Source organism: Microcebus murinus, chromosome 11 (assembly GCF_040939455.1).
Source record: "Microcebus murinus isolate Inina chromosome 11, M.murinus_Inina_mat1.0, whole genome shotgun sequence".
Classification (NCBI taxonomy): Eukaryota; Metazoa; Chordata; class Mammalia; order Primates; family Cheirogaleidae; genus Microcebus; species Microcebus murinus.
In genome coordinates, this window is record NC_134114.1 from 7,880,249 (window position 1) to 8,024,427 (window position 144,179).

A 144,179-nucleotide genomic window follows, 5' to 3' on the forward strand; every position below is an offset into this window, starting at 1 on the left:
AATAGATATGAGAAAAAACTATCCCTTGATAAAATGGGGGCAAATTTAATAAATACTTACCAGAATTACAAAATTAAGTCATATGTGCTCTTAAACAAATCGAATTCAGATACCCTTAAAATGTAAAAAAGAGGTAAGAGGAAAAAAGAACCCGGAATGCTGCACAGTAGTGACCTGGGGCGCGGAGAGTGATTTTTAGAATAGGTGACTGGGCTGGAATTTTAAGCAAACTTGTTTCAGCCAGATTCTCCTGGAGCGGACAGGGCAGCCCCTCCTCCAGACTCAGGTGCAAAGAGTTCCTTGTGTGGACGTACATTTATTTTCCTGTGATGACCACGCCCACGTTTAGTTCATCCTCATGCCGGCTTCGTAGTGTTTCCAAGATGTGAGTTGCCTGCCCTGCACCCCAAACTCTCAGTGGGGGTTTTCTGTCCACACTGTTGTCTCCAAAGCACTTTGAAATTCTGATTCTCATGGGTCTCTGGCCACATAGGTTGTAGAGTGGCTGTGGTGTGTGCACTTTATTTAAATATTTACTTTAATAATACCTGGGAGCCATAGATTTAGACTATTATTACAGACCGGTCCCTCTCTCCAGACTAGAGTTGTATCCGTGCCCTGCCTGCAGGCGGCCCTGCCCTTGCTCTCAGGAAGTGGGGTCCAGGCAGCTTCTGCGGCTCTGCTCACCACCAGCTGGCCCAGCACGTCTCATTTTTGCCATGTGGAAGTAGATTTGCTAGTAGTAGAGGAAATTTCCAAGTCCACGAGTGTGTTGCCAAGTTTGTTCCTTGCTCTGCAGGGAGGCTTTTGCTCTTGTTCTCTTTGGAGTGGGCGGCAGGGGGGCAGGGAGGGAAGTCCACATGCTTCTCCACGGGGCAGCATTGGGAGTTCTTCCTCCCTGGGGCCGAGGGCTCTGCGAGCACCCCTGGGGTTTATTAACTGTAAATAGTGAATTTCAAGTTGACAGGTACCTTCTCAGGGATTTATATATAAATATAGCTAGAGGAAAAGTTGAAGTATGTTTTAATACTTTTTCGTGTTTGAGTGAATTATGCTTAAACTGGACAGAAGAAATGTTTCTGAGACAATATTGATGCTGCTGAATATGAGTGAGATGCCCAGGACCCCCCCTTCAGGTGACATTTCCTTGGTGTTTGGAGATCAGGGACACTGGCAGCTGGAACGGCTTTGTATTAACAACGAAATCCGCCTGCAAGTGAGTGGAGATGGCTGTTGGAGGAGACAGATCGGCTGTTCGTCACTTGCAACCTCCAGAGCTGTCACCCCCGTCCTCCATCTGATACGGAGCATGTGGAGTAAGAATGACAGTTTTTTCTACTTCTGTGAATCAAGTGTCCCATAGTCAGCCGTGCACTCAGCTCACCAGGAAGGAAGAGGGAGCGGCGTGGAATGGTCCGTCCGGAATTACCTGGGTGTGCAGAGGCCGTCCCTGCACTAGAGAAATGGACCTTTTATTTCTTCTCAAGCTGTTCCCGACAGGCTCGTGGCCACACCGTGGACACCTCAGAAACGCGAAGATCAGAACTGCGGCGCCCTCCTCATCTCAGCCTCGGCTACTTCCAGGCAGGAGGACAGAGCGGTTCGGGATGGGACTGTGCACGAGGAAGGGCCGGGTCAGGCGGCCTCTGCCCTCTTCCCTCCCTGCAGTCGGGGTGGCCGGGCCCTGGAGTAGAGATGAGGCGGTTGCGGGTGAAGCAAGCCCATGGGGACAGCAAAGCCCACTGCCCCCAGGCTGCCAGGAAGGGCCGTGGGCACCAAGTTATTATGAAGGAACGACTCTCAGAGAGTAAATAAATAAGCCCAAACTAGGAATGCCCCTGGTGACCTGCTGGGAAGAGTCCTGCAGTCCCCTCTGTCCACACTACATACAGTGACAAGACCCTGTTTTCATAACCTGCCTCGGCACTGAAGCTTGCTCTCTGGGCTGAGTCACGGCCCTGCTGTGGGCCTGGGCTGGTCTGCCCCAGGTGCGCCTGGAGCGTCACGCCTGCCCACCCGCTGCCCCGACACTTTTTCTCTTTATCAAGGGATAAAGTGCTAGCAATTTTTCTTTTACAGTATTTGGGGAAATTCTAGCACATTCCCTGAGCGTTTGCTCAGGACCCAGGTCCTCCCACTGTGGGTAACAGTTTGGATCTGCCCCCGGGTGCGTGCGCCCCCCCCAACTCTCCGGGCCCCTCTTCCCGAGTGCCTGTCCCTGTTCCGCCCCAGCCGGGCAACTGTCTGGAGGGCCACGGGCTTCTGGGGAGGGACAGGTGGAACCCTGATCACGGTAGCTCCCTACAAAACAAAGTCACATGGATGGCAGCCACTGCAGTCGGGTGAAGAACCGTCGAGGTGGGAGTGCTGGTCTCCGCCAAGAGCTACAGCAAAAACAGCTCGTTTTGCACCTCTCGATGCATTTAGAACTCGTGTTATACATCTGTGTAACTCTTGAGTCAGCTACTCATTTCTGTGCCCTGGAATTTCTTCATTAACATTTTAAATAAGTGGCTAAAAAAACCTTCTCTGGAGGTTGTTTTTGAAAGAAACAGGAGAAAGAAAAACACACACTACCTGGATTGATCTGACTCATTTTCGAGTGACTCAGTTGAACGCCGGTCGGTGCAGAACACACAGTTTCCTCTGTGACCCAGCCGTAAATACGCGACTTGATAAAAGGCACAGTGTGTGACGAGGTGGGGTCTGGGTCCTCACTGCCTGTGACATGTGTCGGCTGCACGGAGGGGCCCAGACCCCAGAGGAGTCTCTCCACGGACAGCCACACCAGGCACCGCCTGTGGCCGCAGGGTGGGGGGACTGAGTCCCTTGGGATTTGGCACCAGGTAAAGCCTAAAAGCAGCATCTTACCCTGAGGAAGCTCTGGGATTTCCCCAAGTCTGCCTAAGTATTAGAGACTCTAAGCAGTGCTGACACTATTTGGTTTTCGAGAAAAACAGTTCCATCGTAATACTACATCCTTCTGTTGTTTTTAAAGAAAATGTAAGAGGAGAAAATAAAAAAAATACGAAGCTGGGCATCCCAGGGTGGGCAGTGTTCTGTGTGGACCTGAGGCTCTGTGAAGTTTTGGGATGTTGTCATTGAGGCACCTTAACACCAGTTTTTGAGAGAAGGTTCTAGAAGCTGGTTTAGAACCGGATAGCTATGGAATACATTGGATGGAAACAGTAACAGGCTACGACAGACCCAGACGTGAAACCAGCAACCCTGGGAGTGGGCCTTGGGGGCGTTCTAAGGAATTTGAATATTACACCTCGTTCACATGAACAGGAAAAGCTAATCTCGCTGAGATTTCTTTGTGCAAACGGTTGTCCTGCCTGGCGTTACTGGGTGTCCAGGCACCTGTGTTTTAACAACGCGACTTTATGATGGTGTAGGAGTTGAGCAGACTCCCACACAGGTTTCCTGACGTCATCTTGGTATAAGCTCTGTTTTCTGAATGTAAACCTATTTTCACTGTCATTTCTGAGAGCCCAGCAGGGTTCTGGGCATTGTAAAAATGTTGACTATCGATATAATTGTGTATATTTCGTAGTGTTCTCTTTTGAGGTGAGGGTTTTGTTACAGTTTATAAAAGATATTTTCCTATTCAGACCTCAGGGCTATTTTGGGACCTACAGACAAATGTGACCCCCAGCAGCTTCAAGTTTTGATATTCAAAAGATGAATAATCTTTAAGTTAAATATAATATGATATTATTCAGCAGAAAGAATGTGCTTTTTCCCTTTTAACTTTTTACAAAATCTGTATCTAATGTTTATAGCGTATAGAAAACAGGATATGGTAGTGTAAAAATGTGGGGAAATTGTAGCTGAAGAATTAACAACCACTTGCAAAATAAACATTCTTATGGTACAAAAGTGTGACATTTGAATAAACTTAATTTGTATAAATTAGGGAATGATACAATGAAATATATCAGTATTTTTCATGTCACTGCCTTGTTTTAATTGAAATAGATGTGTACTTCCTTATTTCCATACACTTGGAGTTAATTTTTCAAAGGTAAGATTTTTAAATGTGTGAGTTACCCATGAATAGTTTCGTGTGTTAAAACGATCTCCCCACAATCCACCTCTCTCACAAGTTCCCATTGGCAAGCAGGCATTTTGCCGGGTTCAAAGGCTCTGCTCTGAGCCACCAGCAGGGGGCGAGAGAGCCCTTTCCCACCTGCAGGACCACGTGCTATTTCTCAGACTTGCCAGTTTGTCCAATGGTTAGATAATCGCATCCCCTTGTTTAACTTTCCATTTTCCCCATTAATGGTGGGACTGAGCATCTTTTCATGTGTTTTCCAACCACTTTAATTTCCCGTTTTTATAAATTTCTTATTTTTTTGTTTTTTAATTTCACTTTTTGGTGTCATTTTTGCTGATCTGTAGGAGTTTGATACGTATTTGGGATCATACTCTTTCACACATTGTGTGTATTTTCTCTTGTTTTATCACTTATTTCTAAGGTATCTCATATAAAATGTTTAAATTATGATTTAGTCAAACTTGTCAGACTTTGTTTTTTAATATTTGCATTTTGTGTTTCTTTAAGAAGGCCTTTCCTATCCCAAATGGACAATTCTTTTTCTTCTGTTTTCTTCTAATGATTTATAGGTACTTTGTCTTTTCTCTTTAGCTCGAAAACATTTACACTGGTACACAACTCATCGTGTAGATTGCTGTGGGACTGAAAACGACTACCTCCTATCTGGAAGTTCTGTTTTGAACTTTAGAATAGTTGTACATGACTATTAAGGAAGGACCTTAATAGAGAATAAAATTTTAAATAAAACTTTGTTCTAGGACAAGATTGTTATTGGAGGTTATTTGCACTCATTTGTGATAGAGCAAATGGTGTGTGCATGTTCTGGGTAGAAATATTATGAAGTAGCGAGTGAACCCACAAAGGTTGGTCCCCATTAGAAAGCCTGAGCACTGGGACATGAAAAGTGACATTGGGAGGTGGGGGTGGGGAAAGTGGTCTTGTCTCCTTCATCTTCCCGCCTGGAAATACCTGGAGCACAGCAAGCACTGCAGTGGCTCCCGCAGGAGGCAGGAGTCTTCCAGGGAGCCGCCCAGTCCAGTGCCCCGGGGGCAGTGTCTGTCCACACCAGGAGGAAGTGGTCAAGAACGTCCACCGAGGTTTTGCACGTAGCTCGTGGTGCCCTTTGGTCACCAAGGTCCTTCACGTGGTCAGGGGCTCCCAGCAGGTCCCTCCTGCCATTTCCCTCGACAATGACCCGGCTGGTGTCCAGCCAGGGACAGGAAAGGTGGCCTGGGAGCCGCCAGTGTGCTGACAGCTCTGAAGTGCAGGTTGCTGGCCGGCTGCGGCTTCCCAGTCCTGGGTGGGGGGTGTCACTCAGGGTGGGCCAGCTCAGTCCCTGGGCAGGCGTGGAGAACGGGAGGGGCAGCCACCACTGCCCCCCATCCCACCTTGCGCTTCCCAGCTTTACCTCTTCCCTTAAAAAAAAAAAACAACAAAAATGGAGCAAAATGCTAATCCACCCTCCTGGCAAAAAATAATTAAAAAATAGAAATCCAACTCAAATTGACCTTCATATCCCAAAAGCCTTATTTAAAAAACAAGGAAATCCAGAAATTGGTCAGGTACAAGGAGCCGATGTCACCTTTTTGTTAGCTCTTGTTTACAAAAGAAGCTTTTGCCCGCAGCCCCAGTGAGCAGCTGACCAGGGCGGCCCCTCTCTGGGCCGAGGGAGGCAGGAGGGTTCAGGGACACGGGCTGCAGGGGGAGTCGGTGCCACCTGTCCTCACTCCCTGGGCAAAGTGGTGCCCTGCGGCCCTGCAGCCTGGGCTCGGGGTAGCCGGTCTGTGTCCTGCAAAGGGGGCCTGCTCTGGGGCAACCCGGGACACCCTGCTGCCCCTTCACCCCTGCCCTGGCCCCAAGCTATGCATAGTCCTGCGTGACCACGAGGAGGCGCAGGGGAGAGTCCTGCCTCCCCAGGGCCCATCTGGACAGGCCTCCAGGCACACAGCGTCTTCTCCCTGCCTTAAGGGCTGAGCCCTGGCCCCGGGCTGTTTCTCTAACTCCGCACACTTGTCCCCGTCCGGGACTCAGGGCCACGTGGCCCTTGAGACACTGGGCAACTCTTCTGTTCTCCGGATTAGGTAACCCCAAGGTACCTAGACCAGTGGATCTCCGCGGTGGCCCCAGCCCAGTCACATCAGCACCACCTGGAAAATGGTCAGAAATGTATGTTTCTGGTCCCACCTGTGTTAGTTTCTTGGAGGAGCCTCAGCAGATCGCCCAGGCTTGCAAGGCTCAAAGCAGCAGAAAGGTATTCTCTCTCAGCTCTGGAGGCCGCAAGTTCAAGGTCACGGCGTTGGCAGGGTCAGGTTCCCTCTGAAGGCTGTAGGGGAGAAGTCTCCCTGCTCCTCCTGGCCTCTGGTGCCTGCTGGCCATCCTCGGCATTCCTTGGCTTGTGGCAGCATCAATCCAGTGGCTGTCCCTGTCACCATCTTCTGTGTGTGACTGTGTCTAAACGTTCCTCTCTGTATAGGGCCACCCTGATCCGGTATGGCCTCATCTTAACTTGATGACATGCACAAAGATCCTATTCCAAGTAAAGTCACATTCACAGGTATGTGGGGTTAGAACTTGGATGTATCTTTTTGGCGACACAATTCAATCCACACCAGCACCCCACACAGCTGATCAGAGACACCGGGAGGGGTCTGGGCCACCACCCCCACCAGCTGCAGGTCTGACCGCCTCTTCTCTACCCAACAGCAGACACTGGGCAGACGAGCTTGACAGCAGGCCATTAATGGCCTGGGGAGGGGACACTGCCTGTCATACTGGGCCACCTGGGGACAGCGTGAGCAAGCAGAGCTTGTGAGAGGCAAGGTTCATGGTGTCTGGAAGGTAGGTGCTCCCCCAGTTTGCACAAGAGGGTGTGGCTGGCTTGCTGGAAAGAATGCAGGGCTGGCAGGAAACTCGCTGTCTGTCACTCAGGGGTAGCAGGAGCTGTGCGGGGTCCTACGATAGAGAGGGCAGCTTGGCCAGTGGCCTTATCCACGCGAGCAGAGTGGGAGGCGGAACTTGTGGTTAGACTACTCCGTTCTCCCTGGTGTTACCGAGTGTCAGGGCAGCACAAAATACTGAATTTTAACCTCAGGCCTTGCACCGTGTTTATTTGCAAAGTATTCATCGAATCCTTTACCTGTTCTCTGCTACCAGCCTGGTCTGAGCTACCATCGCTCCTCACCTGGCGTGGGCCTTCTCCACTCCTGTTCCTCTCGGATCCGTTCTCCCCATGTGCAGAAGGATCTGTTGGAGTGTGATGGGTTCTGTCATTCTCCTGCTCAAAACCTTCCAGCAGTCCAGTAGGTCCGCTGCACCTAGGAAAAAATGCCAGACCTTGTCCCATGGCCCTGGGGGCCCGTGGGGTCTGGCCCCAGCCTACTCTCCTCATGTCTGTGATGCCCGTGGGTAAGACGAGCTTGCTCTAGCCTTGCTGTTCCTCTGTGTGCGGCACTCAGACCACCCCAAAGTCTCCTCTCTGCTCAGCCCTCAGCACAGAGTGACCCCCTGGGGTCCCTGCCTGGCACCCCAGCTAGAGCTCCACTCGGGTCTTTCTGCACCATGTTCCCCTGTCTTGTCTCCTTTGAGGCATTGCCGGTATTGTGGGGGTGCCTGGTGCCCACCCCCACTGAGCGTGAGCTCCCCGAGTGCAGAGGCTGGATCTTTGTCACCCCGGCATCTGGAACAGGGCTCGGCGTTGCTCCCCTCGTACCTGTGGGCTTTCTGCCGTGGGCCTTCCTGCTAGGGAGGCCGAGAAGCGCCTGGCTCCCGGCCCCAGGCGGCCGCCAGACCACGGACCATGGAGTGAGGAGGCCAGGGCAGTGGGTCAGCTCTGCCCCCACTGGCTATGGGCCCAGGCACGTTGTTTAACCTGCCATGTTCAGTGTCTATCTGTCTGTCTGTCTATCTGTCTCTATCTATCTATCTATTATCATCTATCTATATCTATCATCTATCTATCATTTAGAGACAGAGTCTTGCTCTGTCACCCCCGGTAGAGTGCCGTGGCATTTATCTATTTATTTATTATCATCTATCTATGTCTATCATCTATCTATCATTTAGAGACAGAGTCTTGCTCTGTCACCCCAGGTAGAGTGCCGTGGCATCACTGTAGCTCACAGCAACCTCAAACTCCTGGGCTCCAGTGATCCTCCTGCTTCAGCCTCCTGAGTAGCTGGGTCTACAGGTGTGTGCCACCACGCCCGGCTAAATTTTCTATTTTTTCAGTAGAGATGGAGGCTGGTCAGGCTGGTCTCAAACTACTGTGCTCATCTCGGCCACAGCTGGTATCTGCACCAAACCCACTCAGCGTCCCTCCAAAAAGCTCCCTAATCCCCGCTGAGAGGCAGGAGCAAGGAGAGAGGGCCTCCCGTCGCTCTGTGCTCTAGGGCCCCGGGGTGGGCTGGAGGGCGAGGCCAGGGTGTGCGGCCCCTCCTGTCCGCAGGGCGCAGCTTCCCAGCTGCTGGCTCTGCGGGCTCTGGCCGCGTCATTCTTAGGGCTGGCGAGACGGGCAGAGGCCCGAGAGAGGGAGCTGGAGGCAAGGCTCAGGGCAGCTGTCAACCTCCTCGTCCCGTCTGCCAGGGGTCAGGGAAGCAGCCCGCTCCCAGCTGCCACCGGGCGTGGGCAGGGAGTCTGTCCTGCCAGCGCCTCTCAGGACATGGCGGTGAGGCCTGACGGACAGACGGGGCCGTCGCGGCTGCACCCGGCCTGGCAGGGTTCGCCGCGTCCTCAGGGAAGAGCAAATTCTGGACGAACGTCACACACCCGGCCGGTGCCGTCCTGGGCGGAGCTGCTGGGGCCGCATGGAGCTCGACTGTGCCTGTCACCTTGACCACGGTCGTCAGGGCTTCTCCTGCCCTTCCCTGCCTCCACGCCCTCCAGGTGATCGGGACAGCTCCCAAGACCCCCAGGCGATTCCCGATGGAGGGCAGGTCAGCACAGCACAGAGAGCTGTGTTTTAGGGGCGCTCTGGGCGCTGACGTGCTCCGTTAGAAGGTCTCCGCCAGGGAGAATCAGGCCACGGCGGTTCAGGCCCAGGTCCCGTGTGATCCGTGGTTCTGGTGAGCCACCGTGGCCGGTGACCGTCTTCCCCGGTACGTTGCCCTGGGGCCACGCTGCGGCACTGGGGTCTAGGGGGTCTGTGATCAGCGCCGTGCGTCTGCCGCAGTGCCCTCAGTAGTTGGCTGAACAGTCCCTGTTGTCCCAGTGTGCTCCTTCTGAAAGTGGACTCTGATCTCCTGACCTCATGGCTTCACAGGGAAGCTGGAGAGAGGGATTACTGAGGAGCAATGTCTCCTCCTTCGTTCAAAAGAAAAAGCCCACTTCTGCTCCGCCATGGTGAGCACAGGTACCAGGTTAGGTTTAGCTGCTCGTAACAATGAGCATTGTCATCATCATCATCATCATCACATCTTACGCTTGTGAAAGTGCCTGCTACGCACACTACCTGCCAGGCATGTAACAACACTGTAACAGAGAGGCCATTATTACTCTCATTTTATAGGTGGGGAAACTGAGGTACAGAGAGGCCAAGTAACTACCCAAGGTCTTGGTGCCAGTGAGAGAAGGGGCTGAGATGTATAACCCAGGGTGCTCAGCTCCAAAGTCTGTGCTCAGAACTTTTCCTCTATTTAAATACTTAAGAGTTTGTGACTCTCTTAGGAAAGTCCAGAGAGGCGGACTGGGGTTATCATGGTGATAACACTGTGGCCAGGGACCCAGGCTCCTCCTATCCTTCTGCTCTGTCAGCCTGGGAAGGGGCTGCCATTCCCTCAGTTGCCTCATAATCCAAACTGGCTGCTAGAGGACAAGCCATCACGCCTATTTTCCAGGCAGGAGGAAGGAGTCAGGGGAATAGACATGCAGGTCTTTTGGATGAGTCGGTTCTCTTTAAGACACCATCCACTGGTATAGCCCACTCACTGGAACTCAGACATGCGGCCCCTTAACTGCCAGGTTGGAAAATGAAGTTGTAGAACTGGGCCAATTGCCTGCCTGTGTATGATGGGGCTCCACTCCAAAGAAGGGGAGGATGGATGCCGGGAAGCAACTGGCATCCCCGCAGCCAAGTGAAGAGAGTCAGTTTCTTCATTGTATTGTCTGACCTTGAACATCTTCTGAAGGGCAAGAGGGAGAAGCCCTATCCCCTTCTCCATCAGACTTTTGGAGACCTTCGCCATCGACACCTGCTCCGCCCATAGGGCCTTCCCTGCCAGCTCCCTGCTCCAGCCCCGCTGAAGATGAGCACCTGCCATGTGTGCACGGGTGGGGGTCCTCTCTGGTACCGACAGAGACAGGGTCTACAGCTCAGAGCTGGGTTTCCACACAGCGAATGCAGGACGTTAGTCTTCAGAGATTTCCTCCTTCTGACGCTCTGGCCCACTGAAGACCCTCAAGAGGAACGGTTTCAGACTTTTCCTACAGCTGCCCATCCTGGGAACAAGACCTAAGGCCCCAGTTGCTGATCTAGATGTTTGACAATGGGAGGACCTAGCTGTTCTTCTAGCTTTTGAGGCCCTACTTCCACCTGGAATGACTTCTTCTGGTTGATGTGAGCCGTAGGGGCAGAGGAACATCTAAGCCCTTCTGTGGGGCAAGAGAGGACACCGGAGATGGCCTGGGTGGCCAGAAGCTGGGGATAGAAATGAGCCCAGTGGGGTATCGTGTGTGCAAATGACTGTGGCATGTCCTGCTCTTTAAAGATTGGTGGTAGAAAGCAAAGAACTTAGTGACAGATCAATCTTAGCCTTGCCACCTACTGGCTATGTGAATTAAGTAAGTTATTTTACCACACTCAGCCTCACTATTTTCCTCATCTGCAAAATAGCAATAATGACGACACCTACCAGGTAAGACTGCTGTGAGTGCCTGGCACATAGTATGTGTTCAGTTAATTCAAGGATGATGATGATGATGATCATGGTGATGGTGATGATGGTGATGGTGATGATGGTGATGATGATGATGATGATGATGGTGATGGTGATGATGATGGTGATGGTGATGGTGATTGTGATCATGATAATGATGGTGATGGTGATAATGATGGTGATGGTGATGATGGTGATGGTGATGATGATGGTGACGACGGTGATGGTGATGATGATGATGGTGATGGTGATGATAGTGATGGTGATGATGGTGATGATGATGGTGACAATGGTGATGGTGATGATGGTGATTGTGATGATGATAATGATGGTGGTGATGATGGTGATGGTGATGATGGTGATGGTGACTGTGATGATGATAATGATGGTGATGGTGGTGATCAAGAACCAGAACAGATGTCCCTCCAGTGGGACATCTGTCTACTTGGATACTTTTGTGATTAATGAAAGGTAGTGTAACTCCGGCTAACTTTATGTGATTTAAACAAAGTTTTAATTAATACATGCCCATTTATCATTGTCTTATTATATTCAGGTTATCTAATTGTCCTTGAAGAAAATACTTGTTTATTGAGCTAATGCCAGTTCTCTTTCTCAGCCATTGTGCCTACAAAGGAATAATCTTTTGCTTTTGTTGTTGTTTTCTAGGATAACTTTTTTTGGGATTCTTTTGATTTGCTAAGAGCATATATGAGGACAGTTAAATAACTTAACCTATTAAGTTGAAAAAATTAGTATTAAGGCAGGAAAAATACTTTAGCTGTGAAACCAAACAAATACATAAGGGATGTCACCAGTTGTTTTAACTGGCTAGACTGGCTTAGCACCGTCCTAGGGCTACTGGACATGTCTGATGTGACGTCACAAATTAATTTCAGGTGATTTCCTTAGTATGCATTATGGAAATGTAATTTTTGGTTACCTCAAAATTTTTTTAGGTTTTGTTTTTATTTATTAATTTATGGCCATGGTTTTTATTTATTTTTTGGGACAGAGTCTTGCTCTGTTGCCCCGGATAGTGCCGTGGCGTCATCATAGCTCACTGTAATCTCAAACTCCTGGGCTCAAGTGATCCTGCTGCCTCAGCCTCCCGAGTAGCTGGGACTACAGGCATGCGCCACCATGCCCTGCTAATTTTTCCATTTTTAATAGAGATGGGTTCTCGGTTTTGCTCAGGCTGGTCTCGAACTCCTGAGTTCCAGTGATACTCCCACCTTGGCCTCCCAGAGTGCTAGGATTCCAGGTGTGAGCCCCTGCGCCCGGCCTCTGTGCTTTAGAGATCCTCTCTACCCCTCAAGCCTGTCTTCTTAGGCACAGTGTACGCCTGTCCCTCCGGCGGCACTTCTCAGGATGTGGGGTTCTCGCATTGGCCACTGGCCCTATTAGGTGGGAGGCTGCGTTGGTACAGAAGGCAGGGAATTGTGATAAAACAATGACTTCTGCAAAGTTTTGTTTTGTCTAATGCTCTGAAATCTGTCACTTATGTACTGTGTGAAGTAGTCTAGTTGCACATGTTGTAGCTAAAAGCAGAACCAACTAACTGAACATCTTCAGAGTCTGAGGGACATGTCGGATGCCAGCGTTCTTAGTCACCACCCAGTGGTTTGGGGTTATGGGAAGTACCAGGGGTAAGAAATGACCGCTTTCCCCAAGAGTTCACACCCAGTCTTCAGTCCTTCTGTGACAGAGCAAGGGTCTGCCGAGGGGCTGGACAGGCGAGAACCGTGCTAGGAGGCAGGGAGACAGGACCAAGCCAAAGTCGCTCCCTACCTACCCGAGGTCCTGGGCAAGCCGCTTGTTCAGAGAGGCTCATTCTCCTCCGTAGCTCTGCTCCCCTTTGCTGTGTGTGCTGAGAACTCCTAGGTTAATCAAGCAGCTCGAGGCATACACGGTTTACTCTGGAAAACAGGCTGCACTTGTTTGGCAAGAGGTTTCTAGACCTCTCTTGGAGAATATTTAAACAGCTGAGCCAAAAGCCAGCGTGACTGTCCTTCCTGCCCTAGGTGAGTGTGCGGGGAAGCCACCAAGGACATTATCTTGGCTCTTCTTTGTATCAGTGACTGAGAAAACAGCCATAATGCTGTAAAGCCACCGCACGCTCTCCCCGAAGGAGAAGATTTGCTTTATCTAAAATTGTCCGTGGCGTGCAGGAGCAAACCTGCATCGTAGCAATTCACCATTTTCTGCTCCGGGGACTGGAAAACACTCACAAGCTTGAGCTACTTCAGCTGCTTCCACGAAATGTGCCATCATCACTGAAACAAATATATTTTCCCCTGCAAGATTCCAGGTTGAGAGAAATTTGCTCTTGATGGTGTAATTGCATTGTTATAGATTTTTAGCGGATCCCAGGCTTCTCCCTCTAGATGCTATCCATAAGCACCCTCCCAGCTCCCCAGTGTGGAAACCAAAAATGTCTCCAGACATTGCCACATGCTCCCTCGGGGGCGACATCACCTCGAAGTGGAAACCCTTGCCCTAGAGAGAGTGAAGCTCATTACTAGTTCTCCAAGCACATTGCATGTCCTCAATCCATCCCTACTTGGAGAATAACACAAGTGGGTTTCTGGTAATTTGCACAGGAAACTGAGCCCTTATGCTACAAAATGTTGGACTCTCTCTTTTACATGACCCTCAGTAGTGCAGAATGGCTGTGTTGAAATGTCATCAAAAAGCTGGTCCAGGGCTTCTGGGTAGAGTCCCAAATCCTTTAGATTATATTAGTTCATTATCTCAGGCCACATTGGGTCTTTTCCAGTTGACAAATTGGATTTTTTTGGAAAGCATGGCAGTTGGATTTATAATAATATTTAGGATTAAAGGAGAGGATGAGGGAAAATAATTTTCTCTCATCATGAATGCCCTTCACTGAATTTTAGAAACTCTGTTTGGAAGAGCAAGGCGGACGTTAGAATGCTGAGAAGACGTGCAGACACTTCTGCAGGGTCAAAGTAAAGGCAGATCCAAGATGTTTTGAGGACTCAGAGATGAATGAGCTGCCATGAACTCTTACATCGGTTAATTTTATGCGTTAAGCTGGGTCACCATGCCTAGATATTTGGGCACGATGACATAGTGCTATATGTTTCTCATGAGGGTGTTTTTGCATGAGATTTGTATTTGAATCAGCGGACACTGAACAAAGCAAGGGCCCATAATGCGGGTGGACCTCATCCAATCAGTTGAAAGCCTGAATGGAACAAAGACTGACCTCCCCTGAGCAAGAGGGAATCGTGCCGGCAAGATGGCCTTTGGCCTTGAACTGCAACATCAGCTCTTCCTGGGCCTCCAGCCTGCTGGCCCTCCCTGCAGGTGTTGGACTTGCCAGTCCCCGTAATCTCCTAGCCAATTCCTTAAAGTAAATCTCTGTGTGTGTGTACACACATATGTACACACACACACACACACACACACACAGCCGTCGGTTCTGTTTCTCTGGAGAACTCTGGCTAATGCAACTTCTACGAGGATATTTCAAGTACTGAAAGTTCCACGGTTCGCCACTGCCACCTACTCACGCTCCCTGTCTTCAAGAGCATATGGCTGCAGATGCCTCCTGGGAGGGTTACGAAACAGCCTGGTTTTTTGTTTTGTTTTTGTTTCTATACCGCAGAGGCCAGCAGGATGCCAAGTCTTAGGGAAAAAAAGTTTACTTTTGGGTTTGTTCAAAGAAGCACTTAACTAGCACAGCAGCTGCGAAGACAGGAAAAGCTGTAGAACAGCAGAACACCGCGGACTGCCGAGGCGGGAGACAGATGCTTTCAAAAGAATTAATGAATTACCAACCCGCCGGGCCTGGCTATACCCGGCCTGTCCTCCCCACGTCCCTGCCCTTTCTCAGGGTGCCTGAGCTCGGGCCCATCGGGCTGGCTGTGCCCTCCCTTGGCTGGTGGTCACTCCATGGTCTCCTTGGCAGGTCTCGTCCAGACCACAGGCATGTCACACCCTGTGGCTTCGATCCTCAGTGCTCACATTGGGGCTCACCCAAACCTAGTCAGTGGAGGTGGACCGTGGACCCGAGACCCACCCTGAGCTGCTGGGTCCGCTGTCCGCGGCACGAGCCCCCACCAGTGGCTGGTTCTGGTTTGAAGAGCAGAGCCGAGGGGCTTCTCTGAGATGTGTGGGCGTGATCCCAGCAGAAGCCCAGGACACATTTCAGTGTGACCCCTCTTCTCGCCATGGACTATTCACTGAGAACAGACTCTCTGCCCAGTGAGACAAAATGAGTCAGACCCTGGTTGGTTCCTCAGTTTCGAGGATGCGCGAGGACAAGCAGCAGCGTCAGAGGCAACAGGAAGGGCAAGGCCGGGGCTGCTGGAGGGGCAGACTCTGCCAGCACTGCCACACCCAGGGGGGCTGAGTGTGGCCCCTGGTCCTTCCCGACAAATGCTGTGCTGAGTGAGGAGACCTCCGGGCCCCTCCCAGGTCTAATTCCATCATCTGATTCTGGATCTCCAAGTTGAACAGTTGCGATTATTTTCTCATCTTACTCATGGGTTACAGGAGACCTTTTGATTAAAGCAAATGTCTCGTACATCAAAGCTGCTCACCATCACCCCTGGGCTTCCTATTAATCATCGTCTCTTAAATCTGTTCCCAAAGAGCCTCCCCCGCACAGGGCCAGCTGCCGGGCCCACGCGATACGTTTTAATCAACTGCATTAAGCTTTTCCATTTTATGACATTTTAAGTAGATGATTAGACTCCAGTTGCCAGGTGTCCAATAGTTTGACTTTGTGTCTGGGAAATAATTTTTGAAAATATCCATCATGTACACATGTTTGTATTTCTACTGAAACCATCTGGCAACTCCGGTAAAATGCAAAAAGGGATCTCTGAAATACAAGGAAAAACAAACCATAAGAAGAAATGCAGAAGCTTTATTAGAATCATTATTATCCTTGATAACAATTGATAAACTCATTTAGGAAAACAATTCATGTCAATGATCTAGAACCCACAGGCGCATGCCAGATCTAGATACAAGTACATGAACGCCACACCTTTGGGAATGACAGCCCTCCCTCCAGCTGCAGACTGGAAGGCCTCTGGATTTCTGTGGGGAGGGTCCGATGGTCCCACGCCTGGCCTGGCGCTCCCGGGGCCCTCCCAGGCACCGGCTACAGGAGGTCCTCGGGGAGGAGGCTGCTGGCTCAGTGTTTCATGGCAGCGCTGCCGGTCAAGGCTGGGTCTCCAAAAGCCACCTTCAGTTTATACCAACTGAAGTGACTAAGAAATTCAAGAAGTGACCACCCAGTGCCTTGAGCGTTACACACTAGTTTCCCGTAGGTCACTCGGATGGGAAACCAGACGCTGCCTTTAAATGTGAGGCTGAGCTGTGCCTCGCCCTCCGGGTCCGCCAGGTCTGCTGCTGCCCTGCCAGCTGGCAGACGCGGGCTGCAGAGTGGCATCGCAAGGCTGGCGCCGTGGACGCTGCTCGCGGCACACGCCGACATGCGGGCCGCCCGCGGCCGGCCCCTCCGGAAGCTGCGCTCGGGAGATTTCACACCTGGCTGAACCAGCCCTTTGGCTTTTCAGAAAAGCCGTGAGCCTGGGAGCAGCCTAGGGCAGCTCCGGGCAGGAGACCCTGCAGCAATCAGAGACAGTCTGACGCGCCCGGGTGAGGAAGGGCCCAGGCAGACTTCTGGACAGTCACACTGGTCAACAACAGGCTTTCCCAGCTCAAATGGAATGTGGTGTTTTGTGTCCCTGGGTTTTTTTTTTTTTTTCCTGGTCTTTCCTTGCTTTCAACTCTCTTGCTCAGGTGTTCCAGAATTAGCTGTGAGTCTATTCCTCCACCCTGGACACTTCAAAAGCAGTTCTAGAGGTGATTACCAAAAACAAAAACAAAAAAACCCCACATAGGTTTGCCTCAGTTTCCCCAGAGGAGCCTGTCTGGCTTGCGGCCATGCCGGGCTCGCCATGCTGGGATCTCACCGCAGAGGAACAGCCTCTGAGCAAACCGCCTACACCCTTATTTTCTGGCACATTGACTCCTGGAATAAAAGAGCCATTTCAAAAAATACCTGTTTTCTTTTGCTTTTCCCGTGAGAGCTTGGTCACCCTGTACAGGGATCCCTCGGCGTGCGGGGGGAGGGAGGGGACATTCGGCGCAGCCGCCGCCTGTTTCTAGGGCTTTCCTGCTCTGCCTCCCTGAAACCCGCCTCTTAGTCGACTCTCTTATTTCTTACGCTCCCGTAGGTGTGAAGACTTCATGGTCCTATTACTAAAAAGCACGTAATGATTGAGCTTTCCCCTAACCTTAACCTAATCCTCCCACATCTGCACCTTCTTGTTTTTAAGGCCGCAGACAGGGACTTCGGGCAACTGCTGAAACAGATCTAAAGCTAAAGTCCAAATCACTTCATTTTACTCATATCTTGGCAAATTCTACTGATGGCACTTCTGGGGGGAAGGGGGGGCAAAATGATCCTCAAATGACATCCAACCTGAGATCCCTGTGAAGAAAGTTTGGGGTTCAAGCCATTCCTAGTTTCGAATATGGAAATCTAAGGCAAAGGAAGGAGTACTTGGCTTTGTCTTAGATTTCCCAGTGGACAGTGTTTTGGAGAAAGTGCCAGTTCTCTTCGTCGAGGGACGCCGAGGCAGGACACCGAGGCAGGACACCGAGGCAGGACAGCCAGGGCGCTGCTGGTGACGGCGCCGGGGTCTGGGCACGGCTCACTTGCGCGGCTGCTGGATGTGCGGGGTCCTGGGGGAGGGGTGCTTGTCCATGGAGGCGTGGGGCTTCTGGTGAGCCACCTGCGCGGCCGCTGGGGGGAAGTCTTTGTCACCCTGTCAGGAGACACAGAACGCAGGGGCTGTCAACAGTACACACCCGGTCGGTGGATAAGGACCCCAACCGCCCTGCCGAGGCCCAGTGTGTCCACCCAGCGCCCCTGCAGGGAGAGTGAGGGAAGGAGAACCTGTCAGCAGGCAGCAGCCTGTGTCCTGTGGCTGGCGGGCGCCCAGGCCATCGGAACCGGGGAGAGCAGGCCCCCGCAGGCCACGAGCCGTTAGCATGGCGAGAACGCTTGCCGGCTCTGCCCCCTGCCGTGAGATGTGGGAGCCACACACCTCGCTTGGCCCTGAGTTGGGTGTTGGTGGCTTTCTTCTGTTAGATCTGTTTTTGTGATCATTTAAACTGGGGACACGACAGGACCAATCCAGGGTCTTAAGTTCAAATTTGCTACACTTGTGAGCCAGGCCTGGGCGCTGGCCGGGAAGGAGACACACAGCGCGGCGGTGGGATGGAGCCAGACTCAACCTGCCAGCCTCGGAGAAGGGGCCTACTGCTTTTCCCGAGAGGGATCGATGGCTTCCGTTGCCAACTGGGGGTGTGTGACCAGGGCTGACCCCTGGCCCACCACAGGCAGGCCGGAGCCACGCGCACTCTGGCTGGGCCAGCTGGCTGAGGTGTTGGCATTTAATTTCCTCTCATGTGGTACGCAGGCCACCTATCTGTCCCCGGGTCTTTGGATGGCCATGGTCACAGCTCTGCCAACAGTGAGCAGGCCTCAACAATGGTGTTTTCTCTGGACACCTTGTAAACACTCGAATGTCCCGGGAGCAACAGAGCCACCGACGGCCTTACTGCGGGAGCTGCTGGGACGCCAGCAGCTAAGGCAGAACGTCGGGGCTCACCAGACAGGGACTCCTGAACGGTGCAGGAAGGGTGCGACCCAAACCACAAGTCTAGTCTGGGATTTGCAAATGGAAGCAGCCACAGATCAGCCGTGGCCGTGTGCCACTAAAGCCCTGTCCACGGATGCTCCGTTTGCATGTCATGTGATTCTCACGTGGGCCCACACATAATTATTTTGCTTTCTCAATCACTTAAGAATGCAAAGTCATTCTGCGCTCACAGGTCACTTACAAACACCTGGCCCGGGGGCCGTAGTCTGCCGACCCCTGGCCCAGCCCTAGGAGGAGGGAGGTGGGGGGGGAAGAGGAAGGCGGTTCTGTGGCACCGCAGGTCTGCTCTGTGCTCCGGGTTCCTTCACACATTCCTAACTGCAAAGCCATGTTCCGTGGAAGTGTGACAGTGGAGAGAGCCACTGGCCCCGGACTTGATGACCAGCGAGTGTCATCTGGCTATTCCGGGCAGAGTTGAACAAGACCTGGGGGAGCTGGGGGGTCCCGCGCTGGCACGCAAAAGCCTCGCATCCACCGCAGGTGCCCCTGGACTTACCCGGGCGATGACCCCAGAGATGAACACGGTCGGTTTGGGTGGGCTGCAAAACAAGAAGAGAAACGGAGACTTAGCAGAACGATTCCCAAGAGGGCAGCGACGGCAGGCAAGGTGCGTGTGGACGAGACTGTTCCAGGGAGCACAATAAACAATGGCCATTTCAGCAACTCGGAGGAGGGAGGAGGACAGTGTGGCAGGGCCCAGGCCCTGCTTTCCCTGAGCTGAGTTCAGGCAATGAGTGAGAGAGGAAAAGAGATTGCAGCAAAGAGCAGCTGGATTGACTGAAGTGCTTTCTTTTTGGTGTTGTTTGTGGGTCAGTCCTCAGAGCATAACTCTGAGCAAGCCAGGCCGATTTGGTCGGGGGAGACCATGACACTTCCCTGAAGAGGGCAGGGGCCTCGCACGGATGAACCCAGGGACCTCCTGCCTCAGAAGCCACGGGCTTCCCTTCCAGAGCTCACGGGGCGGCCCAGAGCTAACGCCAGCCTCCTGGCTCCCGGGGAGCCCCAAGTATTGTACGTGCAAGGTCCTCAGGAAGCTGTTGTTGCTTCTTAGCATTTTAACTCACCCTGACTCTGTAAAACTGCCGAGTGCTGAGGGGCGGACTGCGGTACCAAAGTAATACACTTTCGGGGCTGAGAAGCGGACAGACCCAAGCAGGTTAAAATCCCCTGTGACTCTGCCCCTGCAGATAAGCACTGTTAACACGTAGGGTGGCCGCCCAGGCCTTCTGTCCATGAATAGATAGGTGCACGTGCTTGTTTTCTTATTATGCTCTTTCCTACAAAAGTGGCCATGCTGTTTTGTCATCTGTTGTCTGAACCAAGTACGGTGAGCATGGTTCCACGTCACCCTGCACTCTGTGCATTTATGTTGGATGGCTGCATGCACCATAGTTTACAACACCAGGCCACAGTGAGTTAGTGCACAAGGTGTGTGCACCTCCGCCAAGAGGAAAGAGCAGGCAGTGGATACAAGGACAGCCCAGCAGGGACAGTGCGAGCAGGATTGCTCCTGGAGGAGGGCAGAGAGGAGGGACCTCACTGGTGGCCCGGTTCTGCTTCAGGCCAGTCCTGCTGGGCAGAGGGGGCAGAATTCAAGTCCGGAGCTCCCAGCCTGCCACTCCCCTTCTGCTTCTCTGTTCTGCCGTGGTGGTCCTTCTAAGGAATCACTTGTCTGAGCTGTGTTTTGCTGCAGGCAAAAGTCCCAATATTCAGAAAGCTCACTGTTTTCTTCCCCCAAATAATTCCCCCAAGTCATTTCTGTTACTATATGAGATGAAGAAACTTCAAGTTTTACTAAGCAGCTTAGAAATGCCCATATATTACCTTGCTTTTATTTAGTGTTTGTTGTATGGTTAACTGGGTTGGATTTTTTCCCTTTACGTAAATAATTTAGCTATAGGATTAATAGCCAGCCAGAGATCGGTAAGTTCGCCTCAAGTTCAGGGTCCTGTGCAGTGTATTTGAATTCATTTGGATTCTTAAAGCACATCCTGCCCTGACTGCTTGATCCACCCACAGGCGAGGTCCACCACCTCCAGGGACTCCGGGCTCAGGGGTTTGCTTCCAAAGCTCAGGAACTGTGTCTGGATTCTAACATTTTATAAACACGTTAGAAAGGAATTGGCAGCACACAGGTTTCTTAAAGTCATTTTGAATGTTCTTTTATACATCTAGGAACAGCCTGAAGTAGGGGTGGCCCCGCTCTGATAAAGAGCCACACGGTATCACCTTCCAGGAAGGCACAGCCCTCTCTCTGCACCAAGGGTGCACGACTGCTCTAGTCATCTCCACTTTTAATTCATTTTTTAAACTTATGTCAAAGCTCTGAAAGGCACAAATACAGGAGGCCCCCAACCCCCCACTCCAATAACTTGGTGAGAATGTCTTCTGCGGAGAGTAAATCTAGTAAGAATAGATGCATAATAAAGGGGATTAGCTGCCCACCCACAGTGAGCCCTGAAAGGTAGCTGAGGTGGCTTGGGAAATTGCATAGGTATGCAAACATTCTCTCTTTCTCTCTCTTTCCGCCCCCCCACCATGTACACACACACACACACACACACACACACACACACACACACCCATCCTATCTCTTCTCATTCAGCTTCATGTTGCCGCACTTCACAGACATTGTACGTTTTACAAATTGAAGGTTTGTGGCAACTCTATGTGGAGCAAGTTTATCGGTGCCATTTTTCCATAAGCACATGCTCACTTGATGTCTGTGTCACATTCAGTAATTCCCACAATGTTTCACACTTTTTCTTTATTTTTATATCTGTCATCGTGACCTGTGATCAGTGATCTTTGATGTTACTATTGCAATTGTTTTGGGTGCCAAGAACAACACCCATATAAGACAGTGAACTTAATAAACATCGTGTGTGTTCTGACTGCTCCACCAACTGGCCACTCCCCATCTCCCTCCTCCTCAGCCCTCCCTATTCCTGAGACACAACAGTATTGAAATTAGGCCATTAATAACCCCACAATGGCCTCTCAGTGCTCAAGTGAGAGGGAGAATCCCCAGTCTCTACCTTTCCATCAAAAGCGAGAATCACTGCGCTCAGTGAGGAGGCATGCCTTGGTGAGGAGGCATGCCGAAAGCTCAGGTAAGCTGAAAGCTGGGCCTCTTGTGTCAAACAGCCAAGTTGTGAATGCAAAGGAAAAGTTCTTGAAGGACATTAAAAGTGCTACTCCAGTGAACACACGAATGATAAGAAAACAAAACAGATTTATTGCTGAGATGCAGAGAGTTTGAGAGGTCTGGACAGAAGATCAAACCAGCCACAACATTCCCTTAAGCCAAAACCTAATCTGGAGCAAGGCCCTAATTCTCTTCAATTCTGTGTAGTCTGAGAGAAATGAGGAAGCTGCAGAAGAAAAGTCTGAAGCTAGCAGAGGTTGTTCATGAGATTTAAGGAAAGAAGCCGCCTCTAGAACATAAAGGTGCACAGTGAAGCAGCAAGCGCTAATGGAGAAGCTGTAGCAAGTTATCCAGGAGATCTAGCTAAAATCACTGATGAAGGTGGCTACGCTGGACAGCAGATTTCCATGTAGACAAAACAGCCTTCTATTGGAAGAAGATGCCATCTGGTACTTTTATAGCTAAGGAGGAGAAGTCAATGCCTGGCTTCAAAGCTTCAAAGGACAGACTGACTCTGTAGTTGAGGGTTAATGCAGCTGGTGATTTTAAATTGAAGTCAATGTTCTTGTACCTTTCCCAAAATCTAGGGCCCTTAAGAATTATGCTAAATCTACTCTGCCTATGCTCTCTAAATGGAAAAATAAAGCTTGGATGACAGCCTGTCTATTTACGGCATGGCTTTCTGAATATTTTAAGCCTACTGTTGAGACCTACTGCTCAGAAAAAAATGATTCCTTTCAAAACATTACTGCTCACTGACAGTGAACATGGTCACCCAAGATTCCTCTGATGGAGATGTACAAGGAGATTAATGTTGTTCTCATGCCTGTTACCACAACATCCATTCTGTAGCCCATGGATCAAGGAGTAATTCTGACTTTAAAGACTTATCATTTAAAAAATTTCATAAGAAATTTAAAAAAAAATTTGAAAGGCTATAGCTGCTATAGCTGCTATAGATAGTGATTCCTCTGGGGGATTTGAGCAAAGTAAATGGAAAACCTTCTAGAAAGGATTTGCCATTCTAGATGCTATTCAGAACATTTGTGATTCATGGGAGGAGGTCAAAATACCAACTTAACAGGAGTTTGGAAGAAATTAATTCCAACCCTCATGGATGACTTTGAGGGTTTCAGGGCGCCAGTGGAGGAGTAGTTGCAGATGTGGTGGAAATAACAAGAGAACTAGAAGTGGAACCTGAAGATGGGACTGCCACAGTCTCAAGACAGAACTTGAATGGATGGAGTTGCTTCTCATGGATAAGCGAAGAAAGTAGTTTCTTGAAAAACCTAAGCCTACTCCTGGTGAAGATGCTATGAACATTGTTGAAATGACAACAAGGGACTTAAAATAGTCCATAAACTTAGTTGAAAAAGTAATGGCAGGGTTGGAAAGGATCGACTCCAATTTTGAAAGTTCTACCATGGGTAAAATACTGTCAAACAGCATCTCATGCTATAGAGAAATCTTTCGTGAAAGGAAGAATCAATTGATTCAGCAAACTTCATTGTCGTCTTATTTTCAGAAATGGCCATGGTCACCCCAGCCTTCAGCAACCCCTACTCTGATCAGTCAGAAGCCATCAGCATTGATGCAAAACCCTCCACCAGCAAAAAGATTACAACTGAAGGCTCAGATGGTCGTTAACATTTTTAAGCAATAAAGTATTTTTAAATTAAGGGGTGTGTGTGTGTGTAGACATAACGCTATCACACACTGAAAAGACTACAGTATAGTGTAAACATAACTTTTATGTGCACTTGGGAAACCAAAAATTTGTGTGATTCACCTTCCCACAATATTAGCTTTGTTGTTGTGGTCTGGAACTGAACCCACAGTATCTCCAAGGTATTCCTGTACATATGTATACAATCATTGTTGAAAAGCAGACAAGCAAAAAAAAAAAGTTAAAATTGCTTATAATTCTATATTACTGTGTATGTTTGTATTTATAAAATAGAAACACAGAGAACTAAACTATTAATATAAGCAAGCTACCTCAAACGATGGCAAAAGACAGCCTCTTCCATAATATCTAACCGTGATATGTAATTTTCACATAATTCTCCTTTGACAGAGTGTATATTGTATTCCAGGTTTTCATTAAGTTTGACCAAAAGGTCCCCCAGCTCAATACCTTTTTCCATCTGTAATTAATGGCATCTTAAATTGGTAAACAATTATAACATTTATGTAGTAAAAACACTTTCTAAAGTCTTCGAGATGTGGTGGCTTAAACAAAAATCCACAAACAAGAAGCCCTGGTAAAGAGCCTGGGTGCAAAGCTGCGCTTGCAGAAACACACGTATTTTAAATTCCATTAGGGTCCCATGCAAAGTGTAACCTACATTTCCAAGATTCTATAAGCTGTGATGGCTGCTTTGAGGATTTATTTAATCTGACGAGAATCATTCTGACAGATGCTGTTTTGAAGATGCAACGTTATTTTCTCCCAGGAAACAGAGACAGCGAAACTATCATCCCTGCCCCCCCATATCCTGGGGCCTTTCCAGGCTTTAAAATCCACACTTATTGAAATGTAAAGGAAGTGCAAGCCAGGCAGAATTAGCCAGGATTACAGTCCTGGTAGCACTTCCTCCTACATCAGCAGAAACTGCAGCCTTGTCACACCTGGACTCTGCGGCCACCCATGTTTGTGCACACAAGTCTCTATTGTGCACCATTAAGGACCACGTCAAACTCTTGATAGCATCGCTTGTCCTTAGCAAAAGTTCTCTATTATTTATTTTATAAATTTGCTTAATAAATAAAACTTATTACTTATTGGCATTTCATAGAAACTACAGGCAGGCAGGATAAAATGCCAGAAATGCTCAGTGTATGAATGACCCTGTGGAATGCAAATGTCATAAAACTGAGTTTGATGGTCTCATCTTTAATGGAAAGTCTTGAGGGCTGAGACACTGGAAATCATATTTTTAAAACTCCCAAACTCCAAATTTCAATATATTTTATTTAACTCAATATATCCAAAATATGGCCATCCCAACATGTAATCAATACAAAAACTGAGATGACTTGATATTTTTTTGTTTCTAAGACTTCATGACCTTCCTTCGTCAATCTAGGTCTCACATGATGTGCCGTTTCTGGCTCAGTTCTGAAAGGTCCAAAGCCACACTCTCTACGTGTGGGGGCTGGACAGAAACCCTAATGGGGACCTGACCCGCCCGCTCCCAGGCGGATCCTGTGCCTTCATACTGCAGACAAGGGCTCCAGGGCCCCTGGGGGGTGGCCTGTGACATCTCCCAGGTGACCTGAATTCTGGCTCCCTGCCCTTCATATCCAGTGGCCCCATCCTGAGTCCAAGGCCTCTTTATGAGAGAGCCCTTCTGTATCTGAAGGAGGCCACCACGGGCTCTGGGTATCCCTGTCCCAGACGCAAGGGCATGATTTCAAATTCCTTCCCTCTCTCGGGCCCTCGCCCCAGCTGCATCCTGGTGTGGGTTCTAGAGTTTTACCCAGAACTGCACATAACACCCCACCGTACCCTGACGGTGCCGCAGGACACCTGTGTTCCAGCAGTACTTTCCCCTCAGCTCCCCAGAGCAGGGCAGCCTGGGGAGATGGTTCTGGGCTCCCCCAAATAGCTAAGATGGCAGCAAAGCCATTGCTGAAGAGCTGCGTTCCACAGAATCATTTTCACGTTAGCAGTTTTGCTCTGGGTTCAAGGAAGTCCACTGAAGTTATCCTCTGCAAATGCTTTCTCCTCTTTATGTAAATACACTCGAAAAATATCACTGGGGAAGTGTTTATCCAGAAGACGAGGACAAGCAGGCTTTAATGCATTTTTATTATTTTTTCTAAAGGATGGGAATGATCTTAGGTGATAATAGCTACTATTTATCAATTACTTATTATGGGCCAGGCATTGAGTTAAGCACTTTCCCAAGAATTGCTGTATCTCACCCTCTCAATCCTGTGAGGGAGGAACTGTTATCTCCACTTCACAGATGAGAATGGTAAATCAGAGAGGGTCACTCATTTGCCTGAAGGTTGCACAGCAGGTAAGCACTGGGAGACAGACCTGGAATAAGAGCTACCTAGGGCACTCGAACTTGGCCACCAGCCCCACCCCCTCATTTTAGGGGGCCTCGGGGCCTTAGTGTTTAGGTTCCATCCTCCACATATGATTTAGAGATGCAGACTTTTAAGGTAAGCAATTTAAATGTAATCTAAGAGTCCTTTATTCAACCAGCCAGCATAATATATTCAGATCTATCTAAACGTTTACTTTCTGACTTGATAATGGATTTTTCCCCCTAAAAACTATCATTTATGTCTACAGCACTTAACTAGCGTGCAGAGGGCTTCCACATAAATTATTAACTCATCCGATTCTCTGCAGCAGGTGTTATTTCTGTTTTATGGAGGAAGAAGTGGTGCTTCAGAGAGGCTGAACGCTGGGGGCAGATCCCGGAGGGAGTGTTCGGGCCAGTGTCCTCGGCTGGGTCATCTGCACTCCCCGAAGCCCAGACATCGAGGTTCTCAGTGTCAAAAACAAAGCGTGGTGAAGGCTCCCAACTGTCCATCAGATCAGGATGCAGTCAGCGAGAGAAGGGGCACGTGTACCAACGAGACTGGGTCTGACGCCAGTGGTCCGTTTGGGTCCTGGCTCTGCCAGGGATCAGTGCTGGGCTGGGGATGACCGTCCTCAGGCTTGCCTTCACCTGTAAAATGGGCTGGCAACACTTCCCGTTGCACTCTGTGCTGCCGAAAGCCAGTCACGGGTGCACTGGGCACGCGGGTCGCAGAGGAGGACCGATGCTGGAGCAGATGGGAGGGCTACGCGCGATTAGCTCCGTCACACAAAGGGAATGAGGCCCGGGGTCCTCTTCCTGCACACTGACAAGCGGGGTGGCTTGGGGTGCGGCCCAGCTTGCCACCCTCCCGCCCACCCTCCCTGTGACAGCACGGAGCCCCTCAGGCAGCCTGGAAGCAAATTCTGAAACTCTGTCCCGACTTTGCTCAGAATCTGTGGCTCCGTGCTTTCACGGAGTTTATGGGGAAATATATTCCCACCTGGGGTGATTTTATTTCCTAGCAAGTAGATGGAAAACAAATCCCTTCCTGCCATTTATAGTTCTTGAAGTATCTTCCTGGCTTGGTCTTAATTTATTTGGATTATTAATTTTCTGGACACCAAAATAATAATTAGCGTGGCTGGTGAGCAGAGGGAGATTTCCCACTCGACTGCACCCAGACATTTCTTGGAACTGTCATTCCTCAAAGTTTGACAGTCGAGGCTGTTTCCCTCCCTCGGCCTGGAGCAGGGACTCTCCCACAAGGTGGCACTGCGGGTCCTCTCGGCAGCGGCTCCGGGCCGGGAAGGCTTTGGCCAGGCGGCCGCCTGGAGCATAACCAGGAGCCGGGCGTCCACCGCAGGGCCACCGGCACCCTGGGACAGGCGCGCTCCTCCCTGAGGAGTCGTTCACGGTGCAGCGAGCTGACTAGACGTCAATGAAACACCAAGTGCTATACATGCAATTCCGAACCTGAGAGGAAAGAGCCTAGAACCTAACTCCTTCTAGATTGGTATATGGCATTTATAACAATTTTCAAAAGGGCGCGACCAAGGGTGCTCTTCTCGGGGAGAGCGTCTGCGCTCGTGTTCGCGCTGGCCGATAGCAGCCGACTTCCCTGAGGAGGACGCGGCTGCACAGCGCGGGAAACCTGGGCAACGAGGGCAGTAGCTGCCCTCTGCCCCCTTCAGACCTGCTGACCCGGGGCACCGTGATTTCAGGACAAAACCGTGCCCCCAAACCACGTCCCGGCCTTCCTTCGGGGCCTGGCCCAGGTCTCCCCTGGGAAGGATGCTCGTTTGGGAGTCCAGAGCTACTTCTCTCCAGGTAACAGACATCCCACCCGCGGGTATCTGGCTGACTGCTGATCCAGGTGTCAGGCTCATTCACCCGCCCGCTCAGTCAGAGAAGGCTAGAAGCCAAGTCCTGGGTGTGCATCGCCCGCAGCTGACGTGTTCCACAGACACTCGGAACGTGCAGTGAAAGCCACCAACCGTTTTAAAAGGGGCCAGACAGCCCCAGAAAGCTGCTCTAAGCTCAGTTCTCGCCACATGCCAGAGGAGCTCGTCATTTGACTCAGGGCGTCTCCCTTCTCCTTCCTTCTGCTCTTAACTTACTCTCCCTCCGTCCCCGGATACGAAGAGGAGGAAAGGGTAAGAAACACAGTGAGCATTCTAATTTCTTATCTTGCATCTCACAGACTTAGCAGACAGTGATCTCCCTGGGCCCCTCTGAGTCTTTACCAGGGAGGGAGGGAGTTGAGTTGGTCCTCGGCTGGGTGTGGGACATCCCAGCTGTTCTGCAGCTGTCCCTGAAGCTCAGAAGACTCAGACGCACAGAGGACCGCCGAGTGACGGCGCATCTGAGCGCCTGGGCTTCGGAGACAGCTCTGCATTCGGATCTCAGCTCAGACAAGGAGCCTCTCTGAGCCTCGGTGTCCGTCTGTAAAATCGGAACAATAACCTATTTCACAGAACAGTTGGGGGTTTAAATAAAACGATGTATTCACTGACAAGCTCATATTTAGTGGCAATAAGCACTGAATTTCTTATATAAAGACAGTCCAAAAGTTGCTGCTTTGTCTTCTAAATCATAATGTAAGAATTCCTTCCTTCTTCCCCACCTCTCTCTTTCAAGACTAGAGGATTTCAGGGTTTCTTAGAGCTTCTTTGAAGAACGCCAGGGTGCCCCCTTGGAGTCTTCCCGCTCCCTTGCTGTAAGTGCTGTGCCCCACCAGGGGTGGGGACCTGAGGGTGTTGCAGTGAAGAAAGGTCCCTGGTGGTGCCGGAGCCCAGACCTGGGCAGCTGCGCTCCCAGCACATCTGGAACCACACGGACAGTTTAGCGCGATGGAAGTGGCTGCCCCCTTCACTTCGCTCTGTGCTCCAGAGAAGGTAACTTTTAGGAAGAATGTAGGTTATCATTAAAGGCAAAGGACAAGTTTTAAATAATAAAAAAAAAAAGCATGCAAGGCTGGGAGTGGCTCACGCCTGTGATCCTAGCACTCTGGTAGGCTGAGGCGGGAGGATCACTCAAGGTCAGGAGTTCAAAACCAGCCTGAACAAGAGTAAGACCCTGTCTCTACTAAAAATAGAAAGAAATTAATAGGCCAACTAAAAATATACAGAAAAATTAGCCGGGCATGGCGGCGGATGCCTGTAGTCTCAGCTACTCGGGAGGCTAAGGCAGAAGGATTGCTTGAGCCCAGGAGCTTGAGGTTGCTGTGAGCTAGGCTGACACCATGGCACTCTAGCCCAGGGAACAGAGTGAGACTCTGTCTCAAAAAAAAAAAAAAAAAAAAAAAAAAAAAAAAAAAAAGCATGTGCATGTTTTACCACAAGGCAGTGCAGAAGATTCTAGGGTAAAGCCTGCCTGTTGGCTGTCTCCACAGCTACACGGTTGGGAGAGGCCGGCTGGGGGTGGGCCTCCGCTGAATATGCTAAATCAGGCACTGGACACCCCTTTGCGACATTCGGAAGGGCTCCCGGGCACTGCCCTGGGAAGTGCCTGCCCGCAGTGGCTCGTGACACATGGTTACAACAGGTGCATGTGGTTACCCGGCACAGCTGAGAACAACCTGTGTGATTATCAGTCTGTAAAACTAGCACCTGTGTGTAGAAACCTCACAGGTTACGTGATTTCAGTAACACACTTAAAACTATTCCACCTCTGAGTCTGAACACATCTTTAGAGCCATTCTGTAGAATCTCAATTATGGGGAAGTGACAGTGAGTGGTTAATGCTGATTAGATAGGTGCTGAAAAATCACAGCATTTATCATCTACATTGTGAAATAAGATCTTAAGGTTCAAGGGTCATGTTTTAAAATGGATTGATTTTTGGGAGGAAAATGTCCATGGCTCACAGTACAAAGCATGTATTTTACATAGGATAACCATTACAGCCTTAAAATGGAAAATGATCACGTAAGTAGAAAAATCCAACGAAACAAACTGCTAATAAAATTGTTATCAGAAAGAAGTACCCATTAATCAAACATAGACATAAAAAAAAAATCTCATCCTGTCTGAGTCTACTTCTGTCTTCGGAAGTGCAGGTGGCTGACCTTGCGTGGGACCAGCTGGTGCTGGGATCTACGCACCTAGCAAGAGTCAAGCACCACCTGGGAGACCAGACACAGCTCAGGCTCAAGTCGGGTCACCGTGTGAGGGACAGGAGCTTGCTGACTGCCCTGTTCGTGGACTCACCAGTAATTACAGCTGTAACCCACCTTCCCCACGTTTACAGCAAGCACTCGAGAGTATTCGATTACAGTGGGCGCACAGCGGGGTACACTGTGGTACAGACTAGTGTCCAAGTCACCTAAAGTTCGGGTTTTGAGAAATGCATGTGGAGCTACTGACTGAAGTGCCCGCTCACCCTGTGGCGTGGACTACCCATGATGCTCGGATCTTCTCCAGTGATCACTCCGGGGTAAGTTCACGTGCATGGCTTTATTTATTTGTCAATTAGTTATTTGTTTATTTGTCAATTAGTTAGTTTCATTTATTGATATACTATAGTATGCATGTCAATAACTGAGCACCAAGCATGCCTCAAAACCTCTGGAGCCCTCCCCTCCTTCTTCCTGCCTGTTCGGTAGCTGGAGGGACACAGGGACTTGTCATCACCGTCATTGTCTTCCTCCTCTCCACTAACAAGCATTTGGTGTTCACCCACAATGCGGGGTGCTGGGTTAGGGGCTGGGGTGAAGACCAAAGACAGGGTTGAATACCATCAAGAGGCCAATGGGGTGCACTGACGTGGAAAACAAGTTATCATGGTTTTTCAGAAACAAGGGTTGTCTCTGTTTTGATGTGGCCAGTCTGTGGCAACTGTAAGAAAACTAAGCACGTCCTCGTGGAAGGGAAGGGTTCCACAAGACTGAGCTCCGTCGCTTTCAACTTGGCAGGCGAGGTTTTCCTGTGAGGAAGGGAAGGGCCGGAGCAGGAAGTGAAGCGAACATCCAAACACGTGCGAAACCGGACCCTGGCCCGAAGCTCTCGCTACCACCTGCCCCCCTCTAATGATGTTCCCCTGGACGTCTTCCTCCTACAGGCCCTGTCCTTTGCTTTCCATGGGGACAGCGAGGTAACAAGCTTTACCACAACGAATCTCACCAATGAAGCCCTCGATGTGCCTTGCTAGTTGCAAAGGGAGGAGGCGCATGCCAGGATGCCCAGGTGCCCTCACAGGACTGAGGAGACCAGGCTGAGCACACAAAGGTCGCGAGTTCTACCTGAGCCAGGTGGCTCCCAGTTCAACTCTTTGAATCTCAGTTGCCATACCTGAAATAGGAGCTAAGAGTCCCCTCTGGAGCTCACAGGAGACTTGGGGAAGATCGAGCGAGCTCCCCTGTGTTAGGCACGCAGCATGTGCTCAGTGTGACTCACGGAGACGTTAGTGTACAGATCAAAGCAGATTTCTAAGTCCAAACGACAGCAGGGAGAAGGGAAGGACAGAATTACAATTATAAAAATCAGAGCAGAGAAGCACCGTCCTCACACGTGGAGGAGGCCCCAAAGCCATGCCAAGGCTGGAGAACCAAAGCATGGACCGCCTGGTGCTTTGCGGAAAGGACTGGACAAGAAGTGACATGGAGAGACACTTGGCGAGACAGTGGCCCAAGGCCACACGCACAAAGAAGATAATCTGGATGGAACTCTGGGCTGACTCCTCTGCAGGCTGGATGTGCCATGCTTCTAGGGAACATTAGGGCTCAATGCAAATGTACCACTTAAAGGATCAGACAAGAATTTATGGTTTACACTCCTCACTTTGAGATGGCACGCATGAGCAGACCCCACACCACAGCTGGGCAAGCCATCACCCACGTTCTTCCTGGGGCCCATCTCTGAGGAGGGACAGAAGGCGCAAGAGCAGCCCTGCTGCGTTTATGAGGAGGGTGAGGCCTGCCAGGCCATCTCTAAGGACAGCTGCAACCACCACAAACCGCTGCGGCAAACCTGAACAGATGAGAGTGCAAACTAGTTTCAGTGGGACAAAAGGAGGAATCAGAGGCTCTTTTGTTCCCCTTTTTAACACCTGCTAGGGCCTGCAGGAAGGGACATGTCCTCAAGTTGTGGTGGGAGCTCCACCTGGCGCCGGGCCACATGTTGATCTGAGCACCCCCACCCTGTCCCATGCCCGTCCCTCGGAAAAACATTCACTGAGCAACCACCGTGCTGGGTGCTGGAGACCGACACAGACAAGCCGGCCCTGCTGGGGCCAGCTGCACAAGGATGCTGGGCTCATAGGGCATCCAGGACCTGGCCTGGGGTGACAAGTCATCCAGGGGTGACTTGGCCTGCTTTGCACACTAAGCCAGGGCCCTTGTTTCTCTGGGTAAGGCAGCCCTCCTGTTTTACTCTTTGTGATCCCAAACCGGAACACACTGCCTGACCAATACAAGTCCTTGGCCGACAATGGAAGAGAATGTGTGAAACCAGAGCTATCCCAGAAGATCTGGGCCGTGTGGCCCCTGCTGTGGAGCAGCAGGCGGGGGAAGTGCCTGTGCCTGCACAGTTCTAGGCATCCGAGGAGCGAGCTGTAACCTTGGAAACCAAAGGGAAGACCCCCACGGAGAGGTGACACCCAGGAGGAAAGGCATGGCTGGGGCACATGTGATACTCGATTAAGACCTGAAGCACCATTACCTATGAGGACTTATTCCCCAAGGAAACAGAGTGTGGTGTTCAAAACAGCACACACGAAGAAAGCACCCAGGTAGAATCATTTGCATGGATGGTGCTTGTTTTGCAAGGCAGGTGAGGATGCACGGGGAGCAGTAACTCAGACACTGTTTTAAAAGAAGTCAGTTCTAGCATGTACAAAGAACTCGAGCCGAGGAGGAATTCTTTTGAAGCTCAAGATGTAATTTGTGGTTTTTCCTCAGCATTTGCCTCCATAAGGTACCAATTTGCACATAAAGAAAAAACCAGCATCTTTATGGTTCAGTAAGAGGGCTGAGAGAGAGAGAGAGAGAGCTCTAACACAGTTATTAGGGATCTAAGTGCAAACATTTTCTGCACTGTAGTTTCTAAAAATGATTGCAATGGCAGATGACACTGCATTTGTCTTTTATCCTTCTCTTTAAAAAAAAAGTGGGGGGTGGGGAAGGCAACTAATCCCTTGTCGTCTCTTCTCTGCCTGGTACAGGGAGAACGCACTTTCCCCAGGGGACAGAGTCGGGCCTCAGCTATCCCTAGGATGGTGATTATATCTCTGACTCCCTGGAGCGGTCTGGGTTTAGGCATCAGCCCTGGTATAATTATTAATAGCTCCTTTTTTCACTCTCAAAAGCACACCAGACTGAACACGACGTAGGGTCACTCCAAGCTGAGACACAAAATTCTAGCATGGTCCTCAACTTTGCTGGAACTCTCAAGAATTTCACTTTCCATAGAAGAAATGCTCAGATTTCCTCTGCTTGGAACGACTTCATACTTGAGCCGGCTGGGAAACACCACTTGCAAGGCTGGCTCACATGTTATCTTCCCATTGCTATCTCTCAGCCTCCGAGGGCAGAACTTAGACTTTCCCAGCTGCGTTCCCACAAGAACTTCCCACTTCCTATACCTGGCTCCCTCTCCAGGTCAAGGACAACGGGGGGATTTGTCATATCCCCATATGCACCTAGCATATGGCCTGGTGCACACATATCCTAAACAAATGCTGTCAGCACCCGTTGAACTCCACTGGTCCGTGTTCCTCTGCACAAGTTTGTAGTGGCAGCCAGGGAGTGAATCAACCAGGGTGCTTAATGAACTGGGGCTGTTTTTTGCTCACTTCTGAGGAATGTACGTAACTCCTCATGCACTGCTAACCTTGAAGGCTTGCAAAGGAGTGATTAGAGATAGATTTAATTTTGTTATCTAACAATCTGGCCAAGCCGGATTGGCTGACAACGGGGCGATACCCTGGAGTCCTCAAGCAAACAGGCTCTTCCTCCAGCTCTTGCTAGACTGAACTTGAAGATTAGTTTTTCTCCCTCTTAAGAGGGATCTCAGGCTGAGAGGCACTTCTTCAGATCAAGTCAAACTTGAGAACGGAGCTAGAACCATGAGTTCAAACCTAAATGATAAGGACTGTTCACGAGGGGCAGAAAGGAAGAGAGGGAGGGGTGTGTGGTTACTCAAGACCATTTTCAAGAGTCTGAATTAACAAATTTAACAGGAAAAACTCCATTTACCTTTCACATGGCAATTGGCAGCTGCCAACAAGGGCTGGATTTCTTTGCAGGACTCTTACCTAAAGGTCTGGAACAGTTCACAAAGCATAGGTGACCCAGGTGAGACTCAGGCTCAAAGGTAGATCATCTAGTAAAGAAAACGATGTCTTCTTTTATAAAGTATGATGCCACTTACGGCTAAAACACCCACATATGAGGGACCCTAACATTCGAGGCATTTTCTCAGGAGTTATGGGGAAGGCAGCAGTATGCAGCCATTATTCTTGCCCTCAGTGTAGACAACCTAACATGCTTTTCCTCTTCACCTAGGTTCTCAAATGCCTGAAGGACCCAGGTCTCAATTTTATAACCTTCTTCTCCTTACCCAGGGCCACGCACGATTGCTGGGTTTAGTCATCTGCAAGTAAGTATTAGGAAACTGCCTATTTCTGTCGATTTCCATTTACCACCAAGCACCTAAAAGCAGAAGAGAGGCACAGGGCTCTGTGGGGAACGGCTCACTTTGGGTGGCGGGTGACACCTTACGAAGGAAGGGGCTCCCCAAAACATGGTGTTTATCTGTGGGGACAAAATAGGATTTTTTTTTTTGGCTTAGAAACAATATTGATGATGCGTAGGTCCCCACACTGTCCCGTAAGACTCGTGACACAAGTGTAGGATAATAAACACTAGTGTCCCGGGTCAGGCCGAGAGCTGGGACTGACTTGCAGCTGGTTTCTGCAGAGCTCTGGCAGCCCTGGGGTGGTGGGGACTGCCGACCCCCGTGCGGGCAGGTGGACCTGCTGTGCCTCAGGTGCTCTCAACCTGGGGGCAGTTGTGTGGGATTCTATTCTATATGCTTCTGGAAGCATCACTGAGGAAGTAGTCTGGTGAAATTACGTCTAAAAAGACTCTTTTCCCTAACAATTAACAGAAATATACCAAAGGGCCCATAAGGGATGAATAAATTATTAAACTATTAAGAAGTTGCTATAAATATGCAGTGTTAATTTAATAATTCATAATGGACTGGTACAACAAGATTTTTAAGGCTCATAAAATACTGCTGGCGGGAGCTGGCATCCCGGGGCACGTGCCAACTGCTTCTTTACACGGCAGCCTGGGTGTGGGAGGACCAGCAAGCCTTGCCCTGGCTGGCCTCCCAGGGGTCCCTGGTGGGGGGACTGTCTGCACCAGCTCACCGGCCTGGCTGGGGCCCAGGCCCTGGCTTGCCTCTGTGGCTTCAAGGAGGACGCAGCCCGAGGGAGGAAGAAGGCATGGCAGTGAGGAAAACTCATAAGGGTGGGGACACCTCTCGCTTGAACTGGGGAACAGAACATCCTGTCCCTGGAGTCCCCGGGCTAGCCTGGGCGGCCTCATCCTCATGGGTGCCTTTGCGCCTCCATTACATCTGCTGGGGCGAGACAGGTTTCAGAACACAGAGCTTCAACTTTTATCAAGGTAACACGTTACCTAAATCGTATATAGTAAACACCCCTAGAAGGGCGTGGGGCAGCACCCCGTATCCAAGCCCATGAATTTTTCTACAGCGATTATGTATGGATGTTACACTAAGTAGGATATATAAGGATTATAAATAGCCTCGCATTAGTTCAATTTTTGCCACCAAAAGTGAGTTTCAGTGTGAAAATGTGAAAATTTTGCAATTTTCCGAGTCCTCCAGTCCATGTATTTGCTTGTCCTGATAACATGGGCGCTTTCTGCTCACCACTTCCCACGCACCTCTGCGCCATCGCCCCCCTACCTCTGAGAAAGGGAAATGGATTCGCAATAGACAAGACAGTAAAACTGTCCAGACGTAAAAGATCACTCCTGGATTGCAGGAAGCAGCTCTGGTTAGCTCTACACATTTATCTGTGGAGAGTAAAATTGGATTCATTCAATTAAGTGAAGCCTTGGCAAGGCAGACTGAAACAAGTGCCATCAGGGGATTTCTTCCAAATTGTCAGCCCCATCTCAGGCTTTTCTGGGAGGACGGAACTGAGCACCAACAATCCCGTCCTAGAGCCCGTCTGCCCACAGTCCCTGGGTCTTCTGTGAGCAGTGCACAGGCAGGAAGCACACGGCCAGCACGGACTCCCTTTTACATAGGTGAGGAAGCAGCTTAGAGCCCAAGAAGTGCCTCCCTGTGGTCATGGGACTGGGAGGAGTGGAGCCAGGGCAAGAACCTCAAAGTCCCCAGCAAGCTCTGCTCTCCCTACCCTTGTCGCACACACACTGTCAGGAATGTGGCCCAAAATACGTTCTGCCAGGCTCTAATCCCACGATGCGGCTTTAGTTAACCTATGGTCAACTAAGTTCTCCAAACACTACTTCCTGCATCCTGCTGTCAGCGATGTAAATGCGTCTTAGTGTGTTAGGGCTCTCAGCCATCCTAGGGAAACCTGATTAACTTCACTGAACCCATGTTACCCAAATGCATTAGGATAAGGAGGCTTTTGGGCGGCACTCCCATCGGCACCGGCCGCTCTGGTACACACTGCTGAGGACCCGCAGACGTGTGCAGAAAGGCAGAGTTTCAGTTGTGTTCCGTATTTTACGTAGAGTTGAAAGCGAAAGAGTGCTAACTCAAAGGCTAAAGAGAAAGCACAGTGGTCTGCTGGAGGCCCCAGTCTGGAGGGCCATTTCTCCATCTTCCATCTTTTTCGCCACCACTGCCAGTCGCCACTGGGCCGTGTGCTGTTGGGTCACCGATTGACAGGTCTGTGCAGCGGCAGCTTGGGCTCGCTCCACTGCTGTCTGGGGGCAAGGCTGTGCGTTTGGCCCCCAGACTTTCAGCCACCTTGTCATCTGTGGTGGAACAAAAACATCCCTGCCTAGGGCCGAGTGCCCTCATGGTAGGTATGACTCCCTGGGCAAAGCCCGGCAGGCGATGGCATTGTTAATGGAGGAAGGGAAACTCAACTTTGGTCTCAGATGCTCTCCTGTGATCGTCCTGCCCTACTCAGAATAACATTTCATGGGAAGAGTAGATTTAAAAGTGAGGTACAGATACACCTTTGAGCTCTGACTTTCTTTTGGAATTATTTGGTATCTGCTTGTTAGAAAATTGAGGAAATTATGAAATCCTTGATGGACTGGGAATGCTGGACCAAGTGCGCATTAGTTCCATGAGCCATGAGGAAGCGCCACTCATTTGGGGAATTGCTGTCCCTGTGATTGTGTGAGATCCCTAGAAACAAAGCATTTCTCAAACATGCATTTTATTAGGGCGATGGGAAAGAAGGCACGGTCACCAAACTGGACGGGGAGAGCTAAGCTCAGTGTCAGCAGTGACATCACATAACAGGACAGGAAAGGATCTGTTAAAAGCGTGAGCCAGGGAGTGAGTGGGCCACCACCGGCTGCCTCCTGCAAGAACGTGCCTGTCAGTTTCTCCATGTGGAATGGGTTTCACAGTGAAAACAGGCAAAGGTGTCCTCCTAAACACATTTGCCTTAAATACTCTGTAATAACTAGAGCCATCCACTTATAGTGTTAGGATTGCTTCTAGTTCCTGGTTTTGACTATACCATGATGAAGATAGAGTAGCCACAAGCATGCTACTAGTAATAGCTAATGTTTCCCTCTCACTCTGGGCCCGGAAAGATTCTGAGCACTGCAGACACATAAACTCATGTAATCTTCACATCAGCCCGATTAGCTAAGTACTATTATTAACCACAATTTATAGATGAGGACGCTGAGGCACAGAGAGGTTGCGCAGCCTTCCTAAGGCTACACAGCTAGTACGAGGGGGAGGCAGGATCCAAACTCACAAGCCTAACACCAAAGCCCGGGCTCCCAACCACGGCGGATGCTTTTCAAAGTCAGGACCTCACAATGCATTAAGGTCCTATGTGGCTTGGGCATGATTTTGTGAATTTACTCAAATGTTACCTTATTTATAAGAAAATCAGAAATGGACAGACAGACTTGTTAAGAAAAACTCTCTTCACTAATCAAGGACCAGGTGGTTGAGAAACATTTCCCCTGGAGGAATTTCTTATATCAGCTTATGAGACAAAAATGATGATGGGATTTGATCAAGAACACACTTCTGCTAACCTAGAAATGGTATCCAAATTTACTGGCACATTAAATTGCAGGTAACGAGGAGGCCGGCAGGTGTGTGCATGTGAACTCCGTGCTGCGGGTCAGAGCACGGGCGGGAGAAAAGCGGGAAAGGGTCTGCGCGCTAACGCTCGGCGCTCCAGCCATCCCGTGCCCCATGCATGCTTCGAGTCCATCTTCACAAACAGCGCAAGCCTCCATGTCTGCGCCCAGCCATACGACCTGCCCAAGGACGTTCTCCTTCCCTGATGTGAACCCCCCCTACTGTAAGAGGCAAGGGCGGCAGGCTAAGTTTAAACCCGCGTGGAGAAGTCAGAGTGGATCAGCCGTAAGGAGAAGCATGGGTCTGTCCCCAAGTCAGCCGGCCAGTCTGCAATGTCCACGGTGCCTGGAGGCCCAATGTCATTTGTCAAAAGAACAATGATAAATCGACTGGACATTTACGTGTAGGCAAAGTGATGCGAAGGGGAAGGCCAAGGTGCGGTAGGATACACAGCAGGGCCGACGTCTGAGCCAGTCTGGAGGGCCAGAGAGGTTTCAGAAGATATCGGAAAGGTGGGCTTAGACAGGTGAGGAGGGACGAGCACCTGGTGAGAGCCAGACATGTGGGTGGGCCACGGGAGTCTTTTCTCAACAGCTGCACAAACCCGAGTAATTTAAAGCCTCACGTTCAAAATACTTAACACTGTGGCCCCAGCCCTGATCAGAGGGTAGGGAAGGAAGCTGGTGGCGCGGTGCGTGGGCCAGGTGGTGCGGTGCATGGGTGGTGTGCACGGATGGCGTGGTATGCGGGTGGCACCGGCTGAACATCCCTCTTACATGAAATCCATGAATCACACTAATTTGGTGCCGCACTCACCCCCCCCTCCCCAGGGACAATTCTTACTTAGGCCTCAGAGTTGGATGCTGCACTGAAGAGCTGAACCCTCCCCTACTACTCATGCGAAGGAGTTCCATGGACAGCGCACATTTGAGCACTGTCACCACTCCAGGCAGACGCCACGCACGCAGCTTGCAAAGCGTATAGCGCTGTCAGAGCACGGAAATAATAACCTGGGAGTACAACTATAACTTCAAGCAGGAAACATTTAATCTTAAATTATTTCTTTTTCTCTATTCTGGAATTGCTTACGACAATTTCTACCAAACTGCTTCCCTACATTTTGATCTACAGGAAAAACTTGGGTCACTTCACATTGTGATGCAGTGGGCACATGCACACACAGGGAAACACACAGAGACACACGCCCTCCTAAAACAGACAGTTCTGACCCTCGTAGCCCGGGATGCACTCTGATATTTTCCGCGTGACCCTATTCCATTAGAAAAGGGTGCTGATCTCTGTCCGGCAGCCTGACTTCATGACCCACCGGTGGGCTACAAGCTGCAGTGTGGACAGCGCGGTTCCTCTGAGGAAACACACTACACGGGGACAACTTCCTGAGCCTTCCCTTTTCTCCGTCATCATAGACAATTAGTCTGAGTCACTGTGCAGTTACGCAGGCAAACTCCTACGTGCAGGTCCCCAACGAGAGCAGGGTTTGGGGACAGCCGGTGACGCTCTGACCGTGGTCAGATATTGTCAGGGCCTCTAACCAGGTGCAGGGAGCACAGGGAGACGGGTGTGCTTGTCATCGGGAGAGTGATCTTGCAGAGGGAAGCCTGATCTGGTTGGATTTCACTGATTTGAAGTTTATATTCACTGGGCAAAAGGTTATAGGCAACGTGAACAAGATGGTGGGAAGAATATCAGAACTCCTTAAGAAAACAAGGTTTGCGGAAGAAACCCCAAACACTCTATGATGAAAATTTACACACAAATAATTGATATGTTTATTACAAATAACCTACTTGTGCATTAAATCCTGTCTGCCCTATGAGGAATTTGCTGGGCACCCCTCTGCCGGCTGTTGGACAGGTCTGCGCTGCAGTGTGGCCATGAAAGCAACACTATGTTTCTTTATAAATATTTGAAAATGCGTATTTTTAAAAAGCACATCAGAGTACCATTCACTGCGGGTAGTATAAAGAGGAGAAGTTCTACTCCGTGAGGGTATACTTTATAAATGTTTTTAGTTTGCTATTCAGAGCATGTACGCACATTCCTGTAAAAACCCAGACAAATAACTCGGGATGGAATATGAACGAAAGTCCGGCTCTGCGCCACATCACAGCTGTCGCGTTTGCACGGTGTGCCCGCTGCCCGGCGTGCAAGACGCAAACGCACCTTGCTCCCAGAGAGGACTGAGGCAAATAAGGTAGCACGCCGAACACATCCCGCCGCCGGAGAAGGGCTGTGCCGGTTCTCACAGCTACTCACGCCTACGTGTGTTCAAACCTCCCACCACACTGCCTGGAGGGCTGTTTTGTGATTAAACAGGTTGTGTGACTTTCTCTGAGGCAGCTAAGGTGCACGGTGAACTTCCTGGAGGGACTCCTCGGGACACGTGCCTCTGCCCACGGGACTCCTCGATCAGAGCGCTCTGTAGGGCTGGCGGGCTGGGAGGATGGTGCTCCTGCCCCCACAAGGTGTGACAATGTGGCTGATGTAAAAGACGCTGACAGTTACCTACTTGTAACGTCCCAGGTAATGCCCCCAAGGGGTGGTCACTGCTCCCCCAAATGTATCAGTGTTTCTCTCGTATTCTTTAGGGCAGTGGGTCCAAGTGGAGCCCTGAGACCTGGGGCGCGGGCACGGATTCCCGCGGGAACTGGTCAGAAATGCACGCCCCAGGCCCCACCTGCCCGCCTCCCTCACAATGATCGTGCCACTGCAGGCTCGGGCCAGGCTGTGCTGGGGGGAACAGTGACCCAGGGGCAGCTGGAGGTTCGGTCACCTCTACCTTCAGAACCAAACTGGGACAAAACTGCTTCCTCACTTGAGGCAATACAGACAAACAGGGAAGCGCCTTTCACGACCCCGCCCCTCCCACTCTCTGCGAACAGCTTGGAACAGTTCAGCCCAAAGGCTCAGGCCGAGGCGGGCCAGGCCCTGCTGAGTGCCTGCTCTTGGCCAGGTGCCACGTGGAGGCCTCAGCCAGCCTTGATCACATTACATCCTCTGAAAAATCCATGAACAGACATCACCGGCCCATCTCCCACATGGGGACTGGGCTCAGAGGGTCGCAGTGACCTGGCTAAAGCCACGGAGAGGCCCTGGCAGAAATGGGTACAGCCCCCACTCTCGCCTGTGCTCACTCGGTGCACGGAGACTCCTCCTGGCCCACAGCCACGACACCAGGCATAGCCATGACGCGGTCACGGAAGACTCAGGGGCGCTCAGAGGTGACAGAGGGCTCTGGGAGAGATCAGAGGGCTCTGACATCGGGTCCGAAAGCCCAGAAGGGTGGTGGGTGTGCTCTGGAGGGGCCGCCCCCTGGGACAGGCTAGCAGGAAAGCACAGCACGTGGGACGGCGTCCGGGGAAGGCGCCGTGACCGAGGAGCTGGCACTGTCTTCTGTGTGGATGATGAGAATGTTCTTCAGCCCTGCGTCTGCACCTGCTGGAAGGGGACTTCAAGAGTCCCCGATCACGATCACCAGGTGTTAAGGGACGGGCCGGGGCAAATGAGAAGCAGGTATGAAGGGGAGGACGGGCAGGTGGAATGCAGTTTGGGACAGCGTCAGGTGTCTCGGGCATCCACACCAGACGCCCGGCAGGTGGCTGGCGGCACCAAGCGGAACCAGGGGAAGCGATGAGGGCTGGAGATACAGACAGGGCTTTTCCGCAGATGCACGTATGAGAAACCGCGGTTGAAGTCAAGTTACCTGGAGTGTGTCGTGCGAGGACAGAGAGAAAATACAACGTAGCTACTAAATAACAATTGAGGCTTTAATTAAATATCAGTGAATTTAATACCTGACCTCTTGAAATACCTGAAATTGTCAAACATGAAATAAATCTTGCCCTGAGGTACACACTTCCAGGTTTTGAAATGAGGCGAGAGAAAAGGGTTTTGCTCTTCTGCACACTGCAAGGAACAGTGGAGGGCAAGAACCAGGATCAGCATGGCCAAGGATGACTTGCAGCTCTTAGCTGGCTGGGCGGGCCTCCCGCAGGTATAGGCCAGAATTTCACCCCAAAGCCAAGAGCTCTGCATCTCCATTCACCTGCTACTGAGGGGCAGAGGAGGTCTAAGTGTAGGCGTAATTATCTCGCTTTCAGAAAGGAGCAGTGTTTGCAGGACTCTCTTAATGAATACTCCCTCCGCCCCACCCCCACCTCACTGGCGCTCTGGGGACACACCTGGCCTGCTTGAGTGTTGACACTCCGTGAGAGCTATGATTTCCACACTTTCTCAAGCTTTGGTTCAAAATCCTCCGAACTCCCACCCGGCTTTCTCTGCTGTTTCGCTGGGTTGGTGCCTCTCCCACTGTCCTGCCCCACAAGAGTGTGTGCTCGTCTTCCTGATTGGACCTCGTCCACCTCACCTGGGGCGAGGTATCTGTTTACTTTCTTCTCCCACAGCCCTCTGAATAGGTCCTCAGGGACTGCTTATTTATTGGCTTGATTAAGCATAAGTTTGGGAATTCAAGACTTGGGTAGTTTTCCAACTAAAAGTGACCTGAGTGCCCTGCAGTTGCAAGCACTGCAGAGGTAAGAAGTAATACGGTGCAAAATGCTTCCTCTAACACAGGCCCAGGCAGGGCAGGAAGGACAGGCGCTGAGTGAGAGGCTGTTATGGCTGAACTGACCCCTGCCACCTCATTCATATTTGAAGTTCTAACTCCCAGAACCTCAGAGCTTCACTGTATTTGGTGACAGGGCCTTTAAAGAGGTGATTACGTTAAAATGAGGTCATCAGAGTGAGCCCTGATCCAACATAACTGGCGTCATATAAGAAGAGGAGATCGGGACACAGACACCTGCAGAGAGATGACCAGGTGAAGACGCAGGGAGAGGACAGCCATCTGCAAGCCAAGGAGAGGGGCCTCAGGGGGAGCCAACCCTGTGGACACTTTGAACTTGGACTTCCAGCCTCCAGAACTGTGAGACAGTGACTTTCGTTGCTTCAGGCAACGACAGTCTGTGGTGCTGGGTTAAGGGAGCCCCAGCGAGCTACCGCACAGACACGTGGGGATGTGCGGAGGAATCCAGCAGCTGCAGGCCCAAGGCAACGCTTTGTGAAACGCAGCTTCTGTGGGGCTGGGAAGGCCTGGTGCAGCTCGGGGGAGTGGGAGACCCTTCCAGATGGAGAGGCAGCAGTGCAGAGGTACAGAGGAGAGATGGACATTGTGTATTCTGCTAACTGAGCAGACACTGGCCTGCTCAGGTCCTGATGCCTGGGAAAAGGCAGGTAGTGAGGTCTGCAGGGAAGGCTGAGTGGGGGAAGACTGAGCAGAGCTCAGTATAGCTGCTGGGTCACTTCTAGGTAAACAGCATCCTAAATGCCAGGTTACAAGGAGCAGGAGCCCAGAGACCAACATGGCACAGGGTAGAGGGTTCTGGACCAGGGCGAGGCAAGTCCTGTGGTTTGAGAAACGGCTTGAAGTCTAAGGGAAAGCTGTTAGCTTCTCTGGGCTTCTGAGGCTTATTCAATTCCGGAATGAAGATGTTGAACGTCATCAGTGGTTATCAATTTTTTTCCCAGTAGCAGTAAGCCCCCTTTTAAAACATCAAATCTGAACGGAACCCCAAGATAGCGAATGGACCGAGGTGCGGCTGCTCTTGCTGAAGTGGGCAGGGAGGAACCCAAGGTGGACCCCGGCACCTGCTGGTCAGTGCAGGCCTCTGTGGGACACATGCTCTCGCCACAACCTTCCCAAGGCAAAGGCTCCATGATTGAGTCCCAGGGAGTAGGGGCTATGGAGCGGGGAAACTGGAATCCCAGTGAGATACCCAACACTGGAGTCTCAGAGATACATGGGATTGGGAAGGACTGAGACAGGGGGACCAGGGAGAAGTTACTGCAGCAAACAGAGTCTAGAGTCTGTAGCAGTCGGAGCATTTCCTTTTGGGCCTTATAGGAATGGCAGCAGGATTGGGCCGGGCAGCAGAGGAGCAGGATCAAGACCAAGATCGCTGGTCTTCAAGCGCAGGAGGAGCAGAAATGAGGGAAACTGGGGATCGACACAGAGCCACCAACGACAGCTATCCAGTAAGTGATTTATCTTGCACAGAGTTGGTGTCTTCTCATCTGAGAAGGGTTATTATTTCACCCCCGTTTTAACCCAAGGGGTCCAGGCCCTAAGAGTTTAAGTTTTTCTGTGCTCACACAGACAGCTGGACACAAGGCTGGGACTAGAACCCAGGTCTTCTGCGCCAAGCCCGGTGCACTCCGCACTCCGCCCCACTGCAGAGCTTAGGGGAAGCTGTCTCTCCAGCCAGCAGGCGCACGTGCTGAGCTCTGGACAGGCAGCAGAGTGGGCGACGCTGCAGCGGGTACCCCTCGCTTGTGCGATGACTGAGGCAGGAACACATGCAAGTTCTCTGACAGATGGTGAACAGAGAAAAGGACAAAGAGGTCTGAGGGCTGGACATCAGGAGCATTCATCCACCGGAGAAAATTCCATCAACCTCCCCACGTATTTTCTCTTAGTATTTGAAAATAAAAAAGGCAATTAGGACCGACAGCAATGCAGACTTGTAACCTAGTCACTTAAACTAAGATGTGGTTCTTTCCACGTTGCAGGTACAGATGGGGTTTAGAACCATGAGAGTCACGCTGAAGTCAGATCCTTGAAAAGTCTGATGTGATAGAAAACCAGAGTGGACCTGACATCCAAGTTTAGATAGTAAGTTTTGACATAACACAGATCTAAGGGGTGCGGGCTGAAGGTTCTTAACCCAGCGGGTCCAGAAATAGAATTCAGGGGCCCCATGAACTAGGTTGGCGGAAACCAAACCAACAAACCAACCAACTTCGCATCTTTGTTTATAACAACATCTAAGTGATGGTCAGCATTCACGCTCATTATGATATCAGGCGACGTGCCACAGTGTTATCGGCAGTACCTGTAACTTTTTCAAGAATAGAAATCACCTACATTTTTATGCCATATTACAGCTGCAGAGATCTCAAATCTTAGTTATATTCATCACTACTGCAAAGTGACAGCAGTGATTAGACCCAGCATGTGACCTTGTTATTAAATCCTTAAATAAATAAATCTATCATAATTTAAAGTACTATTTTCATAACTTATTTCATACTTCTTATGGCACAAAAACCTATAACACGAGTAATCAAAAACAAAATCAGTAAAAACAGAAAGGAAAAAAATTCAAAATGATTTGAAAAGGAGAAAACACAGATATTATGGATCTACAGATACTCAGACCATTAAGATCTCCAGATTTCCTACAGTTGTATCAAATGTGACGTAAACATGCTTGTGCCCAAAGTGTGGGGAGCAACGTGGACAGTTGCTGAGTTCCTATCTTTAAAGAAGGAAGGGAGGCCCCGAACATAAAATGCTGGAGAGATTAAGGACACCATAGCCTGATGTCCCTTGGGTTTGGTCTCATGCTCCTGGACCTCACACTATGGAGTCTTCGCAAAGTACCAGGAACTGTAGTCGAATTACAGGGCTCAGGATAGCGGTGGGAGTGGCTCCCCACCCATGCACCACTAAGGCCCCACCCACCTCCAGGTGACACTCGAGGCTGCAGCCTGGTCCGCTCTACCCACGGGACATGGAGTAGGAGCCTGACCCATCTGTGGGCTCCCACAGCAACACCTTCTGACCTGGAGAAACTCAGGCAAACTGGCCATGTCTTGTGGGTCAATTGACAGGCAGTTCCCTCTGGACCCGGCAAATGTCCTTTTGAAATAGCTGCTGGGTCACTTCTAGGTAAATGGCATCCCTTGAAAGCAACAGAAAAATGCTAAGAAGAATGGAAAGCAATAGAAATTGAAAGCAACTGAAAAATGCTAAGAAGAATTAACACAATTGTTGGGGAGGGAGGGAGTGAGTGAACGAAGGACTGGAAGAAAACAAGGGCTGGTTTCCGACGCCGGGGAAGGGTCAGGGCAGGCTGCCGCAGGCAGGCGGCTGTCAGCTCGTCCATCATCTGCGCCCCCCGCCCTGGAACTCTCCATGGAATCTCAACGAGGAACGGCACCAGGGTATTTATAACTTTCCTTGCGTGTCAGCTTGTCACATGTAACAATTAACTTGATGATCCCAAATTGGACCTGACAGGAGGCCTCTGGATGATACACCAGGCCTGGGCTTAGCAGAGACGAGCACCACTGTTAATTTCTCCAGCAGAGGATGCGAGGATCAACCCAGGGCTGCTTTCATTAATTTCCATTTCACTCGACACGGCGCCCGCCTCCTACTGACACGGCCTCCTCTAACTGCTAGCTGCGGCCAATTTTAGGGAGTGTGGTGTCCCAGGGTCGCCTACAGACCATTTGCCATTTCCAGCGGTGAAGAGCATGTGAGGAGGGACGGTGCCATCCGTGGGCAAAACAAGGCTGAATAGGCTCTGAAACTGACTCAGAAAGAAAATACAATGTGATTAACAGAAACTGACGTACAATAAACTTTTCAGGAACACATCTATTATGCAGAGTAAACTCCCTTTGAAATCTAGACATCTGTGGGTAGCAAGAAAAAATAATCTTTTTTTATTTACCCCTCTGCTAACTCCGACCTTGTTCACTGCTGCATGTGGTCAGCTGCCATACCCTACCCGATCCCAGAATCCACAGGAATGTCACCTTAAGGAAACCTATCTGGGGGAAAATGACATTGTAGCCACCAACAGCAACACCCTTCTCACACCCACCACCCCACTGACACTCACGCCAAACCTTTCTTGAAATTACTATTCCCCGCTATCCTTTAAAGACTGCGGTTAGCAAGGAGCCCACAGAACCCAGTATCAATCACAGAAGCCGCATAGCGAGACAGTCAGTGCTCGATGTACCGAAAAATCCTCCTTACACGTCTTTATGCTTCCGGCCACTGCAGCCGCAGAGTTCAGGCCATTAGAAGGGACAGCCATCTCTCGGAGCCGTGTCCCTTGATGAAATGCCAGGGCCAAGGAAACACAGACAGATGTGCCTTGCATGTCTGCCCCCTCTCCTCCCTCTCACCATCACAGTCTCCTTTAAAGGAGTCAGCAATTAAAAGATAGAGAAGCTAAACGTTTGGTTCCTCTAAAGCAGTAATTAGGATAATAAACTCTTATGCTTATAGAAGAGGCAAGATACTGTATTAATAGCCTATCAGATTAAAAGAATTAGAAGATAAAAATGATAAAAACCATGGAAATTAATTCATTTCTCTCTATATATAGATATATGCGTGTGTGTGTATGTGTGTGTGTGTGTGTGTGTGTGTGTGTGTGTGTATTTTTTTCTGTCCTTGAAATAGAATTTGATTTGCATGAGGCCACTCAGCCAGCTACTAGTACAGATGGCCAACTCAGGTCTTCTAACTGGGTTCCTGCATTTCGCCATGACGCCATGTAAGAACAATTCACTGGCTACAGAACCTTGTAAACAATACCTAGCTTCTTTGGGTCGATTCAGCACGACTACTACAGTTAGGCATTGAGCTCATTTCCTTGGGACACCTGGGGAAGATAAAACAGATGAGGGACAGAGGCATACACAGGGACAATCATTAAAAAGACCCAGGCAAGAGATAAAACAAAACTGTTTTTCAGCATTTTTAGTAAAGAAAAGGACAGTATGCTACAGCCACTAATTAACACATAGCACTTTCCAAGGAGAGACTGTATCGCAGGCTCCAGGCCAGACACTAAAGCAAAGGAACGTGTGAAACCAAGCTCCCGCCTCATTAAAAATCTCTGGTCTGAGTGGCTATACATTTTACTATATGTCATTATCTTCATGTTCATTACAATGCTGAGCTGTGACACCTTCCATGTTGACAGAGCTCCTAAGGATGCAGGAGAAGGAGACTCGTGCATCTTGCTCTGCATCTTCGGGGACTGTTTGTTACCTGAGTGCATTTGCCAGGTATCTAGTGAAGATTATTGAAGCAAATGCTAAAATACAAATGGTGCATTGTTTGAGTGCAGGAAAAAACAGCAAAAAAGCAAACCGGTGAGATTTGTTCAATGCATCATAGAGCACAGGCATTGCATATCCTTATACTGTCCTAAAAAATGCTATATGATAATTTCTGGTAAAAACTCTAAATTAAAAAGATTTAAAGGCACAGCACCTCCTATCCTGTTTAAACCTGAAATGATTTATAAACACCGACCCAGGAACTACGCCACCACTAACGGAATGTGGACGGCCTTGGTGGGGACTCATCGATCTCCAAAGCGTCTCAAGGACTGACTTATATTTTCTTATCTCTTGGAGAGTCTAGCGAGGTTCCAGCTTTGTAGGGGGAACCCCATACATATGGGACTGTTATTAATTCAGGCTGTGCTTTTACTTCTTTTCAAAGCTTACAGATACTCATTTTTCTCCCTCACTTTGTTTTCACCATCAAAGTCCCATAAGAAACAGACACATGTACAGATCTTATCTTATAGATGAGGAAACAGGTGCCCAAGCTTAGTGGTTTGCCTGGAGCCACCCAAAAACAATAGGCCAGGTCCCTGGGGCCCCTTCCCTTAGCTCAGGACTTTCCCTAGACAAATTGCTTTGCACATATTTCAGGCACAGGAGGTCTGGTCTTGGGGACTGTGTGTACCTACACTGCTTGACTTAATAGTCATAAATGTGGTCTAAGCTAAACAGAGAAAAGTTATAAAGACCAACAGATAAACTCACAGATAAAGGGCCCAATCTGGGTTGAGTCAAACTCAAGCCGCAAGGGGGAACATTTTCCTTTTCTGGTTGTGTCCCCAAGGGACGCCCCCTCTAGTGACTCCAAGGGAGGAGCCCTGGTGTCCCCTCTGGGCTGGGTTTTCGGTGTCTCTCCTCCAGGACATCAAGCTCTGAAACACCCAAAGGACACATAAGGGTGTGGCTCCTGCCTCGGCCCTGGAGGTGGTGGGGTCACAGATGCTCTCTGGCCTGACCTTCTCATTCCCTCCCAAGCCCCTTCACGCTCCCCTGACCCCACACCTGTGGGCTCAGCCTTCCCAAAGCTGGCAAAGCATTTGCTTCTGTCTATAATCGCATTTGGAACCTCTGGCAAAATGAAAACACCTCTTCCATTCTGAAGCAGTACTTGTTTGGGGCCCACTTGGCACCACCCTTCCCATTTAAGGCTTATATATATATAGTTTTTCCATTTAAAGTCATAACAAATTTAGTAGAGGTGAGTCATCGGTTTTCAGCCTGGCTCCAACTTCCTCTTATTTGTACTTTTCTGGTCTGATTTCCTTTCTTTGAGGCTGCCTTTGAGAATCTCTAATCTCTGGCCTCTAAAATCGAGTTATTCCTAGTCCCGTGTTGGAGCCCCGTGTCTCCAGTCTTGAGGTGCCTGGGCTCCCACATGTTGGGCCAAGAAGGTCCTAAGTGGAGGGTTGTTTTTCCAGCTCTCAGGCTCCTGCCCCAGAGATCTGACTCACCAGCAGCGGCTGACATTTAGGCCGGGGGGAGGACGCCTCCACGGAGCTCCTCCGAGCTGCCCTGTGCCAAGCAAAACCACAAAGCTCGAGTCGGCAGTGGGGGTAGAAGGACAATCACGGAAATGCCTCCATTTTAAATTTTAAACCCGTTTCCCGGATGGAAACCGGTAGCTGGTAATCCAATCCTGGTGTTGAAAAGATGTCTCTGAGTTCAAAAATTTGAAGTAGGACTTTAGGCTTTCTCCTCAATAATTTCCCCTCAATTCTTTGGGGAAAGATGACTACTTGCCAGAATGGAACAGAAAGGATGGCGAGTCTTTGGAATCAGACACATTTGGATTCAAACCCTATTTTCTGTCAGTTGCTGCTGAAACGGCGTTGGAGGTGTCAGTAGCCATTTTCAGCAGATGTTGACTGTAAAACAGGGTCCCGCCGCCTACCTTGCAGGACGTGAAGACAAGACTAAGTATATAAAGCACCTGGTCGAAAGGTCACTTGTATTTGCCATTATTTTGCTGTTAGACTTTCTGAAAGATGCTGAATTACTTGTTTAACATCAGTGACAAATCTTCTAAACTTTTCATTCCCCAAGTCTCTTAAAGTGAGACACAGTCATAAACTCAACAGGCTGAATGACAAATACTTTCAAAAGAGATTAAGTCCCATGGAAAAAGGTGTTCAGTTCCACCCTGTGGACAGTTCTCATTTACACTGTCTCTGTTTTCCCCTCTGGGATACTAATAAATGTGGTGGTCAATTAGAAGTTATAATTACTCACCCACAACTAAAAAAGAAATTATGCACATAACATTTTCTTCCTTTTACACAGTGTTGATACAATGCTAAAAAGCGGGTGGGTTTCATGTGCATTACAGAGCCTGGGCTGTGCATGTGCCTTACTCAGGTCCTTGCTGCTCAGAGTGGGGTGGGAACAGCAGCCCACGCCCTGGCAGCCTGCGAGAAGAGCAGGGTCTCGGCCTAGCCCCGCCCTGCTCATGCAGAGCCTGCACTCTGCCCGGGTTCCCAGGTGGTGCGCAGGCGCGCTGAGGTTTGGGAGGCTCTGCCCACTCTCTGGTCAGGCAGAGGAAGCAGCCGTGTGACGGCAAAGGTGCTGGCCCGGGACTTGGGAGACCAGAATCCTGACTACTGCTTGGCCCTGCCCCTTCGGTTTAGCGGAGTGCCCCTGGGCAAGTCCTGTCACCTCCCCAGCTTCCCCCGTTAAATGAGGAACTGTGAAGGATCTAGTTTATCCCACTTGCCGGCTAACAAGCTAGCCTGCCGCAGTGCGAGCATGCGTGTACACACAGACTCCGGGGCAGAGAAAGCAGCCAGAGCAAGACTCAGCAACAGTTCCCAATCCCACCTTGGTAATGGTGACAGGGTAAGTGTCACCTGTGCATGCAGTGGCATATCGAAGGAGAGTCTGAAATTAGGGAGCCTTATCTTATGCAGGCTGCTGGTGACGCCCCCTTCCTCTTCTCTGGAAAGAGAGTGAGACAGAGACTTTGCTTGACTCTGAGATGTAAGCAATGTCTAAGGGGCGGGAAGAGAAGTCTTTTCTTTGTTGCTGTGGACCATCTTTGGGGAGGGAGACTTGCCTAAGCCTTATCGTCCTGGAATGTCTCGTGTATACACACTAGCTTGGCTGTAAATGTCTTTGCTCAGCAGATCTGAACTGCACAGAAACACGCGCTGCCCATGCTGACTGTCTCTCAGTGCGCCCATGTGCCAGGGTAACACTGGGGGCAACAGCACCGCCCCGGTGGAGCCTGCAGTCTGAGATGCAGCCACAATCAAGTCAAAGTGCTATGCGAGGGAAGTCCCAGGTGACTACGGGAATCACCACAGCCGGAACCCTCCAGCCCCAGCCCAGGGAGACGGGAGGGGAGGGCTGCTGGCCTCCAAGCAGAGACCCGATGTGCAGGACGGCTGGCCTCTGAGCGCAGGGCAGGGCCACGGCGGATGGGGGAGAGAGGGACGTGGGGATGGGGTCGGCAGCCTTGCCCCTGATGCCAAAGGGCATGACTTTGTTGTGAGGGAGGGGGACTGGGGACAGGAAGAAATAAATGATGATCCCCTGGGTCTGGCTTGGATAACTCAGGACTGAGCTTAATAATGAGACGGGAAAGCCAGGGGGAGAGCGAAGTTCCAGGGAAGAAAACCTGTGCTCAGTTTGTAGGCAAGTGGAGACATTTCTGGGCATGCAGACTGATACCCGATCTATGCAGTCGTCCCCTGGTTCTGTGGGGATTGATGAAAGGACCCCCACGGATGCCAAAATCCACAGATACTTAAGCCCTATTAGAAAATACATAGCACTGGCGTGTGACCTACACACATCCTCCTACATACTTTAAACCATCTCCAGATTACTAACAATACCTAATACAATGTAAGTGCTACGGAAATCGTTGTTATACTGTTTTATCATTTAGGGAATAATGACAAGAAAAAAGCCTGGAGATGTTCAATACAGAGCACCCATCCATTTTTTTTTCCCCAAATATTTTCGATCTGAGGTTGGTTGAATCTGCAGATGTGGAGCCCGCAGCTATGAAGGGCTGACTACGCGTGATTAACAGACAAAGAAATAGAACATCAAGGCAGTTGTAGTTTACTTTCTTTGACACTTGAAAGGGAACTTGTATTTTCTGTATTTATTTACTAATGTTTGTTTACAAATATTTATCCTTTTGTGAATTGCTTGTTCATGTTCTTTTTAATCCATTGTGAGTTTGATGTTATCATTGAATTATATGAGCTATCCACTCATTTTTACAGTCTATATTAGGCTTTTAGTTATCACTGCTGCTTTTTTTTAGAAAAAGCTTCAGTGCAGAGTTACTGAAAATGCTGGGGAAAAGATTTAGCCTCAGCCCAAGGGTTAGGCACAAAAGACAACAAAGAAGACCTTTGATGGACCAGGACTACATTTCTTCTGCTCTCTTTCCAGAGCTTCGGGGAAATGAAGTCTAATTAGATGCACAGAGCAGCAGATTCTGGGTTTAACAAATTAAAACAGTGCTACTGAGAATTTTCACCGACTTGAGATACAATCACCAAACTCCTATGTTCAAATCAGTGGCAAACTAGAAGACACTATCTTGCCTCAAGATACAACTTTTTGTTCATGCTCCACAGCGTTGGGCAGAGGGGCCAGCGGGTGAGGCAGCTTTGGAGGGATGCCCCACAGAGCCCCGATGTCAAAGTGTGAGTGACAAAGGGAGACGCAGAGGGGACAGGGGGAACCAGCCTGCTACCCAGCACTAGCGATGTCCTTTATTCTGCCTTTTCCAGAGTCACCATTGACACCATTGCCCCAACAGAACAGACGCCCCACATTCCTGCCTGTCAGGAATCTATTAATACATGTGCTTTCAGGTTCAAAGGGTATCACCTTTCCCATGTTAATTAAATGGCATGTTAATTAAAAATATTCATGTTGCTAATTGTCCTAGCTGTTCTCTCAACCCACAGAACATATTTAATATTGCAGGATAGCCAGAACCCGTCCTCCACAAAGAGTGTAGCTTTCAAAAACGTCAGAACGATTCCCTCTTATCCACTTTCTACTGAATCCACGTGCTGAAAGCTGACCTGAGCTACAGAGGTCATGCTACGCTGTTCTCTAGGTAGAAAGGTTAGATAAATGGAATGAATTAGTGCCCTTGGAATTAGCCCTTAGAATCAAACTTAAACTTTTCACCAGACCACCATCTTCGAAAATAGGCACCCACATCATGAACTTGCATATTTCTACTCTATCATCTTAGCATTCCTTCCCTTCATTTCCTACCTCCCACGATGCCCCCTAAGAGAATAAACAGCAATTACTTCTCTCAATTTAGTTAGACTGACCAAAGTTGCCCTAAATTTCATTATCATCCCCCTGAGAGCAACTGCTACAAAGGAACACATAACAGACATCACTTATAATCTTTTTTATTCCTGACATGTAAATTTAAAGTTATCTAACTAGTGGTGGTAGTCCAACTTTTTTGCCAAATTCTTGGAGTACCAAAGAGGCACTCTCTTCTCCCGTGTTCTGCAGCTGTCTCACCAGGGCTCTGCTTTGTAGGATGCCAGGGAGGCTGCAGCCAACCACATTTCGACCAGCACGCCAAATGACTCACAATGACCGTGTCTTATTTGCAAAATCCTCAGCCTCGGGCTTGCATGTAAATCTTGAAGTCATGTCCACACAGCTCCTATTCTGGCTTTATCTTAGCGGAAAACTCATTTTTCCAGCAACCCCAAGTCGACAGTGGAGCAGAAGTGCTTGGTCACCCTGGTGCCAACACACGCCTGCAGGCTCCCGACGACACGGCCTGCACAGCTGTGTGCTGGGACAGCCGCCCCACCACCCGGCTTCATTTCCTCTTTCCACACGCACTCCGCAGAGGGCCTTGGCTGCCATTACGGTGGCTAAGAAAATTCCATCAGGCCGTCCTCCGCATGCAGTTTTCTTAGGAGATGAAGAGCCCTCGGTGTCCTCTGACTGCTTTGTTTCCTTTGCAGCATGGATACGTCTACTCACTGTACATTCTACTGTCTGCTGTCATCTGTCGCCCCCACTGGAACGTAAGCTCTGCGACAAGAGGACTTTTGTTTTGTTCACTGATGTATCTTCGCTGTGTAGAAGAGTGCCCAGCACATAGGAGGTGCTTACAGACATCAAGGGAGCAAATGAACGGCTATGGGTGGGGGTGGGATACTCAGATGTGTGTCGACTGGGAAGCAGCTAAGGGCTACTGTTTAAAAAAATCACTGGGGCATAAAAATTCTGTTCCATACGAATCTACTAGAAGAAATGGGGGACAGTGGTCTAGTGCCAGGTTCTGACGTCTGGCTCAGCTGCCCTCCCAGCACTTCACTCTTTTTCTGTACAGACCTGGGCCACCTGCTCATCCCCCTGCTCCAGTAGCTGTCCCTGGACTAGCTTGTGCCGGCCACACGTCCTTCGGTACTGGCCTTTGTGCCTGACTTCCCAACATCCACTCTACTTCAACCTGCACATCTCAGACCATCTTAGTGATGTTTGACTTCAGTGATGATTGGGATAGTCATGTCACCCAATTCCAGCCAATGAGTTTGCCAGGGGGCTTCTGGCAAAGCTTTTGTGCTCCTACAAAGAGGTGCAAGAAGAGATGGCTGTTTCTTCCTCTCAGTACCACCTGTCTAGATGTGAAGCCTAGACTACCAGGGCCAGCCCTCGGCCAGCCTGTGGAGGAGGTTACTGCAGGAGGAGGGCAGAGCTTCAGAGCCTAAGGCAGGCGTCCTCAAACTACGGCCCGCGGGCCACATGCCGCCCGCCTAGGACATTTATCCGGCCTGCTGGGTGCTTTTGCTGCTGCTGCCTGTCCTGCTTAGCAGCCGACCCGGGCCCACAGTGCACACTCTCCAATGGTCTCAGGGACAATGAACTGGCCCCCTGTTTAAAAAGTTTGAGGACCCCTGGCCCAAGGGACCCACCTCCCTTGCAAGCAACCCACCCTGGGATTTCTTCAAGGAGACGGTCTGTGTCTTTGCCACCTGCACATCCGCCCTTGCTGCATGAGCACGCCTCTCTTCCCACCTCCCCCAGAAGTGTCCCAGTGTCCCTGAGGATCACAGTCACAGCCCTCCAGAAAGTCCTTTCCCCACAGTGAGCTTCCACTTTCTCAGCTGAGAAAATGTGGAGGCTGAACTATAGCCATGGTTCCCACTTTGCATGCTCAAGGACTTGTTAAAAATTGAGGTAGCATTCATAGAACATAAAATTCATCATTTTTAGCCACTTAATTCAGTGGCTTTCGATGCGTTCACTATGCTATGCAACTATCACCACTATCTAATTTCAGAACTTTCATCATCCTCAAAAGCAACCCACACCCATTAAGCAGTCACTGCTCACTCCCCCACCCTCCCCGCTGCATTCTTCCCTGCCCTGGCAGCCAGCGATCTGCTTTCTGTCTCTGTGGACTTGCTTATTCTGGATGTTGCATATAAATGGAATCATATGTGGCATTTTGTATCTGGCATTTTGTTTCTTTTACATAGCATAATGTTTCCAAAGTTGATCCAATGTTGTACCACCAATCAGCACTTTATTCCTTTTTATGGCTGAGTAATATTCCACCATATGAATAAACATACCACACTTTTCTTTCTTCATGTATCACAATAGATACTGATGAACATTTGGGCTGTTTCCATTTTGGGCTATTGCGAATATGATGTGATGAACATTCATGTATTAAGCTTCTGTTTGAGCACCTGTTTTCAATTCTCTTGAGTACATACCTAAAAGTGGAATTGCTGGCTCATATGGGAATTCTGTTTTAGTTTTTGAGGGTCCACTAAACTTCTTACCACAGCAGCAAGGGCTTCGTGCTTTTTCTTTAAAAACTTTTTCTTATGGTAGAAACATATACAATTTACCATCTGAGCCACTTTTAAGTGCACAGTTTGGTAGTGTTAAATATATTTACATTGTTGTGAAACAGATCCCCACAACTTTTTCATCTTGCAAATCTGAAACTCTGCACACATTGACACTAACTTGCATTCTCCTCCCCCCAGGTCCTGGTAACTCTCATTCTACTTTCTACATCTATTAATATGACTACTGGAAATACCATATACAAATGGAATCATACAGTATTTGTCCCTGGCAGTTAGCTTCTTTCCCTAAGCACAATGTCCTAAAGTTTCACCTAAGCTACAGCCTGTAACAGGATTTCCCTACTTTTAAAAACTGAATAACATTCCATTGTATGCATACCACATTGGACATCTGAATCATTTCCATCTCTTGGCTACTGTGAAAAATGCTGCTATGAATCTGGGAATACAAATATCTCTCAGAGATCCTGCTTTTAATTTTCTTCTTTTCACCCAGAAAACAGTGAGGGCTTCTTTTTAACATAAAGGAACTTTGTGGATCCCCACATAATAGATTTTTTCCTTTTGGTACCTAGATTGTCCTAGATCTTGAGCAAAGTCTGGCATCTTACCTCTCAAGGGCTCCAACCTGAAGTGCCTAGATTAGGTGACTTCCCAGGTTGTATCCAGCTCTAGATCTGATGATTCTATGAGAACTTCTCGAGTATAACACCACCCTCGATACTCCAGTCTGCACTAATCCTACATTACTGACTACAGCCCTGCTTTAGGGGAGGTACACAACCAAAAATCAAAGTAAACAGCCTGCCTGGAGAGGGCTGAGGGTCCAACAGGACATGCCTATGAGAATAAAGAACTTTTCCCCTGACACCAACACTACCACATTCACTTCTTTTCACCAGCTGGAAAATAAGAAGTAATCAAGTTAATAACAAACTATTTTACCTCTAAAGCATCAAAGCCTAAGCTAATTATTACCGATTCACCAAGTATTTTCTGAGTGTTACGCATTCTAAGACCACTGAAGTCAAGAGGCTTAAACTTTAAGCATAGTGATTTCAGTGTAATAAACTCAATAAAGGGCTCCTGTTTCTATATAGTTATTTTTACATATTTCATTCTATAAAATCCAGCCACTCGAGAGCTGATTTAAATTCAGTTCATATGCTGATGTAATAAGAAAACACTTCTGATAAATAGTGCAACCCTTTGAGTCACACCATAAAAACAAAAGAGCCATCCGTTCCAAGAGGCTGGCTCTGGTGCAGATGCATGGAGCAGTGTCTGGAAGGGAGAATTGATGGCTCCATTTCCCTTCTTCCCTTCTTCCATCTGATAAAGGAGCTCTCCCAGTGCAGATGGGAGTGCGATGGTCTTGTAGGGAGGCTGGCGGCCTGTGGAGGGAGAGGGGGCAGGAAGGGGGCTGCTTCGAAGCTAATAAATCACACCTGGTTTCCACATCCATTATGGAACCAGATGTTGTACAAACACTGTCTCAAAGCCTATTACCAGCAGAAGCAGGCCCTGGAGGGAAGCCGGGCCTTCCGCTCTTTCTTTCTCAGCCCAAATCCAAAGAGTTCAGCCAGGATCTGGTGACATATGGATGCCCATATGCTCCATCCCTCTGCGGAGAGGCTGATGCACTACCTGCCAGACTCGAGCCTCCCTCTGCTGTCCGTCTACATGACAGGAGGAATCAGGCTGGATTCGGCAAGAATCCCGACAATGCTAGTGACCGTGACTTGCAGGGCACGAAGTGGCCACATCGCACACACCATACTCTGTGTTCCTAGGGCGATTATTCTGTGCAGAACTTCTAAAAATGCACGTAGTTGCATTCCTATTGATCAAGCTAAAATGCACATATCCATAGGTGTTGGAAGAAATGCTTAATTTGCACTACACCCAACAACAAAACTGGTATTGGGCCACCATGAATCAATGACTATGGCAGTTCCTTGTGCTTAAGAAGGTGATAACTGGGTTGGAAAAATGAGATAAACACAAAAATGTACTCTATTTACATTTACACTTTATCTAAAGAAACAACAGAAAATGAATTAAGCTTTGCCACCTTTACTGCTGGGACTGCAGGTGGCTGTTTCTCACCTCACCTCATGGTCCTGAGGGTTGTGAGGAAGCAGAGGGGTCACCACCCACACCTCTGGGTGACACCTTCACTTGCTTTTGGTGTCTTGCAACATATATATGATTCTCTCTAATTAATGGATAATGAATTCGATTCTCTAATTTTATCCTTGATATATCCCAAGTGCCTGGAATGGCGTTCAAATGTTATATTATAAGCTAACCTTTACAAAATGGACAAGTGGCTCAAAAAGATTACTGAAAGGAAAAAACAAAAAGAATAACAATAAGAAAACACCTCTAGAGGTGAAAGTTAATCCAAATACAAGCACATGTGAACGATAAGAAAAGGGAAGAACTCACACTTGAACTCATTAGTAACCACACTACAAATACCAAAGAATGATCTAATCAGATTTGACAAGGAGCAGCCCTACCCAACAAAACCTGAAATTACCTGGAAGGCCATTAGAAATTCAGATTTACATCCAGACTATTTAATGAGAAATCTCATCTCACGGGTATTTGGACCTTGAGATATTAGCTAATAATTGTACAAAGTCACAATGATTAGCAAGACATTTAAAATATTGCTTACTTCATCTTTATTATGTTATCCATTTTGTATAAATTTCACAATTTATATAATGGTAGCACATAGTACACATGTATAGTTTAAAAATGAATATGCATATATTGGGAGTGCACATAGACAACATTTTTCTTAATTGATGGAGTGAGTGATCAAAGTTTGGGGCCACACCCCTGGTACAGAGCATCCCCCTGGCCAAGAAGGCAGGCTGCTGCAGTGCTCAACCTGAGCAACAGTATAATGCTGGCATGCGGGAAGAGAGAATCATTTGCCACATAAGCCTCGCAGTTAATAAATTATTGTGCTGCCATTGCTGCTGGCATGTCAATGGAGCTGGGCACTGCCAACTGATGGCCAGTGGCAGGAGGTGCTGCTTGCTGTTAGGGGTTGAATTGTGCTCCCTCAAAACACATGCTGAAATCATAGCCCCTGGTACTTATTAAGAAGGTTACCTTATTTGGAAATAGGGTTGTTGCAGATATAATTAGTTAAGATGAGGTCACACTGAACAAGAGTGGGTCCTAATCTGACTGATGTCCCTATAGAAGGGGGAAATTTGGACACACATGGGGAGAATGCCATGGGCGAGATCGGAGTTATGCGGCCACCAGCCAGTGAACGGCAGGAGATAGGGAGAGGCCAGAAACAGAGGCTTCCCTAGGACTGCAGAGAGAGCATTGCCCTGCTGACACCTTGATCTCCAACTTCTGCTTGTAGAACTGTCAGACAGCATATTTCTGTTATTTAAGCCACCCAGTTGGTGGTACTTTGTTACACAGCCCTAGGAAACTAATACCCTGCTGCTCAGCCGGGAGGCGGCCAGCCTGCTGGAAAGTTCTGCCCACTGCCACCTGGGGGGAAAGGAGAATGGGTTTGTGAGCCTTTGCAGAGCCATCTAGAGAGGGATTCCACCGCTGGGACTGTGGACTCTGCAAAGGCAGCAGCCACCAAGCCTCCCTGGCCACCTCTCGAGGACTCACCTCACATGGCATTTGTGTGCGGTTGACGCTACCAGCTGATGCAGCTGCCAAGAAGGGATCTGGGGGCCTGCACTAGCTCTGTCAACTGTTTGCTGCCCAAACTGCCACAGGCAAAATGATTACTTTCGCCACCCCTTGCTGGCACACAAACTCTTAACACTTCGCCGATGCCCCATTTTGCCTACACACTTACATTGTTGCTCTCTGGGCCTCACGTAGACAAACCGGACAGGACGTGCTGCCTAACGGCAACCAATCTCCCCCAGTTTCCTTACCAGGGCAGACAGCGCTGTTGGCTACTATTTTATGCTGCCTCAAATGCTTTTTATTTTGAGGATCTCACTGTGCTTTCCATAAACTTTCCCCCTAGAAGGGGCATGTCAGTCTATAAGCAGGTGACAACCAGCTAGCCCCTTCATGATCACATTCCATGTCACTCGAGGTCCCCACCACACTGCCCTTGGGCCAGGGCAGGGCTCTGCAGCCCACTACACTCCAGCGCCTGGCTCAGCTGTCGATGCCTGTCACAGGCCCTGCTGCATGTCACAGGCCCTGCCTACCAGCACGGGGTACTCAAAACAACATGAGTTGGTAGCTGGCCAGCACTCAGCCTCCCTGGTCCACTGCATCTCACACACATTATGGAAAAAGGATATTCCCCTTTCAAAAGGAGCTGACTACTAGCCCGCACATAAAAGATGACACTGGAACTTGACGTTGGTTTACTACATGGTTTAATTCAAGTTAAAACACACAGATCAAAGATAAAAATTTCTAGGCATATAAGCCATGAGATCTATGCCGGCATATGGCTGTGTTCTCTGTTAAGTTTTTTTTTTTCCCCTCTTAAGTTTTTAATTTTCTATTTCTTATCTTAACAATTAACTTCACTGAGAAAACCATCAGAAATTGCTATCAATCACCATTTGGCATCTGTTATAGGTTGACAAAAAAGAATATGTTGAAGTCTCAACCACCAGAACTTCAGAATGTGACCTCATTTGGAAGTAGGGTCTTTAGAGAGGTAGTAATCCAGTTAAAACAAGGGCTTCAGGGAGGGCCCCTAATCCAATATGACCAGTGTCCTTATAAAAAGGGGAAATTTGGACACAAAGACAGACATGCACAGAGCAGAGGTGATGCAAAGAGACACAGGGAGACGACAAGGTAGAGGCAGGAGATTTGAGTGATGCATCTACAAGTCAAGGAACACCAGACGTTGCCAGCAAACCACCAGAAGCTAGGGAAGAGGCATGGAGTAGACTCTTCCTCGTAGCTCTCAGATGGAATCAACCCTGCCAACACCTTGATGTCGGACTTCTAGCCTCCAGAACTGCCAGACAATACATCTGATATTTCAAGCCTCCCAGTTTGTGGTAAGTCATTAAAGCAGCCCTAGGAAACTGACACAGTATCCCTATAGTAGTAACTGTTTCAGGCAGGAATCATCAGTGAACGCTAAAAGTAGCAAGTGAATGTTTGATGAGAAACAGGATATTTATAAAATCTCAAAGTATCTCCCCACAAGATACTTATTTAGTGCTATAACAAAAAGGACAAGCAAGAAAAGAAAAAAAAAAGATACTTATTAATTAAAAAGGGTGAAATAGCTGCTTTATAATGGAGAAACTTGGCAGATGCCACCTTAACCAAGTGATCAGGGTTGGCATCACCCATCACGGGAGCACCATGTACCTCCTGATGTGATGCATCTGGAAGGGCAATACATCACTGCTGTGGTATCCCTGCCCCCAAAGCAGGGCCTCAATCCAATCACAGAGAAACGTCAGAGAAATCAAACTGACAGGCATTCTACAAAATAAATGACCCATACTCTTCAAAGTCGTGAAAGATTTAAAATAATAAAAAAGACTGACAACTGTTCTAGATTAAAGAAGACTAAAGACATATACCTAAATGAAAGTATTATCCTGGGCTGAAATCTCAGGCAGCAGTGGGACAACTGGCCAAAACTGAACAAAGTCTGTGGATTAGAAAACAGCATTGTTTCAATGTTAATTTCCTGATTTTGATCATTGTTGATAGAGTCCTTGTTTTTAGTAAATACCACACTACAGTATTCAAGAGTAAAAGGGTCTTACAGAAGAGAGTTGATACAGACAAATGTAGATTTAGGCGTACATGAGGGTCAGCAATGGGGGGAGCAGATGGGGTGAAATTTTACCATATGGGGAATATGGTGAAGGGGAGCTGGGATTGTTTGGTACTTTCTGGGTAACTTTTCTGTATGTCTGAAATTATTTCAAAATAAAAAGTTAAAAAAAAAAACAAAAACACCACAGATGCAGTCACAGCCATCACTCACTGAGTGCCTGAAACTGTTTGAGGGATTTATATTATATTGTCTTATGGACCAAGTAATCATAATTGTGTGAAGCAAATATTATGATTCCCGCCACCACTCCAGGCTCACCCAGAGCGCCAAGCAGATGCCCACCTTGGCTGGGGAGGGACGGGAGACTTGGGCACCTCCCACACATAAGACTTGGGCACACACCACACTCAAAGCCTGTGGCAGTCTGAGGGCAGCACATGACAGCAGAGACAAACCTTCCATGGAACCCACATCCTAAGCCACTAGAAGTGGGAAGGTTATGATGCCATTTTCAATTAATTTGATGTTTGTGAAGATCTGAAGCCAACTAAAGCTACAACACAGCCCAGGCCTGCCTCAACTATAAACACTAGAATGCCTTAACTCTGAAACACACACACACACACACACACACACACACACACGGGTTTGAAGAGAAAGGCATGCCATTTTGCTATTTCCTGGACAGGCATAAGTATTATTTACTTCAATCTCTAGTGTTCTTACTTCAGTCTCTGCTGTTCTTTTACACATGAGGTCTCACTTTAATTAAAAATTATGACACACATGGAGAAGTGATGTGACCCATTATAAAGAAAGAAACCATTCACACAGCCAGGAACCAGACCCAGATGGCCCAGATGCTGGCATCATCAGATACGAATGTTATAATAACTATGATAAAAATGTGTGAAAAGAAGAAATTTCAGCAGAGAAATGGAAACTATATATTTCTAAAAGCCAAATGGAAGTGCTATCAGTGAGAAATAGGAGATCAGAGATGAAGGATTCTTTCAATGGGCTTATCACCAGACTGGGCACAACACAGGAAGGAATCAAGTTCAAAAGAAACGATCTAAACTGAAAAATAAAGAGGAAAAAAGCATGAGGACGGGGCAAGGGGTAGAGAAGAACAGAGCATCCGAGACCTGTGAACATATCAAATGGTTTAATATAGATATAATTTAAGTCTTGGAAAAGAAAAGAGAATGAATGAAGCAGAAGAAAGTTTTGAAGAGATAATGGCCAACAATTTTTCTAAACTGATAATACCAAAACATAGATCAAAGAAGCTCAGTGAATCCCAAGTAAGGTAAATACAAAGAAAACCACACTTGGTCCATCACTAAGAAACTGTTGAAAAACAAAAATAAAGGGAAAATCTCTAAAGCAAGCAGAGGTGACGAGAAAAGTTACCTACAGGGAATGATGACAAGAATTAACTCGGACTTCTCACATACATGATGGAGACCAGGAGACGATAGAATGCCATCTTTAAGGTGTTGAAAGAAAAAACTTTTAACTAGAAATTCAATATGCAGTGAAAACATCTTTCAAAAATAAAAGCAAAACAAAGACACTTTAAGACATAAGCTGAACTAATTCATCCCAGTAGACCTTCATTATAATGAATATTTTTAGAAAGGGAATAAAACAGATAGAAATCCAGTCTTATGAGAAGAAATAAGGACACCAGATAGAATAAATATGTAGATACACATAATGGACCTTCAAAAAATACTTCACACATATCTTTATTTAAGCCTCTTTAAAGGACTACTGACTCAAAAATGAAAATTCAGGGCAGGTGTGGTGGCTCATGCCTGTAATCCTAGCACTCTGGGAGGCCGAGGTGGGAGGATCACCTGAGGCCAGGAGTTTGAGACCAGGCTGAGCAAAAGCAAGATTTCCATCTCTACTAAAACTAGAAAAATTAGCCAGGCATGGTGGCGCAGTCCTGCAGTCTCAGCTAGGGAGGCTGAGACAGGAGGATCGCTTGAACCCAGGAGTTTGAGGTTGCTGTGAGCTAGGCTGATGCCATGGCACTTTAGCCCAGGCAACAGAGTGAGACTCTGTCTGAAAAATAAAAAAATAAAAAAAAAAATTAAAATTCATGACAATGTGAGCGGGTGTTGTAGCCAGAGGTGTGCTGGCGTTGGCTCACACTGCCACAGAGAGTGGACCGCTGGCTTCTTGCCACAAGTCTGTACTCAGCGATGCCACGTTGCTGGCTTAAAGCTGGCTATGGTGGGAGTATTTATACCCTAAAAATAGCAAATGCTACAAATCAGGGCTTTTTGTTCCTAGAGAGCCAGTAGTTAAGTGGTCCCACTCCATCATTTTTTGTAGTATAGGTAGGAGTAAAGCATGTGACAAAAGCATACAGCAGGGAGTGTGATCACCAGTGTACTGTTATATGGGTCTTAAATTATTCATGAAGTAGTAGAATATTTTTTGAAGGTAGACTAACTTAAAATAAGGGCTGGCAAAGTTTTTCTATAAAGGGCCAGAAAAAAAGTTCAGTCAATCTTTACTGTTTGCATATTCCATTTTTATGAACTTACCTACTTGCTAAAATTTATTTATAACCTCAAAATCAACTCTCAGGGTGCTTCGTGGTCACTCATAGACATGCCCAAAGCAGTGAAAATTTAGAGTCATCCAACTTGCATTTTCCTAGCTAATGTCGAACAAGGTAACAATCTCTTCTTGTTTCCTTTCATACTGTAAACAAGTGTCTTTTTCATTGTTTCTGTGGTTTCTTTTTGTTCTATAATTAATAAATATATTAGCAGAGATACTTTGAGACTATGCAAACATTCTTCTTTTCCTCAAATTTTCACCTCCTAATTCTAACATCCATTGGTGGATCCTGTCTGCAATTAGTGTGCTGTTTGCCTCCTGGTGACATTCTATCTCCTTCGTTCCTTACACATTAATTGGAATTCTTCTAGAAAAATAAGCTGTCCCTTCTCCCCCATTTATTTACTCTATTATTTATATCAGTATGGACTCATGGATATTTATTTTACTGTATGGGTTAAAATTCAATACTATCATTATTTATTTTGTTGTAGATTCTTCCAGCTTTGGCCATAGGGAGATCCTTCAGGTTGGTTTCTGTGTCCTGCCATGCCCCAGTCCTGTTGGAGCCCTTACTTACATTCTGGCACTGCAGTGTGTTCCAGGCTCATGTAGTATTTTTCCTGCCCTGCCCTTGCAGTCAAACACTTCTCCAAGGAATCCTGGTTCCCCTCATTGGGGAACGGTGTTTAGACACCAACGTCTGTCCCCAGGGCTGCTCATGGCTACATGGGGGTCAGTGTTTTAGGCTCGCTCAGTGAACACAGCTAGGAAAATAGGTATGTACACTAACCCCCTTCTTTGTATTTATTTCTGTATGTATGTGTGTGTGCATATGTTTGTATCTGTTATCCATCCATCCATCCATCCATCCATCCATCCATCCAAAACCATGAGTTCATACAGATGCCTCTAATTCCCACCCTACAGCATAGAGTTCATTTCCGTCTCCCCTTTCCTATCTGCAGCCTCTTTCTCTGACCATGAGGAGCTTGGCTTTCGTGATCCACAGTACATTTACTTATGTGTTCAATCCTAGTATACACATAAGACAATTTCAGCATTGCTAACCCATATGACCCTAAGAAACCTATTTACTAACTGGACTACACCATATTTCTTTTTTATCTTTAACCTTATAGCATCTAGTCAAACTGTTATTTTCCAAAGTTACTTGGGCAACTCCCTGCTCCCTTCAACGTGGTTACATTAATCAACTGCATTCCCTACTCCCATCAATCCATTAGCATCTGTATGTTTTGCATCCCTCCCATGTCCTGGCTGATGTGAGCTGTTTGCTTATTTTCCAGGTATTGAAACAGTAGCGTGGTTCTAAGTCAGAGCTACTCAAGAAGCCAAGCTCAGAGGAGGGCTGCTGCCTCCTTAGCCTTATGACCACACTCTCTGGTCACCCACGCCCTTCTAGTATCTTATACCAAGCCTGCTGCATGGTGCGGCCTCAGTAAACACCTGGTGTCTACCTGTATATTCACCGTGTCCTGACTCCTGAAGTCCAGTCTACGTTTGCAATTCCTCCTTTACGTCTTGAAACAGGGTACTTCATCTTATTACGCTCAACAAAAGGCTTTGAGGAAAATCACTGCTTTTCTTAATTAGGTAGGTTCTGAGATGGAATTTAGCAGCCACTCAGGTTAGTGTTAGCTTATAATAATGAAGCCTATTACTCTTCTCGGACACGCAGACTGACTGGTGACTAGAACTCAGCTTGATGGAAATTCTCGGGCAACATTTTCACATTTCAGCCTTTTTTTTTTTTTTTTAACATAGCAATAGCACCTCAAAACAGCTTGGCAGCATAAGAAATTATTTTTAAATCTCTGGAAAAGTACAAGATTAAAAGGAGCAAGAGTTGCATAAACATTTCTAAGAAAAATAATTACTAGTAAAAGTTGCAGGCTTTTTTTTTTTTTAAATCACATAATAACCTCTTTAATGCTCCAGTTGTCCCTTTTCTCTGTACTTGATTTTCCAATTAATGCGGAAGAAAGCCACCAGAGATGAGTTAGTAAACTTAAAACCAGTCTTAAATATCTGGGAAGGAAAAAAGAGAGCTCTGCAAATGCAGAGAAGGAAATTGGCATCTGACACTATGCCCTTATTTTCATATCTGGAGAACACTTGGATCAAAACATGAAAAATATAAAACTTCAGGATTAGGGTAATGTGGATGGTAAAGTCATATGTCATTAGACATTTCCAAAAGGACAATTAAATGTTTTATAAATTCTGCAAGTAAATAGGCCTTTCCATATGTAAAGTAAAACCAGTCAGTCCTCTGCAACTTTGCTGTAAACTGATAATTAGACCACTCACTGATGGTCAGACTGCAGATGGGTAGGATTATGGGTTTGAGGAGTGTGGATAGGTTACAGGCAACCCCAGAATCAGTAAGTTTCATTTATAGAGGGGTCTGGGTTGCAGTCTATGTGGATCCACCGGCTTCCATGTCAAGACAGCCTCAGGGCTGAATCCTGGCCGGGCCACTGACTTGCTACATATCACTGGGCTGGAAAATATCCCTAAGCCTTGCTTTCTTCATCCATGTGATAGGCACAGGAATGCCAACCTACAAGTGTTGTGACTTAAACCTGATGTGAAGCACGTGGTAAGTGCCCAGCAGGGAATAGGAGCTCAATTGGTAAGCACAGCCTCCTGACAGAGAGCCAGCGACCTGGGACAGCCACTAGCTGGAATGTTGGCTCTGCCACTTATTCACTGCAGGGCCTTGGGAAAGCCACTTAACTCTCCGAGCTACTGAAGAGGGAGTAGTAATTTAGAATGGGGACAATAATCAATAGCCAACTCTGAGATAGGCATGCTAACAAATAGAGTATTTGCAAGGATCAAATGAATTAATACAAACAGAGCACTTAGAACAGGAACAGGCTCAATGCACTGTATAAGAGCAATGATTATTAATTTTTAAATTAATTAATTATTATTATTTTTTTGTAGAGACAGGATCTTACTATGTTGCCCAGGCTGGACTTAAACTCCTGGCCTCAAGAGATCCTCCTGCCTTGGCCTCCCAAAGGCCTCCCAAAGGATTACAGGTATGAGCCACCACGCCTGGACTGATGGTTATTATTCACTGTGAACATTCAGTCAGCCCACCAGAAAAATAGGGAGGGCATGGTGGTGGAAGTCAACTACTACACAGAGTACCAGACCTGATGCAGGGTTTCAGAAGGAGTTGTGTTAGCAACTTACATCAATAGCTTAAGACTGTACACAGGCTTGCTCTGCTTGGTAAATGCTATGTCTGGTAGCTTAACCCCCAGTAGTAAAGAGCCAGGCCGAAGTCAAGAGGACAACAGCCCAGGCACCCACTGGGAACATATATAGCAATTTGGCTGCAGGGAACAAGAACAACAGCAAAAACCTTGCTCGTGTGTTTTGCAAACTATATCCTATAGTCAGCCTGCTTCAAAAAATTGGCTCTATAGAGACAGAGAACAAATCCTTAAGGTGAATAAGATGCTACAATCTAAAGTGCTGGAGTGTTCAATCTTTTCTTTTGCAACTGTTTATCCTCTGGCATATTTATTTAAATTGCTCATCTTCTATAGATGCTGCATTTCATCTCATGAAAAAAAAATCAATAGAAACAGAACTAGTGGGCTGTTCTGTCCTTATTTCTAACCATGCTAATAAAATGCTATTTCTCAATGTATTGACACTGCGTTAGGCAGGGAAATAGCTATTTGTACCTCTTAAACTCACACAGAAAGGCATGCATTCCATTAACTTTCTAGGATTCTTTTTTTTTTCAGGCAAGGCTTTCTCTCTAGTCTTCTTTCTTCCTTCTTTAGAAAACAGTTGGCTGTGAATAAGCGCAGTGACACCCCAGGTTTCCTAGAGGAAAATTACTACAGGTCCACATGCTCTTATCCTCAATTCCAAATTCAAGAATGTTCTGAAAACTGCAAGCTTCCTTAAAACTTAACCTGAACTGACACAAGTCTCTAAACTTAAAACATTTATTTCACTTGGTTTCAACAGCACATACAGATTACAATATGCTGCCTGAGACTCCGCTGGGGTGCTGCATGGTATGTGCATTGTTATTCTTCTAAAATCTGCATTCTCCTCCTAAAACTCTAAAATTTCTGAATTCCAAAGTAAATTGGGCCCCAAGGCTTTGAAATACAGGATTGTGGACCTGTAGGAAAGTGACTGATACTGTTTTGTTCCAAACACAGCTTCATGAATATAGTCAGTGGGAAAAATAATTCTAGAATTTTCTTTAAAACACCCTCTTTTAAAACCAGAACTTGGACCAAGCCTTCACATTGCTGATCTCATGATTAAAGATGGAGAATAATCACTCAGAAATTTCACCCAAAGTGTTGTCCTCCCCTCGAGAGGCTGTTCCATACTCATTCCATATGAGGTTTTCATGGAAAATTTCCAATTTGGGAATTTTCCCAATAGAGGACATATGCGAGCAGACGTGTAAGGTTGCCAAGAACATGCACCCCTCCTCACATGGGTGTATGCTTTTGGGAGCGAGCGACTCTTTTGGAAGCCTGGCCTGCGCTGGACTCCATTAGACCTGGGTTTCAAATTCCTGCTCCATTAACTAGCAAGTTTATAACCTCTGTGGGGTTCCATTTCCTCATGTGTAAGTCAGAGAAAATACCATCTACTACTCAGGACTGCTGGAATGAAACAAAATAAAATCATAGGCCTAATGCACAGAAATAAGGTTTAGCTTCTTTCCACTCCCTCTGTCCCTTTCCACGGTTTCTTTCCTCCTCTGAGCAAGACATTACTTGGAAGGCTTAGAGTTCACTTTCTTCTTGTGGACAAATTTTAGGTGCATGCATTTGCGGTCTCTGCTTGTGTATCACATAAGGTAGATGGAAATGGATTTGGATTGAGGTCCTTGAACCAAAATCAAATTCAGAAAATTCAAGGAAAATAGGTATTGAACAGAGAGGAGTAGACTGCAGGGAGATCCCTGTCCAGGACCCAGGAGGCTGGGGGCAGAGATATCATTTAAGGAACCCTGGTCAGTCATAAGGGTTTGGCCCCACTGACTCTAGATTTGACTGACAAACTGAACCAGGGAAGCCCCAATGCTTGTGATGCTTGCACATGGTTCTTAAATCAAAAGTTCTACACCCCAGCTGCACAGATGGTCAGGCCCACCCCTGAGAGTCAGCTAGTGTGGCCGTTCTTAGGAGTCTAGGTGATTTCAGTATTGAAGTCCAAGTTTCCAAGTACTACCCACAGATGATTAGTAGATGGTGAGTGTGCGCTTCTCTAAAATGACAATAAAAACCTAGAGCGCAAAAGACCAGCAGTTGCAAGAATTCACCTATTTCCTCCACTCTGGAAGACTGGCCTAGGGGAGAGGGTTGGTGACGGCTACGTGCGCCATCATGATCTGCTCCTGCTCCGCACAGCCCCTGGCTTCCAGGAAGGAAGTAGCACGGGTGAAACCACGGGCACGAGGGCAGGCGGAGGTAGCCTTTACCTGCCAGGCTGGATGTGACTCCCCCGCACTGCAGCGTGCAGACGGACGGGGCACCGGCCCCAGGCACAGGGTCTGGGTAGGGAGGAGGGCACTGTAGATGCTCTCTCACCCCTGGGAACAAAACCCCCACCTCAACTGATTGGGAAAGGAAAAACACACAGCACAGGGCCCCGCGTGGCCAGGAGTTATCAGGAGCACAGAACAAACATTAATATTTAACTGAGTAATGCTATTTGTGAAACATGCTGAAGAGTCACTGGAATTGTCTCACCTGGGGCTTTCCCATTCTTGGTCATCCTTGTCTTTCTCTTCTTTGGTGTCTCCAGTATGTGGGTGTTTCTGCACAATTCGCATTCCACCAGCCTTCACTGAAATGCAAACAGGGAAAGGTGTGATTCATGCAGAAACGGAACCGCCTGTGGATGGGGGAACTGGCTGGGAAGATTTTGGTTGCCCAACAGCCATGAATGAGCTAGTCCAGAGAGTCTGGCGGTGACAATTATTAACTGGGAAGGTTAGTGTTTGGGGGAGATTCAACACGACACAGCACTCAATGCTGTCTCTTACTCCACAGCCACTTGGAAACTTTCCATGGCTCTTGTTGTCTTTGATGGTCACCTTGCAAGTATTTTGTAAGAGCAGTAGCATAACCAGAGTATAAACCGTGTGAAGAAGTGGCTGCCTGCTTTAGGTCCTGCACATGGTCTTGACACAAGCACTCACTTAAACCCTGCCCTGTGTGTGGCATTTATTTTCTCAAATAACAAGGATGCTTTGGATGGGATGAAATAATGATGGGTGACACCGGACAGCTACCGTGCTTCATAAAGGCCAGGCCAGCGGCAGCAGAGACTCCTGCAGGAGCCTTGCTCAAACTATGTTGTGAAACCCTCCTGCTGGCAGATGTTAATTCAGTTTTTTAAAACAGCTTTATTGATATATTAATATAATTCATGTACAATACAATTAACCTATTTAAACTGTGCAATTAAATGGCATCAAGTGTACTGAGGAGTTGTACAACCAGTGCCACAACCAATTCTGGAACATTTTTATCACCCCAAACAGAAACCCCACATCCATTAGCAGTCGCTCTCCACGGCCTTCTTCCCCAGCTCCTGGCAAAGTCACCTGGATCTGCCTCTTCTGGACATTTGATAGTTGTGGAATTATAAAATACGTGGCTTTTGGTGACTTTCTTTCTTTCTTTTTTTTTTTTTTCTTTTGAGACAGAGTCTCACTCTGTTGCCCAGGCTAGAGTGCCGTGGCGTCAGCCTAGCTCACAGCAACCTCAAACTCCTGGGCTCAAGCAATCCTCCTGCCTCAGCCTCCCGAGTAGCTGGGACTATAGGCAGGAGCCACCATGCCTGGCTAATTTTTTCTATATATATATTTTTAGTTGGCCAATTAATTTGTTTCTATTTAGTAGAGACGGGGTCTTGCTCTTGCTCAGGCTTGTTTTGAACTCCTGACCTTGAGTAATCCGCCCACCTTGGCCTCCCAGAGTGCTAGGATTACAGGCGTGAGCCACCATGCCTGGCCTGGTGACTTTCATTTAGCATGTTTTCAAGGTTCATCCATGTCGTAGCATGTATTTCATTCCTTCTATTGCTGAATAATATTCCATTGCATAAATAGACCACATTTCATCTATCCATTCATAAGTTGGTGGACGTTTGGTTTGTTTCCACATTTTTGGCTATTATGAGTAACATGGTTATGAACAACTTGCAGACACGTTTTCGTGGCAACAAATGTTTTCATTTCCTTGGGTCCCTATCTAGGAGTGCAACTGATGGGTCGATAGTAACTCTGTATTTACCCTTTTGAAGAACTACTGAACTGGTTTCCAAAACTGTGGCGCAATTTTACATTCCTGCTAGCTAGGAGGGTTCCAACTTCTCCCCATGCTCACTCACACTTGCAGTTGTCTGTCTTTCAATTACTTCCCTCCTAGTGGGTATGAAGTGGTGTCTTATTGCAGTTTGATTTGCATTTCCCTACTAGCTTATAACTTAATACCATATTGCAATGTGGGGATCCTAGGATCTAATAAGAGAAATGCTAGGTTGAAAAAAATGAAATAGGTTTCCTCAAGAAAGATTTTTGGCCTTTCGTGTGCTAACATGCATTATGAAGATTTATGGGGGCACACAGCATGCAGTCTCTCCCAAATGCATGGGACCCTCTTTTTTATTCCCAGTAATACTAGTTATCCTCCTTTACGACTAGAATGTTCCATGGAATAGAATCTGGGAATGCTGGCTCTACACCCCAAAAGCCAGCCTTATGTGGTGGTCACCAGCACATGTTTTGGAGTCAGCAAGTTCCTCGACATCCTCAGCTACGTGGTCTCAGACAAGCCACTCAGATTCCCATAGATTCATTGCTTCATCTACATTAAGGGGATAAACTTCCCAAGATGGAGCCATTTAAACGGGGCCCGAGAGGTGTTCAGTGGAGTCCTGGCACAGACGAGCCCGTGCTGGAAAGAAAGTAGAGCCGTGCCCATTGCAGTCACCACCGCCGCCCGAGGCTCTCGTGCAGGCCTCCTTGAGCCCCACCCCTCAGGACAGCTCCTCTGAGTCACCTGCCACGAGACAGCTCGAATCGAATTGCACGATGCAGTCAACGTGTCACTCCATGTTTTCTGGTGTTTCCAATCTGGGCGGACCCTGCTGAGTCACAAAAGTCCAGGACAAGTTTCTTTATGACGCTGATGAGTAAGAAGGCCAAAAGGAACAGCAGCTCCGGCTCCCACGCTTCCCATTTATTAGTCTTTGATTTCCCTGGAAGACTTTGCCAGCCCCTGACTTCAGGACCAACGGTGCTCTAGCAGCTGCCCATTAGAACTGGGCAACACAGTAAGCAAGGAAAATAAAGGGCTGCATCTAAACAGTGCACCTGCTGGTCTGGCTTTGGAACCAAAATCTCCCTGTTGTCCCCACCTCTTTTCAACAAAGGGGACATTCTACTATGGAAAGAAAGAAATATTAATAGAATCCTGTTCAGTAATCTCCTCAAAAATCTGCTTTATATCCTATCAGCTGATTTTTAATCATTTTTGTTTTCATTTCTAGAGCTTATCGTTTTTTTGTCTCAAATTCATCAGGTCTTTGAATGAATCTTACCCTTATGTTTTCAATTCCTTTATGTATTTAATCATTTTAGGCATCCTTGTCTTACTGTTGTATATCCAATTATTATGTTTTCTGAAGTCCTTGGGAGTCTAATCCTGCTGTTTGTTTTGTCTGCTGACTCCTGCTCTTGTGCTGGGTGACTGTGGATTATGAGCTTGTCTTTGCCAGGCTTTCCCAGCCAGGATCCTGTGGGGCCTGCGGTGTAGACAGCAACCCTTTGGAGAGATGCTGTGTGTATTTCTGTCAGACCTGGAGCAAAGATGTCTCCAAATCCTTTTCATGGCAGATTTTTCAGAATAGAAATTGTCAGACCAAATAGCATGAATCTGAACTCAACTCACATAAAAGCAGGCCTGTGTTTAAAAATTCTCCAGGAAACTCTTTTCCACACCTGGAGCGGGGCTGATGCAGCCCTGCCTCCCTCCATCCCAGGGCTCTGGGCAGGTCTCCCTTCCCCCACCTTTCCCCAGGGTTAGGCTTTTAAGAATCCAGATTTCCACTGGGGTCACAGGCGCTGTCCCCTGCCTCGTGTGGGCTCCAGTCTCGTAACTGTCCGAATTTCAGTTCCTTCCTTGTTTTTGGTCCCCTGGGACTTCCCTAAGTTTGAGTGCAGATTAAAAAATAAAGAAGAAGGAGAAGAAAGAAAGTGCCACCATTTGCAGACAGCTATTTTTTTTTTTATCTAAGATTTCCCAGGCTGTCTAGTCTGCCACAGGATCAGAAATGGAAGTCAAACATAAAATTCTGTGCTAGTTAAGATAATTTTCCAATCTCTTTGTGAATGTTTTTGAGCAAAAAGTGAGCCTAGAAGAATTGTCCCACTAAGTATTTTTCTTAAATTCATTTCCCTCCTTCCCCCCTCTATTTCAGCACCATTAGAAAGCGACCAAAGATGCTGTGATGGGCTGCGTTGTGTCCCCACAAAATTCATATGTTGACGTTCTAACCCCCACACCTTTGGATTGTGACTGGATTTGGAGACAGGGCCTTTAGAGGTAATGAAGTTAAAATGAGGTCGTTAGGGTAGGGCTCTAAGACAATACGACTAGTGTCCTTATAAGAGGAGGAAACACCAGGGATGTGGGCACACACGAAAAACAGCTGTGCAAGGACACAGCAAGAGGGTGCCATCTGCAAGCCAGGAGAGAGGCCCTGGGAGAAAGCAGAACTGCCACACCGTGCTCTTGGACTTCCAGCCTCCATAACTGTGAAAAATAAACGTCTGCTGTTTAAGCTACCTGGTCTGATGTATTTTGTTATGGCAGCTCTAACAAATGAATGCAGATGCTCATATAAAAATGATATCTGAATCATTTCAATCTGGCAGACATAACATTTTTTATTTATTTATTAATTATAATTTTTTTTGCATAGACACAAAACTTTTAAACTGTAACTCACAGATGTGTTCTATAAACTGACTAAAGGTAAAAAGGGCTGTGCAACTAACTACAAAGAAAACTGATGATGAATGTCAAGTTGACATTTGAAATGATCAAGTCTTCTGAAACTCTCAAACCAGCCTGTCCACTCCTCCATTGGAATAAGCACACGGTGTCAGGGCTCAGTCACCTGGCATTAGCACTTGCATTTAATTTAGTGTCTGAAAACAATTAATTCCATCAATCCCTCTCACTATGTTTGGTGATTAATGCAGCAATAAAAAGTGGCAATAATAATAATAACTCAAGGCTGAGACAGATTCATTGTAACTTGCAATACTGCCAAAAAATATGACAGCACATATTTATCGTGACTGTTGTCTCATTGTCTCTAGAACTTTTCATTTGTAAAACTGCAAAGGCAGAATTACTTTTGCAGAGATCTTTGCAGAATTTTTAAATCTAAATATTTTTATGAGAGATATTAGGAAAAAATTCAGATTTCTGTGGTGTTATTCAAATGAGAGCTTCAAATTTAAAGAATAAGAAGATTCGTCTTAGCAGAAGTGCTATGTAGAGGTCCAGAACACAGATCTTGGAGCCAGACCCTTGGTTTCAACTCCTAGCCCTGCCCGTGTGTGTGCCTGTGTGTGTACATGCACCCGTGTGTGTGTGTGTGTGCGCGCACGCGCACGTGTGTACATGCACCTGTGTGTTCATGCATGTATCTAGGCAAGCTGCTGAAGCTGTGCCTCAGTTTCCTCCACATGTGAAGAAAGAATGGCATTGTTCCTCTCTCTATAGGACAGTTGAGGATTAAATGAGTTAGTGCACGTGAAACACCTCCACCACTGGCACATGGGGCGCGCTCACCTGTTAGCTAGTCCTATTAAACAGGTTCTAAAAAGTAGCATTTAGCCCTTAGAGAGATCTCCGTAGTCTTCAAAGCCTTTATCATTTTGCCACCGCAGTCTCCTCACACAGCACTGACCTCCGGGCTGCTGACAAAGGAGGGAGGTGCCCTGTGAAGTGCTTGCTCACCGCAGTGCTAGCCACCACCAGAACGGCCATCACTGCATCACTGGCTAAGGCAGGAAGCTTTCAGAGAACCACAGGTCCTGGCAAGTTCTCCAACTTTTGCTCTTCTCTGTCACTGCTCTGTACCAGGCACTGCTCTAACCACAGGTCATGCATCCTCCCGCTGTAGGGCGGCCCTTGGGAGTAGATTCTGAAGCACCAAGAGGGGGAAGCTGGTTGCCCCAAATGGCGCAGGTGGCAGGGCTGGGTTCGACCCTGAATCAGATGCAGGCCTTTCTTTGCTTGGACTGCTTTCAGGAAGCAGAGTATCATGGCTTCTGAGTCATACAAAGTAACGGCCTAGAGACAGGGCCTAGACAAAGGAAGATGGTGAGTTTGGAAGGAAAAGCTCTCCGCAGAGCAGATGCATGCCTAAACAGTAAAGGGGGTGCAGGAAGCTTCATCCGAGGCCGGACTTCAGCGGGTGGGCAAACACTGAGGAAGCAAATGACTACAGGACCCCTGGTCCAAGCTCCCACCCCTCAGGTGTCAGGGAAGAGGGAGTCACTGGCAGCTTGCTGTACCACTGAACAGCAGGCTAGAAAACTCTATGGTGGGTAGGTGGAAGGAGGACACTGTCAGAACTCCATGAACCAGGGTACAGTTTCCAGCGGGGATCTAGGAACGGCTATTAATTCAAATGTCCCAAAGCATCCACTGCAGGTATTGGAGCATGACTTGCAGGTGTATGCTACCTTTGTTCCTGCCTGAGAAGAGCTATTGAAATATTACTCAAAGGGAAGTTCATCCACCTAAAAGAAGGAAAGAACGGTTCCGAGGACTATTCTGGTGGGAAGAACAAAGGAAAACAAAACGGCAAACAACCAGCGCTGATGGTGAGGATTAAACCTGGATCTCAGGTAGAGCAAAGTGGTGGCAGGTGAGTAAAGGGAGAATGGATTGGACACACCCTGGGGTCTTTTGAGATTAGGTGGCTATAAGTTCCTGATGGGAACAGGGCAAGGGAATATGGTTTATCCGTTAAGAGACATGGCTCCACCAGAAGAGGAGGATTACTTGGCAAGCAGCAACTCCCGTCTACGGAAACTCACACAAAGGCGGACGCCCTGTAAACACAGGGGAGAGGATAAATGTGCGAGAGGCAGTGAGAACATGTGTGGAGACTAGCCTGACAACAGCCACGAGTTATGGAGGATCCCAAAGTGAACTCTGCCCCAGACTGCCTGGAGTCCTGACGGGCTTTCAGGTGTGTACCCATGGGGGGAAGGAACGGTTTGTGCTGAAAAGTGAGCCCTTGATACATTCCTGAACTTGCACCCCTGACGGCTTCACCTCAGAACCACAGACTGTGAAGGGGACAGCCCCTAATTATGTGGGGCAACCCTACTCAAGAGATGGAAATGAGGATCAGAGACTTAACGTAGCCCCAGGGCCGTGGAGTTATTACTCAGAACTAGTAAGGCTGGGTTCTATCTTGAACAGCAAAGTGTGCTCCATTCCATGACATAGCTTGGACCCCAACAATAAACCGCATGGTAAAGAGGCCAGGAGGCACCCTGATGGACAGCTGCTGGCTGGGCCCTTCAAGCTGAGCAGTGCAGGGGCAGCTCCACGGGCATCCTCGAGTGTAAGGAGGCTGATTTTTAATAATTCCAGGGTAAGTAGGATCTGCTGCCAGGAGGTAGGTGCTTTGGAGACCCTGGCACTGGGGACTGGTTGAGGTGGGGAGTAGGCAGGTGTTCACCAATCCCACTCCCAGCCTCCCCTGTAGTGGGATCAGGGCCGTGTACCTGGGTTCTGGTCAATAGTGTGAGGAAAAGGGACTGCAGAAGGCACCACAGTGCCCCCACCCCTGGAACCTCTGAACACACCAGGTTACACAGCAGGGGGAATGAGGTGTAGATAGAATTAAGGTTGCTAATCATCTGACTTTAAAATAAAGAGATTATTCTGGATTATCCAGATGGGCCCATGTAATCTCAAGGGTCTTTAAATATGAAAGAGGGAGGCAGGAGAGTCAGAGCCCAAGTGTGCAATGTGAGAAGGACATGAGAAGGATGTGACCAGACACTGCTACCTTTGGAGACGGAGGAAGTGACCACAAACCAAGGAATGTGGGCAGACTCTAAATGCTGGAAAAGGCAAGAGAGTGGATTTTCCCCTAGAGCCTCCAGAAGGAACCAGCCCTGCCAACGCCTTGATTTTAGCCCAGTGAGACCCATTCTGGACTTCTTACCTCCAGAACTATGAGATAATAAAATTGCATTGTCTTAAGCCATTAAGCTTATTGTAATTTGCTGCAGCAGCCATAGGAAACTAATGGTAATGCATGCCACTCACAGGCTGCACCACCAAGTCCCTGGCACCATGACCTACATTTTGTCCCCTGTGCAGCAGCCATGCCTTGAAATGGCAGTGTGACACAGGAGGGGTCTGGCCTTCTGAATTGTTCCTTATAGGGCCACCTAGGAGAGAAACAGACCTTGATCTGTTTAGCCACTGAGACTTTGGGCTGTCTGTTACAAGTACCACTCTGTAACTAATCTCGTACTTTATACAAAAGTGAATATTTCCTATGTAAACAAAAAAGATTTCTGAAGTTGTGAAGGGGACAGCATTCACAAAGGGACACCTAAGACGCTAGAAGGAGTAGATCACCAAAGGTGGCTAGAGAACAGAGGTGAAATCTACAACTGTCTCATAAAAGCCACAAACCACCACAATGAGAAGTTTCTGAAGAAAATGCAGTCACCAAAGGGTCTTTTTTCCTTATGTTGGGAGCAAAAGCAGACCTTTCACTTGTACCCTTCAATCGCCAGTCATGGACTAGCTGACGCTGGGATTATGCTCAGCAAATCTATAACTATAATTAATACAAAAAAAGACAACTTAGTCTTCTGTCTCTAGCAACAGAACAGCCTAGATAATCTGAAAACTTTCCTGTATGAAGATAACAAAGAGAGAATTATCACCCACAATCTTTGAAATACATCTTTAGCTCCTGTCTGACTGATTGATCAATTAATATAACAGAGAACTGAATTACTTCAAAGTTGCTAAAAAAAAAAAGCAACATGGTCTATTTCCCATTTTACTTTCAATAAGTACAATTGTGTTTATATTTCCATTTGATTCCATTCTAGAGGGGATGTAAAGTCTACTTTTTAAAGAAAATTGTATGTGAAATTAGTAATATTCAAAGTGATCACCTATCAGATTTATGATAACTTGACTGACATATGGATTTTGCTCCCCTAGGAAACAGAGGGAAACAGGGCCAACAAAATGTATTTAACAAAGAGATTTTACCCACATTATTGCCACAATCTCGTGAAGACAGGCAGAAATGAGTAATAGCCTGGCTTATAATTATGTCCTCCTTTCTGCTGTGGAATGCTATTACTGCTGTTAGATGAAACAGAAAGAATCTCGCTAATTCTAACTTAGCTAATCTGTATTTGCAATAACTCTCATAAAACACGCAGTCTCACCCCATTTCTCTGCAAATATTTTGTAGTCAAGAGCAGTGGTGAGGTCTCAAACCATTAAGACTGGATCACTTTTACAGAGGACCGCAGACAACAGCACATTTGCCACGACAGGATGCAGCGCCATCCATCACTCATAAATAACAATATTTTGTATTTGCATAGCACCTTTCTTCACGCTCTCCAGAAGCCTTTACAAACTGCTTCATTAATCTCACACCTTGGGAGGAGGGACCTGACAAGTGATGGAGTCCTCTGTCAGGCTGCTGAGTTCCAAAGGCTGCAGGTTCCAAAAGGCAAAGAAAGGCCTTTCCAGCCCCTTCCCCTGGGTCCCTGGCTCAGAAGAGTTGGCAACAGATGCTCCAAAGGGTTCAAATGGTTTTTAAAATAGGACTGTCCTCAGTATTCCACTGATAAGGTGACTGCCTTAATGTTAAAAGTGCCAAGTGCTTAGAACTGTGCTGGCATACTGTAACACTCAAGATACTTCAGTTGCTGTAGCATCTCCACTCTGTCCTCCCAGAACTGGCTGAGACCACCTGCACCACTAGTGCACACTGGGAAGACCCCAGAGACGGGGAGGGCGCAGGCCTGCCATGTGTGGGGGAAATGAGAGGTGGGAGGAGGCCCTGGTGGGAAACTCACTCGTGGTGAGCTGCTTACTGAGCACTTCGTGCCAGGCACTGTGCCCGGCCCTAGGGATAAAGAATCAATAAGACCCAGCCCTGGAAGCAAAAGGAGAGGCGACAGGTGGAGGTAAGTGCCATAAGGAGCTCGGGAGTATCAGGGGAACATACAGGAGGGGATGTGGTCCAGACAGCAATAAAGAGAAAACACAAAAGAATATTAAGATAGTCAGAGTAAGAGAATTTTATTATTTCCGATTGAGGATTTAAGCACAAGCCTGTTATTCAATTTAAGCACTTAATGAAAGTGTTCTCAATGTTTTTAAGGCAGTTGTTTTGATTTATGAATGATGCTCTTGGCTATCCTTGATGATTATCTTTTATTATAGTGGGTTGCCTTGTTTTTTTTCTTTTCTTTTAACATCTACTCTGTAGAACTGCTTACTCTCTGGCAATATCAGACTAAACAAGTGAGCTTCCTGCCAAAAAAGGCTTTCACACAGGGTCCTCTGTAACACAGGGGGAAGCGCATCTGAGGGGTGCTGCTGAGTGGTGCCTCTAACTCTGGCCAAGTCTGACTGGCCTTGGAACATGCTGGATGCAATGACAGCCTCCCTATGGAGCTCTTGCTAGTTTCAGGGTCCCAAAGACTCAAGTTGCTGCCCTGAAGTCACTCAAGTTTACCTGTAGGATTAACTGCCCTGGAGGCTCTGATCCTGGAGAGGAAAGATGGAAGCAAGGCAGCTCTAGCACATCTGGCCCAAACCTCAAATTTCAAAAACAAGGAAAAGTGAGCCCTAGAGTAGTGTGAAGTGACGCCTCAAAACTTAGAACCCAAGTTCACTGCTACACCAGCACAAATGACTTGCCTCTTCTGGCCTTAGGCATGAATAAGTCATTTGATTTGTAATTCACAAAGCCTAGCTGTTTACTTTACAATTCAAAGAAAATCAGAGTCCAGCCAGAAATTTCTCCCAGGGGGTTAATATGTACAGTTTATACCTCTGATGTTAAAAATCTCCATATGGATATATCACTACATGCAATTTAATTACTGTACTTTGATTTGGTGTCATTCCAACAGATACACTTTAATGCAACTCCTGTTCCCCAGGGGATGGAGAGCTAGGACAGGCTGCTGCTGCGTGGTCCTGGAGACAGGCCTGCAGTGAGTACAAATAAAGGTGTTGTCTCCACCCTAGGGTGGGCAGGGCCTGGCTGAGTAGAATCAAAGATCAGTGTTATCCTTAAAGGAAGTCCCTTTAAGGTACTTTGTTTTTTAACCAATGCAACACAAAAGTCCCCAAAGCCTAATTTTCCTTATAGTAGAACAATTTTCCTAAAACCCCATGCCTCTTAAGTACTCTGGCATCAATTAGCCATGTTTTTTCCCCTGTTGCCAATTAGTTTGGTTGTTGAAAGCCTCCATCACCAGTGAAAAATATTGGCGATTCAGGAATGCAACGTATTTAAAGAACTGCTCCTATTCACTGTGCTGAGGCAGAGAATTTGCCCCCTGCAGATGGAGGTAATGGGACTCTTCCCTGCAACAAGAAGATGGCACAAATGTGCCACACAAAGCAGCCACGTTTCTCTAAGGTCTCTGTTACTAAAAGACAGAGTTAATACACTAACGTGAGCAGCAAAGACCAAAGAACCCCACACATCCAGGTAACTTGGTCTCTGGCACCCAAGGCCTCTGAGCTTCTCACCAGGACCCTTCCATATGGATCCAGCGTCACAGGGAAGGAGAACACAAGTGGAAATCGTGGTCCCGTCTGGGCAGAGTCCAAAGTGCAAACGGGGACTGAGCCCAGGGAGGGGGAGGCGGCGAAAAACATAAAGGCTGCTTGGATTCCCGTTCTCAGAGAGATGGTTCTTTCCTAGATTTAACTTCCTTGCCGCAGAAGTTTAGGATTTGCTTAAGAAACGAAGAAGCACGTCTAAGAAACATCTGGATGCTAAGGGAACCGCGGGTAGAAAGAAAGAAGTCATACTGAGTGATGCATGATAAAAATTACTTTTCCGCTCCCTTGGTTCCTCTGTCAATATGAAATGCTGCCGGCCTATAATTGATCATCACCGCGATATTAAGCACACCGGCTTTTAACTGTTTCTGTTACTTTTTTAAAGACTTGCACATTCTCACTGAGTATGAACCGCCAAAAGTTGTTTTTAAAAAAGTTGAGCAACAGGGCGGGCTTCCCCGAGTCCCCGTGATCCGCACGCAGCTCCCACCCGCACGCCGCGCCCCGCACTCGGGACGCAGGCGCGGCCTCCCGCGCGGGACGGGACGGAGCCGACCCCCAGCCCGGCGGGCGGGCGCGACCGGGCCGCCGCGGCTCCCGTGCGGTGACGTGGCGGGTCCCGCAGGGGTCGCGGCAGACCGAGCGCCTGCGGGACCGAGGCGGCCCCTGCGCGCCGCCGTCAGGGCACCAGGACCCCGTCCCGGGCCCCCCCGCGGAGCCCCGCCCGGCGCCCCAGCCCCCGCGGCCGCGGGTTCGAGCCCGCCCTCGGCCCCGCGCGAAGACAGAAAGTGCGAACGAGTCAGTACCGGCCGGCAGGTGTCCAGCTCTCGTCTCCACTTTCTCTTTGGGAGGCGAAGACATGGTGCGTCTGGGCTCGGAGGGACCGGGACGCGGCGGCACGGCTCTCGGGCCCGGCGGGAGTGCGCGTGCGAGCGCGCGTGTGAGCGCCGGGGAGGGTGCGAGCGAGCGGCGCGCGCGCGCGCGTGTGTGTGTAGAGCGCCGGGGCCGCGCAGGTCGATGAGCCGCCGCCGTCGCTGGGGAAGGGGGCGTAGCCGCCGCGCGCCAACGTGGCGCGGCCCGGCCCACCAGCGGCGTGCGCGTGACGTCACTGCTGCCCGCCCGCCCCGTCGGACTCGCGAGTCCCGGGAACGGAGCATGCGCAGTCGGCAGCGCCACGTAGAGTCTGTGGCGGAGGTCCGAGACAGGGGACAAGAACGAGGGCTGGCAGCTTGGGGTTAGAAGAGGCGGGGTCCGGGCAGGCAGTGGGCATGGGGAGGCGTAGGAGGTTAGAAGGGGCCCAGCATGAGATTGGCTCATGCCCGGAACGCGCTCAGCCGAGCCCCCCGTCAGACGGTGACGGCGGTGCGGGGTGGCGGGGTGTCGGCGGGAAGGGGCCGCCTGCTGAGTGTCCTCGCCCCTGTCACCCTGCCGCGCCCGAGGAAGTGCGGAAACGAGGCCGCAGAGGGCAGCGAGCCGCGCCCCAGGAGAGCAGGGCTTTGCGAAACAGTGCTGAGGGCAGCGCTGGGAACCCCGGCCCGAGTTCCGGGACGGTGGCTTCAGTGCCCGTGCTCTCCGCCGGCGTCGTCCTGTGGCGGTGACACTTGACTCCAAAGCCCGCGTGGCTCTTGTGCTCCGCGTCGCCCCCTCTCGCCCTCCCCGGCGCTCTGCAGCGGCAGTCGTCAGTCGCCCCTTGCAGGATTAGGGTTCCAGAAATGCCCAATATGGTATCTTCAGAAAAGGAAACACCACCACCTCTCTAGTCGTACTCCTGCCTTTGACAACAAAACCGTTCAGAGAGGTTGGGCACCTCGCCCCTTCTCACTCCTTATCTGGTTTTCACCTAGCTCCGGGCTGGCTGACCCCAACCACGGCAAGTCCTTTTGGTGAGGTCACTCATGACCTTCTGTGTGCCAAATCGAGTGGTCATTCTTCTACTTTCCTTTTACTTTCCTTTTACTTGACCTCTGAGCGGCATTTAATACAACTGGCCATTCTTCTCCCCCTTAGCTTTGGAGATGCCACATCACTGCCCTGCCGTCCAGGTCTTGGGCCACCCTGGCAGCTCACTCAGTTGGCCTGGCTGGCCCCTCTGCCTCTAGATTTCTAAACATTTCAGTATCCCAAGGCTCAGCATTGGCCCTCTACTCCATCCAGACTTTCCTTAGATGCTCACATGCAGCCTGATGCAGATGACTATCTTCCTTATGGCTATGGATGCCAAATCTCAAACCCATTTTTCTATCTCTGCCACTCCACTGAACTACAGCTTCACATCCCACCACCTCCTTGTCTTCTCCACCTTGATGTCTAAGTCAGTGCTGCCCAACTCTTTGTGCATGGTGGTGCACATAGAAATGCACATACCATATCTTGATCTTGTACTACCTCCCCGCCAACACACACACATTTTAACATCCTAATTGCAGGATAGCTGTTGGCCAGGCAACAGCCATGATATACTTGTCATTCTCTTGCATTCACATCAGAACTTGCGTGTGGGTGCTAACAACATAGAAGAAAATCCTGAAATCAGTAGTGGAGACAAGATCACACTCGGTCACCCAGGGTAGAGTTCAGTGGCTCATCATAGCTCATTGAAATCTCAAACTCCCGGGCTCAAGCAATCCTGCCTCAGCCTCCGGAGTTGGGACTACAGGTGGATCCCACCATATCTGGCTACTTTTTTTCTATTTTTTTGTGGAAATGAGGTCTCTATCTTGCTCAGGCTGGTTTTGAATTCCTGGCCTCAAGCAATCCTCCTGCCTTAGCCTCCCAAAATGCTAGGATTACAGGTGTGAGCCATCATGCCTGGCTAGTAGAGTACTCATTTTAAGAGACACTGCATCACTTACTCTTGATGGAACAGATTGAGAAAAATCTGCAGATAACTGACTTGTATTCTGAATGGAAAGTTTTAAGAATACCTAACCAATTACTTTTATGAATATTTTTCTTTTTGTATATGTGTAAAAGTGCTCCTTGATTAAAAACTCATGTCTTAATAAGTCTAAAAGAACTATTTCTCAGAAGTAAAAACTGAAAATTTTAGGTTGAAAGAAAACATTGTATCATAATTTAATTGGCACATTTTCCCCCTTACTGGTACATAAAGTTGCATGTTATAAGCAATGGCATCTTAAACTGAATCATACATGGTATTAGCAGGGAACCCTGGGGTTAACAAACAAAAGGAGCCTTCAGAGGAGGGAGCAAAGTTCTCTAGGGGCCCTGGTGGCCCCAAACACCACTGGGCTGTTCTGAGGCCTTTGCCTGTGACCTGTTCTCCAGCACTACTTTGATTGGGACACTCTGCTGTGATAGCCAAGTAGTAATTTCGCATGTTCAAAGCAGAACAACTGATTCACCCACCTACTCATAAATAGCTTCCCATCTAAAATAGAATCCAAGCCACTTGATACAGTGGGAGTAATCTGTCTACTCAATAGCATTCCTACTGAAGGAAATACTGTTATTGAAGAAGGTAATGAAATTAGCTTGAGAAAAAAATACTTCTATTTCAGCCTCCCTTGCAGCTAGGGGTGGTCAAATGACACAGTTCTAACCATTGAAATGTAAGCAGAAGTCTATTAGGGGGATTTCTGGGGAAATTTGGAATCTTAACATGAGGATCACCTTCCTTTTGGTGACTTCACTGTTTGTACCTCTTCGAATTCATATAGAAGGCAGGAGGTAGAACAATCATATTGCAACCATGAGAAAACTAAAGGCATGAAAGCCATATGCTAAAGGAGGCAGATCAGAAAGGTCAAGGCACATGAGACTTTGAGGGGCCCATGGAGACTCTTCAGAGCTGTGTACTCTTCCTCCAGACTTTTTGTTGTATGGAAAACAACCCACTATTAGATGAAGTCCCTGTGGTTGCTGTCTTTATGTGTGGCCTCCTGCAACCCCCAGCACATGTGGCTTTCCACACCCTGCCTGGTGCAGGTCCTCCCCAACTCTGAGCTCATCTGTCACGGCTCCTCTGGCCATACTGGCTTTGCTGGTGCTCCTCTAGTGGGACAAGCCAGTGCTGTCCCTTGGGCCTTAGCATTAGCCACTCCCGCCACTGGGAACCATCTACTCCAGATCCTTGTATGGTTGACTCTTCATTCTGGAGTCAGCTTTTCAAAGGGCCTACCTTGACCATCAAACCTGAAGAAGCCAGCCCTGGCACATGACTTTGTTTTACTTTTTTCGTAGCACTTCATCCTCATCTGAAATTTCTCATCTATCTGACTGCTTGTTTATTGTCTTTTTCCACTGACTAGAAAGTTATTCCATGAGGGGAGACACCTTGTCCATCTTGTCCACTGCTGTATTTCCAGCACCTATATCCATGGTGGGCAGTAGAGGCACTCAGTAGATATTTTCTACCTATAATTCTGGAACATCTAATTTCTCACAACTGTTACCTAGATGAAGAGTAGCCAATGAGAACTATGCAGAAAATGAAAAAAATGTACATAGTATCTAGATAGTACATGGCCATTCATCTTTTCTGACATTTACTTCCACTCATGAGCACTTTGTGCACACATGTGGTGTACACATGTGTGTGAGCATGTGTGTGTGTGTGTGTGTGTGTGTGTGTGTGTGTGTGTGCATAAATGGCTATGTGTAGCCCCACTAGTTCTTGATGCTGAGGACAAATGCCAGGCGTCACCCACTGGAAGCTTTCTATGCAGATGTGCATACATAGAAAGATACTTGAACTGTTAAATGAACAATCTTACTTGAATCTCACAATAATTCCAGGAATAAGGCAGCTTAACCCATTTTACCAAGAAAAACAAAAACAAACAAAATGGAGAAGAGAAGGGGACTATGTGGGACACAACTCTGGTGAGTATAAACTAGGGCTCAAAGCTGGATTCTCTAAGCCCCAATCCCATTTCCCCGCACTGTTGGCTGGCTTCTAAATAGAATTTTGGGAGCCATTTCCCCTTCTTCTCTAAATAGGTTGTTTTCTAATCCCAAATGATGCTGAATCAAAGCTGCTACTTAATGTGAATGCTGTGAGCGCTAAAAAAAAGTATCCAAAGAAGAAACAGAAAATGCAGGTTCTCTTCCCCACATAGACATTTTCTAACCATGCTATATCACTAAACCTTTCTGAGCCTCACATTCCTTATCTGCAATTCAGAGATATGAACGCTTACACCTCGCTCAGGGATGTCGTGAGAATTCAGGGCTTTGACTAAACGTGATTACACTTGTACAGCTCTGTGTCACCCCATTTACTCCCCACAGGATCCTGAGACACGGGGAGTTCTTTGCCCATTTGGGTGGAGAAGCTGAACCTGTGCTGGGCTAAGCATAAGGATCGGTAGCTAGCATGGAAGACCCAAGAGAGCCCAGCTCTTGCTACTGTACTGGTTGTACATTTGAAAGTGCTTTGTGAGCCATCATATACTAGAGAATGTACTGTTATTACTGCAAAGGGAGTTTTTTAAAATCAGCATAGATGAAATACACGAATTGTCCCAGGGCATATTAAAATAACCTCACATATCAATCAGTTCAATAAACATTACTTTCTTATTCCAGGCTGGTTTCTGCTTTCTGTCTGTCTGATGGATGAGAATTTTTATATTCTTATTCACTACTGCTGTGGTTTGAATGTGTCCCCCAAAGTTCATGTGTTTGAAACTTAATCCCCAATGCAATGGTGTTGAGAGGTAAAACCTTCAAGAAGTTATTAGGTCATGAGGGTTCTGTTCTTGTGAATGGATCATTGCCATTATTGCAGGATTGGCTTAGTTATCGAGGTGTTGTGCTCCTGATCAGAGGATGAGTTCAGTCCTCTTTCCTGTGCTCTCTTGTCCTTCCTCCTCCTGCCATGAGATGATACAGCTAGAAGACCCTCACCAGACGCAGGGCCCTTGAACTTGGGCTTTCCAGCCTTCAGAACTGTAAGAAATAAATCTCCATTCTTTATAAATTACCCAGCCTCAGGTATTCTGTTATAGCAGCACAAAACAGACTAAGACAGTGACACAGACTTGCTCTTCCGTTGTTGATTTTGCTCATAAAAGGAGGGCAGTAGTCATTCTTGACTTTGCTTTGTAACATCCAGGATATTTCTTACTAAATTATGTCATGTAGGCTTTAAATAGTATTAATTTAAATATAATTTTTTTTAACACACACACATACATATGTCACATATGAGGTTATACTTTAGTTAAGGATATTTAAAGAAAAAATATCTGGCCTGAACCTTGGTAAAATTTTCCTCTTATCTGTATTTGGAAGGTAGAAAATAGAAATTGCAGAAATGAGAGTAATACAACCATGAATACAGATATCCTACAGAATTTCAAATGCTGTAAGTTATTTATGAAAAATTTATTTTGGTAGAGAAATGGAGGGAGGAGTAAGGATAATTTTGTTTCTGGCTTTTCCACTGAGTCATTATTTGACCTTGTACAAGCTACTTATACATTCTGTGATTACAGTTCTGTATTGGAGGCAATAATACCTTTCTTACTTGGGGATGTCAATAGTTATTTAATATTATGTCTTAGCATTTATCTCCTTGTATAAAATTTCTTCTAAGGGTATACAAACTGCTATAAGTATAAAAAATAAACATGACAAAGACATCAAGAATAAAAAGGCTTTCAGCAAGATAAAATAATCTCAAGGGAGCCTGGAAATTGAAGAGCAACATATTTTTGTTACTTTTTTTTTTTTTTTAAGAATCCATCCAGGATTTGCTAAGCATTGAAAGTTGCAGATACCAGGATGAAGTCACTCTAGTCAGACCCAGACACCTTGAGGCCCGGAGAGCACAAAAGAGAGCTCATGCTTGCATGTCTGAAGATAAAAAAGGTTTCAAAGACTTTTAGAAATAATCTCACAAGAAATTTTCTCGAGTCCTTCCCGTGTCTCATGCTTTACACAGCTTGCACCTTTCCACGTATGCATGATTTCTATGACAAGGTTTATCACCAGACATTGTCTGGGACTGTGGCAAATCAGATAGGACACCCTGGACAGAACACTTGCCCGGTGACAGCATCCCCACTGAACTGATGCCAATTTGCTCTTTGATCCTCTGGAACCAGTGAACTCTGTTTCTCAGCAGCTTGCATGAACTTCTCTGTTTTGTCAATAAAAGCTTCCTTTACCCTCCCCTATTTGGATGCACCTGTCCTGCCATAGCCGTGCTTCTCAGATTATAACGCTTCTTTTTGCGTATTCTCAAATAAATTCATCATATTAGGAGGAAAAAAAAGAATCTATCCAGGATTCAATGACTCAGGACATTATTTTGCCCTTTCACCTTTAAAAAAAGGCCTAAAAATCCTTTCAAAATGGTCGTCAGGTGTGAGAATGTCACGTTAAGTGAGAGACAAACAGCAGAAGGGCGGTAAGGGGTCACTCCTGCCTTTTCAGGCCCATGAGACCCTGGAAGTCTGGAGACCTAGGTTTGAGACCCAGTCTGACCACATGTCACTTGTGTCGCCTCAGGAAAACTTCGTTCGCTCCAAGCCTCACGCCCTCACCTTAAAATGGGGCGATAATGAACCCCTCTAGAATGTTCACTAGGAACATATGTGACGGCATGTAGAAAACGCTTTGTAAACTTTAAAGGACTAAACACAAGTCTACTCAAAACACATTGTTGGAGATTTTAGAGAAACAGCCAGCCAAGTAAACAAATACTACATAGCAAAACACGATGAATGTTCTAGAACAGTAAGAAATTCCTGCTGGTCTGTGGGTGACAGTGAGCAGGTTTTATGGACAGAGGGTGGGGGACCTGAGCCTTTCCAGCTGACGGGAGACAGGAGGCGGCGTCCACAGGGCCACCAGCCGAGGAGAAGCACAGGGAGGGTGGAGGCTGCAGCCCTCGGTCCCCAAATCGTGATTCTTCCAGGCTGACTTGAGGGCAGACTGTGCGTGGAAAGGTGGCAGAGGGCCAGGAGGGGCTGCCGTCAGTGTGGCTGACAGAGACAGCTGGACTCGTGTCTCTGCTTCTGCACCCAGTTTCTTGCCATGGCGCGTTGTGTAGCCCCTGGAACACTCCGCTGTGTGCTCGAGAGGGAATGAGAGTGGGAAACTGCAAAGAACTTCTTAGTATTATCATAAATGTGGCCTCCCAGACCCCCCAAATGCATCTAGGGAACCTCTAGGGGTCCGCAGAACACTCTTTGAGAACTGCTGTTTTAGATCACTCCTTAGACATTCATTGATTCAAGATGAAGACTTAAACAAAGACTTGGACTGATAAAACCACCACCACCCTGTGGGCAGTGGGGATGTCGGCTCTGTATAGGCTGTGGCTGCAAGGCAGGCTGGTGTCACCCGAGCCATGGCCTGGGTCAGCAGGGGGGACTCTTGGGCTCCCCTCCTCCAGGCCGACTCCCAGGCGGGAGGGACAGCAGCAGCCCCCACCGTCTGGGCCTCTGTGCACCAGACTATTTCTGGATCCATCCACTCAGCCCTCCTGCTGCTTTGTTTGCCTCCATAAAGGCAGGTTGGACACTCTCAGAGTTTTGACAGTGTTAATGACATCACTTTTCAAAAGGGCTGTTTTCACAGGCTTTTAAGTGAGGAGTGGCAAAAAATCTCTGACAGAAAGCTGTTGGCTTATTTTTCCTCCAAAGCTGCATGTTGTGCCTTTTCTCAACAGGCCCTATAGATGTTTTGACTACTTTCAAGGAAGAAGTACTTCTTATGAATACCTTTTTTAAAAATGCAAAAATAAAAATACAAAAACAATACACTTTGGCAAACCTAAATAACAGAGTAATGCCCAAAGGAAAAAGCAAGTCACCACTTCTGAACTATCCCACCAGCACACAGAGTTGACCACTTATGATATTCTGTTGTACGTCCCTCCAGACTTCCAGAAAAAAGTAGATAGCAATTCTTTTTAACTATCTTATTTTGTAGATTGTCCCTCAATTACTGTTTGATGTTTTTTATCATTGTTAGCCAGTAGTTACAGGTTTTTGGAAGGAAGACCATAGTGCCTTTTCCATCATGTTATATCAGGGGTCCATGCTGTTGATATGACTAATTACTTAAAATTTTAACCTGATCACCTTGCTGATAGAAGGGGCTTTTATGTATGGCATTTTATAAGATTTCAGCTAATTTATTGGTGAATTCAGCTCTCTAGGAATCAATGTGAACATGGACTAAACTCTTTGTATCATCACTTTAAAGTTTCCTAACATTATAATTGCTGAATTTATATTAACAAGCATATACCCGAGCATGAGTCTGGAAGATTCCTTCAGGCTCCTCCCATTTCAGCTTTATTCCCCCTCACTATTCTGCAGTTAGAGAAGGCAAGTAATTTCCCTAACAAATTTAAAGCCTGTTTTTCTTGCTAAAACTACTGGGTTTCTTTTTAAACCATCTTTCTTCTCAGCAAGTGATTTCCTATAATTGATTAATTGTTCTGTTCAGGCTGAAGTATGTGTGTGAGACTTTGCAGGCCAGGGAATGTCGTGAATAATGACTTCTGGCGGATCCCAGTCCTCAGCGCATTTGCTGAAAAGCCAGTTCTGTTCTTGCTCAATTTTAGAAAAGTTCTGAGCTGGGGAAATACGATTGCTGTTAATCCAGATAAGAACAATTCCCAAAGCCATCCTTCAGGTTTGGAGGGGCCCTCTGGGGCCCCGTTCAGGAGCTTTTCCCTGACACAAATGAATAAACTACTTTTGGACATGGAGGAAATAAAAGAAAATATACAATTTCAGTGGCTCACTGGAGACTTGCAACATGACTATTCATTGCCTTGCCAAAGAACCACGGGGCGTTCCGTTCAGTTAAGAAGGTGCGCTTAAGCATTGCAGGCAAGCTGGGGGAAAGGTGTAGCTTGATGTGACATCACTCAGCACAAATGGGGAATAACACTCTGGGCCAGGCTGAGTTTGGACTTGGCCTATTTACTGTTCTTCTACCACTTAATAATGTTGTTATTCCTTTTCTCTTTTCTTCTTCAGAGAAATAAACTCTGAGCTTTGATTGGAATATTTGCAGAATGCAGGCCGGGTTCCAAAAGGAGGAACGCCAGGAAACTCTGCAGGTACCGGCCACGGAGCCTCCCTAGGATGCTGCCGGAGGGTGACTTGATGTGCTGGTGCATTGTATGTGTCAACCTGGCTGGGCCATGGCACCCGGACAGTTGTGTCAAACGCTGTTCTAAATGTTGTGTGAAGGAATGTTTTAGATGAGATTAACGTTCTGAGTAAAGCAGACTGCTCTGCAGCTTGTGGGTGGGCCTCATCCGATCGGCTGAAGGCCTTAATAGGAAAAAGACTGACTGCAGCCTCCAGTCTAGCGAGCCAGTTCCTTAAAATAAAGCTCTATGTCTCGCTCTCTCTTTCGCACATGCGCACATCATGTTGGTTCTGTTTCTCTGGAGAACTCTGCCTCGCACAGGCAGCTCTGGGTTCCCGCTATCCCGCCTCTCCCACCCCCTGGCATGCGGCATTCTTGGGCGCGACCTCCTTTAACTCAGGTGCTTTGCTTTAAATGCCCTTCCCGGGTGGTGCTAAGGACGCAGAGGTGGAGAGAACATTTATAACCCAGTGAGCTCAGCAAGAAGCCTTGTCAACTGGCTAATCAGGCTGGAAATTCTCTGCACCATGTCAATGTGGCTGTGCTCTGTTATCCAGCATAAGTTACTGACCCTCCCTGTCAGGCTCTTCTGAAATGTGATGCTAAGAGATAAAAATAACCCACTCCTGTTATCCAAGAGTTTTGCCCCAGAGCCTATCTCTACCCATCGGGAATGTACCCCCTTAACCCCACACCTCGTATAACTCCAGGTTGTAAAACACTCTTAAGACAATTGCGTCAGTTCCTGAACCTACCCCTTATAGGGAATAATGTTCATAAATTGTGTCTATGTGTTGATGACTTAAGCTGCAAAATGACCCCACTGCCCTTGTACTTAATTAGCTCATCACCACAGATTATATCTTCCATAAATTTTCCTGCTAGTCAGAAGACTTTCAGACCTCAGCATCTAGTTTTCCTCCTTGCTAACTTGCAAACAGCACATACATAAAAAGCAGCACTTCTCATGGATTCTTCTTTGTTACTGCGGTGAGAGCACTTAACGTGAGCTCTACCCTCTTAACAGATCGTTAAGTGCACAGTACAGTATTGGTAACCACAGGCGCGATGTCGAGTAGCTGATCTCTAGAATGTATTCATCTCCCATAACTGAAACTTCCTACCTGTTGAACAGAAACTTCCCACTTCCCTCTTGCCCAGCCTCTGGCAACCACCATTTAACTCTCTATTTCTATAAAGTTCAACTATTTTAGATTGGTCATGTAAGTGGGATTCTGCAGCATTTGTCTTTCTGTGCCCGGCTCATTTCACTTAGCACGATGTCTTCCAGGTTCATGCATGTTGTCGCAAATGACAGGATTTCCTTTTTTTTTTTTTTTTTTGTAGGGCTGAATAGTATCCCATCATGCATACAACACATTTTCTGGATTCATTTGTCTGTGGATGGATACTTAGGTCACCTCCCCTCTAGTGGGAGGTGACCTAAGCAGGTGACATAACAAGCAGATGTGGTCCCCCCACCTGCTCCCCCTGCACAGCCACCAAACTACTACCTAAGTCTCTCCGGTCCCATCAGAGCCTGGGTCAGTCCAGGCTCTCTCTGTCAACAGCCCTCTGCTCTTTGCTTTGATCCCAGGCTCCCTGGTGTTTGTTTCCAACCTCTCCAACTTTCACTTAGGTGCCTGGAGAGCTGAGTGGTCCTTGAGTTTCCAAGCAGCAAGCTGTCGCTGCTCCAGTTGCTTAGAGACTGAAGGGCACTCTGTCCTCATCATCTGCTCAGGTGGGGTCATGCTGGTAGACGTGCACTGACCCTGAGCCTCCATCCAGGAGTCTGGTTCCGGTTCCTGTTCCTACAGTCCCGGGGCAGGGTTGGCTAATAGACCCTGAGGGCAAATCTAGAAATCCCAAGGCCAGGAAGGGATTTATTGATTGCATAGCCTTTCTTTCATTCAACAAAACATTTTTGAGCACTTCCCTTATGCCAAGCACTTTTCTAGAACATGAAGATAAACTTTCAACTTTCTCAGAGCTTACACACCGGTACACTGGAAGCCCAAACTGTGCATGGTGACAAGTGACAGAGGTAGGCTTCTGGCATTCTCCTCTAAACCAACCTGAAGTGCGGAACAACACCCCAGTTTCTGGAGCTTTCCAAAGTTAACATGCTATGCTGTTTCTGGACATTTCCTTGGGGCATGTTTTGAACGATGAAGTCAGGTGCCGTGGCATTTCTGCTTCGTGTTATGTGCTGGCAAGATCCTTCAGGAAGAAGCTTGGGGCAGGGGACGCTGGCCCTGCGTACACTTTGTCCCTTACGGATGTTCACGCTGGGGAGGTAGAGCAAGTCCTTTGAAGAGAGTCCTTCATTCTCTAGCAGGGGTCAGTAAACTCTGGCTAAAGACCAAACCCAGCCCAGCACCTGTTTCAGGACATGAAGTTTTACTGGAGCACGGCCGCGCCATTTGTTTATGTATGGTCTGTGGCTGCTTTTGCGTTGCAGCGGCAGAGTTGAATAGTTGCAACAGAGGTGATGTGGGCTCCAAATCGGAAATATTTATTTGGCCCTTTGTAAAGAGTTTGCAGATCCCTCCTCTAGAGCAATGGTTCTCCAAGTGCCGTCCCTTCACCAGTTGCATCTGCATCTCCAAAAGCTTGCATAGAACTCGGAGTTCTCACATCTGCTAATCAGAAACCCTGGGGCTGGGGCCCAGCAATCCGTGCTTTAGTAAGAACTTCTGGTGATTCTGATGCATGCGGAAGTGTGACAACCACTGACCATCACTTGATCTATAGTTTCTAGGGGACAGGGGTCTGCTAGGAACTCAGAAATTTGCAGCCATTCTGAATTCCTAGTATCTCCGTATTTTTTTCTCATGGTTGTTTAGAAAGTGAATGCTGTGTGTTGTGATGTGTCGGCTGAGGCATTTCGAGAGAAGCCGTCTGTAATGGAGTTAATGGTTAAGAATTATGTTTGCCGCAGAAGGGATCATTAACTGACTTTACAACACTTATGAAGACTAATATTTAGCTCATTGATTTACAGACATCACGTCCATGCCCCTCTTTAAAGTTCAATCTCTTTAAATTAATTTTTGATCACAGTTGAGGAGGAGACGTTGACTGATTGCGTGCGTTAGTGGGCTGTGATTACAAACAGCTTCCCGTCGTGTTGTCCCAGGAGGCCACCAGTGTGTCTGATTTGCAGGTACCCATGAAAGGCACGGGGGAGGCATGAATGTCGCTGTGTCCTCCCTGGCTGAGGGAGGTTGTGATGCTGCATCTGCTGGCTGCTGCCCACTCTCACCCTCCCCTAAGAGGAAAAGATCTGTACTGGGGGCACGTGCCAAATTGAGTTTCAGCGTCTGGGATATCTGAGGTGCCGAGTGAAGGATGGAATGGCAGCCCCGGGAGCCGTCAGCCTTTGTCTGAAATAATAGACTTCTCTGGTTATGTGGGCGGATTAGGAAGGAGAAGATTCCATTAGACTTCTTTGGAATTGTGACTTGCCTGACTCTTATTTCTAGGCACTGAGACTTAAAAAATCTTCATGACCAAACTTCTTCCTGTTCCTTCATTTTGGTTTAGTACTTATTATTATGAGCTTTTTCCCCCCCCCCCCCGCTTTTATGACTCGTGTCTCCCAAACAGATGGGATTCTCATGGACAGCCCAGCAATTTTATTTTTGTCTTATCATCAACTGAAAGAAATTAATGGTACCACCATGAAGGAATGAAATCAGTGGCTTCCAACTGATTAGGTCAAAGTTCATCATTAGGATGACAAAAGAAATTTCAGACCAGACTACCCTCACACCATTTGTTCAACAGTCTCATACAGCATTTTAAATAAGCATTCACAGGTCATATATTCACCACTTGGATGGTGATTGTCAATACGGCCTCTTAATATAATCTGCACATATTTATGGAGAAGCATTTTAGACAAGTGTCACCTTAATGCTTTGTCAGAAATAGTAATGTACTAGCTCTACTGTAACTTTATTGCTAATTTTTGTTTTATTCTCAAGTAGAATGCAGGCTATTCCTTACTGCAAGCTTGGCAAACTACAACCTGTGAGCCTAGTGCCCGATTGTGTAAATAAAGTTTTATTGGAGCACAGCCATACCCACTCATTTACGTATTATTTATGGCTGCTTTTGTGTTGCAATGGCAGGGTTGAGTAGCTGTGCCAAAAGCCATGTGGCCCTCAAAGTAAAACATCTCTAATGTCTGACCCTTTGTAGAAGGTTTGCCAAGCCCTGCTCCTCTTCATGCACCAACTAAGGCAGCATCCCAGGGTTAGGCATAGACTTATTTGTAGACACAAAATCAGGTCAAGGATGCTTTCCTTTACATTCTAGCTCTGTTGCAGGTATCAGTAAAGAAGTGAAAGCAAAGCACTTTGTATTCAGTTAGCATTCCAGATAACGGGCCACTTTGGGATTTTCCGTGATTTATTTTAAACTCTTCATTTCTTACCTGTACACAGACATGATTTAGGTAGACCCTTCCAGAGGGTGCCATCTTTCCTACCTGTGACATGAACTGTGAAGAACAAACACTTTATGGTAGAATGTCCATGTTGAAACTTTGCTTTGATTCAGAATGTGGTAGGCAACTTCTAACATCACCCCTAGAAATATTCTCCTCCTCATATATTCATGGCCTTGGGTAATCTCCTTCCCTTGAGTGTGGGCTGGACCTAGAGAATGGCTTCTAATGAATAGAATATGAAAAAGTGATGGGATGTCACAGTCAAAATTAGGTGATACAAGACTGTGACTTCCATCTTGGGTGTTCCCTCTGTCTCTCTTTCCCTCCCTCTCTCTCAGTTCACTCGCCCTGGGAAATCCCAGCTGCAGGTGTGAAGCAGCCCCGTGAAGAGACCACGTGGCAAGAGACCAAGCCCTGCCAACAACCACGTGAGTGAACTTGGAAACAGATCTGTGCCCACTACCCCCAGCGTTGAGCCTTCAGATAAGACCAAGCCCTGGCAGACAGCTTGAGTGCAATCTCATGACAGACTTTGAGCAAGAGGCACCCAGCTAAGCCACACCTGTATTCCTAATGCACAAAGACTGTGCGATAAAAAAAATGTTTGCTGTTTTAAGCTTCTAAATTTCGGAGTAATTTGTTGTGTACCTGTTAACAGCTATTGCAAAGGAAAAGAAAAAGAGAGCTGAACTTGGGAATGATATAGCTTTCATGTTGATGTAACTTGTTCAGTCTGCTTTATCTATGTTAAAAGAAATTGGAAAATGTTACACAGGGACTAGGTAAACCAGTGCTCTTTTAAAGTATGTTGTTATGCCACATGAGTTCAGCCGTCTCCACTTATCTCCAAACATGCCCAGGGCGTACCTGTCCTCTCACAGGTTAGCTAACTACTCTGGGAACGGGCAGGATGTCTCAGGTGAGTTTTTGCCTACTGTTATGCACAGATGTAACAGCATAGCTCGTGTGTGAAAATGGTATCATTCATAGGAACTAGCTAATTTGATATAAAACAAAATGCAGAAAATGCCCACTTTGGATTGAGAAGCTATTTCTGTCTTCAAAAAAATGAAACTATGGCATATTATAGGTGCCATAGTCTGGGCTTTGTGAAAATGCAAGCTTTGACTTATATTCATTTATTTACTCTGTAGAGCAACCCTTGCTATCTGGCAGCTGCCAGCACCTGCAGCAGCCTGGCAGGAGCTGTGAACAGCTGGGTGCTGAAACACATCCTGCTGCCCTGTGGCCCTGCTCAGGTGGCCCTGCTCAGGTGGCCCTGCTGCCGTGTGGCCCTGCTCAGGTGGCCCTGCTCAGGTGGCCCTGCTCAGGTGGCCGCTTAGTCAGGGAAGCTCCGCAGCCTCGGCTGTAGCGGTGCGGGCAGAGGCAGGCAGGACACGGCTGCTGGTGCTCCTGCCTGGGTCTAGACAGAGGCCAATTTTAATAAAGACAAACCAATTAAACCTGTTTTCTTTACCTTTCTTCTCTCATTTACACATGTGGAATATTGAAATGAAGATACTTTCTGAACATGGGAAAATGCTTAGAATGACACAGACATGGACACACTGACACATACGGAGACACGCCTGCACACGCCTCCCCTTCTCATGCTTTGCTTCACGTAGAGGCACACACAGCTGGGACACGCTTTCAGGATTGTCCATCCAGCGGCACTAAACCAACCATTCATTTGCCATACCTTGGGACTGTTTTTACAATGCAGAAAATGCAGATGTGGGGTCCTAGTGCCGACCCAACTGAATGAGTCTCTGGTGATGGGAGGGCCCAGGAATCTATGTTTGAAAGAGTCTAGATTGGGAAGGAGTTGGTTTTGGAACCATGCAGACCAGCTCAGCCCCTCACAAGAGGCACCATGTGTTTGGGGAGTGGGACCCTTACTAGTGTCCCGGGGCTGCTGTAACCAAGTGTCGCCGAGAGGATGGCTTCAACAGCAGAACTGATTGTCTCCTGCTCCTGCAGGCTGGAAGTCCAACATCTAGGCGTCAGCAGGATTGCTTCCTTCTAAGGGCTGTGAAGACCTGTTCCCTCTTCCAGGCCTCTCTCCTTGGCTTGTAGATGGCCATATTCCTCCTATGTCTGTTCATGTTGTCTTCCCTTGATGCGTTTCTGTGTCCAAATTCCCCTTTTTTGTGAGGACATCCATCAGTGATCTAGTTTTGGGCTGAATCACCTCTGTACAGACCTGATTTCCAAACAATCTCACACTCTGAGGCACTAGCAGTCCGGGCTACAGCTTATCTTTGTGTGGGGGGCACGGGGGGCAATGCAACACAAATCAGGACCCCTGCACCTAATAGGACCTTCCCCTAACTAAGTCCAGGTCAGAATGATGCCGGAGCTCTGTTTTTCACTCTTGCACATCCAGTTGTCAGAGGGCTCCACCTGCTACATGAATCCTCTTTGCATCATGTTTGCTTTCCTGTATCATTGCTCTAACTTTTTTGTCCATCTTATGTAGTCAGACTGCCTGGTTCCTTCCTCACTGTGCCAGGCTTGTAGAAGGTTCCCAGGCCCTTTGAAAATATCACTTTTCCAGGGTACACATCCCTGCTCTTTCCTCGGGTGATAGACCCTTGGTCCTCCGATCACAGTGGCCCCATCTTCTCGAAGCCCTCCAGCTTACTGACAAACATCCTAAAGTGTTGTCCCCAGCGCAGACTGGAACTGGGTTTGAACACCCTCTTGCTCCAAAGCACTGGCGTACTATGCTCCATAGCTCACACTCTTCCCCGGTTCCTGTGCGTGGTGTCCTATGAAGCCAGATCACGCACAGCTTCTGTGTCTTCTACAGAAGTACATTAGAATAAAGGCTAATCAAGCTTTGTGTGCCAGTACTCTGTGTTCTGTTGGTTTCAACCTGAAGAACGTACTCTGCTCCCTAGACCAAGGAAAAGTTATCAGCTAAGGCAAGCAAGCCCTAGAGTTCCAGGAAGAATAAGGGTCCTACCATTGGAACACTTCCCAGGGCTGCGGGCTCACCAGGGTGTGTCAACACCAAATTGCTCCATGAGGCTTCTTGTACCTGCCCAGTCGGCGGCTGGGTATTGTGGTGTTTTTGTTTCATTCTTCCCTTCAGTGACTTTGCAAGGCTCCAGTGTATCTGAGACCATTTGGCTGCCTTTAGTTTATGTAGTTGCCCTTTAAGTTCTTTTAGAATTAAAGAGATGATTATTCTTCATATCCTTAGTTTTACACTTGGCCTGCTAAATCATTGAGGAGATCAACACCACCAAAAGGTGCATGGCCATAGCAGCGTGTCTAGTCTCAGCACCTGTTGTGGGATAAATGCTCAGCCGCTGAGCCCTCCCTCCCCTCTTCACAAACAGGGATGGTTCCCGGCATTACTCAAGGTCCTGTAGAGAGCTGAACAAGACAGACAAGGATCCTGTACTCAGGGACATTTCTAACAGTGGTCAACAGATGACACACAAGTAAATCAATCAATAAATCATTGAAGTACCTTCAGGTTGTAATAGCTGCAATGACAGAAAACAGCATAATGACAGTGTGCATGTGTGTACATGCATGTATGTGTATGTGTGTGCATGTATGTGTGTGAGCCTCCTCCCCATTCGGCTCCTCTAATGCCAAACCTTCCGGCTTCTGTGTTATGCTTCATTAGCAGGAAGTGTTCTTTGACACACCTTGACATCAGTGCTAGGTCATCTGCATGATCTGCCTTTATTTGCTAGGTGATATTCTGCAAAGTAGATTTTGAATTTACCCCAATTGCGAATTAAAAGTATTAAATATATAACCAACCAACTTAAAATTACAGGTGCTTCTTGCCGGTATTCTCCCTGAGCCACACAGGAGTCTGGACATCGGATATGCAGTGACCTTCTTGAAACCATCTCGATTCTGTGAGAGTTAATGGCAGCAGATCAGAGCCCTGGAGAAACCGTGGAGTCGGGCAAGGTGGCCTTTGCTTCCTGTTCCTTTGCCCTTTCGAGTCCTCAGGAACGTCCCATCTGCCTTTTCAGCCCTCTTCATCGTGGATCTCCTCCACTTATCAAAACAAGAAAAGAGCTGCTATCATTTATTTATGATTAGATGGAAAATCTGTACGGGGCGCCAAGCCTAGGACTCTCTATCCAGGAATAACGATGGTGGATTTTTCTGCAGCCTCAACAATTTGCATCCTTGGGGACCTTGAGTTTGGCCGACCTTGTTGCAGGTCAGAGACCCGATACACCATCACATAAGGAAGGAGAAGCCTTGAGGCCAACGCTGGCCCCGCCTGCTTCAGTGGGATGTAGAGGCAGACAGGGTTGGGGTTCCAGCAGAGCAAACACTGTCACACTAGAAGGGTCCTTTCAAGAATGACAGAAGGCCCTCAAACCCCAGGAAGGAGAGAAGACTCTAAGCAGGTCCCTTGTTTTCCCGAGGCTTAGCAGCACATAGCTGACAGCCACAGGAATGCTTCAGAACCTTCTAGACTCCTTGTATTGAGCTAAAACTGAGGTGAAAATTCTCACAGGCTGTTGTTTTGTTTTTAACATTTTAGGCTATTTATCTCATATATAGTGGAGTAGAAGGCCCTGGCCTCTTTAAAAAGATATTTCAAACATCAAATTAGACTGCTCATCTCCTGGGCAGTGGGGTGGGTTGGGGGTGCTGCTCAGAGCCTGGTCCCTGAGCACTCCTGCCCATCCTCTGGACCAAGCCCCTGTCTGGGTTTCCCCATCCGCTCTGAGGCAAAGGCACCATAGTCCGGGAGCCCATCATTCCTGCTCCTTTGGACTCTCAGCCAAAGCCAAAAGCAGGAAGTAGAAAGCCAGAAGCAGGAAGCAGGAAGTGGGAAGCAGGAAGCAGAGGCAGGAAGTGGGAAGTGGAGAACAGGAAGCAGCTGCTTCAGGAGTCCTTACTTTGGGGCCTGGGGCCTGGAGGGTGAGGGCCCAGGGAACTTCTGCCTGGCCATGGCCCTTGAGATTAGGGATACAGAGAATCCTGCCCTTGGAGTTTAACTGTAGAGAATATTTAGGAAAGTTGTTGATCAGGATGTTGATTTCAGCTACTAGAAAAATAACAGTGGGAGAAAAGAAAAAATATTGCGGAGCTATTGTAGAAATAATGCTAATAATGGCTATTTGAATGAAACATTGGAATAGATGAACACTTATGCACATGAAAAAAAAACCTCTACTTCATTTTGAGACTCATTTTCTTCCATTATAGAGGTTAAATATGGCTCAAACGTGTCCCAGCTTTCTGGTGTGTTGCTTGGGTAGTATGGTCTAAAAAACAGCTGGACAGACATTAGCCTGTAATAAACATGTAGTGGGCACCCCACTGTGGACATTTATCAAATATACTACTTGTATGCCTTCCTATCCATAGTTGATGTGTCATGGGAAAATTGAGTGCAAATAAAAATTTCCAAAATCATACAATATTTTAAGTGTCCTTGAAGATCTGTCTGTAATGTATTCATTCTCAAAGACAAGATATTGCATCCAAGGAGCTGAAATTTTGAAGGAGAGGTTTGTGCAACAAATGGTACTCTTTTATACATATTTTATATATCTTTTTGTATATACTGCCAAAATATACAAACAATACATAGATATATATAATATGTCTTTGATATTAAAATTTCACTGAGGAGTGATTAGGACAAAAATGTCTAAACAGGCTCATTGTTAGGGAAGTTCATGATGAAAAAATGTTGAAAAACACTGCTCTAAATGGATGTTTTTGTGAAGCTCTTCTATTTTAAAGTGTTCCCTCCTAATTAATTTTCTAAATAGAAATCTGGATTTTCATATCTTGAGCTTGCTTAAAGTAAGACATCTTTAGAAAGTCCGCTGCTGCTAGAAGGCCATATGCATCCATCTTAGCCATTTGCCCGGAGGGCCCCAGGAGAGCCTTCCAGTTGGGAAATTTGTGCCCTGCTATTATAAAATAATAAGGTGCTTATTGTCCACAGCTTGTGGAAGCAGCATCATTAATATTTTATGGCCAAATCTCTTCGGTAATAATAGTACTGATAATTATAAGACAATATTTCATCAAATCAAGACCCCATTGATGTAGGATGCGTCACTAAAATTTGAAACAATGACACATTAGAATTCGACACGGATGCCATAGGCTGTAAGATGCAATGAAGAAATATTAAACTGTGAAAAAATATGTGTCTTAGGACCAATGACATACAAAAATAATAGCTGAAAATCACTTAGCCTTTCTCATGTGTTACACAATACCTGGTTTATCTAACACTTTCAACAGCAATGTCTATTATAATGCAGTGATACGTATTATTAACTCCAGTTTGCAAATGAGAACAACTGAGATCCAGAGAGGTTAAGTAACTTGCCAAAGATTGCACAGTTTCAAAATGGTCGAGTAGTCCCAGCATCTTGAGAAGTTGAGGCAGGAGGATTGCTTGAGCCCAGGAGTTTGAGGCTACAGTGAGCTATGATTGTGCCACTGTACTCCAGCCCAGGTGACAAAGTGAGAACCCGTTTCTCTCTTTGTAAAAAACAAACAAAAAAATCCTTTTCTGTGTCTATTAAGGAGATCATGTGTTTTTGTTCTTGATTTTGCTGATATGATAGATCACATTTTTTGATTTGCATATGTTGAACCATCCTCGCATCAAAAGGATGAGATAGATCCCACTTGATCACAATGTTATCTCGATGTGGTTTTTTTTTTTTTTTTTTTTTGAGACAGAGTCTCACTTTGTTGCCCAGGCTAGAGTGAGTGCCGTGGCGTCAGCCTGGCTCACAGCAACCTCAATCTCCTGGCTCAAGTGATCCTCCTGCCTCAGCCTCCCAAGTAGCTGGGACTACAGGCATGCACCACCATGCCCGGCTAATATTTTGTATATATATATTTTTTTAGTTGGTCAATTAATTTCTTTCTATTTTTAGTAGAGACGGGGTCTTGCTCAGGCTGGTTTTGAACTCCTGACCTCGAGCAATCCGCCCACCTCAGCTTCCCAGAGTGCTAGGATTACAAGCGTGAGCCACCACGCCCGGCTTTCGATGTGGTTTTTGTATTCAGTTTACTAGTGTTCATCAGGGATATTGGCTTACCATTTTCTTTTGTTGTTGTTGTTGTATCCTTATCTCATTTTGGTTCCTGGGCAATGCTGGCCTTGGAGAATACATTAGGAAGAATTCCATCCTCTTCAATTTTTTGAAATAGTTTGAGAAGAATTAGTATTAATTCTTCCTCAATAGTTTGTTAGAATTCAGCAGTAAAGCCATCTGGTCCTGTACCTTTTTTAGTTGGGAAACTTTTTATTACTGATTCTGTCTCATTACTCATTATCGGTCTGTTCAGGTTTTCTATTTCTTCCTGGTTAAATCTTGGTTGGTTGTCCAGAAATTTATCCATTTTCTCTAGGTTTTCCAATTTGTTCATGTATAATTGTTCATAACAGTGTGTAATGATACTTTGTATGTCTGTGGCACCCACTGTGATGTCTCCTTTCTTGTTGCTGATTTTATTTATGTGCATCTTTTCTATTTTTTCCTTGTATAGTCTAGCTAGCAGTTTATTGATTCTGTTTATCTTTTCAAATAACCAACTTTTCATTTTGTTGATCCTTTGTATTTTGTTTTGTTTTGATTTCATTGATTTCTGCTCTGATTTTTATTCTTTCCTTCTAGCAATTTTGAGTTTGATTTGTTCTTGCTTTTCTAGTTCCCTGAGATGCATCATTAGGTTGTTTATTTGTAACCTTTCTACATTTGGATGTTGGTGTTTATTGTGCTATAAATTTTCCTCTTAGCACTACTTTTCCTGTATGCCATAGCTCTTTGGGCATGTTATGTTTCCATTTTCATTTGTTTCAAGACATTTTTTAAAAATTTCCTTTTTAATTTCATCATTGACCCAATAGTCATTCAGGAGCATGTTGTTTAATTTCCATGTATTTGTAACAGTTTCCAAAATTTCTCCTGTGATTGATTTTAGTTTTCTTCCATTGTGAAGATACTTGATGTGATTTGGATTTTGTTTTTTAAAGAATTATCAAGACTTATTTTTGTGGCCTAACATATGATTTTTTCTGGAGTGTGTTCCATGCACTAATGTAAAGAATCTGTATTCTGCAGCTGTTGGACGAAATGTTCTGTAAATTCCTGTTGGGTCCATTTGGTGTATAGTGCAGGTTGAATCTGATGTTTCTTCACTGATTTTCTTTCCAGATGATCTCTTCAGTTCTGACGGTGGGGTGTTGAAGTTCCCTGTCCTGGGCTCAGGGTCTGCGAGGGCCGGGGCTCCCCCATGGCTGGGGCGGCAGGCATGCAGGGTGCAATGTGGACAGCTGGGGATCAACTGCTCGCCTTTGCCCTGAGCCAGTCCTGGCCGGGCGGCTGCTTTGCTTCCCTCCCCTCCGTGTCTTCGTGGAGCCCTGTCGCTTCTCTGCCCAATTCCCATGTGCTGTCTTACACGCTTTATTCGACACGTGCTTGCCTAATTGCTGTTTGGTCCTTCTTTGTGGAGGGGGCAAGAGCTGGGTGCCTCTCGGGCTGATTACAGATTTCTTACCTTCCTCGGACCACGGTAAAACGCAGAAGAGCCTCAGGTTTGACTCTGACTTCCCCACCAACCCGCTGTGAGAACACGGGTGGAAGTTCTCCTTTGCGACTCCGGTTTCCTCACACAGGAGCCTCTTGCGGTTGCAGCTGTGTGAAGCCTGGCTGGGTCACATGTCAAGTGACCAGGTGTTTGCTGCTCCTGTCCCATTTATTTGTATGTCTCGTGACTGAGACTTTGGATACTTAACATTTATTTAAAGTGATCACACCCAAAGTCGTCGTTTCCTTTCGTCCTATATACTGGAGTCTAATGTTTATCTGAAGTCGGAAAGAAGCCAATGCCTCATAAACCCAGGCTCTAATAGTTGCATAGCTTCGTTAATAAATTCCTGAAGAATGAGATGCTAAACCCGCACTTCGAGAATAGGTTTGCAGGTTTTCGTTGGGCGTTAGTGTCAGGGGGCGATGTTCTATTTTTATCTTTGCTTTGCCTTTGTTCTGATTGCTGTTCTATAAAGGATCTTGGCTATCCAGAGTCTATTTAGTTCATTCGGCTGGGACATTTTCTTAATGATACAGAGATAACCAATTGTGTAGTTTATATTGATACTGAGGATTTTGCCTCCCTCAAGAATGTTATAATCTTAACTTATTGTTTGAGGCTCCATTGCTTTTGAATAAATACAGAAATGTGTTTTCTCTTTCCCTATTCCAGTGGGGTCGTTTTTCAAATGGACTGTAGCAGGAGCTTTCTCTGTTTGCACTGGGAGCCATCTCAGGTTTACGTCCAGAAAACCTAACAAAATACTAGCTACAAACAACTGGGCAGGAGCATAGGAATGAAACGAAATTGTTTGGTGAGGATTTTGCAGTACAGTGGTGCAAGGCCATGACTTGCAGAAGGACTTAGTAATTTCTTAGGAAGGGGGTGTTTTCTTCTGCCCACCCCAGCCAGTCCTTTCTGAGGGTTCAGATGACTGTTAATCTTTCTTGTGAAAACTACCACACATATATTAGGCGGTGAATTCTTTCACATTGGCCTCACTTAGATCGGGATGCATTTCTAGTAAATTCACCGTTTTTTCCTTACTCGCTGTGAAATAACGCTGTTCAAAGTTATTATAAACAAAAGCAACCAAAATTATCATCAGAGAGGATGTCTCCTAGAGCTTATACAGCGGTATTTATCATTTTGCCAATTTCTAGACAGAAAAAGATTCTAGATTTGTTAACGATACATTGTGTGTGCTGTAAGTCAAAGGGGAATATTTCCTTCCTAAGATTTCTCCACTGTTTTAGTTCACCGGAGTAAATACTGTCAATTGAACAAATACATTTTGGCCAGTGCACGAGAGGGTGTGTCAGTTCTGCTTCTTGTTGCTGTCTGGCGTCATGGTGGTTTTTGATTTGGAAAACCATCCCTTCCATTCACCTGACTTGTGATCCCTTGGGACCTGAGCCAGCTGACACTGCTTACAAGAGGAGATTGTTAGTGTCTCTTCCCAGCTCTGCTTTCAGTGACAGCATTTTGGAGGCCTGATATCATCCACAAGGGAGTGTTTACACCACAGAAATTGGCAAACCCTACAGATCAGGGCTCTCCCCCGACCCCCGCACCCCAGAGAGCCGACTGCTAGACACTTACAGCCCTCCAATGCCCATGGCTGTCTTTCTCAGTGCCTCAAACCCTGGAAGAGAGATGACACGTGTTGGACAGACAGCCACCACTCCGGAAACTGAGCTGGGGCTTCACCGGCAGGTGAGTAAGCTAGACGTTCCTACCGCCACTGCCCCTGCCATCATGCAGCTGGAGGTTGTAGTTCTACCTGTGTGTGTGTGTGTGTGTGTGTGTGCCTGTGCCTGTGTGTGTATTTATGTGTGTGGGAACCTGCATGTGCCTGCGTTTTTGTGTGCATTCATGCATGTGCTTGTGTTTTTGTGTGCATTCATGCATGCGCTTGTATTTTTGTGTGCATTCATGCATGCGCTTGTGTTTTTGTGTGCATGTATGTGTCTGTGTGTACCTATGTGTGCACACATATGTGTGTTCGTGTGTGTACCTATGTGCGTGTGTTTGTGCGTGCACACCCTGTCGCTCCTGCAGGCCAGTGCCCAAAGCACTCTTTGTCCTCCTGCCACACATTTTCTCTGTCCTCCCCACACGTCTTTCCCTCCCACCTCAGCCCATCAGACGAAAGCTGAGCCACCCCCAGCCTGGACAAACAGCTGCTCCAGGCAGTACATGCAGTGGGAGACTGAGCCTCGGCTCTCTCCAGACGACTATGAGGAGCAGGGTCAACTCCTACCACATCCTTTCCCACCTCTTACCTACAACTCCTTCCTTACTTTTCAAATTAACATTTGGGAACCTTTCCAGAGAAAAAGATGCCCTGCCTGGGAGGCTGGCAGGAATGAGGAGAAAGGGACAGCAGATGCTGCCTGTTTGCCTGGCAGTGCTGGAGAGTCTGTGGACAGGCTGTGGATATTGGAACCTCGGGGTTTCTCCAGAATCTTCTGAAGGATTTTCACCTTCTCACCAATGAAAACTTAGGTTGAACCCAAGGACGTGAGCCTTTGTCCAGCTCTTGGTGTGTGTCTGGCCTCTGCAGCTACTACTTAGGCCAGTAGGGGTGGGGGCCTGAGTTGCCACCCAGAGTTAGAGATGAAGGCTGGAGCCCCAGCCTCCTCTTTGTGCCCTGAGGCTGTGCTGCTTGGGCCTAACTTGTGCTCACAATTTGCCTGCACTGCTTTATAGTCTTTAAATGTAATGGCCACTTTACACTACATAAGGACTCACTGAGGCAGGCCCTCATATTCCCATTCCACTCTTGGGGAGACTGAGGTACCAAGAGGTGAAGCAAATTGCCCCAAATCTCTCAGCCAGCAAGTGGCAGAGGCAGAATTAGAAGTCAAAGTTCCAGGCTCTTACCTAAATCTCCAGTGTGCCTCTCCAGGGCCAGAAGCAATTTTTCAGTGTATTTGCTGGTTTCTGCCATCTCTAATGTGAGTGTCTCTTCAATCAGTTTCCTATCTCAAATGTAACCACAGAAATCCGTCTTCCCAGGCTGCGCGGAGGATCTCGGTGTGGGATGCATTACTGCCGCTGCTGCCTGGGGGCTTCTGACGCCGGCTCCCCTCCACGCCCTGGCAGGGCTGCACCCAGGAGACGGCTCCCCGTGCAGACCCAGCAGGACAACGCTGGACAAGGTGTCCTCCCCTTGACCCAGCACCTTGCTCTGCCTGGGGGGAAAGTAAAGCTGAGAGGGGTGGATTCACCTAAGCTAGAGAGTAGGACTTCAGGTCCAACCCGGCCAGCTCAGGCCCAACTCCCTCCACCTGTGGGTGCAGACTGGGCTCTGCTGGCAGGTGGAGGGCGGGTGGAGGGGGAGCCCTTTGACAAGAGCAGGAGATCATTGCTCTTGGCCACTTGGAGGCGCTGCAGCAAGAAGCACAGAGCATGTCTGAGGAGCTGTAAAAATGTCCCAGGTACATGGTGGAGCCCCAGAAACCCATGCACGTGTGGGCACCAGCAATGCCAGGTGAAGACTGTTGACGACTAGAGCCGGGTCCCCTTTGTGCTCCCCATAGACCTGAGAGCTCACAGAACTGTTGTAAAGCTAGAGGAAGGTTCGTGGTATTTTATTTTCTTACCTCTGGGGTACCTCTGCCTTGTACAAAGCAGGTGCTCAAAATATATGCTAATGGATGAATAAATCAACCAAGACATAAACAACAGCAACGTTGACTGCTGTCATTGCTGGCTTCTTTTCCCAGAGCCGCGTCTTCTAATAGATCTAACCCCTAGCAGTGATCAAACAAGGCCTCGGTTATATTTCTTTTCGTAGCTGTAATCACTTGTTTGTCTGAGCACGGCTGTCATTTCACTGCCTGCTAGGAAGAAGAAATCTGCTTGAATTTTACAAGTTTATGAATCTCATGCATTTTTTATTTTTAGCAGGTACTCCAGGTTAACTCCACACCGTCCACCTAATGCCAGTGGTTCTACAGGTAGATGTTCTTGTTCATCACAGAGAAACCCATTCTTTATGGAAAGGAAGGGCACTCACATGGCTGGATTCATGGAGAGATGGCCATTCTCCCCACTTGTTCACTGTTTGCTGGGTGTTATTGCACATCCGAACTTTCACATTTCATTAAAAGTGGACCATTTGCAATTAGATGATTACAAAGATATATTCAGCACGACGTAGTTCAGATATTATGTTTTTATAACAGTTAATTTTAGTTTTGAATACAAGAATGTCAAGTGTTAAAGCATTCCATAGCTATGAGAGGCCCGACTGGGAGTAATGGTGTCCCTTTTGTGTAACAGGGTAGGGAAGGATTTTTGTTGTTGTTGTTTTACTTGTGTAGAAGAGGTGTTGATATAAAATGCATCTCAGACAAAACTGAAATCTGCTGTCTCCTTTCAGAGTTCTCAGAAGTATGCCGAATAAAACTCCATGACAAATTCAGGACATTCCTTACTTGTAGGTGTCATGAGGATCACACACAACAACGTGTGCAAAGCCCCTCCCGCGTGGCGGGCACGTGCCACACCTGGATATGGTGGTGCTGATTTCCCGCTGCTGCGTGTAGACCGGCCCTGTGACCTGCACCGGCCCCCAGAATGCAGCAGGTGCGACAGACAGTGTGGCGGATCCGAGCCTGGGCCCGAAGAGGCCCCACCAGCCTCCGCCCACGCTCCTCCGCTTGGCCACGAGCATGGCCTGGGCTGGGCCGTCGGAGGATGGCAGACCGTGTGCAGTGCGGCCTCCTTGTCCCGGACCAGCCCGTGCCCAGGCCCCTGCCCCCTGACTGCAGACGCCTGTGCTAGCCGAGCCGAGGACACTGAGCCTGGCCCAGGTTAGCAGACACCCCACCCCCACCCCCTGCACCAGCCCACTCGGAGATGACAAACGGTTGTGGTTTTAAAGCATGAGATTTAGGGGCACTTTGTTACTCATCGGTAACTTAATTGATACACCTGGGGCCCACTAAGCATTTGGTAAATGTAGCTAATGTTTTCAGTTTTTCATCCAGCTCCTTGACCTCCTCCTGTTTCTTTTAGGCTGGGGCACAAACATCAGTCCTGGTCCCCACTGCTTTCCCAGGCGAGCCCCCAAGTGCCCGGGACGACGAAGCCAAGGCTGGGGAAACACGTGTGGAGCGGGCCTGCGTGCCACGGAGAGAAACTCGGGCTGGTTCTGGATTTGATTTCCGCCTGTGCCAGCTCTCTGCCGCTTGACCTTGGCACGACTGGTCCTCCCCTCTAAATGTGTCTCTTCTTCTGTAAAATAGGCACGATTATGTCTGCCCTACTTACCTTGCCCATCGAGGCAAGGTTTAAAGCATGTGTCGTGTGTGAAAATGCTTTGTAAACTACCGAGGACCGCGCGCCGCGCGGGAAGGCATTGTTGTGGTCGCCATTTCCAGTCCGCAGGGGGCTGGGCCGGGAAGAACGGCGGAAGCCAGGGTTGCAGGGGAGAAGCCGGCTTGTTTCTGTGTCAGTGGAAAAAGCACTGTGACTCCTATCGGAAAAGAAGCCTGGCGAACACACACACACACACACACACACACACACACACACACACACACACACACACACACACACTAAGTCTGGAGGAAGCTGACGGGCCCACAGTTGGAATTCTGCACTGGGGTTTAGACACATGGGCACCTGGGTGCTGAAAACATTGGACGCAGTCTGGGGACAAGCGATGCAGCCACTTCCGAACAGGAGGTCCAACTTGGGAGGAATCCAGTGTGGATATGTGGGCTTTGGCCACCAGGAAATCGCACTTGTTTGCCCAAGTTCTTCCAAGAGCAACATGCGTCAGGGATATGTGACGTGCTCTGGCGTGACGAGTGCTGCTGTACAGGGCCCCGCAAAGGGACCTCCCCACCCTACGCCGAGTCTGGGTAAGAAAACAGCTAGAGATGCATCAGAAACAGAGAAGGCAAAGGTTTTCCCACGAGCCAAAGTGCATTATACCAGGTGGGATGTTTTTGGCTGTAAGCAATAGACAAGGTAAAGAAAGCAGCTCAAGGTTAAGGTCATTCATTATCCCCTTGACAAGAAGTTCCGAGATGAGCCAGTACCAGGACGGGCTAATTCAGCAATTCGATAAAGTCATCTGGGACTCATTCTTTCTACCTCGCCTCTCCACTGTCCTCATTGGCTTGATTTGTCCTTTTCGGCTGGCCTTCCTCATGGTGCAGAGATGGCTGCTGCAATTCCAGCCATGGCAGGTGGATGGCAACCTCTCTGTCCCTTTTTAAGAGCAGGGGATAATTTCCCAGGTCTTCCTCAGTCCCTCTCATTGCACTTGACCATGACTGTGCCCTGTTTCCAAGCTGTATTAGTTATTAGTCAGGGTTCTTCAGAGAAACAGAGCACAGCAGCACCCTCTGGTCCACAGCACTAAGCGAGGAGGTCCTCAAAACATCAACCATGAGACATAGGATGTCACCAGTGCCACGACGATGGCTAACGCTGGGAAGGTTCTGCGCGCTACGTGTGGTCGGAAGCTCTTTATAGGTATTATCTCATTCTATCACTTCTACGGCCGGAAGCCGCTTGTAGTGGGCTCTGCTGGGGGAGGAGAGAGGGACCTTAATAACTGCGTCTCTCTGGAAGAGTCCAAGGTTAATCCTCTTTATATAAAATTGCTCTGTATAAATAAGTCTTTTGCGCCGGGCGTGGTGGCTCACACCTGTAATCCTAGCACTTTGGGAGGCCGAGGCGGGTGGATTGCTCAAGGTCAGGAGTTCGAAACCAGCCTGAGCGAGACCCCGTCTCTACCAAAAATAGAAATAAATTAATTGACCAACTAAAAATATATATATAGAAAAAATTAGCTGGGCATGGTGGCGCATGCCTGTAGTCCCAGCTACTCGGGAGGCTGAGGCAGTAGGATCGCTGAGCCCCGGAGATTGAGGTTGCTGTGAGCCAGGCTGACGCCACGGCACTCACTCTAGCCTGGGCAACAAAGTGAGACTCTGTCTCAAAATAAAAAAAAAAAAAAAAGTCTTTTGCTGTGGTTCTGGCGAATTTCTACTTCTTTTCTTTCTAGCAGTTGACCTCACCTTAGCCCACTGCAATTTCTACCCCGGTTGGTTTCTCGGAGGGTGTTCTCAACACACACACCCAGGGCTCAGGGAGAGAGTCGAGTGCTCTGAAAAACCATCCTAGAAGGGAAAGCCCTTCAAAGTTCCACAATCATTTATTTTTATTTTTGATTTTTTTGGAATTGGCGCACATAGTTTCTTTTTTAAAATCCAAGCAATAAAAAAGTGTACTAAAAGCAAGTTTGCCTCCTACCCTAGCCCCTGCCAGAATCAGCTCTCCCAAGAATCCATTCATCCCTCCCGTCCTATTTATTAATGGGCTATCACGGTACCGGGTTCAAGATGACTCACGGAGTTCCGTGGAGTTGTCTCTGGTTCCTTCCCGCCCACATCCCCGACAGCCACCAGATGTGGAGTCCTGAGCACCCACCTGCACAGAGCCACTGAGGTCCCATTCCCTGTTTGCTCATTGTTTCTCCTCGGACGAATTGTGTCAGCCTCCAGTGGCCTCCCTGACTCCATGCTTCCTTCTCTCTTCTGTCTCCATCTTTCTTTCTTTTTTTAAATTTTATTATTATTTTTTATTTCAGCATATTATGGGGGTACAAATGTTAAGGTTACGTATATTGCCCATGCCCCCCTCCTCCCCCTTCCCACCCGCCCAACACCCGATAAATGTTATTCTTATATGTCCATTTAGGTGTTGATCTGTTAACATCAATTTGCTGGTGAGTACATGTGGTGCTTGTTTCTCCATTCTTGGGATACTTCACTTAGTAGAATGGGTTCCAGCTCTAACCAGGAAAATACAAGAGGTGCTATATCACCATTGTTTCTTAAAGCTGTGTAGTATTCCACGGTACATATATACCACATTTTATTAATCCACTCATGTATTGATGGTCACCTGGGTTCTTTCCACACCTTGCGATTGTGAACCGTGCTGCTATAAACATTCGTGTGCAGGTGTCCCATTTGTAGAGTGTCATTTGATCTTTTGGGTAGATGCCCAGTAATGGGATTGCTGGATCAAATGGTAGATCTGCTCATATCGCTTTAAGGTATCTCCATATTGCTTTCCACAGAGGTTGAACTAGTTTGCAGTCCCACCAGCAGTGTAGGAGTGTTCCTCTCTCTCCGCATCCATTTTTCTTTTTCTTTTTATTTTTTTTCTTTTTTAACACAGACTATGTTACAGGCTGAATTGCATCTCTCCAAATTCATATGTTGAGGTTCTAACCAGTACCTCAGAAAGTATGTGGAGATAGGGTCTTTAAAGATTATAAGTTCAAATGAGGTCATTAGGATAGGCCTTAATCCAGTGTGACTGGGTAAGAAGAGGAGCACGGGACACACGCACGCACAGGGAAAACCACGTGAAGCACCGGGAGAAGACAGCACCTACCAGCCAGGCAGACCCCTAAGGAGAAACAAAGCCCGCTGCCCCCTCGATATAGACGTCCAGGCTCCAGAACTCGAGACAGTAGACTTCTGTTGTTTGAGGCTCTGCCTATACTTCGTTATGGAAGCCTAGCAAAGGAATGCAGACTACTTGTAATTAAGTCACTCACTTGTTCAAAGCCTTTTAGTGGCTCCTGGATTTTCAGCAGTGAGGCTGAACTCCTTCCCCGGGCCTCTCAGGGCTGGTGCTGACCTGCCTCTACTGTCCTGCCCACTAAACTCTTCATGCTCCGGGCTTCAGCCCACGCGGGACTGATTCCCATTCAGTGGGTGTGGCCGGCGCTTCCCTGCCTCAGTGCCTTTGCACAGGCCGTTTCCATACGATGCCCTTCCCTTTCCTACTTGTGGAAGTCACATCCATCTCTCAACCCCAGCCAACATGCCGTCTCCTGTATAAAGCCATGCACTTTCCCAAAGCCAAAATCTAGAGGGTCACTCGTTCACCGACCCGTAACCGTTCGCAAAAGGCCCAAGCGAGGCACCAGCGCACCCTGCATTCCACTCAGGGCTTGACTCGGTTGCCTGCCTGTGTGACTTCCTCCCCTTTCGGTCTGCGACCTAGGAGCACTAGACAAGCAGCACATTCTCACACATGTGAGTGGGATCAAAATGACGGGCCAGACTGGAAAATAGGATCTAAAGCAGGGCACCAAAAATGAAAATTATGCGTGTAGAAAATAATAAATAGGAAACATGGACTAACATACTGTCAGTCCTAGGGTGACCTGGAGGAAGATGCACCCTGGGTGGGAGAAACCCTGACTTGGAGAAAGATCTCCTTGTCTCCCCCGACATTGCAGCGGTATTTTAAAATGCATCCTAAGTCCACGTAGGGCAGTGTTTTGGCTGAATATTCTGAAGTGTCTTGTGAGAGGGAAGGCATCTGATCTCTGGAGAGCAGCAGCCGGCACGTGTGAATACCTGCCCTTAAAAGCCATCTGCTACGCAAGCACGCCGGAATCATTGACAAACTGCGAGTGCGGCTTTGCCCAGACCTGCCGCAAAAGGATGAAAGGCAGGTGGTTTCTATCATCTCTCCCTTCCCTTGCTCTTTGGGCTGCCCTTGGAGCGAGGAGCCAAATCAGAGATAAAATATGCCAAAACCCAAACCCAAAAATGCCGCCTCTCCCCTAAACTCTCACAGAATCAAGGGGGAAAAAACCACCTTTCTTCTCATTTCTGCAAGAGAAAAGTGAGAGCTGAAACCGTTAGCCACGTGAAATCGCAGGTGGGAACAGGTAGATTTTCCCCTAGTGAGTCTTAAAGCAGTAAGAACGTTTTCCTCTCTTTTCTCTCTCTTTCTCTTTCTTCTCACCTGCCGCATTAGTGAGGCTCCCTGACAAAGCCTTGGACAGGTTCTGTGACATCCCCAGTCGTCCCCAAACACAGGCACCTTGAAACAAATTGAGTCCTGTGTACTCTTCTTTCTGTAAGACAAACACTTAAACATGCTTATCTTCTATTATGTTTTTAAAAATTTTAAGCAAATTCTCTGCACATTCATATCCTCCTTCTTTCTTAGTCCACTATATTTACTTTATATATTGTTAGTTTCCATCCTGCTTTTTTCATTTGACCATAAATCCTAGTGATCACTTCCTAAAGGGAATCTTTCTAATTCTTTTCTTAAAAGTAGTATAGTACTTTTTAGGTGGAGTGCAGTTAATGTACCTCGTACCTGATTCACAGACACCGGGGTTGTCCTGAGCTTTGTGCAGTCTCACAAACTGGGCTGCCATGCACAGCCTTTTGAATTTTCATCTCCAGATTTTTGCCAGTGTGTCACTCGGTTAGGTCCTAAAAGTGGGGCAGCTAGGCTAAAGGAGAATGGATTGTCCAATCTGGATTTTTGCTAGTGCATTAACTCATTAGGGGTTGCCGAGTGGAGATATTTAAATTTAATCATTCTTTATTTATTAGCTGAAACATTCCTATAAAAAGAAATTTCTCCTCATCACCTTTTGGACTACACTGAGGGGCAATCCATTTAGGACAGGTAGGATAAATGCTTGATTCTTTTTAGTTATTGATTTTTATTTACTAATTTTGCAATAATGAATTGGTTCTCGGGGATTCTACAGAAGTGACCAATGAAGATTTTTTTGCCTGTATGTACTATTATGAAATATGGATTGATTCATATTTGATATATTTAAATCCAATGGTATCTTAGTATATAAAAAATATTAATTTGCATTTCTCTTATTATAAATGAGGTTGAGCATCTTTTCTTTGTCTGAGTCAGTCACATTAATTTTTCCATGAACTATTTGTTCATATTTTTAGATTACTTTTTGGTAGAGTTGGGGGCCTTTTTCTTCTTTATTTTTAGAACCTCTTTATAAATTAGGTTTATTTATAAACCTGATGCATGCATTGTTTTCTTAGTGCATCGTTTCTCTTTTAATTTGCTTATGCTGTTTCTGTTTTCATTAAAAAGGATTTTTTTTTGGAAATCAAATTAATCAATCTTTACACTTATTGCTTCTAGATGTCAAGTTACAATTGGGAAAGTTTTCTTCACTTGCAGGTAAAGAGGAATTCATCCATATTTTCTTCTAGTACCTTATGGTTTTGTTTTTTATTTTGCATTTAAATATACACCATTTAGGATTTATCATAGTGTACAGCACAAGTAAAGATTCAATTTTTTTTTTTTTTTTTGGAAATGGCTATCCAGTTATCCCAACACCACCTATGAAAATTTCCCTCCTTTCCCTACTGACTAGAGAAGTTGACCTTATTGTATATTAAATTTTCACAATCATGTGAGTATATTTCTGGATTTTCTATTCAGTATTGTGTCTACCCATTCAAGCACCAACAGAAAGCTTTTTAAATGCTAGAAGCTTCATAGTATATTTTAATATCTGAGTGGTCTGGCCACCCACCCTCTCTGTGATTCTTCTTTCTCAGTCTGTTGTGCTTGCTTGTTATTCCAAATGAGCTCTATAATCAGCCTGTCTGGCCCAGATTAAAAAACATGGTAATTTTTCAACTTTAGATTACATTGCATTTATACATTAGCTTAGTGAGTATTAATTAATCTTTCTTGATGCCAAGTCTTCCTAGCCAAGAATGGAGTGTCTTTCCATTTGTTCAAGTCTATTTTTGTGTCTTTCATGAGAGTTTTATTGTTTTCTTCACATAGGTTTTGGGCACTCCTCTGTGAAATTTATACCTAATTATTTCCTTCTCTTGTTCTGCTATCATAAATGTGAAATTTTATTACATCTCCTTACTGGGGTTTTTTTTTTGTATATATGTATATATGATTGGTATTTCTGTGTATATGTAACAGATGGCATTTATTGTTTATTAATTTTAAAAGTTGCTACCTTATTAAATTCTCTTAGTGTCATAGTATCCCTTCCTTTGATTCTTTTGAATTCTTCAGATATGTGATCATAAAGTGAAAACTTTCCTAATATTAGGAACTGTAAAGAAATGATTTAACTCTAAGTCTCTGCCAAAGCACATGCCACTCATGAACCACTTGAATGGAGTTGACCCAATTGTCGCAACTCGTTGGCAACTTGCTAGGACAATATCTGGGAGGGAAGAGAATACGGTTTTTTAAGTGCTCCAGTTGCAATCTAAAAGTTATAAGGGTTGGTGACAACCTTGCAAAAATATATAATTAATTTCCTTTGTCTCTCTTTCCTTCCTGTGGCAACTCTTCCTTCCTTATGTCCTTTATTCCATTTTCTTAACGTACATAGCCACAGCGTCCGGGAATGTTCTCTCTCTGCAGACCCTGAATCTTCCCACGGTTTTAGCTGCTTCTTTTAGAACTCCTATACTCTTTTGCCTGCATCTCCTGCTCCTTTTATTCCTCTTTTCCTTTTGTCATTTGCTTTTATTTATTTTCTATTCATAAGAACATTGGAATGTAATTAGGACTAAGCAAAAAAAACAAAACAAAACAAAACAAAAAAAAGAAACAAAACAAAAATAAAAAAATATGAAAAAATCCAATCTAGGAAATGTCTTAAAAATGCATGTAAAAATATTTCACTATATATGTTTATGGCTTTGTTTCTAGAAGAACTTGTCTTTGTGTAAAGGACATAGTAAATAGCATAGCGTATCCTGAATGGTCGTAGATGATAAGACATGGTGAAAATCTCCATGTGGTAGGCAGCTCCTAAAGGCCAGATACCAAGCCAAATACTGTACTATTAATAGAAACTCATCCATAAACTCAATATTGATTGAGTACCAGGTACCATATTTTATCCACTTGCTGTGGATAAAAATAGATAAAATCTCTGCCTTCATTGAGCTTATATTCTAGGAGGAAGACTGAAAATAAATAAAGTAAATCAACAGAATATATAGGCTCTATCTTAGCTTTACTCTTCTAGAAAGCAGAGGGTAAGGCAAGGACTCAGGAGGCCAGGGATGGGAGAATGTAGAAAGCAGAGGAGAGGCCGGGCATGGTGGCTCATGCCTATAATCCTAGCACTCTGGGAGGCTGAGGCGAGTGGATTGCTCGAGGTCAGGAGTTCAAAACCAGCCTGAGCAAGAGCGAGATCCCGTCTCTACTATAAATAGAAAGAAATTAATTGGCCAACTAATACATATAGAAAAAACTAGCCAGGCATGGTGGCACATGCCTGTAGTCCCAGCTACTTGGGAGGCTGAGGCAGCAGGATTGTTTGAGCCCAGGAGTTTGAGGTTGCTGTGAGCTAGGCTGATGCCACGGCACTCACTCTAGCCTGGGCAAAAAAGCGAGACTCTGTCTCAAAAAAAAAAAAGAAAGAAAGAAAGAAAGCAGAGGAGAGAGATAAGAGAAGATATGAAGCAATGCAGTGAATACTGAGCTTGCTGTAGCATCATGAGCGGCAAAGAGGCACAGCATGTGGCATGTGTGTTGGCCTGTCAAGAGTTCTCTGGAAGGACTGCAAGGAGGAACTCCATCTTGGCATATTCACAAAAGGCAGGATTTTATCAGCCTTGATCCTTCCCATCTTCTCCCTCCCATTGGTGAAAGGTCACCCCATCGGCAGTTAACTTGTTCACACTTCCAGATTGTGCTTTCTGACCCTTGGTGGTCTACCAGAAAGCCAAGTCCCAGCAGGTCTGTTGGTGGAAGGGTGACCCTGCAGGGGTGGGCTGCTGACCAACAGAAAAAAAGAAAGGGACAGACAAGGGAACTAAAGGTGCTGGCTTGTGACCCCATGTGGCTGACACAGTCTGCATGAGGGAGACACACAACAGATGATGTCGGAGAGCTAAGGGGTGTGGACAGATCGTGCAGAACCATCTCAGTTCTTGGAAGGACATTGGTTTTTCCTTGGCTGAGATGGGAAGCCACTGGGGATGAAGGCCTTGGAGCAGAGGGATGACACGATTTGACTCGTGTTTTCACAGGACCATGACAACCCTCCTAAGTCGGTAATTCGGGCTTAAAGGAAATGAACTAGTTTCCTGATGGTCGCACAGACAAAAGGTGGGGGAGCCAGGGTTTGAACCCAGGTCTTCTTACTCTAAAGTCCTTGCTCTACCTAGTAGGAACATTTCCTTTCTAACATACTAGCTGCAAACTTTTTATTCATTTATAAATTTATATATTTATTTTATGTTCTTGTTCCAGGCCTGTACATTTCTGCTTGATGGAGAGTTGAGCTGTATTTGGTCTGAATTCTTTCATGCATTCCAAAAATACACGTTCATTCCCTGGCGTGTGCATGGCACCCTGAATCACACCACGGGGAATAAAAGAGGTAGACAGCAAGGTCCCTTCCCTCAGGAAGTTAGTTTACAGACTAGCTGTAGAGACAGGATTTCTATTTAAATTATTTAAATATCATGATTTTCACTTTGGGTTTTTTTTTTTTCTTATTTCATTTAATTACCTAAAAAGAGAATTGTTATTTCTTTTTAAAGCACAGCCCTAGCTGAGGACTGGAAGCAGACAAAATAGGGGATTCCCTTTTCGATTTCATAGATTTTGTCTTCCAGCTTGAATGTTCAGTTAGCACATTAAAAGATGACTCCCTCCCGCCCCAACCCTGAGCCTTGCAAACCAGGCCTGTGATCAGGAAATCCAGCTGTGCACTTTCTATTTCTCGCCTCATTGCCAGGAATAAAGATTCAGCAATCCCTGCTTAACTGACAATGTTGTCAGTGACACCTGAGGCAAAGTAAAAGCCAGCTCAGCAGTTCTGCTGCAGCCCAGCCGCTGGGGCCTGGCGTTAGTCAAAGCAGGCGGCTCCTCCTCCCACCTCCCTCCCACCTCCCACTGGGGACAGCTTCTGTTGCAGTGGACAAGAATGTTCTGTATCAGGATCTGCTCCTCCCACTTTGCTGAGGAGATATGACAAGGCTAAATGGCAGGTGCTGAGTCGAAAGACTGTTCTGTTTATCTCCGGCCACCATTTTCATTATTTTCAGGACTTGAGTCAGACAGGGGTGTCCTTGGCCTTCCTGCAGGAGACTCAAGGAAGCATCACAGTTTAGGAGAACCAGCCCTGGAGAAGGATTCAGGACATGAGTCTGAGATCTTCCTCTCCACAATCCGCCCATGGACCATACACTCTCTGAGGAATGAGCCCTGAGGTCTCCTAAGTTCCTGCTCTCCCCCTTGAGCCTTATTTGTGTCTTGCAGAGTCCACAAAGGAATGCCAAGAGACCCTTACCTGGCCTTTGCAACTCTTAACATTCCCACGTGACAAAGCCCAGCTGTATCCAGCTTGAGCTTGGCTTCCTGCTCCATGTGAACCTTGCACACTCGCTCTCGCTCTACAGATTAGAACAAACCTACCCATGACCCTTCCCTGACATGCACAGTGCTCCCATCTCAGCCAGTTTGTGCTCCGCTAGTTCATCCTTCTGAGCCAGTGGAATTCTACACTAGTTTGGTATAGCTATTCTTAACATCCTATTAATATAGTCCCGGAGCTGTTATTCTTTGCTTATCACAGTTTCTTCTTGCATGGCTGTGCAAGTCATTCATTCATTCGGTCACTGAATACATGGTTGATTATTAAGCACTTATTACATGCCAGGTGCCATGAAACCCGGCATCCATTCCTTCTTTTTGGGAGCCTGATGGTTCAGGGGTTTATGTTTATGCTCATTGCTCTCCTATTTGAGTGTCTTTGCTGTGATAATTTTACAGAAGAAGAAGACTTTCAGGAAACTATGAATTCTTTATTTATCAAGTTTCTATACCTTAAAAATTCTCCAGGAGTCAGTATTCTCTAACAAGTCATTTATTTATTTGTATGGAAAAATCTATTTAGTAATGGTGAAATTTTTCCTCCCCAAGGCACCAAAAAAGATAAATGTGATTTTATGGAAAATTACTTTTAGATTTTTTTTTTAAATAAGTTGTTTGGACAAGTTCCTCTGAACTACAAAAACACAAGGAATAGTAGTATCAGTTTCTGAAATAAAACTGAAGATGTGACTGCTATACTAACTGGTTGGAAATTTCTACTCTAGAAGCATGCAGAATTTAGCCTGCCAAATAGTTTTGCACTGATTATTTAAAACTTACCATTATTTTTTATACGTAGCATTTGAATTTACTTGTGTATCTTCCAAGTAGTGTATAAGCATAAGAATCTAGTTTTGTTCAATTCTCATATCATTTAATTTGTCATTAAAATATGTTTATGCTGTCAATTCCAATTTAAATTAAATTTTAGGTGTGTTCAAAGTGTGTATTCAAATGAAGGCGATGTAGTAGTTTGTGGTAATGGTAGGACACTCAGCCTTGGGATGAAGAGTTTAATGGGTAGTCTAACTACCCCATTTCTCCAGTGAAACCATTCCTGCCTCTCTCCTAAAACTATCATGCACGTGCAGATTTCTTATCTCATTCCTATGTGTGGGTCAGCAACAATGTAGTAATGATTTAGGTAAGAACAGAGCAAAACCAAATGCAAGGGGAGTTAAAATATGGGCACACCTCATTTCCTTGTGCTTCACTGTATTGTGCTTGCAGATGTTATGTTTTGTACAAATTGAAGGTTTGTGGCAACGCGGCCTCGACCAAGTCTACAGGTGCCCCTTGTCGAGTAGCACCGTTCCGAATGCATTTCGTACGGCCTCAGCTGCCCTAGGTCGTGATTCCTCTGATGGATCCGAGCAAAGTAGACTGAAAGCCGTCTGGAAAGAACTTACCGTTCTAGACGCCATTAAGAACATTCATGATTCATGGAACGAGGCCAACGTATCAACACTTCCAGGAGTTTGGAAGAAGTTGATTCCAACCCTCATGGATGACTTAGACAGTTTCAAGACTTCCGTGGTGAAGGTCGCTGCAGCTGTGGTGGAAACAGCAAGGAGTGGAGCCTGGAGATGTGACTGAATTGCTGCAATCTCACTACGAAACTTGAACAGACGAGGAGTTGCTTCTTACGGACGAGCGAAGAAAGTGGTTTCTTGAGACGGAAGCCACTCCCGAGGAAGATGCCGTGAGCATTGTTGAAATGACAACAAAAGGGTTTAGAAGATCACATAAACTTAGTTGATAAAGCAGTGGCAGGGCTTGAGAGAATTTGACTCCAATTCTGAGAGAAATTCTACTGTGGGTCAAATGGTATCAAATAACATTTCATGCTGCAGAGAAATGTTTCATGAGACGAAGAGCCAACCGATGCAGCAAAACCCACTGTTGTCTAATTTTCAGAAATTGCCTCAGCTGCCCCAGCCTTCAGCAGCCATCAACCCTGAGGCAAGACCTCGCACCAGCAAAAAGATTATGACTCGCTGAAGGCTCAGACTATTGTTGGTACTTTTTAGCAATAAAGTATTTTTTAATTAAACTATGTGCATTGCTTTTTTTAGACATAGTGCTATTGCATGTGTAATAGACTATAGTGTCAATGTAAGTTTTATATGCCCTGGAAACTAAAAACTTTGTGTGACTGGCTTTATTGCAATATTCACTGTATTATACTGGTCTGGAACTAACCTGCAGTATCTCTGAGATATTATGGCTGTGCCATATTTCACATTCTATCATCTCTGAAATCAGGATGTGTCTTAGATTTGATGAAATATAGTTACCAGTGGGCTTGTCTGAGGGAGTCTTAGTGCTGGCCAGTTGGTTGGTGGCGTCCCCACCGTCCCTAGTACCTTGCCTCATACACACGTAGGGGACTCTCCGGTATTTGTCACTGAATATTGAAGAAATATAGGTGAATTATACTGGGTGACCAATAACTTTAGAGGATAGTGTTAGCTAATGTAATCCATTAACATGGAGGGCTGTTTACCTGGTTTAGGATTAATAGTCTCACTTGAGTACTTTTATCCATACCTGACCATTCCCATGTTATCAACTCATGTCCTCTGCATTGGACAGTGAATTACATATATGCATTAAAATGTTTCCCTCTTCCCTTAAATCTGAAGGTCTGGGAGACAGTACTTTTGCTCTCTGAAAGCATCCTCCAGTGTGGCTCCTAGGAAGCTAGCTGATGTCTAGGACCACCCAACAGAGAGAAGATACCAGGGGGTCTATCAAACCCAGGGCTGGAGATGCCTCCCAGGGGTCTCCAGACGCCTTCCAAGACACATGCCTTTTGAGTGCCTCTCCTGTGCACTGGGGGTGCAGTGGCGAGCAAGACATACGAGCTCTCTGCCCTGGTAGCGCTGCCCTTCTAGAATGTTGGCATAATGCATATACAAACACATTAGTGTGACGCCCAGCATCCGGCAGGTGTGCCATGAGAGTTAGTTTCCTTCAGGTAGAGCGCACAAGCTGGAAATAGCAGGGGGCCCAGCGTCTCCCCATCCACACCCTCAATTGGCTCTTCAATCTTACGGTATAGTTTTCTTGCAGCAAAACTTTTGCTTGGCACCCTGGAAAAAGATGTACTTGCTACTAATGAGGGCCTGGCTGGGAGAAGCCACAGCAGACGTCCAGACATATTAAAGCCTAAGAAAGTGTTCTCAAGTCTTTAAGAAAACCATTACTTGGCTCGCTGCAAGCTAATTGCATTTGTTCAGTCATTGTGAAAATGGATGCAGATGGGATGAGCTAAGAAATACCCTACCGTTAAATCGCACAGTAGAGCCACTTGTTCAGGAGACACTCTGGCCCGGGATGAGGATTTCATCAAGAAGTGGGAAATTGCTTGGTAAATTTCTCTTTTCTGCGTAACTAACTCTTTTAAATAATTTTTACTGGCCTACTCCTTCTTTATCACAAAAGGTACGAACATATAAAGAATTGGGCTTGCTGGCAGTACCTTCCAGAGTCCAAAATTGAAGATGAGGGAGACAAATTTGCTCTGGGGTTCAGTCTGGAGCAGAGCTTTGGTTGTCAGGATCTGCAGCTTTGATAACTGGTCACAAGGGACACGATGTTGTCTTAATATCTTCTTATTTCTACGTTGGCATAATAAGAGTTTACTTTTTAAATAAAGTACTATGATGGGATTAATAATTGAAGCAATAACACTTACATTTTAATGGAAAGAAGTATGTAAATATTAAGATAAAAATATGTGAGAGCTATTTAAAAGAGACAGGTTAAAAGTATATTCATAATACATATAATATATATAATGTTATATATATTATATATAAATATATATATATATATGATTGATAGGTCTGACCTTGAAATGTTAGCCACCTGGTTAGCCTCATGGATACTCTACCATAAAAAGATTGTAAAAAATACTTTGGCTAAAACCCTGTTCAAAGTTTGCCCATGTAACACAGCGCTGTGTTGTGTATCATGTGCTGTGTTGTGCCCATGTAACACAGTGCTGTGCTGTGTATCATAATTTGAAACCCATGATGGCTTTGTACTGTTGGCCAAATGAGACGTACGACACTGAAGCTTCTGAAGAGAAGCTTTATCATTATTTATGCTTCTCAGAGTTTTAATGATCCAGTAAAGGGTGAGGACAGACTCTCCAAATCACAGCGGGTCCGAAAATTCTCCTCCTTCCTGGGTAGCAAAGCCCATTTGTTTTTAAACTGCGAGGAAGCCGCTGACACTTTATTAAGCTGTTGTTTTGCTTAAATTGCAGTTATCTAACGTGACACCTCCCCTTGGCTCCTGCTTTCCAAAGTGCAGTAACCATAACTACTTCTTATTTGGGAAACTGCTCGTGGCTGCCCCTCGGTTGATGAATGCGCGGAGTCAATATTTTTGCTTTATTTTTAAAACATCACAGTGTGTGGCTGTGTTTCTTGGATATTTACTTTCTCTGCCTCGCTTTTGTTTTCCTCTCCTGGCATCAGAGTGGATCCACCGGACACTCTGTTTCCAGCAGGAGGAAGTCCTGTTTGCTGTTTACTTAAAAATCTCTGTTGATCGCAACTTGCAGCATTCTTAGATGTGTTCATCATTGCCGGTCTCAACGTGACAGAACTAGGGACTTCTAGACTTGATGACTTGCCTCCTCAGTGAAGACACCTTCTTCCTGAAATTTCAGCTCTGTTGCCTCTCTCTCTCTCTCTCTCTTTATGCTTGACTTCCCAATTTTCTTACAGATCAACCTACCTTGATCCGGGCCGTGAACTTGGGCTCCTCTTCTGCAAGGCTGCCTTTCCCACTCATGTGATGAACAATTCATGTGCAAAGAGAGGTGCTTTCAATGTCTGGTCAGGCTGAGTCACTGGATCTGAAAGGAATATCTGCTAGGAACAGTTTTCAAAGGAATCATCAGATTCTAGAGTCAGAGACTCAGTCCCATGGTCTCAATACTCATGTGTTTTTGATTCACACATTTCCTCGGTTAACTTTCAGCTATTTTGTTCAGAAGAATAATGAGAGACGCTAAATAAAATGAGGACGAGTGAAACAAGCAGCCGGGGAAGAATCAGAGAAGATAAACACTCCGCACCCAAGTGTTTGGGGTTTTCCCTTCTCGCCCTCCCTGAGCTTCATTATTTCCGTCTCATTCATTTACTAGGCAAAGCCCACACTCACCGCGCTGGTGGTCGAGCTCCCAACTCAGGAGTTGATCAGAGAGGCTCCAGGCAACAGAGGAGAACAGGAAGGAAGCGTGGGCAGAGTTCTGGGGAGGTGGGCATGGCAGAGGTGGGACTTGGCAGTCCAGGACAGAACCCGGGAAATCTCACAGAGCGTGAGAAGCAAAGTGCCAGCAAAGCGGAAAGCCACAGAGTGCAACTAAACCAACAGGCTGTTTATTGTTTATTCCTAATGATTGTGAAGTCCAAATAACTCATAGGTCTCTTTTTGCCTGCAAAAGAGCATTCTACACTGGCCTGGCTCCTGCATTTCAGAGAGGCGAGTCTCCCAGATGCGCAGACACCAGGGATGATGATGTACTTTGCAGGCTCAGGCTCCAGTGGCAGGAGGATTCTCCTCACGTCCCAGTCCCCAGAACTCCTCCCACATGTCCTATCTTCCTACCCTTTCCTTGGGAAGGAATGGGGTAAAGAGAGGGAAGGGCCTGGGAGGGGAGGCAATTCTCTATGTTTCCTCTCTTGACTCAACAGACTTTCTGAAATGACCTTAGCCAGGCCACACACAGGACAAGCTTAGCAAGAGCCAAAAAGGTGGCTCTGGAGATTCCTGTTGCACATCAAATCTCTGCTCTTAGCATTGGCTGAAACTCCATCTGTCTAGACAAACATAGACTCGAAGGCCGGCTATACACATACAACAGGGACAGCAGGTTGGTGTAAAAGACTTTCTGCCAAAGTACAGATGATGGAGTCAGATCCTGTCCTGTTTCAACGTGGGAAAAATAAAGGCCCTGCCTGGACAATAAAGGGGGAGAAAGAAAAGCTAGAGAGTTCAGGGATCTTGGTTAAACCTGGGGACAAAACCATTTTCTATTAATCAGGCCCGATTTATTGAAGGTCAAGGCAAAAAGTGACCTGAAAGGTCGGCTGGTTCAATCCCATCGTTTCTCAGTGAGGATGGTGTGCGTGACCGGTTAGGGCCGAGCTGAGGAGGTTATGGAGCTGATGGATGGCTGGAGCGGGTCTAGGACCAGGTCTCCTCTGCTCTCTTCATCACAACACGTTGTGTCCAGTGTCCACAAGGACAAAATGAAGCGCATGGGTGTCTCCTCTGCCCGGGCTCTGCACAGAGAGCACCTGGGGGGGAGGAGAAGGTTGGGGGTTTGAATCGAGAAGCCTTGAAGAAAGACCCTCGGGCCATTCCCCAACGGCCTCCTTCTGGGACCCCTCCCCAGGATCCTGAACCCTCAACTCCTCTGGAGGCTTAATGTGACCCTATGTGTAAACTCTACAGTTCTCAGAGTTTGTTTAATTTGGGAATATTTGTCCTAATTGGAATTTTTTCTTTTTGAAAAAAAAAAAAATTCTGGTTTTGTTCAAACCACCGTAGTATGCCTTGTCTTCCTCATCCTTCTTTGTTCTCTCAGTTCCACCGTTTCAAATTCAGATAAAATCTACTGTTTTTGAGCTTCCCTCCCCGACCCTCTGTCTTTATTGAGCAGCAGAGCCTCAAAACTAGACAGACGGTGGAGATCTGGCCACCACAGAGGATGTGAAGGTCCCCTCTTAGGTCAACCCAGGTTCTTTATTGGGTGACAGAGACTGCAGTGATGGGATCCCGAGGGGGATGTTTATCTCGGCACCGTTTTGTTTTGTGATCTGAAGCCACGCGCACAAGCTCTCTATGCCCAAGTCTCTTCATCTAAGAATGACGATAACTCAGGTTGCTCTATTTAACTTACAGCACTGTGAAGATAAAAAGGAGACACCAAAGCACATTTGCAGGCTTAAAAGTGATGCACAAATACCAGATACTGTGCAACCTGGCCCTACCTTTTAATTCTTTGAGAGTCTCAAAGTGTTGGGAAAATATGATTGAGGAATTAATGAGATGTGGCTCATAAGACCATTATTTTATTGTATATCCCAATATTACTATATTAAAGACAGAAACAGGAGTTTGCAGGGTTTTGCCCTGAAGGAATGTGTGGACTCAACGGTTCACTTATTAGAGGCTGCTACCATGGGAGAGCTCTCAAATCTCCGGTAGGGATGTTTTCCAGGAAGGCTTTCTGGTATCGCAAAATCTGTGAGCTTCCCTGTGTCTTGAAAGACAAGACAAGGCAAATATGGCCCACAGGATGGGAGCCAGAGACAATGACTGCACTTTGCCCAGAGATGCGCCCTGTTGGTTATAAACAACCTGTTTATTAGAGATAGGTTTCCTGTTCTCTCCTGTCTGTCTACCTTTATGTCCATCATAACTAATCAAAGAAATATAGAGTCACTATAACTCTTTTGTTATTTGACAGCCTCCTTTGTATCTCCTTTGTTAATTGACAACTACCTCTTATAACTTAGAAGTTAGCCCCTGAAAGACTTTGTACCTGTTTGTTCACCTAGATAGATTAGAAGCCCCTTGAGAGGACTTTTGACCCCAACCCACTACCTGTATCCCCTAGCAACTGCATTCCCTGATATGCAAATATCTTACCCTGACAATTGGTTATTGATATCTGTGTTTATAAAAACCTATATGCATCTAACCCTATTGCTGGCATTTATGGAGATACACCAGTCTCCTAAGTACCCTGCTGTGTATATCTAATCTTTTTTTTTATATATAAAACTATACACTATACCTTAGTCTCTGTGTATTTTTTTATTTCTCTCTGTTGCCTATCAATTTCCTTATCCTCTGTGGCAACCCCTATCTTAGGGACTTGGCTCTGTGGGGAGAAGTAGCTTACCTCCTTGCGGGCCTGTATCAAATACTCTTCCCCGCATCAAAGGTCTGTCAAAAACTGTTAAATTGAACACAGGTTTTATTTTGGAAAACAGGTTATTTTTTTTTTAAAGAACTCATGATGTTAAGAAAAGAGAAATATTATTTCAAGTAAAGGAGAATGGTCCTGCTTTAGAATTTTCTAGTAGTGCTCTGCCGTCTTGGAGTACAATCGAGTGCTGTAGTACTGTGTATTGCCCTGCACTCCCCTGGTGCCTCAGTATATTGAGCGAATTGATATAGTGTTACAGAGTGGATGACCAGCTCACTGGACTGCAAATGAGAAGGTAAACAGGTTGCTCTCTGTCTTTATTAAGCATTTGTTCCAGGCGCTTCCATTTAGGGGCTGTTTTGGTGGAATAGGTAGCTGCCATGTGTGTCTCAGAAACACGCCACATTGGAACATGGACCTCCACACTCAAAAATGCTTCCGTGTTGTATGGGAATCCCGGGATTTCATAGCTGACCGAACCCTCAGATCATATCCTGTACACTTTCATTTCAAAATCCAGAAGATCAAGGTGCAGAGAGACCCCAAGTCCTACATAGACCATAGATCCGGAGCCCATTTCCGGACCTCCGCTCCCCTAATTAACGCAGGGGCTGGGGCTTCGGTCTGGGAATGTGGGAGGACACCCCGAGCAGTGCTTCTCAACCACAGGGAATCAGGTGACCCCCTCGGCCTCCAGTGGACCTTTGGCGATGTCTGGAGGCGTTATTTATTACAACTGGGTGGAGATGCTGCTGGTGTCTAGCAGGTAGAGGCCAGAGACGCTGCTAAATATCCTAACATGCACAGGGCAGCCCCACCTCGAAGAATTATCCAGCCAGAAGGCCAGTGGTGCCAACGTTGAGAAAGCCTGCTCTAGAGATGTTGCTGAACTTTGCAGTTGAAAAGACTTGAAGTCAAACCCTGGATCTTCTACACTCTGGCTTCCTGGGTAGGTTAATTAACCTCTCCATGCCTCAGGTTCTCATCTATAAAATGCGCTTCATAGTAGTACCTATCACATAGGATTGTCACAAGGGTTAATAAAACACATAAAACACAGGGATTCACACACAATTGGTGCTGCATAAATGTTACCTGCTGATGTCATCACAACCTGCAGAACTGAATCTCCGGATTCAGATAACTAAACGCATGTCAATAAAATCACATAGGCCTGGATCCTGCCCTTGAAGGCCTTTATAGTGTAGCAGGGCAGGCGGACCCCTAAATCCTGGCTTGCAGCCCCCTGAGAAAGGGCGGCCCAATCAGCTCGTAAGCCTCCTGAAGATGAGGACTGTCTTCTTCCTCTTCCTGTGCCCAGGATCTAGTCCAGGGCCTCAGTAAATGGGGAGTGGGGTGATAGAATGGGGGAAAAGGGAAGTTTCTAGAAAGGGTGGGTCTGAGTTTGCTCAAGTCAGATGAATAAGAATTATCTGGGTGAATAGGAAACAGTCGTTCAGGCAGGAATGCAGCCCCCATGAAGGTCTGAGGGTGAGAAAGAGTTAGGTGTCCCCCTGGAGCCTCAGAAGGTGCTGGAAGTGTGAGCTTCCAACCCTTGAACTTTCTTAGACATGGATAAAGTTGCTCCCCGAGGAAATGCACCTGCTGTGCTAGCCATCGGCAGTCACTTGGTCAGCGCCCTCCCTGGGCTTTGAGGCGCATGGGCGTAGGAATGCACACTTTGGAATCTAACCTGTTTTTAAGGAGAGGTAGTTGACCAGGTAGCTCGTTGAGGCTACAGGGTGCTAGTGTGGGAGTCTGAGGAGTTAGAGCCAGATGGGAGGGCGGGATCTAGATGGGGAGGGGCTCTGTGCCACTCCAGGCGGGGTTGGGGGGGTGGGAAGGGGTGGGGGTGAAATTGACCAGAGGGTTGATGCTGTCACGTGGCCCTTTAGGAAACAGTGGCAGCTAACATGAGTGACAGCTTGTTTGTGACAGGTTCGCTTCTGATCCCTGTGTAAGTATTAGCACATTTCACCCGCGACGACCTTCTCAGGCAGGCACTTTACTGTCCCGTTTCACCGATGGGCCAGCTGAGGCACAAAAGGTTGAGTAGCAGCAGGTGAGAGGCAGAGCCAGGACTGGAACACGAATATTCTGATTCTGGAGTCCTGCCCTTCACCAACATCTGCCCGTGAACCTGGGAACACCTGGAAATGCACGGAGCCCCTCAGCCACCAGCTCGGGAGAACTGAGTCCTGCCCACAGCACTCAGCGCCTCGAGTGCAGCCCTGGGAGGGGCTCTGAGTCGGGGCCCAGCCAAGCCCCACAGGGAGGCTGCACCCACAGAAACGGTGAAGGAATACATGTTTGTGGTTCTAAGCTGTGAACTTTTGGGGTGATTTATTACGCAGCCATAGAAAACGAATACAACCCCACTCCTGATAACAGAAAAACTGTTCAAAGGAGGCAGGTCTTCAAAGGTGCTGGCCTAGTGCAAGGCTGGCAGTTCCAGCTCCCAAGGATCTAAGACCTCATCACCCTCCAGAGCAACAAGAGCCAGTGCCCAACACCTGTATCTCTGGGCGTCATCTCTCTCCATGCCCCCTCTTCGTTTCTGGCAGCTCCTGAAAATTTCCCCACTTTTGACCTTTACTTTGAACTTTTAACCATTTTGTAATATTTATCCGAAATTAACTATATTTTAGGAAGAAGTGGATGTCTCAGTTTCCCCTGTTGCCAGAAATCCGAAGTCAAACAGAAAGCCCTGGACATTCATGCAGAGCATAATTTAAAAGCGGGAAGTCTCTGTATTTTAATTCTCAATACTGAAACTGATTGATCTCTCCCAGTTGTTAAAACACAAACTTTAGTTCATAATATAAATGATCTCCCTGGATGGATGCCATTAGGGCAATCTGGTGGCTTAATTGCTTCCTCCCTGATGACTTATGACTTGGAACAGATAGGAAAGTAGGGTATCAAAACAAATACTTGAAGGCCAAAGATAAAAAATGTTAATAATTAGTAACAGCTAGAAGCAAAGTTAATTCTCAGTGGGCCCATAATGCCAGCTATTTAATGCAAATTAACAAATGGCATTTTAATGTAAAGGACTTGAAAGCTAATATTCTAATTTTCCAAGTAAGATCAATAATTCAACAAACAATAATGTGATCAAGGAAGGAATTTAGAATTAGAGCGATAACTTTATTTCAGAGACAAGTGAAATGCTGTGTGAAGTTTATATTTGTGGATCCAAAATTAGATGACATTAGAGTTAGGTGCCACATGAATTGGAAGGAAGGCCTCATAAAAATGAAAAGTGCAAGCAATAGCTGATCACAAAGTGATAAAACTGGTCATATAACAGTAGATAATGAGACCATCTCTTATCCTTTGAAGGATTATGAAGAATAATTCTGAATTAAAATGGTATTGTTTTGAATTCTGGGATCTTGTGTTTTAAATAAAAGTTTAGTGAATGAATAGCAAAACAGCATTCCAATTTCTGGCACTGGGTTGCTCTAGATGAATAATTTTGACTTCAAGTATAGAAACACACCCCTATATTCAGAAACACACCCCTATATTCAGACTACAAGCTGAATGGAGGGGTGTGTCTGAATGACGTGATTTCTGCGTCTGGTTTATACAGGGCACTAAATAAAACCACTCAAAGCTGAAAACTTCCATTTGACTAGTACCTTGCAGTTAACAAACATACTCTCTCCTGTTTGATCCTTAAACAAACCTGCATGGTAGCTGTTCTCAGCCTCACCTGATAGATGAGGGAATTGAGAAATTATGATTTGCCCTGGGCTATAAAGTTTGCAGATGCGCGATTCCTTCCTGGCCTCCACAGTGTGTTACCAGACACAGAGTGGTCACTGAGGTCCTTCAGGGGCGTCTGTGCGTCCGATCTCTGTCGTGGCTGGCAAGGCCAAAGGCGTGGGCTCCTTTAGCAGCCTCAGTGTTTCAACGTGTGTTGGGGCCTCCGGTCCTCCTAGCATTTGTTTATAGTCTTTTATTTTGAATTTGTTCTTTATCAGACAGAATTCTGATACAGCTTCAACCATACACTATAAACACCTTCTGTGGCAAGTTCTCTGCCCCTTCTCCCATCCCCCTCTCCCCTACCTCCTACTCTGGGTGTTATTTTCTTACTCCGATTTAAAAAAACAAATAACAAATGCTGGCGTGGATGCGGAGAGAGGAACACTCCTACACTGCTGGTGGGACTGCAAACTAGTTCAACCTCTGTGGAAAGCAATACGGAGATACCTTAAAGCGATACAAGTGAATCTACCATTTGATCCAGCAATCCCATTGCTGGGCATCTACCCAAAAGATCCAATGACACTCTACAAAAAAGACACCTGCACTCGAATGTTTATAGCAGCACAATTCATAATTGCAAAGCTGTGGAAACAGCCCAAGTGCCCATCAATCCAAGAATGGATTAATAAAATGTGGTATATGTATATCATGAAGTACTATTCAGCTCTAAGAAACAATGGTGATATAGCACATCTTATATTTTCCTGGTTAGAGCTGGAACCCATACTACTAAGTGAAGTTTCCCAAGAATGGAAAAACAAGCACCAGATATATTCACCAGCAAACTGGTATTAACTGAGTAGCACCTAAGTGGACACATAGGTACTACAGTAATAGGGTATTGGGCAAGGGGGAGGGGGCAGGGGGTGGGTATATATATACATAATGAGTGAGATGTGCACCATCTGGGGGATGGTCATGCTGGAAACTCAGACTTGTGGGGGGAGGAGGGGAAAGGGCATTTATTGAAATCTTAAAATCTGTACCCTCCATAATATGCCGAAATAAAAAAAAGAAAAAAAAAAGAAAAAAAACTTTGTATTGAAGTATAGTATGCTTACAGAAAAATTCCACCCAGTAAATGAATAATGGAACACACCCATATATCCAAGGCCAGAACAAGAAACATCACTAGCACTCCAGAAACTCCTTCACGTTCCCTCTGCCACCCCCCAACCTAAAGGTAACTGTTGGTCTGCCTTCCAAGGGCATGCATTAGTTTTGCCTGTTCATATAGCTCATGTAAATGAAATCTTTTGTGCCTCGATTCTTGTCTCAACAGTGTGCTTGAGAAACTCATCCATGTTGTAGTTATATGATGTCTGTTCTCAATGCTGCATAATATTCCATCGTGTGGACTTAATTTTGTTAAAATATTCTTATATATAAAATAATATATTAGAATAGACAATTAATAGACTAGGCACATATTCTGGAATAAATGTATTCATTTTATAGTTGATGGGCATTTGGGTGGTTTCTAGTTTTTGGCTATTATCAATAGTCTTCACCTGAACACTCTAGTACAGGTTTTTTGATGATAGTTTTTCTAGTAAACATGACTCAATTTTTGGATCTTGATATTCTTTCCCTTGCAGAAGTAAAAATATATAAAGAGCATAATTTTGTACTGATATATTTTATGTTAATAATTTAAATCACATTTTCCATAAAATTAAGATCTCTGATAAAAAAAATGCTTCATTTATTTATACTTCATCAGTTTAAAATTTGTAATAATTCAGACTAGAACTTAATTGATCTTTCTTTTATTTAGCAAGAATTTTCTTCAAAGGTAATGTCAATTAATATTTCAGTATGAGGGGCATATTTCAGATTCAAGATCTGATCATCAAACACTTCAGAAACCTCATCTACATATATAACTCACAAGATAATTACAAATGGATCTTACCTAAAAATGAAAACTAGGTGTCCAAGGAAATGCCCTTTATAGTAATGAACTTTGTTAGTGGGTCTGATCGTACTTGCACTTGATCTGTATTTGTAATGGTCAATTTCTTTTACAAGTTCTGCTACGTTCTGTCATTTCCAGTCATCTGGATTTAGATGTGGCACTGGCCTTGGTATTGATCTAGCCGGCGTATGAGCACAGAACACCTATCAGCATGTATAACTTTCCTCCCAATTAATCAGGAAGGACACAGGTAATAAAATAATCCTAATCATGTTTAAATATTCATTGAACAATTTGTACATGGGAGCCATGGCAACTGCTGTCAAGTACTCGGGTCAGGGATAGTATTTGTCCTCTTCCTCTCCCCCCCCCCCCCCACTGAAATGCTGCTCCTGCACTTAGAAACATGCAGCTTGGTTGTTTCCAACTTTCCCACTAAGCACTCCCTTTCCTCTTGTTTGTTATCCAGCCAGCCTTTCTTTTCAAAGGAATTCTCCTACCACCTCCTAAAAATAGACCTTGTCTCCATCTGCCACACAATGAATTGGGAGGGTGACAGGTGCCCTGGGGGCCCAGGAGAAGGGAGCTACAGCAGCTCTGGGATGCTGGGGGTGAGTGGGAAGAGGGTAGCAGGGGAGACACCGCCATAGGAGGCGAGCTTTAGAGCAGACCCTGACGTGTGGGCACATGTGGGGTGGTGGCGGGCGTGGGTTAGCGGGTTGCTTGGGGCAGGATGAGCTGTGTTCGGGGCTAGTTCTCCCCCGAGATGAATGCAGCAATGAGCGTTTGCTGCGCACGCATATGAGGTGTTTGGAGAGGCGGCGCCATGAGATATAAAACTCATCATATCCGTGTACACCCGTGTGGAATGAAACCTCCGAGGAGGCGCAGCGGGGAGAGAGCCGGCCGTGGGCACCGCACACTCGAGTGTGAGACCTGGCTCCCCACCTCCTAGAGGCGTGGTCCTGGGCAGGGTGGCTGTGTGCTTCCTCCCCTATAAAATGGGAATAACAGTAACGCATGCTGCACACAATCCTGCTGAAGGTCATATCAAAATAGTATGTGGAAAAGCTGGGCACAGCACCTGGTCCATACTTAGCACTCAGTGAGTCGTGAAATTAATTAATTAAGAGTGAAACTCTTAATCGCCCATGATTACATTTTTCTCTGTCAGTTCTTCAGAGAATTGGTCATTTAGAACAACGCTGATGTCTCTCAGTCAGTTCAGGCTGCTGTCACACAATACCACAGACCAGGCGGCTTAGGTAATAGACATTTCCTTCTCACGGTGCAGGGGCCGGATGTCTAAGATCAGGGCGCAGCATGGTTGGGTCCTGGTGAGGACCTGGTTATGGCTTCATCTGGCTTTCCTTGGTGCACGGAGAGAGACAGAGAGAGAGAGAGGATACTACCTTGAGTCTTTTTAAAAGGTCTTTTATCCTATCATAGGAGCCCCACCCTCAGGACCTAATCTAACCCTAATTACTTCCCGAACAGCCCACATCCAAATACCATCCCATTGAGGATTAAGGTTTCAACATAGGCGTTTTGGGGGGGATGCAAACAATCTGTCCGTAGCAACCGATAACATGCATACGGCACATTCAAATTCATCAAATGCTTTCATATAACTTCTTTGATCCACACAATAATCTGGGCAGTAAACAGGAGTGAGGAAATTGAGGTTCGGAAATGTTAAATGTTTCAAGCGAGGTTATTCAGCCAATATAGCTCACAGATGGAGTCCATCTCCTGGCTGGAACGTGATCTCATTGCAGATGTTCAAATGGGAAGTTTATAGAGCCAGGCCCCAGGAATGCACGTGCTGACTTCCCCTTTCCAATTCCCCACGGCAGAGCTTCAGACAGCCCGGGCTCACATCGCACCTGCCCCCAGGAACGTCGAAGCCCAGAGGAGATGATTTGGGAGATTTCCTTTCTACACTGTAACGTCACATGTTTTTAGTGGTAAAACGTAGTCCTGTTTTGTTTACAGAGTCAGTCTACCGATGTGATATGGCTCACGCAGACACTTTCAACTCCTTCGAGTTTCGTAGGGAAAATTTGAAGTTTCACATGTAAAGAAAGGCAGATGTTATTTAGTAGTACAAGTCCGTAAACATTTAGAAAGAGTAGTTTCTCTGGCCCCAAGTATCCTTGCTCGATTTAACCATGACAAGTGTTTACCACAGCATTCATGCAGCTGTAGGTTGGGATCGGGCTTGGTCCAATGAAGGATTCCCATTTTAATAGAAGGTTTGCTTTCTTTCCTGGATTACTGAAAGTAAGTTGCTAGTATCTTGACATTTCACCCCTAGGTACTATCGCACGGATCTCCTTAAAATAAGAGCTATCTCTTACATAAACACAATACTGTTATCTCATCTGAGAAAATTAACAATAAAATTGAACGTGGCTTGTCTTTGTCTATTTGGCCAATAAAAAGGCAATAGAGAAAAACATTTTAAATTTAGGTTTCTAGCAATCTAGTATTCCATATCCTTTAGTTACCCATAAATGTTGTAGTCAGTTTTCCTACTCGCTTGGAAAGCATTTGACACTTTGATGGGGAGAGATACCATTTTTTTAATACTTTGAAAATTGGGATTCGTTCTCTTAATATGGTAAAATATGGACATGCCCATGGTATGGCTGGGAAAATTAAGACTGAAAGTTATAGATAAATAGTTTCATCCTCTATAGATTAGAAATTTGAATTTTTCCCAAAAAGTCCAGTTAAATTTAGAGCTAATCAATAATTCACAGAGGCAACTTCTAACCAAGGGATTTAACAGTTTAATGAACAAGAAGCCATATTCAGTTTCAAAATTTAACAGTTAATACATGGGATTTTAATCTCCATTTTCAAGAATATGCACCAGCTAAGGATTTAATTACATTGGTGAGCTGGTAACAGATTATGGCTTTCTTTTTCCATTTATGAAATAAATCACTATTTTTGCTGACCACAGAGAAATGTAACTTTAAAAATTTTGAAAAAATAATGTGTAAACTTTGCTTCATATTATTTTTCTCTAGCCAATAAAGGTCTTAAGTCTTTTCATTTTGAATATAGTTTTCTAACACACTGTGTTATCCTCCAGGTATTCAATTATACTTGATTAAGTTGTCTGACAGTTTTACTGTGAAAAATGAGAAATTTTTGATTACTTTGACAATAATGATTGATATTAGCTTGTCTATGACAGAGGTGATGTTTGATTGTTTATTTCCAGGTTCAGAACTATGTCTGGTCATTCCTAGTATTTGTGGATAGAGGAAAATGTTATGTAGTATCTTATAAGAGGATATCTAAATAGCATAGAAATATTTGATAATACTGTGCTAACATTGGAGGAAGGATTAGTTTTTGCTTTCCAGAAGAGCCCGTACTATTAATGGTGGCAGGGAGTATTCCAGAAGGACATAATGATCTTTGCTAAGAAACTGCTATAACTTGCTAGTTTTGGGGAGTAACAACTGTATTTTAAGTGCACTTAAAATATCTGATATGAAACCTCTCCACTCTGAAATCAAGCTGTTACGGGTTGAATTGTGGTATGTTGAAGTCCTAACCCTCAGAACCTTAGAATATGACTTTATTTGGAGATAGCCTCTTTACAGAGGTAATCAAGTTAAAATAGGTCATTAGGGGAGGCCATAATCCGATATGGCTGGTTTCTTTATAAAAAGGGGATATTTATTTGTTTATTTATTTAAGAGATAGGGTCTTGCTCTGTCACCCAGGGTAGAGTGCAGTGGTGTGATCACCACTCATTGCAGCCCCAAACTCCTGGGCTCAAGGGATCCTCCCACATCAGCCTCCCAAGTAGCTAGGACTACAGGTGTGCGGCACCATGTCTGGCTAATTTTTAAATTTTTTTGTACAGACTGGGTCTCGATATGTTGCCCAGGCTGGTCTCAAACTCCTGGCCTCAAGCAATCCTCCCTCTGGGTCTCCCAAACTGCTGGGATTATAGGCATGAGCCACCACACCCAGCCAGAGAGGGGAAATCTAGACACAGAGACACACACTGGAGAATGCTGTGTGGAGGTGAAAGCAGAGATCAGAATAGTGTTTCTGCAAGCCAAGGAGCACTGCAGATTGGCAGCAAACCCGCAGGGGCTGGGGACACGTCTCCCTTACAGCCCACAGAAGGGACCGGCCCTGCCAACACCTGGATCTTGGACGTCTAGCCTCCAGGACTGGGAGACGGTATGTTCCTAGTGCTTAAGCCACCAGTGTGTGGTGATTTGTCCTGGCAGCCCTAGGAAACAAACTCCCAGGCCGGCTCCTTGAGCTTAGGCACGCAGATGCGAGCTGTGATATTGTCTCAAGGCTGGATTACGACTCATGTTAGTGTAAACTTTCTTCTGGGGAATTAAACAGGGTTCCACCTACTTGCTTCAGGAACTCTCTTCTCTTTTCTTTTCTTTTTTTTTTTTTTTTTTTGAGTTCCTGTGGAGTAAAATGGATCGACTATTTTAAAGTGAATCATGAGGACATCCACACGCACAAGTGATTAGCTGTTGACCACTGCAGTATCAGTAATGATTGCATCTTTCTCCTTTGGGTGGTGACGCTGAATGTTTTGGTCTGCTGGATACCTCCCCATTTGGGAAACATCCCTGAACCACTATCTAGTCCTTTCTCTGCCCATGTGGTATGGTTGGAGCTGAGTCTTCTAGCTTGTCTCAAGGCAGCCAGTGCAATTTCTTCATTTCTCTGGTCACTGTAACCAGTTCTGTGATGAGAAGGTGACCCCAGCTAGACCAGCCAGAGTGTTCCCCAGGAACTTTCCTGGCATGATCAGAAAAAATGTTCTTTTTATAAAGCATTAGAAGTCCTAAGGTCAGTTCAGACTTTTATCTTGGGGTGGGACCTTCACTGAAAGTGATTGAACCATGCTGGGACAGGAGGTACAGAGTCGGTCAGAATTCTTAGTCCCTGGATCAAACCCTTCCTGAAAGTGGAAATATTCTTTCAACTTTCCACTTAAGTGAGCAAATAACTTCTCTTTTGCATTTGAAGCCAGTTTGAGCTGGGTATTTGACACTTACAATGAAAAGTTTTTAAATCCATCTATGCTATAATCTTTATTCAAGTTTGCTCCCTCGTGGCCTCTGACAGCCTTGGATTGTCCCAGTGCAAGAACTTCCTGGAGCACGGTAAGCTCTCAGTAAGAGTCGGTTGAGTTTTTTTATTGTATGTTATCAGAATAAAATTTATTTCCAAATTAAAATGACACTGGGGTGATTTCCCTGTAACGTGGGATGATCCCAAACACCATTTGCCATTGTTGTTGTGGCAGGCTGTGTTTTCCAGGGATGGCTACGTATACAGCACACACATACACCACCTCCCGTGCTCCTATCTCAGCGCATGCCCATCTTCCCACTGAGAAGTGGGTCTCTGTGTTCTCTCCTCGAACATGCGTGAGGCCTGTGCCTGCTCCAACCAAGAGGAAATGGTGGAGATGACACTATGTGACTTCCAAAGCTAGGTGGGTAGCCCCTCAGATGCTTGCTTGGGGTGCACGGGTGGGGAGGAGCTGGGGCCCCAGCCTCCACCAGCATCACCCCCAAGCATGTGAGTGGGTGATCACTCCCGCCCCAGCCTTCAAGTTTCCAGACATTGTGCAGCAGAGACCGGCGGTGGCCGCATTGCCTTGCCCGATTCCTGACCCACTGAGCACACGAGCATAACCAATGGTTGCCTTACACCACTGAGTTTTTGGGGGACTTTTTATGCAGCCATGGTGAGGTTGTTTGCATTGTGTCTCGTTGGCTAGGCTGAACTACAGTTCTCAAATTCCCTTTCCTATAACGTTTTGGTCACGGTGGGCCTCAGGGGAGGTCCTTGTGGGGGGTTGGAGGGCAGAAGGAAGAGGCAGGCATTTGGTAGCTCACACGTCATCGCTGAACTGTTGGCTCCTTGGCTGAGTCAGCGACCTGGCCTGCATCTGCTTTCCCGGGCTAGCGCGTGGTTCGCTCCACGAAGGGCCAGACTTGTTCAGGACACCAGTGTCACGAAGGTTAGAGGCAATGAGAGCCGACACACGACGGGATCCAGGTTGTCCCGGGGGTGGCAGCTTGCCTATGCCCACCTTCCAGCTAGAACCGCCCTCCCTGCCTGCCTGCCCTGCCCCGGAGGCTTCAGGCTCCAGCACCAGACTCCAGGACAGCAGCTTTGCGGATGCCACTTACCAGGGTCCCACAATTGTGTAAGGACAAACTGCTGTTTATAATATAAAACATATCATATATAACGCCTAATATATATCTAATTATAGCATATATAATAATATATAACACATACTGTAAAATATTAATATATAACATATGAATACAGCATATGGTATACAATGTGTGATATTGAACATGGACACTCACACACATATGCATCTATGTCTGTCTATACATCTCGTAGGTTCTGCTTCTTTGATTGAACCCTGACTGATACCCGTAGTAATCTCTACACACAGTGCTCAATAAACAGCTTTCGTCTGCTGCATTTTATTCCTCTCCCATTTGTCACTCAATATTGCGCAGCCACTTGCCTGCGGTTATTGCTCCCAGCATCCTGCACCTGCTCCCTGTTTACATTAGTGCCGCTGCGATCCTCACTAATTTGCAAATCTGAATACATTTTGATGATGTAAATAACCTTTGAGTGCAAGCTGTGTCTGAGAAAAACTGTCCCCAGTATATAAGAATAGATTTGTATCCACATTGGACCCAGCATATATTCACAGGAAGAAAAAGGCTGGCTGCTTTCTCCTCATTCCCTGGACTCTTCATCCAAAGTTTTAGGCCAAGATGTCTTGGTCTATTCAGGCTGCTATAACAAAATTCTATGTGCCTGATAAAAACAAGGTGAAAAAAATTAAAACAAACAAACGAGATACTATAGACTGGTGACTCAAACAAAACACATTTATTTCCTAGGAGCCAGCAGGTGCCAGCTCGGTCAGTTTCTGGCCAGGGCCCTCTTCCTGGCGTGCAGACGACGGTTGGCCGCCTTCTTGCTGTGGATTCACATGGCGAAGAGAGATCTCTGGTCTCTTCCTCTTATTATTAGGATGCTAAACCTATCATGGGGGCTTCCTCCTAATGGCCTCATCTCAAATTAATCACCTCCCGAAGGTCCCCCTCCACATACCATCACATTAGGAGTTAAAGAGTCAACATATGAATTCAGGTAGGGCACAAACTTTCAGTCCATTACGCAAGATAAGAAACAAATCCAATTAACCTACGGACACCCCCGCTGAGGGATTTACATGTTTGCGTTTGGTTGGGTGTGTTTGGAAGTTGGTGTTGCAGGAATGCTCTGCACACTGGACGTATACTGGGCGGGGTAGACTTGGGGAGGCACGTCTGCAGTTTCTCTTTGGTCCATACGGCTAACGTAAGTCCTCTTCCATCAGTACTGAGTTGCACATAATAGGCCCTCCGTCGTGTGCTAACTGTGAGGCTGCCTCACCAAGGAGACCACTGCAGCCAGGGACACCAGAGGAGAACATGGCGGTGACTCTAGGTGCCGCATGGCAACCCTTCAAAAAAATGACAACCATATTCCCTGCTAGCGGAGGTGCCCTCAAAGAGAAATGTTTTTACACTTATTATATTATATTATTAGTCCAATATAGCATATACTTGGTCCCAGATGTAGCAAGGTCCATCAACACACTGAGAATGTAGGTAGAATTATCCTTTTTACCCCAGGTGCAGGAAAGGCTTCTAAGCATCGAACACACTGGGATCAAATACAGCTGACATTCCGTCAAACTGGCTTAAGCAGAAGGGGATTTATTGACTCTGTGACTGAGAAGTCTACAGGTAAGACTCAATAAAGGTTTAGCTTGATCCAAGGACTAAATATTATACTAGGACCCAGATTCTGTCTCCATTTCTTGACTCAGTACTGTTTCCTCTGGGTTGGTCCAATCTCACATTATGATGTCAGGAAAGTTGCAGGAGCTCCCAAGTTCAAGTCCACGGGGAAAAGTGCATCCTTCCTTCTGAAGCCCCAGGAAGAGCCTCGTCGCCTCTCATTGGCACTGCCTGAGTCAAACACTCATGCCAGAGTGAATCCCTGCAGCTGGGGAAACCTGGTGCTCCGACTGTGGCTCACCTGAAGCCAGGTGTGGAGTCAAGGATTCATGTAGAAAAACAGAGAAAGCAAAGCAAGAGACAGCCCCAAGCTGCCAAGCGCCCACTACCCGCCCGAGTCCTGGAGTGGCCCTGTTCCACCGTGCAGACAGAGAGGCAGGGGAAGCTCCCACCACGCTGAGAGAAAAGACTGACTCAGACTGATGCGGAAAGAAGGAGACAGAAGGCAGAGAGAGGGCACTTCCCGGGTTGCTGTGGTTTTCCAGGGCCTGCTCCCATCTCTCCCCGAGGCCTGCCGCGAACCCGTTCTTAGGGTCTGCGAGACTCCACAGTGGCTTGATGGTATGTCCTTTCCTCTTTTCATTCTCCCCAAGGTAGCTGGCACTGGTTTATATTAATGTTACTCACAGCCAATGACATTAACTGATCTGAAGAGCTCATCATCGTTTTGCCAGAACTCTGTGATGGGAAAGGGAACGCACACCGGGCCCAGGAATGCTCTACCTGCCTTGGAAGGGAAAGCAGCCAAACCGTGTGCTGTAATCAGAGACAGAATACAAGGACATTTGCTGTTATTTCACTCCAGCATTCTCTCTTGGCCCCACGGGGAGCCAGGGCTCCACAGTTCCCCGGGGCCGTGCAGGCAAAGCTGACTCCGTGTGTCAGCCACGCAGCACGCTCCTGCCTTCCGACCAGAGGGATCGGCTTCCTGGTGCTCACATGTCACAAATCCTGCTCATCGCAGCTAAGAAGATGCAAGTCCCATGCTTTTGTTGGAACTGTCAGGGAAGCACACTTCCCTTTCCTGTTGGTGTGAGTGTGAAAGGTTGCAGGGGCTGAACTGTGGCAGGTATTTTCCAAGCACATGGGTCCTGAGCAAGATCTGAACACCAGGGAAGCACAGCTAAGAAATTTAGACAAGGGCTCTCTCCTGGTGAAATCCTTTGAGCCCTGGATCAAGCTGACCCTGAAGCAAGGGCTTCCCCTGGATTCTTTAGTTTTGTGAGTAAATAAATCCCTTTTTTCTTTTCTTAAGCTGATATGAGTTTGTCACTTGCTGCAGAAAGAATCATAACTAATATAGTTATAGGAAGCTGGGCTTGAGGAAAGGTGTCAGGTAATCTATAAGATGGAAAGGCAGGGTTACAGAGACAGGTTCTGAAACTCCAGTAGGCACACTTGCTCCTTTCTTTGAAATCATAAAACACTTTGCTTCTACAATTTGATACGGCATATATCACATATTGTCTTGAATTGCAATTACAGTTCTCGTATGGTAGGTACAAATTTCAACCATAAAACTCCAGTGTGCAGAAATGTAACTTTCTTTATTGTTTTATAATTGAGCTTAATTTAACTCACAAACTCTTATTTCTGCTAATGGCAGAGAACTTAATCTTGTCAATTCCAGGCAATTCTGTGGGTCCTGGTTTAAAGCTCAGGGTCTTTGGGGGTGAATATGCAATTAGTTGAGAATCCCAAGTCCCTTAACTCCTTTCCTTTCCCCCAGGGGTGACATATGCTTTATCTAGCAAGTATGAAAAAGGGGCAAAACATCTGGCCTGGGCACTGACCTCTGGCCATCATGAGCAAGCAACAGGCTGCAGTTGGTCCACCCTGCTGGCTCTGTCCCTGCCTGGCTCTTAGCTCAGCCTCTGCAGACTCAGCCATGCCCTCATCCAGTGCCCAGCTTCAGTGGCCCACATGGTCCCTGGCCTCATAGCACGGTCACCTCCCTGCCAGGCACAGTGACTCTCAACTCCAAGCTCCTTTTGGCATCCCACTCCAACCCTTGGGGACTCCTGGGTTTCCGAATCCTGCAGGAGTGAGGGAGACTCAGCGATGGGTCATCTCAGCATCCCGACTGCCTGCCCCAGCTCTGCTCCCATCTCTGCATGGCAAGAACCACCTGTGATGGTTAATTTCATGTGAAAACTTGATTGGGCAAAGGATGCCCAGATAGCTCGTGGAACATTATTTCCCCGTGTGTCTGTGAGGGTGTTTCTGGAAGGGGTTAGCATGTGAATTAATGACTGAGTAAAGCAGACGCCCTCCCCAGTGTGGGTGGTCCCCATCCAGTCTGTCCAGGGCCTGAATGGAACAAGAAGGCGGGGGAAGGGAGGATTCATTTTCTCTCTCTCTCTCTCTTTCATACATTCTCTCTTCCTGATTGCTTGAGCTGGGACATTGATCTTCTGCCCTCAGCACTCCTGGTTCTCAGGCCTTCAGCCTCAGATTGGAATTCACACCGTTGGCTCTCTGGCTTGCAGGCCTTTGAACTATACCGGGTCTCTTTGAACTCTTCCGGGTCTCCAGCCTGCAGACGGTGGATTGTGTGACTTCTTAGTCTCCATGATCGTGTGAGTCAACGTCTTATAATCCATCCATCCATCCATCCATCCATCCATCCATCCGTCCGTCCGTCCGTCCGTCCGTCCGTCCGTCCGTCCATCCATCCATCCATCCACCCGTCATCTACGTGCATGGCCACATCTACTGGCTCTGTTTCTCTGGAGGACCCCGAATCATACCCCACCCCACGTGGCTCGGACTCTCGGGAGGCGGCTTCCTCCTAGATATTCGGACAAGTGTGCTCTGCTCTTGGGTCCTCAAACCTACCGGGTTGGCTCTCAGGGGAGGGTGCAGGGCCTCACCCTCTCCTCACCTCACTCGCTGTCCTCCGTGAGCTCCGCAGCCCTGCCCGGGACGTGCGCCTGTCCTCGCTGTGACCTGCCGGCTGAACTCTTTGCTCTGGTTCCGCCCCCCCTCCCCCACAGCTGGCTCTTGATATTACTTGGAATTCAACAAGAAATGTTTTCTCTCTCTCCTGTCTGGCTCTTACAAATGAAAATCAAGGCCTCCAAGACCTTGCTTCTGTTCTTA

The 144,179-nt window shown here is 46.8% G+C and overlaps 1 protein-coding gene and 2 long non-coding RNA genes across 3 annotated transcripts; 1 reads left to right on the forward strand and 2 right to left on the reverse strand.

Annotated features, from left to right (window-relative positions):
• Positions 1-5,340: 5,340 nt before the first annotated feature.
• Positions 5,341-10,699, reverse strand: LOC142873714 (uncharacterized). Its single transcript, XR_012921663.1, has 4 exons — positions 8,825-10,699; positions 7,242-7,374; positions 6,245-6,587; positions 5,341-5,475 (listed from the first exon to the last, which is right to left on the reverse strand). It is a non-coding gene; the product is annotated as an uncharacterized LOC142873714 (long non-coding RNA).
• A 6,786-nt stretch (positions 10,700-17,485) lies between these two features.
• DAP (death associated protein) lies at positions 17,486-82,267 on the reverse strand. The gene is made up of 4 exons (XM_012791148.3): positions 82,008-82,267; positions 70,051-70,147; positions 19,141-19,183; positions 17,486-17,744 (listed from the first exon to the last, which is right to left on the reverse strand). The coding sequence occupies exons 1-4, from the start codon at positions 82,060-82,062 to the stop codon at positions 17,631-17,633; spliced, it is 309 nt and encodes a 102-aa protein (XP_012646602.1). The 5' UTR covers positions 82,063-82,267; the 3' UTR covers positions 17,486-17,630.
• An 8,914-nt stretch (positions 82,268-91,181) lies between these two features.
• On the forward strand, positions 91,182-101,147 carry LOC105871707 (uncharacterized). The gene is made up of 3 exons (XR_001154287.2): positions 91,182-91,252; positions 96,082-96,171; positions 99,546-101,147. It is a non-coding gene; the product is annotated as an uncharacterized LOC105871707 (long non-coding RNA).
• The last annotated feature ends 43,032 nt before the right edge of the window (positions 101,148-144,179 follow it).

Coding starts and splice junctions, on each gene's coding strand:
- DAP (XM_012791148.3), bottom strand. CDS start 82,062: ATGTCTTCGCCTCCCAAAGAGAAAGTGGAGACGAGAGCTGGACACCTG. Junction 70,148..82,007: donor AGCTGGACACCTGCCGGCCG/GTACTGACTCGT, acceptor TTTGCATTTCAG/TGAAGGCTGGTGGAATGCGA. Junction 19,184..70,050: donor CAAGAATGGGAAAGCCCCAG/GTGAGACAATTC, acceptor CTTGTTTTGCAG/CCCACCCAAACCGACCGTGT.